This window comes from Haemorhous mexicanus, chromosome 29 (genome assembly GCF_027477595.1).
Source record: "Haemorhous mexicanus isolate bHaeMex1 chromosome 29, bHaeMex1.pri, whole genome shotgun sequence".
NCBI classification, from domain to species: domain Eukaryota; kingdom Metazoa; phylum Chordata; class Aves; order Passeriformes; family Fringillidae; genus Haemorhous; species Haemorhous mexicanus.
The window spans coordinates 1,060,614-1,182,509 of record NC_082369.1 but is presented as its reverse complement, the minus strand read 5'-3'; the positions used below and the strand labels follow the sequence as shown (position 1 = coordinate 1,182,509).

Below are 121,896 nucleotides of genomic sequence, written 5' to 3'. Positions count from 1 at the left end.
CAGATTTGGAGGCTCCGTGATCTAGTCCTCAATTTGTTGAGAGTAATTCAGAGTAATTCCACCTACAACAAAATGAAGTTTCATTGATGCAATACTGCAGCTGTCAGGGCAGGACTTAAGAGCAGGTGGACATAAGGAGATGCAGTGTGGAGGAGGAATAAGGTGAGAAGAGAGAGGTTATAAGCTGGGCATAATTTCTGATGTTAAACTCAGAATTATCCAAATCCTCTGGTTTAATGAGTTTGTCAACAATCGTAGAGCAGCAGAGCAGCTGGAGAGGGAAAAGTGGATTTAATCTTCAGTGTAATGCCTTGGATGTTGCAGGGCTGTGGAAGGTCTCCGTTTCAGATGGCTGTTTGCACCAATTCTTGGGAACTTAGTCTGGAATCCATCCTGATAAAACAGCACTCCTTCATTTTCAGGAGAACAAATACAGATCCAAGCTTAGCTGTAACTCCTCTCTCTACAACAATCCCTACATCTTTCTCTTTGGGAGCTGGTGTGAAGGAACAGAGCCAGGTGTGCTGCTGCCCAGAGCAGTGATGACACTGCTGATCCACACCTTGATCCCCACACAGCTCCCACACTGCCAAAGCCTGGGAGGTCACAGCCACAACACAGGAAATGTACAAGGGCCTTAAAGCCCATCTTGTTCTGTCCCCTGCTGTGGGCAGGGACACCTTCTACTGGCCCAAATTGCTCCAAGCCCCATCAAACCTGGTCTTAAATAATCCCAGGGATGGGGCAGCCACAGATTCTCGGGGCAGCCTGTGCCAGGGCCTCACAACCCTCAAAATCAAATTTTTTTCCTAATACCCAATCAAAAGCCTCTCTCTGTCAGTGTGATGCCATTCCCCCTTCTCCTGTCACTCCAGGCTCTTGTGAATAGTCTCTTTCCATCGTCCTTGTGGGCTCCTGTCGGATACTGGGAGGTCACAGTTAGGTCTCCCCAAAGATTTGGAATTGGCCTTTCCTCATCCCTCTGATCACCTTGTGGCCTCCTCTGGCCTTCCTCCAACAGGTCTGTGTCGTTCCTGTGCTGGAGCTCCCAAAGACCCAAAGTTTTCACTAATTCCCTAGTGTGCAGTAGCTACACAAGGGAATCTCCTGCATCTGCCTGCAGTAACAGATACAGTGAGCTGCAACTGTGCTTCAACAAATGCTGAGTCAAGACAACGTGCTGTAACTACAGGAGAAACAAGTTTTATCCATGTGTAAGGAGGGCATGACTTAGAAAACACATTGAACTGCACAAAATTACGTGGAAAAAAGTTTTACAGTTGTTTGTTTAGATTTTGATTTCTCCTGTAGAGTAAATAACATAGTTATATAGTTGATTACCGTGGCAATTAAGATAATTCATATTGTCCCTTAACTTTGCTTTCTCATGCTGTTTTCTGCAAGGCCATCAACCCTCACCGTGCCAGGGCTGCTGAAATTACAAACAGCAGTGGGTGTCAACCGCAGAGGGGAAAAAAAAGCACTGAACATATTGCAACACTGCCTTTGGCACAAGATAAAGACAGAGGTGCCAAGGTTTAGCCTTTTTATTTTCACAGAATAAAGTCAGAAATAAACAGGTGTAATCTCCTAACCAGAGGCAAATCCACTCCAGATCAAGTCTCATGATCTCTCTTTATGTGTAAGGATGTTCTATAGACAAAACCAGCTCAGACTAGGGAAGCAAATATAAGCAGTCCAAAGAGTATTCCAGCAGAAAAAGTTGCCAAGAGAGAAGGAAGAGCAGGAAAACCTTAAAAACATAACAAAAGACTCTTCAGCTGGAAGACCAAGGTGGAACAAAGCTTTTCTAAGGCACTCATTTTACCTGATTAGGAAGTAGGTTCTGGCTTAATTTATCAAGACAAAACCAGTTTTCACTAGAGCTAATCAAGTGTGTGGGGGTGAAAATGTCCTCTTTTTTTTTTTTAATATTATAATCACATGGGAGCTTTCAGACCACCAGCTGAGGTTTAATTTGTGACCTGGCAATGTCCAGCACCAGCGTACAACCCCGAGTAGCTGCTCCTGGGGTGCTGCACCAGGTGCTCCCTTCCCTTGGCATCTGCACTTCGCAGGAGTACCAGTATCAGCCACACGAGAGAAAAAGCAAGAAATAAGAATGTTAAAACTACCCAGCTAAAGTGCGAAGTTGCTCAACTCCAAAAAAATCACACTGCATAAGGCTAAAAAAATAATTTAATTACATGTTTTGGGTGGTTGCTAATGTACTCAGAGCCACTAAAATAGCCGTGCCTTCCAAATTCAAGGCACGTTGGGTACATAGCGTTCGCACGGCTCCCGCTGGTCCGCGCTGGGAGCAGCGGGCTCCGAATGCCATCTGCCGGCAGGGGCAGCGGCACAGGGGGATCGCAGCTCCTCGTACAGCTCCCACCCGCAGCTACAGGAAACTGCTCGGACAGGGAGCGCTGCTGACGCACCTGCAGAGAAAATTATCTAAAAGGAACAATTAAATGGTGCGTAACAAAGTGACAGGTCTGCGCCTGGGGAGGGACAGGGAATGTTTCTGCTGCGAGCATCTCCAGCCAGCTGCCAACACAACTATGAAACCACATCGAGCTGAAAACACAGATTAGGCACTTCAAACATGCAAATTGTCTTTTAGAAGTCTTTTGTATTAGGCACTTACCTATAACCTGATGGCAAACCAAGATATTTCCATTTCACCACATTAAGCAGAGAACAAAGTTCGGCGAGATAAAGATTTAGCAGTCAGTCTGAGAATGAAACTTGTGGGAAAAAAATTCCTCATAGGATCAGAGAGTAGTTTGTGTTGGAAGAGATATCACAGCCCATCTCATCCTAAATGAGACACCTTCCACTGTCTCAGGCTGCTCCAGCCGTCCAGCCTGGCCTTGGACTCTTCCAGGGAGCCAGGGGCCTCCCACCCTCCCAGGGAAGTTTCTCAGTGTCCCACCCAAACCTGCCCTCCTTGCAGGAGATCAAGTGCTGGAATAACATCCCCTGCTTTGTCTTTCTGCCTGGGCACCCAGTGTGACAACGAGTGGATGAAAAGCGGGGAGGGGGGGAAGTTTTGCTTTCTGAGTACCAATTTTATGGTGTGTGGGTGGATTTTGTTGAGAATAGAAAAGTGAAATTTTTTTCAGAATTTAGTAAATGAATCTGGAATATCAGTACTTTCTGCTTTTATAAAGTTCTGCTCCACTTATCCAGGCTGAGCATACTCTGAGATCAGAGGCCACCACCTGGTATAGATCACAGTGACAAAGAATCAGGCAAAGTACAACTGACTCAAAGAGGACTTTCTGCCTTTATTACCTTCTGGACAAGCATGGCTGATGCCCCGCCATCAAAACAGTTAAACTGCAACAAAACATGGTTCTGGTCCACAAGATCCAAACTCCAAGAGGAAAACAAAGATGGAGAGTCACATTTTACAGGCATAATTAGAGCAAACACTTGGAAAAATAAAAGTCAGCAGAAAGTGATTTGTCAACCAGTTACAGTTTTAATATAAAAAGTTTTAGTCCAGTCATAAGGTTAATTGTTCAAATGAAAATGAGTAGTGGAACTGAAATCTTGAACAAGATGATTCTGTTTCAACATCAAGCTTTTTGGGTGACAAACAGAGTCAGAATACACCTGTCCACACCCAGGGTTGCCAAAAACTGGGTGTGTGGTTGTTGCCAAACACCACCAGATATTAGATTTCCTGAGGCATATCTTCTGTGATGTCACAGCAGCAGCAGCCTGGGGGGAGTTGAGTTGATTTTTGGCTAATTTACAGGTGTATCTACGTACAGTCTACAAGGATTCAGTGAGGACAGTGACTGAAATACCTTCTCACTCTTTGTGGACACTCCTGGACTCTCCCACCAGTGGGGAATTTTGCACACAGTATATTATCACATCACATCTGCAGACACAGATATTTAGATTTTGATGGTGTAAGTTTAGCACCTCTCAGGAGTACTAAATTCAAGTGAAAACAGCCTAAAAGTTGTGTAAAGAAAATACTGATAACCGTCACAATTTTCCTGAAAAAAAAAAAAACCTCACCAAAACCCAAAATAACTATGTACACCCATGCCAATTGTAGCTTCTGAGAAAAAAAAAAATGAAACAGCATGTAAAAAAAATAATACCTTTAAGAATGACATTGCAAACTGTTATTCATTCTGCCAGGAAGATACAGTAATAGCTGTTTACAAACGGAAAAGACGGAGAAAGAAAACATCTCTCTTTAGGGCAAATGAAGTTAAACAATTCTAGCAAACTACAGCAGAAAAGGGGAAGTATTTGCCCCAAATTAACACAAAAGGCAAGCTGGAAGAAAGATGGCAACTGTATTTTTGTCGGCCTCTTCTTAGACAGTAACTTCCAGGAAGAGCTTGGAGTATATTACTATTATCTGGAAAGATAATCATAAACACCCAATCTTCCTACCAAATTACATTACCTCTACAAGTGTTTTGGTCTTTTAATACCTAATCTAAGGCTTTGTGCCTACATCTGACCATTGGGAACTTGTTTGATGAGCAGGAATTTGAAAAAGCAAATACTGGTCAGTCGGCAGAGGGTTTCCAGGCCCTGGGGTGTCACAAGTTGGAACTCTTTCATCTGCACTTCGACTGACTGGAGGCAGCAATCCTGCTTCCAGAGACTCTCCCACAGGCATTTACTCCTGCTCTCAGCTAACATAGTCTTTAACAAACCCCTATTTTTGTTTCCAAACCTTTCACTTGAAGCTGTTCTTTCAGATTAATTCCTTTGAAACCATGCAGAAGAAGCTAATGGTATTTTTTGACTTCAGATAATTTCAACTCACATTCTGCAATTTTTTTTTTTAAGTTAACAGAGTTATGAATGAGTTAAGGCACCCAAATGCCCAGAAAAAAAAAAAAAAACAAAAAACAAATCCTTGGGCTAAATATAACGAAGTGTTCAGCAGTCATTTAATTGCACAATCATCTCCCTAATTTGTAGCACAATGCTGTCAATGTCTTTAGGGATCCTAAAATACAAATACTAGAAACTCTGCGACTGTAACGGACAAGGCATTGACAAGACACTCCCAAGGTTCATTCTGGATTCCTGGCTCCTCAATGTAACTGCTACTCCTAATGTAATTAGCATTTAGCAGCAAGATCAGCATGTCTAAGAATGAAATAAATATTCACACAATCAATACTAATGGTTCAAAAGCTCAAACACATTATTGAAATCAATAAATTTCCAATCTTTCTTCTGTCAATCCAAGATTGCAGAAATGAGACCCTTGGCAACAACATTCACAGCTCTCAGGACCACAGAAGCTTCTGCAGGTGAATTCTAGGCCTGAAGGTTTGTTGTCTGTGGTGCCTGTGAGGTGTTTTACTGTGTTCGCAGCTGGTAGTCTGTAACGGGGAAAAAAACAACAAAAACCCAATTTTGTAATTTGTCTCATTCAAAGGAGTAAAGCAGAGCAGCAAGTTGGGATAAAGTGATAAAATACCTTCTTGTATTAATATATATTAATAAAAGAAGATGCAAATATCAATAAAACACTGAGAGGGGGAATAGCTTTCAACTGAAAGAGGGAAGGGTTAGATGGGATTGAGGAATAAATTCTTCCTGTGCAGGGTGGGCAGGCCCTGGCACAGGGTGCCCAGAGCAGCTGGGGCTGCCCCTGCATCCCTGGCAGTGCCCAAGGCCAGGCTGGACAGGGCTGGGAGCAGCCTGGGACAGTGGGAGGTGTCCCTGCCATGGCAGGGGTGGAACAAGACGAGCTTTAAGGTCCCTTCCTACCCAAACCAGTCTGGGATTCAACAATTCTATAAAATAAAAACCCCAACAAAACCAAACCCCACCATTTTTGCTTGCTAAAAATCTAGCATTTTGTACTAGACAGTGTCTTACACATTTCAAAGGTGGCAGAATTATATGTGTGAGCACACTGCTAAGGACGTGTTTGTTTTTAAATACACCAAATTCCAGCTCAATTAGAAAACACTTGAACAGCATTACCACTGGGTCTTGCATTTCTACACCAAAAAGGGGACTAGAAAAGAAACAGTAGTTTGATTTACTGTGTATCTAAACCAGATAGTTCCATACTCAAAAACAGGAGCTTCAATTTGTAGGTGTATTCTGGAGAAACAAAGTATTCCTTTCCTCTCACCTCCATTCTGGGTGATGTACCGCACCCAGGGCAAAGCCTGGTAGCCACTCTTCTCAATTATCTTTAAGTAACGAACCTGGAAAAAAAGATCTGTAAGATATAAAGTCTCCCATGCTGACAAAGCAGCATTTAGGAAAAAACCCGACCCTTTTATGGGTAAAAAATCTGTCTTGTGGATAAAACTGAACAGGAATTATCAAGATGAGAAACACCTTGTGTGTTAGAGCTCAGCATGTGAATTTATCAGTATTTCTGTTTTCAATCACTGACCTGGATTCCTGAAGTGGTGAAATAGGGAATCTCAAACTTTACACTAATGGGAGGTTTTCCTTCCTTGTCTTCAGCTTCAACACTTGGAAGTCCAAAGTGAGCTCTCATCAGGTATTCTTTTCCACCCTATCCAAAACGGACAATTATTTTTTTTTTGAAACAAAAAAAAAATAACAAACTTGCAATGATACAAGTAGTTTTCTTAACGACAAACTGCTGAACTGCACTATTCATTCCAGCTCTTCTCCAGGGCTTCAAAGTGACACGTATTTTTAATTTAAAAATCCCTTTTTTTTTTTAAATGCAGATCCAGCCTGAGGAATAATTCATTTTCTTCCAGCCTCATACTCAAAAATTCAGATTAAATAGTGACACACAGCTGCACTATCACACCATTAGCAGTGGACAGGGCTCATGCTCATGGAACCACCCAAGAAGTAGAGCCTGACAAAACTCAAACAGCTGCTGCTAAAGCCAGGCCAAGGATTACATCACCCAGAGACATCACTCAAAAATCTGCTCTTTGCCTGGGTCCTGAAAAAAATATCCAAGTGAAACAAATATAAACAACATCTATTAGGAAGTTCCAATCTTTCATCCATGTAAAAAGAAGAAGAGTCCACTGCTACTTGTCTGATACCAACAGGATTTGCTTTAGGCAGAGTCCAAATGTGAATGAAGTATCAGTGTTAAGTAATTATTACACTCTTGGGTGGTAAGAGTAAAAAAATAACACTTACTGGAAAAGATTTAATGGACCAGACAATTTCACTGTTCTCTGGGACCCATTTGACACTTCCAACAGTGGTTTTAAACTTTGGCGAGTCTGCATCATTTGGAACTGGGATGTGAATCTCCACATTGTTGGCAGTTGATCTACGCTTAAATTGACTCTTTGCCTAAAGAAGAAAAACAGTGAAGCAGAAAAGGAGGGTCTAAGTATTTGCATGATGCTGGTGAGCTCAGAGAGCTGCGAGACACACAGCTCCCCTCCACACCAACCTGCATCCTGAGAACCAGAACTGGAACTGAGATCAAAACTGACAAATGAAGTTTTCAAAGGTGTCTAAGCCCCACAGAAACGCTGAATACTTGTACAAAAATGCATACACTGCTCATCAAGCTTTGACTAAAATTAGCCATAATTTTTGAAGGATGTCTGACCTTGATCATGTACTCGATGCGGCTGTGGGAATGTTTCTCAATCACAGACTCAATCCAGATCAGGGGCTTTACCTGGTGGTGAAAAAACACAGCACAGCTCTGAGTTTTACTCTGACAGAGGCACTAAAATGTTGCTTTCCCTTAAAACTACACTCAATATGTGAATCACACAGAAAATGCAGCCTGGGGTATTAAAAAATGACAGAATTGTGGTTTTTTTAAGAAATAATTATACCAATGAGCAAGCACTGATATATCAAGGAGCAAATGTACAAGAATAATAGGCTTAAAAATGTATGTCTCAGATTAATCCCTAATAACAAACACTTGCATCAGAAAATATTTGATAGTTTTACATACTAGGGACTGAACTATTTCTTTGCTATAGACCTTCTCTAGATTGAATTTTTTGATTTTTCTTTATTATCACGGCTGGCATACTCCAATAAAACCAAGTGACATAAATACTGTTGTTAACAAGCACAATTAATTGTTACACTGACATTATGTAGTTAGATTAAAAACACAGTATTTCAAAAACAGTTTCAACAGGAGTTGAAAATACAGAGATTTATTGCTAAGTGAAGTCTAAACTTCCTTCTTCCTCCAGAAGGAGTGAGCACCAAGTTTTGCTATTAACAGTTGACTCAAAAACCCATGTGCTGCACAGGTTTCAAGAGAAAAAGAAAAAAATAAAAAAAGAAGGGAAAGCTATTGTGGCTACAACCCAAACCACTCTCATTTTAAAAAAGCAGAGATCCAGACTCACGTGGGTATTGAGACGGTAGGACATGAGCTCAAACTCCCCATCAGGTGGGATGAAGGAGATTGTCCGGTCGTTTTCAAAGCGAGAGAGACGAACACACTGGTGGAACTTCACATCTTCCAGTTCTACTGATTTACTTTTCCCACCTAGCAGAAAACACACAGGTCACACAAACCATGGCCCCAGTCTCACCACAGCACAGCTGCTGCCTGCTGACATTCTTCCTTTTAGCCAGCTTTCTAGGATCAGGGCAGTGACTGTCCCCTAGTGCTGGGCACTGCTGAGGCACCTCGAATCCTGTCATCAGTTTCTGATCCCCCACAACAAGGACAACAGTGAGGGGCTGGAGTGTGTCCAGAAAAGCAAACGGAGCTGGGGAAGGGACTGGAGCACAAGGAGCAGCTGAGGGAGCTGGGGGGACTCAGCCTAGAGAAAAGTAGGTTCAGGGGGAGCCTTCTCACTCTCCACGATTCCCTGACAGGAGGATGGAGCCAGGGGGAGGTCAGGCTCTGCTCCCAGGCAACACAGGACAGGACAAGAGGAAATGGCCTCAAATTGTGCCACTAGAGGTTTAGGATATATTTTAGGAAAATTTCTTCACCCAAAGGATGGCCATGCATTGGCACAGGCTGCCCAGGGCACTGGTGGGGTCACCACCCTGGAAGGGCTCAAAAGGCCTGTGGTTGTGACACCTGGGGACATGGCTTAGTGCTGGACACGGTGGTGCTGCTCAGCAGTTGGACCTCATGATTTCAGAGGGCTTTTCCAACCTTCATGACTCTGTGATCACCATGCTACCAACCCATCCCAAACCTCAAGAGTCCAGATAGCATCTGTGATGATTATGATGACAGTGCAACACTCACGGCCTGTGTTATCAAAGAGAACTTTGTCATTCAGCCCAAGGCGCAGCTCTGGCATTCCTGAGAGGAAAACTCTCATTTTAATGGATCCAACTATCTCACTCCGTAGCACGTTCCCGTTGGCACTGACCTGAACAGACGAACAGGAAGGTAAGACATCTCTGATGGGGTACACTGTGATATCAAGAAACACTCCCACCCTATCCCTGTGTCCTGAGTTTTCTTGGATGTGTTTCTTATGAGGAATTAATCCAGTAGAGTGAATTAAATCAGGGACGTGAAGCAGCACAGACAGAGTATCAAAGGACATATCCAAAAATCAGCAATACACACAATTAAAGCATTATTTGTACTGGATTTCCTTGGGGGAACTTAATGATTACATTGCTTTGAGTGTCACAGCACACCATCCCCAGTGAGACTTTCTATTGTAGGTTTTCATACAAAAAGCCCTATTTAACACCTCCTACTACAATTCTCAGACACAAGTTAAACTACAAGGTACCCACCAAAAGGTTAACTGACTCTATGACATCCAGGAACACCTCGTTTTTCCTGTATTTTATCCCTTCTGATCTCCATGAAACAGCATTTGTAACAGTGGCAGGCGGGCGTGGGGCTCCAGTTTCAAGTTTGTGGCCTTCCTGAGTGATGTACCTTCACAACCAGAGAATTGGCAAGGAAAAAAAAGAAAATTAATATTTTTGATAATTAGAACACACCGAAACATTTGTTTGCCTATGGAAAAAGGCTCAAAACATTACAAGGGCTTTGTCACCATTGAGGGATACTTACTCTTGTAAAATTTTACTATCAGTGGTTTGTGGATAACCAAAATCCATAAGCTCATCTAACAACTCATAAATAATAACAAAATTATCCCTAATGCTCTCTTCTTCCAACTCCTTGAAATATTCAGAAAAAACCTGAAATGCAATGAGAGGAGGGAGAGGGAGAAGAAGGACATTAACTGAGGCAGCACAGCACATGCAGAAGGAATTCCTGTATCTAAAATCTTGTAAAGTTCCAACCCCATACTTCCCAAAGAGCATTCTGCTCAGATCAGCCCCAGAAAACCACCACAATTAAAACACATACAGAGATTCCTAGAAGAAACTATTATGAAAAATATTTATTCTGGAGAAAGTATTTTTCTCAGCAGGTACAGATGAACCAAACACAGGATCAATAATCAAATATAAGGTAAAAATGCTATTATTGAAGTTCTTAAAAAAGGTGGAAGCTCTATGCACTTCTATTTAGACAAAACACAAAGGTTACTTTTGAAATATACTCACCTGAACTACTTTATATAAAAATGAAAACACCAGTGATACACAAGCATTTTTCTTAGAAGTTGCAACAACTGATAAAGGATGTTCAGGAATGTGCATTTTAAAAAAAGTTTACTAAGTGCATTTTAAAAAACCCAACTTTAGGCAAATAGAGTTGCTTAGAAGAATTATGCATTAACTACTTAACAGCATGTATGATCTAAGGAGATAGGAAGAAAAACATTCAGGAAGTCATTAATTAGAGTAAAATGAAAACACTTTTTCTGTAAGACACAAAACCCCCTTAATTAATATAACCAACCTTACTGAATATAGCCTCTTTATACCACTTCATCCATTCTCCAACTTGCACTTTGACATTAAAAAAACCAAACCAGCCCTTGGCATGTCAGCACATCTGCAGCACAAAGGATACGATACAGGTTGTTATGTTTAATCCACATGAAACGAACTCCCCCATGCGCTAGGATAGGAGAAAGTGTCCCCTCTTCTTCCTTTTCCATAAGGATTGGCATAAAATGTTCCACCTCTGACATGTCCACATCTCCACGATAATTCCGACAGATCAGAACCTATAAAGAAAGCAACCAAATCCTTTTTTCTCTTCCATAAGGACGTTATCATGCAAGACACACAAATGCTTGAAAGGCCCCTCTAAGATTATTCAGCTTCCCTCGAGCCTCTCTGCATTTACCCGTACAAATCACAATGCCGAAATACTTGGCCGATTAGAACGCGAATACCAACATTTACGTGCAAAGTCACGTACTAGTATTTTCCAGACCTACCCTTCCCCTATTCCTGCTCACACTCTCACAGCTATTTTAGGATAGGAAAACACGCAATTCCTCTGAGGCAAAGAAGCTACAACACCGGCAGAGATGAATTACCCCGGGATGCCGCCTCACCCAACACCCCTACCGGCGAGGGGCTACAGGCCACAACTCCCCTGTGCCCGCCCAGCTAACCCGGGGCTGGCAGCCCGGGAAGCGGAACCCCCGCGGCCCCCGCAGCCCTCCCAGCGGCAGCGGAACCGCAGCTCCGTGCCGGGCCTCACCTTCCCCTTCAGGTCCAGCACATAGACGGCGCTGGCCGACATCGCCCCGGCCGGGCCGCGTCCCGCCCGCCTTCCGCTTCCGCGGGAAGTGACGTCACGGGCCGCGCCCGCGCTGCGCGCAGCGAGATCCGCCGTGCGGCGGAAGGACACGGCGAGCGACCAGCGACGTTAAGTAGTCTCAGCGTGCCTTCCCCCGGGACTGTCCCGGTAGCCTGGCACAGCCCCGAGGCGCGCCGAGAGGCTGAGCTCGGGCCCCGGACAGACGATGAGCACCAGGGCTCAACTGCGGCCGCGGCGGAACCTCATTCGGGTTAAGAACGATATCCCGATTTTAGCGGCGCGTTAGGAGTTCGAACATCGTAAAATCCTCATGTCATCCCTCAGAGGTGTAAGAATCAAACTCCACACTCCCCATTTCATGAGTGTATCAGCACCAAAAAAAGGGATGAAAGCAGCGTTTTAATAAATTACATCGAATTTACAATTTGCAGCACACCCCTCTGAGAGAGCTCAAGATAGAAATGATACTGTTGATACTCAAGATAGAAATAATACTATTTTCCACAAAACCCGGATTCAGTACCCGGTGCACAGCAAGCCAGTAATTACATACTAGAGGGACACACTGATTATTTATTTCAGAGTTGCACAAGCCTGGATGCTCGGTGGGATCCAAGAAATCCAGCACATCAGCTATCAAAACTTGGACATCACTCAGAGCTTGTTGGCTGGTCTCTATTCCATGGATTAAACCTCCCTTCTTGCTGGTTAGGCTTGAAAGTATACAAAGATCAAATGTCAAAGAATATCTTTTTGTAAAACAATTTTACATATTTCACATTTTGCAACGTGGCCTATGACAGAACTTGACAGAAAGTAGTTATACAATTCACATAACTTACAAGAGAAACTTAAATGTGAGCCTGTCAGACTCTTCACCTCAAAAAGGGATTACTGTTAGAACCAAAGAAATAAAGGAATGTTTTCCATCTGGCTCCCAGCAATTAGTTTTGGCCTTAATCTTGCTATAAACACTAACAAAAACCAGCCATCTGCATCGATGTAAACCAGAGCTCCTCAGGCCAGAGGAGACATTGCTGCAGGTTTGGTTTTAAAAAACAAGTCTATAAAACAACACAGTATAAAGTCATAAAAGCTCAGAAGATGTATTCGACAATATGGAGAAAAGACAGATTTACATGGCAACCCTGCTTGATACAAACAAAACAAAACTCCAGCTCCACAGCCGTGAAAAGAAGCCCGGTCATTTAGTCCAGCTGACTTTGGGAATGTCGTAATGCTCAGTCAGAGTATCCAAGTGCCTGTTGAAGTCCTGGGGAGGGAAAGAGAAAGAAAAGGGGTGCTGACATCACCAAGCTGAACCACAACCTCCCCTGCGTCCCGGCTAGCGTTTGACATGGCAGAACGGCTCCTTCAGCCCAACAATAAACACGCTGGCCTGAGGAACTCGGGACGGTTTTGCTCACCTCCACTCGCTGTTTGTGGGTTTTCGATGCTTTCTTTAGGATCCGCTCCATTTGCTGTAGGAGACACAGAAGGGCCGGTTACTCCGGGCACTCGCAGCCCCCTCAGCGGCCGCACCCCGGGGCTCAGGGGGGGGTTTTAAAAGCCTTACCCGCTTCTCCTGCATCTTCTCGTAGGCCACCTGCGCCGGGGTCCGCTTGTCCAGCCCGCGCTTCTTCTCCTCCTCCTGCTTCTTGCTGCTTACGATCTGCTCCAGGATCTGGGCCTTGTCTTTCGCCTTCTTCTTCTTCCTGCGGGGAGCGCCCCTTGTCAGCGCTCAGCCCCGGGGCTGTGTGTCCCCTCCTCGCCCACCTCTTTCCCGGCCCCTCCCCACCGCCCCCCGTTCTCCCCCGGTTCCCCCGACGCCCCTCACCGCTTGCCGGCGCCCAGGGCCCCGCCGCTGCCCTTCAGCCGCAGCGGGCCACGCTGCACCGCCTCGTAATCCGCCATGGCGGAACGGCCGCGCCCGCGCCCCCTGCCGGCACCGCCGCAACGGCGCGGCCGGAGCCGGGAGCGCGCGCGAGCCCCGTCCGGCCGCTCCGTGAGGAGAACCGGGGCCGCCGTGAGCCGCCTTGCAGCTCCGTGAGGGGAACCGGGGCTGCCGTGAGCCGCCTTGCAGCTCCGCGAGGGGAACCGGGGCCGCCGTGAGCCGCCTTGCAGCTCCGTGAGGGGAACCGGGGCTGCCGTGAGCCGCCTTGCACCTCCGCGAGGGGAACCGGGGCCGCCGTGAGCCGCCTTGCAGCTCCGTGAGGGGAACCGGGGCTGCCGTGAGCCGCCTTGCACCTCCGCGAGGGGAACCGGGGCCGCCGTGAGCCGCCTTGCAGCTCCGTGAGGGGGAGCGGCCCCTCCGTGAGGGGAACCGGGAACGAGCCCCGCCCGGCCCCTTCGTGAGGGGATCCGGCAGTGAGCCCAGTCCGGAGTTATCTCTGTGAAGGGAACCGAAGCGAGGCTTGCAAAATGTGGATGTTTTTAACAGTGTGCATTCAAGGAAAATACTGGCACAGGCTGTCTAGGACAGTGGTGAAGTCACCATCCCTGGAAGTGTTCAAAAAACTTGTGGATGTGGCACTTGGGGACATGGTATAGTGGTGACCTTGGCAGTGCTGCATTAATGACCTAAAAGGGCTTTCCCAACCTTTATAATTCTGACCCTAAAAAACGTGAGAAGGAAAGGAGGAGAGGCAATCAAATTTCCATCATTTGGTGTTAAAGTTTAAAGAAGGAAAACACTACTAACACTTTTCAGTTAATTCCCCGTATCTGAAGGCATGAAAAAGCAGGGTCCACTGGGTCTACCTGCAGCTGAAGGGCACTAATGAGCAGCTATTACTTATTTGGCTAAATCCTGTAACCCGAGTCTTCGTGGTGCACACAGGAGAAGGGTGAATGCTGCTGGATAAGAGCCTCGAGCAGCCAGACTAAAGATTTGATGAAATGCTCCTATTATGATACTTTGCAGCCTGTAGAAGTTGGTTACCTGATCCTCTGCTGTACCTGAGCCTCATTGTTGCAGCTTTTAATAACTGAATACCCAGACGACCTGTGAAGGTGCCTTTGAGGAAAGAACTGACGAGAGTCAGTATTCCCAGCTCAAAATGGGCAACAAGCAAACCGTTTTCACTCAAGAGCAACTGGATGCATATCAGGTATAAAGCAAACTAAATGGCTGTTTGGGCAAGACATTGAATAATGGCAAAGGTATTGTTGGGTTTTTTAAAACAACGTCTTTTGAAAAATCAATAAGTAGACGTACTGAATTGCAGCAAGGATTTTAGGAACATAGTTTGATTTTTACATCAAAAGGAAGATGTGCCTAATTTTATGCCAAAAAGAAATCTCTAATGCTTACACATATACTACAGTATAACTTCATGGGAAAACTTTGGGCCAATGCATGCTAAAAACTGTCATTTTGTATAATACTTTTTCTTATTTCATAGGACTGCACATTTTTCACAAGGAAAGAAATTCTGAGGTGAGTCTTCTGTATGCAGGTTGTGAATAAAGCAAAGAGATCGCTGTAAAGGCAGGTTACATATGTGGTAACATATTTTAAAATAATATTTACATGGATTTACTCAAATATAAAGTGATACTTTGGGGCAATCTGTGCATTTTTGTTGGCTTTTTTTCATTTACAAACCCTATGCTAAACTGAGTCAGAATTCTAAATTTTGTATTAATGTACTAGTCCCTCTTTATTTATTAGAAATAAATGTAATAAATTACGTCTTAGTGGCAGCAACATCCACAGTTCTCTCACAGGGTTTTCAGATGGGTGCTTCAAAGTGTACTGTTATTCTCTGGAATACTTTGCTGGTTTAAGAAAACTTTAATGATTGTGTCAAGTTTTCTTCATGTTTTCTTGTAAACTATTACACTGCTGCTCCAAGACACATTTTTCCCGGGCCTCGTTGAACTCCCTGTTTAATCTCCGGCCGCAGGATCTGATAAAGGCGGGATCAGGTGGGACTGAGAGTCCTCACTGAAATCATGAACTTGTTTTCCTCTTGTAAGGGTTTGGCTGCATGTCCTGTGTAAGCCTTTTCACCCAACAGTTCTATAATGAAGCTTTGTATTTTTCACCGGTTACACTAGCTTGTTTTAATAACGGGTGTTCCAACAAAACCACACTGACTGTTACTTAGTGACCGATCTCCATCTGGTAATGGGTGCAAAGCGTGAAAAATGAGGTGGAAAAGCAAACCACCTTGTGCTCAGAAGTCTCAAGAGCCAACAAGTCTTTCTCTCTGTCTCAGGCTGTTCCACAGGTACCGAGACCTGGCCCCGCAGCTCGTTCCCCTTGACTACTCGGAGAAACCAGCCGTGACACTCCCCTACGAGCTCATCGGCAGCATGCCAGAGCTCAAGGTACCCACACACGACTCGAGTGACTCATTTCAGGTTCTCCTACCCTTTCTGAATAATTCATCCTGGACTAATTGCTGGGAGGCTGCCATAGAAATACATTTGGGCTATCAAAGTAAAAAGTCTTTCTGGAAGCTTCCAGTAATGCCCAGAAAACACGCTGAAACAGCACAAAGGTTGAACAGGGTGTGGCTGTGTCTGCTTCTGACACAGCATTAGCAAGAACTTAGAGGCAGAAAGGGGAGAAATTGCCAAAAAGGTGTTTCAACAAAAATAATCTCGCTCCACTTGCCTTACCTGCACTGAAATCAATGGATAGGAAGGATGACCTTCCCTTGCTCCTGTGCTGTTTCCCAGGACAATCCATTCCGCCAGCGGATAGCAGAGGTGTTCTCAGAGCATGGCGACGGCAACATGACTTTGGATGATTTTTTGGACATGTTTTCTGTGCTCAGTGAAATGGCTCCCCGAGACTTGAAAGCTTATTATGCTTTTAAAATTTATGGTGAGTGAGACATGCATAAAAAGAAAGTGGGGAAATCCTGCCGCTTCATGTAGGGCTGCAAAATCCTTGCTTTGTCAGCATAATGACTTCTAGGTACCATTTAGCTGCACTTAAATGTTTGTTCTCCCTCCTCTAAAAACTGCTGGTTTTTTAAATCCTTTGTCTCCTTTGTCAGACTTCAACAATGATGATTACATATGCAAATCAGACCTAGAGAAAACTGTTAACAAATTAACCCGAAATGAACTGACCCCAGAAGAAATCAGCCTTGTGTGTGAAAAGGTGATTTACGAGGCTGATGTGGACAATGATGGCAAGCTGTCCTTAGCAGACTTTCAGCATATGATTGTACGAGCTCCAGATTTCCTCAGGTAATATTTGCTTTTAATTTCTAGCACAAAATTCTCTTAGTTTCCTTGTCAGAAGCCTCTGAAGTGTGTGTTTATATGTCCTCAGCGTTTGCAGATCACCACTCTTCTGTGGCAGGTTCTAGTAGAGTTGCCCACTGCAAACACTGCAAAAATAGATGCTTGAAAAATCCTGGAGGCTTCTTGACTTGCTTTTGAACTTCCAAAGTACTTTTTACATGACAGAAGGTCCTTGTAACTTAAGAAGTTAGTATTAGCACTTAGGCTGCCTTGATAAATGTATGAGATTTGCTCACTCAATGCTTAACATCTTGCTAATGTGGTTTCTGATGCACATCTTACACAAACCAGCACTCAAATCTTGCATTTATTTAATGTACCCCGTCTTTGCAAATGCTTTGAAAAATAAAGTTTCCAGTTTATCACAGAGTCCTGCAATTAACTGTAGTAAATCCTTTAAAGAGTGATGCATAAGTGATCATGACTTCTTTTTTTTTAACAGCACCTTTCATATTCGAATCTGAATCTAGTCAACCACGGGGATGGGAGTGCTTCTGGGACTTTCAACAAGTATTACTTCACCTCAGATTACCAGCCATGAGAGCACAAGATGAGAGGGGAAAAGAGGACAACTTCTGGTAACTGAAGCACTCAGAAAACTGTCTTTCATTTATCTCTTTAAAAGGAACAATTCATTAAGCTCTTCATCAGGATTTCCCAGTAATTTAGCAAAATGTCTACTCCCCACCCTCAGCTAGAGCAAACCTGGCCTGGACAGTCAGAAGGGAAGTATTTTTTTAAGTTCAGATACCACCAGGAAGTAAAGAAACTCGTATCAAACTATAACCTCTAAAAATTCACCCAAAAATGCCTTAACCAGTAAAAAAATCCCTTTCGTTTCAAACACATAAGTAACTCCTCTGATTATTTATGGTCTTAATAAATGGTCCAATGAATCAATTCCTGAAGTATTCTCCCACAGTGCAGGATTTACAATGAAAAAGTCAGCATGGTTTAGAAACAAGTCTACCCCAGGTCCTGTCCCTCTTGTCCATTTTCAGAAATCCTCTATTTTCCACACCCACCACGGTCCCTACGCACAAATGATGAACAGGACTGGAAACTTAAGTTTGTAAAATTCTCTTTTCATAAGAAGTTTATTTATGCAGTGCTTAGGGTCCTGTACAAGAGAGTAAAAACAGACATACTGTAATAAACAACGGTTTTGTTTTAATACAAACATGAAAATCAATGATAAGTGTTTAAGAAAGCAGTTGTAATGTGGGAAGGGTGGCAGCCAAAAGTGATCATTCGAAAAATACAATTTACAGTTATTTTTATAAATGTTGGGATGTGTTAAATTCCCTTCAAACAAAGTCCTAAGTCCCAACTCGCACTCAATGTAGAGCAGATGGTTCCTGCAGAAAGGCTGGAGAGACCAGTTAACCAGCCAGTTACCTTTATTAACCACAGAAACTGCAGGGATCAGTGAAGGATGGGTCAGGGAATAAGGCAGCCTGGAACACTCAGACTGCAGTTACCATTCACATTCCTTTGAGCAGATCTTTAGTTAAGCTACAATTGAAGACACATGTTAGTCATCATTCTTGCCCAAGCCCTACAACTTCTACAAGTACAAAGGAGCCCATCCTCACACAGCTGTTTGTGCATTCCCCTGGCAAGTCCAAGAGAACAAGAAATCATGGCAGTTTTGAGCATGATCTTCAACCAAACACACCACCACAATAACTCCTTAGCAATCATCAGGGAGATGATCAGCATCTCACAGAAAAGGAGAGACCAAATAATTTTCAGCAGCAGTAAAGAGACTTACAATAATCCATAGGATTTATAAATCTGAGGCTGGAAGTCTGAAGCTGGCATAAGGTTCTGATGTCAGGAAACATGAGCTGTGCCTGTCAGCACAGGACAACAATAACACAGGTGTTAAATAAGTGTTAGAAAGCAGCTCCACCATTTATTGACAGACTGACAGGTCTCCACCCCAAGGAGTGACAACTATGCAATGTACTGCAACCAGCCTCAAAAATAAGGTCAACCACAGAATTCCATGATACTCACTGAAATAAGGGAATTTGAGGACATGCTCAAAAATGGATTTGTTTCTCTACAAAACAAATGTTAATCAATTACTTGACATTTTAGTGGTATTTAGACACTGAGAACGTGTAGTAAGCACGTGTAGTTTTGCAGACCTAGTTCAATTCCTCAGTTTTACAGGTTTTGTACCCAATTTCTGATTTTTTCCTCCTTAGTTAAAGAAAGCTTAGACACAAGTAGATAAAATATGTATTTACAGGGTACTTCTCTGACAATTGCATTTTCCATTACATTCATACTTAATAAGCACAGTAATTGAACGATGTGATGGAAGCACACTGTACTTCTACATTTGATGCCTGTGTTTAGTGACATAGCTAAGCCCATGTGCAGTGCAGTGTCTTCAATCTTTTCCTCTCTTACACTTGCATTTTAGGTTTCATGTTGCTTACACAGATTTAATGTCTGTGTAGAGCCTTCATACCCCGAAGTACAGTGATGACTGTAGTCACAGTAACTGCATAAGACTTCCTGAGATCAAGCAATAATGTTGTTGTTCGTAAACCAAACCATTTCAAAGGAAGTAATGTCATGATTAGGTACATAAACACATGCAACAACCAGTGTAAGCTTATACAGAAGGTATTCACATACCAAGAATTCTGAATGCAAGAGTAACTTCAGATTTAGAAAATGAGTGAAAAATCACAATTCCATCCTTCACATTTCACCCACTTGTAAATGAATATGGTTTGCTTTCCCATCTTGGGATGAGTTATTGATACAGTCCACAGGCAAGAACCAGCATCATGGCAGACCCGTGGTATCAAGTCAGATGAACACCAATTTCTCCAGTCACTCTGAAAAATAAATCTGGCTCAGCATCTGGCTGTTTAAAGCACAATACAGATGCAAGAAAATCCACAGTTATTACTAAGCCAGAAGCAAATTGTTACAGAGTTATGTAGAAATTCAGCCTGCCTTATCACCGCCCCAGTTGTACCTCAATCATTACTTGAAGCACACACAAACTGTTTAAAAACATTCTTAGCTTAAGACAGACATGGTACTTGTCCAGTCTACAGGTCTGTGTTAACTACACTCTGTCTAGAAGCTTCCTCAGTAACTTAACATGGTTTTATGCTACAATTACAGCTATGTATAAATCCACTACAGGGCATGTTCATCAAGTCCTCATGCTAAAAAGCCACAAGTAAACAAAGAACCAACCCATCATAAGGTTTTGGTTAGTGGAAAGCTTTAATCAGGACAGAGATCATCTAAATGCATCTAAAATGCATTTCTATAAACCAGCAACTTACAGAGTGAAATCTTTTTCCATTTTGGAACAGGCAGTATTCCTGTTGGGCCCAATTGCATGCTGCAGATTTATACAGTTTAATTGTGAATCCAACAGATATTTAACCACAGCAACACTTATTAGCGCTACTCTGGGGCCCAGAGTTCAATACCACAAACATGAAGGAAACCAAGCTGGTGAGTAAATTCCACAACTTCAAAATCAACTTTGATTTTACCCTTAAGTGCAGTTGTCAATGTAAACAAAGCCTGTTTCAGTTCCAGCGAGCTGCAGGACACAGCTGGTGTGTTCCCTGGGTCAGGTACACCATCACTGCAATCACTGGGCAGCAGCAAGTGCTCCTTCTGTCAGTCTAGTGCAGAGCCAGCCTGGCAGCTCCTACCCACTGAGGAGCTGTGTTTGGCTCTGGCCTTCCACACATGGGAATGTCCTGGGCTGGGTTTGTGGGAATGGTAACACAGCCTGCTCTGGGAGGGCTGGATGTGTCCTGGCACAAGCTGTGAGCAGGCTGATGCTGTGCTGACTGACACCCAGCAGCAAGGCCAGTCTCAGCCCAAGACAGCTTCTACTCACAAAGTGTTCTGATGTGCAACATTTATTTGCATATGTGAGCAAGTGTGCTTGGGAACACATGACTGGGAGCAGTGCAATACGTTTCCTTGTCATGATTTAAAACTACCTACTCTGTCATGATAGGTCTGGAGTCATTCCCAGCTGGAGAGTGGTAAAGCCACCCACTGTAAGGTGACAGGTTTTGTGTAAGTGTCCCTGCCTGACTCTGGTTCTCCAAGAACAGGTGACAGATCATCTGTACAGGACTAAGTGTAGCCATCAGCTCCTGTTATTAAACATGTCTGAATGTCTGGAGTACTTAATTAAGCACAGTCAAGTCTAACATCGATGAATTACCAAAGGTAAGGACCCATTCTATGTACAGCACACATTCTTTTTTTAAAAAAATAGAGATTCCTTTGAGAAGAATTTTTTTAAAACATCAATTGTACTTGTGGATTGTCTAGAGTAACACAGCTGAGTAAGAGACAGGCAGATAAAGGAGTTTCTCTGTAGCAGTAAAGAGGTGGAGCTGCAGAAAGCTCCCTCGTAACTCCTGGGAAGGCATCAGCCTGCACTGCTCACCTCGGTGCATTTCTGGGATGGTCTCATGCCACTATTCAGTGTGCAGCTACATGTAGCATCTATGCACACCTGTACTTCATTAACAGTGGCATTTAAGTTTCTTATTTTGATCACAACTTCATATTTCTAAACTGGATGCGTGACAGACACGAATGAAGACTGACGCAATGGTGCTGCATCCCAGGGCACGTGTGATCTGTTCTTCTTCTGCTAGACAATACACATGCCCAGTGGCAATCTGACAAAAATAAACTTGTTTCATCTCCAAAATCGAAGAGTCAGACAATTACCAAAATAAGCCATTTCTTATTCAGATGGTCACAGAGTGACAAGGTATGCAGGGAGCACTAAGTCCACAGAAAGAGGAAACCTCACGTAGCACAGGCACAGTCCAGCTCAGATTAAGGCCATGTCCCTCACAGAAGAACACATCGGAAAAAGCTGCTTTTCTTTTGCTGGTCTTGTGTGATTTTGACTCCCTGGTTGCTGCCTTGAGGGCTATTGCCTTCCTGAAGATGGAAAGAATATCCAGTTACTTATTTATACTGAACAGATTCTTCCATCCATACTTCATCTGGTCACTCTTAACCAAGCCTGACATACACAAGAACCTTTCCCACAATCAGTAAGAGGCTTCACTCATTTATCTGAGTCTTACACCAGCCACAACAAAAAACTGGAGAACTGCATCTGCAGCTTCTGGCTTCAACCAGCTCACACTGTGCCTATGCCTCAACTTCAATCAACTCAAAGACAGCTGAGACTAAAAGCCAATAAATTACTGAGCATGTCTGGCTCTTGTTGGAAGGCTTAAGAATCATCAGCAAGACCCAAAATATCCCACTGCATCAGTTCATGTCTGGTCACATGAAGGTGGAAATAGCAGGAAGAGTAGAAAGAGCCTTCATTAGCCTCATTTCATATTCCTTAAGGAACAATCCAACATCACTGTGCATTTATTTGTTGTAAAAAGACAACCCAATTGTTGCTCAGGATATTTGTGCAAAGATTATCCAAAACCATTAATTCTTTACCTATTCTTAAACAGTCTGAAATTTCTACCCTGAAGTATGATGTCAGCCTCCCCTATCCCTAATTTATATGATTTTCAGACTGCAAGAGTGAGAAGTATCATTAAACTGCTCTACCCCCCAACTGACTTTTGGTAAAACAAATAACAGATAATTTTATTTAGAAAACCTCAACCATTGCAGCTAATTCCTGAACTGCAGAGACAGCCAACATCAGAGCACAGCTTGACAAACTAAAAATACATTTCTAGAACTTTCAGGGATCCTTCATAAAAGAGACTATGACACATTTCTTATACAGTGTGAAACAGTTCTTGCAATGTGGCTTTTGGTTTGCTTTTTTTTTTCCTATTTAAATCCAGCATGGATGAAATCAAAGTTACTTACCAATTTCTTGTCCATTTTTGCTTTGATATCTCTTGCAAGAGTGAAAAATGCCTGTGACAAGTCAAACAGTTCAGTGTTACACGGTATAAAATATTTTCCAACAGTTTTGTATAGCAATAAGCTGCCTGCCCAAGTTTTGACATGCTAAACGAGAACGTTAGGTTTTCAGTATTTTTCCCTCTGCTCCAGGTTTTAGTGCTCCTTCTCTAGCTCCACAACCTTTTTTCTGAGCCCCAACGCCACGCTGCCACCCCCAGCTAGGATCTGTGCTGCAGGAAGTGCTAAACAACCAATCTGTGGTACCCAACAACAGAGTTCTGCATCCCACCAGCATGGGCAACTGCCCAGGCTGCTGGTCTGCACAAAGAGAACCATAAACGCAAGAGAAAGGCATCCGTACTTACATTCTCTATGTTTATATTTGCTTTTGCACTGGTCTCCATGAATTTAATCCCGAAACTTGCTGCAAGCTGAACAAAAGCAGATTGCACATTAGTTGAACAATTGCAGGAACAGCTCCAAACACAGCCCTGAGCACAGCATCTGTCCCTGCAGCCTCCAGCCAGTGGAGTTGGGGATTTACTCATGCAGAACAATTTGCAAAAATTAGGAACTAAATCCCAATGCAATTGGCAGCTGTTCTCACTGGCTTTGCTCTGCTCTTTTACACTCTGCACACATTTTAACTTGCTCTTTTTTCTTTGTTTCTTGCATAGATACCTTGTCAGTCTCATAACAACCACAGCGCAGAAAAAAACTCTGCTCAACTCAGTAACATCTGAGATCAGAAAAGACAATCCCATCTACCTTGTCTCAGTGGCTTTCAGCCAAAACAGACATTTTCTCCATGTCCAACTCTAGCATCCTTTTAGAGAAGTCCCACTCGTTGCCTTGCATCTGTTAGATAATTGACAAGAATCCTTAACACAGGTTCTGCTGTTGGTCCCAGTGGGGAAAGCATTGCCATGGCAGCTGGGGAGTGTTCAGCCATTCACTCAGGAACACCACGGGGGCACCATGTGCACACAGTCAGCAGGGCAGGTCTTAGACTCTGAAAAGCCTAAACCAAAACACATGGAAGCCACGGCACTCACCTTCTCCCCCTGCTCTCTAGAGACTTGTCTTTTGTCATTTGCATCACATTTGTTCCCCAGGATCATTTTTTCAACATCTGGAGAGGCGTGCTGAGACAAACACAGAGCAGAAACTTGGGCTTGGCTTTTGCAGATACACACTGTCAGACAGGTGAGGCACCCACTGAGTACCCAACACAGAGATGCCAGTCCTGAGAATCTTCCACAGATTTCCAGGCACCCCCAACCCTTCTTCCCAGCATGTAACCTGCACCATGGCAGTTCTTGGATCAATTGCTGTGGCAGGAAATTGTCACATTAGGTGCCCTCAGAAGTACAGGGGCTACATCCCTCACAACAGATCACCACCAGCCAAGGCATTCCAAAAGCTATTACTGACCTCCATCCCACTTATCTTCCAAGTACCCTGCAGCACTTATCTTCCAAGTACCCAGGAGTGTTACATTAAAAAAATGTGACGATCCTGAAGCAGCTTTAATTACTTTCAGAGGAAGAAACAACACCTTTAACAGTCAGTAACGAGGAAAGAGAGAAATTACCTCTTCAATATTCCTCACCCAGTTCCGAATATTTTCGAAAGACTTTTCATTGGTGATGTCATACACTAGCATGATGCCCTAAAGGTAAAGAAAGACTGTTTATTATTAAAGGTTTATCCATAGCATAGAGGAGCAGCTCAACAGTGGTGGCTATTTTTAACAACTGGTTCCCAGCTAATGGCAGTGAGATTAAGGTGTGCAGGACATGTATTTATAGAGTGAAACATGGGGAAGCTGCCTTTGCAAAGTCCCAGATTGTCCCAGTGTGGGAAATGGATTTGTAAAGAGTTCTCAGGGCCTGACAGAAGGCACACACAGTGTGCATCTGTATGTAAACTTTGAGACAAGAAATGCTGACTTAGAAATACTATAGGATAGAACAGATATTGTTGAGAGAGAAATGGCACTAGAAAAAAGTGCCATTGTAAATAAGACTAGATACTTTGGATAAACAGAATTATGAAAGATATATTGTAGTGGGACCTATGAGAGGTAGTTTTAGATGATTGGTTTTAAGGTATTTACAACATGGTGTGGTAAAAAATTGATAAGCAAAGAAACACTTATAGTGTATTGTAATTAGGAAATAGTTGGCTTTTGATTGTGATGGTGTGAATTATAACATCTGTATTGTCTCACCCTTCTCATGAGACTGAAAATGGAATAAAGTTTTCAAAACTCCCTCAGTTACCCCATCTCTATGGCAAGCAAAGGGTGTTATCCAACATCCCAGCACAGCTCCAGCAGCACCTGGAGCAGCAGCAGAGCTGTGAGTGTGCAGCCTGGCAGAGCCCCATGCTGTGAGGGTTCCAGCCAGAGCCAGCTGGGTTTATCCAGCCCCGTCACAGGATCCCGACTGTGCCCCTACCATGGCTCCCCTGTAGTAGGCGGTGGTGATGGTCCGGAACCGCTCCTGCCCGGCCGTGTCCCTGCAACACACACAACACGGGGCTCATGCCAGCCGCCTCCACCTCAGCTCCCGTTAACATCACCACAAGCCTTAAATAAATTTGAACCAGTCTTCAGAGCACTAGAAACTGCCTTTTGGGTTCTAAAATACCATAAACCACTGAGCAGCCCAACCGGATGAGAACCGAACACATCCCCAAGCGCAGCACACAACCCCAGCCATCAGACGCTCGCTACGGCAGAGGAGCCTTACCAGATCTGCAGCTTGATTCTCTTGCCATCGAGTTCTATCGTTCTGATTTTAAAGTCGATTCCTGAAAGGAGAACCAATAACTTAACTCACAGGTCCCGTCGAAAGGCCAAATCCAGCGGCTTTGCCCTCAACTCCGCTGCTCAGTGTCCCGTCCTCGGCGCTCCGTGCCCGCCGCTGCCCAGCACCGGCCCGAGCGGCCCCTGACGGAGGCCGTGCGGAGAGCCCGCCGCGGCAGCGAGCCCGCGCCGAGCCGGTGCCGAGGCCGATCCCCCGCGGGAGTGCGGTGCGCAGGGCGGCCCGGCGGCGCTCACCGATGGTGGAGATGAAGGTGGCGTTGAAGGCGTCCTCGGAGAAGCGGAACAGCGCGCAGGTCTTGCCCACGCCCGAGTCGCCGATCAGCAGCAGCTTGAACAGGTAGTCGTAGGTCTTCGCCATGTTGGTGGGCACCGGCCCCGCCCACCACACGCTCATTGGCCGAGCCCGGCAGAGAGCGGACGGAGCCGGCACTCCATTGGCGGGCGGCTCTGACACGCGCTCAAGCGGCGCTGCGATTGGCTATCGGCCCCACCGCCGGTGCGCCGTCCTTTCCGGCTACGGGCAGGCGAGGCCGGGCGGTGACATAGTGACGTCACTCCCGTACCTGTCCGCGCCGTGACGTCACACCCCCCGAGCGGCACAAAAACCCGCAAGAGGCCTCGGTACTGTCAGAAATCGTTTAATAAGAAACGGCAGCGGAGGCGGCGCCGTCGCCGTCGCCGCTCGGGTGCAGCTTCTACCGGGGTGTACAGGGAAAGACCAAGGAACCGCGAGAACGGCCACGGCACGGACACACCGCGGCCCGGCCCGGCGGGGCTCCCCGCGGCTCCCCAGCCCCAGGGATGCCCGGAGCCACGGTGTGGCTGTGCCGGTCATAACTTAATTGGCTTTTCCAGGATACAGAGAGAAAGGAGAGGAGCGGGGCAGGGCCAGGGCTGGCTCCCGCTGGCTGCTGTCAGCTCTGCGCCCCTCATATACAGTTCAGTTCATTTAGCGTCTGGTCCAGTGTCTGGTGCAAGCCCAGGTTCTCCTCTTTGGCTTGAGCGAGTTTTTCTGGTGAGAAAGAAGAAAACCACAAGATTTAAATCACATTATTTTACAGCCTTTTCTCTTTAAATAAAACCTGGGGTAGCTTACCTTCACATTTAAGACACCTTTACATCTATATCATCAAAATGGGGCCAACTTTTTGTAATTGCTGTCCTTAAGGGAGGTTTTTGGACACGTCTCATGGACTGTGAAAGGGCTGTGTTTTAATGTGTCATTGTGTCATTTACAGGCCACATCCTGCTGGGTTCTCCTTGGACTGGGAGGTTTTAAACCAGGCTGGTGGAACATGAATAGACACTGAGTGCACACACAGCTTTTTGCTGACTAAAAGGAACACCAAAATTCAATTGTTTGCCAGAGCCAGGTCCTGCCCCATCCTGACCATGTCCTGCCCAACCCCACCTGAGGAGCTGAATGTGTTTTTGTGTCATCACCAGTGTATTCAGCTGATCTATACAGAAGTAAACCCTGCAAGGTGAAAGGTAGAGGTATCATGTTTTATTCAGCTCAGTTCCCACAGAGGTGGAAGTGGCACAGAGTGACAAGGATTACAGGCAAGAAAAGCTTGAGAAAACACAGTGAGTGGGAGCCTTGTGTCCCCACACAGGGGCAGGTCACAAAGAGGTCATGTCGTTGAGGGCATGGTCGAGCTCCTCACTGATGGCTTTGTACTTCAGCTTCTGAGCGTAGAGCTCGTCTGTCAGGCACGAGGGCAGCAGGAACAGGCCAGCAAGAAATGCAGGGAGAAGAGGCCACAGGAGGAGAGCAGAGAGGCAAAAGGCAACAGCAGCCCAAGCAGTTGGGGAGGAAAACAAAAGAAGAAAACAGAGGCGTAGTTGAGTATCAGAAGGAAAGCAAAACACCCACAAAGCTGTCTGGTCAGAAGTTCCACCTATGTGAACTTTTTGTCTTTTTGTAATCTCATAACTGTTTCCCAGTAAGCAGATTTAAGTAGGGTAGGGATCTTGAGCCCTTTAGTCCCTCCATCTGTTGGCCAAAATCAGGTAATTGTTACCAACTTAACGGAAGAAAACCTTTTCAGGAGAACTTCCACCACACAGGGCAGGTGCCCAGTGGACTCATCACACCCATCTACCAATATGCTGCTGCTCTTTCCCATTAAATCCAACACCTACTGCTAGAATTTGTTATCTGATTTGTAACTGACCACTTTTAAAGAAACTGGACTCATTCCATACCTTCCAGGTCATCAATAGACTTTTCCAGTTTGGCAACAGTTCTCTCTGCAAATTCTGCACGAGTTTCAGCCTAAAAAAGTTGAAATACCATCACTGGATGCTCCTAGAAAGATTATGCCCAAAGACGCATCCAGCTTGGGGATGGCCAAACTTACTTCTTTCAGCTTGTCAGAGAGAATCTTTATTTCTTCTTCATATTTATCTTCTTTTTCCGAGTACTGTGAAAACCATAAACACTCTTTAAGGGAAGTTGCAGCAACAATAATAAATGTTTATGAAACTGTGACCTACATATAAGCACTCCTCCTTTTACAACAGTTGCAAACACCATTTCCGTGCTCTTCTGCTCTCCTGCAGCCCTTCAGGATTGTTTGGGCAGAACTGATGGAGTGGTATCTACAGGCAGGCTGGTAAAACCTCTCATTTGCTTTGTATTTCTGGTTTATTTTTATGAATTCTATTTACAAGTTTTGGCTTTTCCCATATCCTTTAGTTTACTGAAAGAACCAACCTTTTCAGATTGAGCTTCCAAAGATTTCAGGTTGTTTGTGACGTTCTTTAACTCCTCTTCAAGGTCACTACACTTACTAGAAGGATAAAATAGAGGTATGAATTACTGGTGTTCCTGTTATGATTTGGAGGAGTCTAAAACACACAAGGGAGGAAGTAATTAAGTCTGAAAGAAGAAAACCAGGTATATAGAGTACAAACCAACTTTTCTACAAGTACTAACTACATGCCTGCCTATCAGGAGATTAATGCAATGTAGTGTTGGTATTTCCTATATTCTGAAAAGTTACTCACACTTCAGACACCTCTGCACGCTCCTCAGCTCTTTCCAGTTCACCCTCCAAAATAACCAGTTTACGGGCAACCTGTAAAAAGACAACAGCCAGCTGTCAGTCAGTGTGCAGCCCACAGCATCACAGCACAGCTTGGGCTGGGAGGGACCTCAAAAATCATCTCATTCCATCCCCTGCCACAGGCTGGGACACTCTTTACAGATTTCAAAAGGCACTCAGAAGTACTCTGTTCCTGCTTCCTCTGGAGTAAGGAAAATAGGCTGAAGCATAGATGTAACAGCCCTCCCCAATTAATTAGATTTTGCAATATTTTTAGCATTGGGTACAGATGCTGCTGCAAATCACTATTAAAATTCCTCCCTGTTGGCAATGTTCCAAGACTGAAGCATCACCCAGCGCTTCAATTGAACAGAGGGACTAACTGAAGAGCAGTGTTATTGTTCATGGCTCTCCTGTACGTTTCACCATTTCCTTCTCCCTTTTACCTCCTCATACTTGCGGTCGGCTTCTTCAGCAATGTGCTTGGCCTCCTTCAACTGCATTTCCTGAATTTCCATTTTCTCTTCATCTTTCATTGCTCTGTTCTCAATAACTTTCATTCCTCTGCAGAAGTCAAAGCATGTTTAACATAGAAGCATTTTGGCACTTGTATCTCAGCTTCACAAAGTGGAATTTAGTATTTGTAACCTGAATGTGGCCCATTATGACCACTGTGTTCATCAAGGCTAACATAATTACCCAATCAAGCTTGTAAGTAAGAAAGTTTCAAGTCTCTGACCTGCAGTAGCACATGCAGATACTGAATTGCACAGGAATATTTTATTCACATACATTCATTTTTTTAACACCAGAAAATAAAAAAGGAGCGTACCTCTCGCTCTCATCTGCTGCTTTCTCAGCCTCCTCCAGTTTCTGCAGGGCTGTGGCCAGTCGTTCCTGGGCACGATCCAACTCCTCTTCCACGAGCTGGATGCGTCTGTTCAGAGCTGCCACCTCACCCTCAGCCTGCGTGAACAATGGCCCAGACCGGGGTTACACAGCACTCGCTGCTGGCCAAGCCTCCCAGCTCATCAGTTTCCTTACAACTGCAGCAGCATCTCCCCGGGACGTGCAGGGCAGCTCAGGGGCCCTTCTGCCTCTGCTTTTTTGTTTGCTTAAACTCTGGCATCTCAAGAATGTCAAGGTATGGAGTGTGTGCTTGTCCTTTTTTTTTTTAATGGCACTTATCATTCCTGCCACACAAAAAGGAACTCTACAGGACTGCGAATGGATCGGGGTATTTTTGGAGCACTTCACAGGGCTGCATCTATCCAAACTTAAAAAATGAACCATTTCCATGATGGCTCAGCTCCAAAACCTTCCCCGTTGGTTTCTCTGTCCTTGGTTTCAGTGACACCCTGTCACAGCTCACTGTGGAGCTGGAGCCAGGTCCTGATCCATCCTGGCTCCCCAGCCTGCAGATGCTGGAGAATCTACAAGGTCAGCTGGGCACAGACAGTGGCCTCAGCATGGCAGAGTCAGGCATTTTTGGGACAAAATTAGCTATATTCTTAAAATAAGCTAACTTTGCTTCCTGCGGTACTTAAGGAATTAGGCAGGGTGCATTTCTCAGTAATGAGATCTGTTTGTGCATTACTGAACAAACTGCACAGTAATTGGAACACCATTAATGTATAAAAAATAACTAGTTAATAAATGGAAGAGATTGCTGGGAGAAATGCATGATACAAACAACATGGACAAACTGGTGTCCATAAATATGTGTTTATTAAGATTCGGCTCCTTTAATTGCTTGTTTTTGAAGGAAAATAGAACCCTGCCTTAGTAACTGCCAGGCTTGTGCACTGTACTATCCCCCAGTCTGAGGAGGATTGCCATATACAAGATTAGCTTTGTTTTCCCCCCAAACACTTTTACAGAATATTGACCCTGGAGGGGTAACTGTTTTATGCTTTATGTTAAAACACTCTGGGAGAAAAAAAAAAGTGTTTATCTGCAGCTTAGCAAATTTGGTCATTGACCACTCCTAAACTGGAGGAAGTGGTTTCCATTCACTTCTGAGCCATCTTGGAAAGGAGTTCAGTAGCTGATCCAAATGGAAGCTGACCCAGGATTCCTCTAGTCATAAATTATCCAACATTTCATCCGTTTTACCCAGTGCAGTGTTTAACTTCCCGATTTATACACAAGGCATCGATCATGTACAAAACTGGCATCTGTTCTGCGGCAGCAACTCCTTCCACTAGACAGGGTGCTTTTAAGTAACTTTTTAATTCAGCAAGATTCCAAAGTTATGGAGCTGGGGCCACTGGGAATCTGGGGTGAGCCTGGCTCCACCTCTCCCAGCAGCAGCCCGCAGTCCTTATACGGTAAAACTAACTCGCTGACATGTGATAAAATAGCAGGAAGATGCCGGGAAGGCTGATCGCACACAAATCTAAGTGAAACCAGCTGTCCAACCCCGGGAGAGCCGCACGCAAGCAGAGATTTCGCATTTCTCTGTGAAAACCAGGACGGAAAGTTATTTTTCAGCAGTTCGGACATTTCCCAGCTGTGCTGGAGCCAGCGGTGCGGCGCCGAGAGGCGGGAACTCCGCGCTCCGTGTCATGCAGCGCTTTTGCTTAATTAAACAGCCATTTCCTACTAAACTCTCAACCGCTCCCCAGTGCCGATCGGTGCTCGAACGCCTTTTCCGCAGGAACGGGCCCTAAAGCGCGATAAGCGGCGGGCGAGGAGCCGCCGCCGCGCCCGGTTCCCCACGGACCGGGCCGGGCCGGTGCGGGCGCGGCGCAGCGGCAGCGCCGGCGGCTCCCGCGGGCGGTGAGTGCGGAGCGGAGCAGCGCGGGGACAGCCGAGGGATGGAGGCAGCCGGCGGCCAAGCCGTCCTCCCGCAGCGGGGAAGAGCCGGGCGCGCCCCAGCGAGAGAGAGCCAGAGACAGGAAGGAAGGAGCAGCCCGGGAGAGAGCGACCGAGAGAGGCGAGCAGGCAGCCCGGGCGGTCTCACTTTCTCCCGCAGGTCCCGTTCCAGGTCCAGCTCCCGCTGGAGAACCTGCGCACGGTCCTCCGCCTCATCCGCCTGTTGCTGCAGGCACTGGATCTTCCTCTTGACGGCTTCCAGGGAGCTCGGCGCGGCCATGGGCGCGGGCGGCGGGCTGGGCGCGGAGGTGCTGCACGTGGCGGGCCCGCGCCTTTCAATGGCCCGCTGACGTCACGCTCCTGGAGGTGGAGGTGGTGACGTAGCCTGAGGAGCGGCGCGGGCTCGGCCAGGACGGGCGCGCCCGGGGCCGCCCCGCCCCGCCCGGCTCGGCTCGGCTCGGCTCGGCTCGGCTCGGCCCGGCTCGGCTCGGCTCGGCTCGGCTCGGCTCGGCCCGGGGGATGATGCCCCGCAGCCGCGCTCCCCGCGCCCCCGGCCTCCCAAAGGGGAGGTTTTCACGTTGCTGCCGGGCCCTGCCCGCGCTTCGCCGCTGCCACGACGGGGCGGGTGTGGCGAGGAGCCTGGACTGGCCTTTAGCCCTGGCGCGGGGATGAAGGCAAAGGGCATCCTTATGCCACGGCATAGTCCTGCTGCCGTCCCATTTTGCTTCAAAAGGCACCATTTTGTTTAGTTCGATTAAAGGAGATTTCTCCTTTCCCAAAGAATTCCCAGCAGGTTCCCCCGGGGGCAACTGCGGAGCAGCCCTACTCCTTTTCGCAGAGGGGAGATAAGATAAAAACCCTGCACCTCTAAAAACCCTGTAACCCCGCCTTTCTATCCCCCGGCAGAAATGCATACAACCAGTGAAAGTGCATACAAAATACATCGAGCAGAGTTACAGGCAAGTGTTAGCCGTGGATACGTACATCAGTGGCTTTCTTCTCAGCCTGCTCCAGTTTTTCCTGGGCATCTTTAAGAGCCTCTGAGTATTTATCCAGCTCATCTTCAGTTCCTTTCAGCTTCTTCTGCAGAGCTACCAGCTCATCCTCTACCTTTCAAGAGAAAATATTCCCAAAGTGAGCATACTGATGTAGTATCAGTTACAGTTTAATATGATAAAACTACTCTTTACTATTAGTTTTAACCCATTATACATACAAAAAGCCACAACAGACCAGATCAAAGTTCTGCTAGTGATGTCAGTCTGAGAATGACTGGTAGCAATTGCCAGGGAAGGATTATTAAAAACATGTCATCCTTGAACAACACTGCCTGCCACCACACACACAGGATCTGCTTTAATACAGAACTTCGTATAAGCCCTTTCTCACCTCACTTTTTTCTTTTTTTTTTTTTTTTTTTTTGACACCCTGCAGCACTTTTGCAGCATAATTACAGATGTTTTTAAATTATGTCCTTTTAGTGTTTGTTGTAACACTATTACCTGGTGATTTTTCAAGAAATTATTCAATTCCTGTACAGCTGAAAAAAATTAGTGATCCTTTCTTAATGATCTTTGTGTGTGCTTCTGACACTTTAACCCAGATGAGGTACTCTGGATGTGGGAGGGAACAGGGCTGGCCTTGCTCTAGGTGGGACTCGCTGATCTCACGAGGTCCCTTCCAGCCTGGATTATTCTCTGACTGTGGCCCAACACGATATGAGTCTCAGACTCCTCCATACCATATAAATCTATATTGTTCACCAGAGTGGTGCTATTTATAACCTGCTGGGAGGCTGATTAGTGATAAACTGTCTCATGCTCCCTGAAGAATTCATGTTATCAAAGGCCTGCTGCTGATAAGGGTGGGCCTGCAAACCCATCTGCTTCATCCTTTCATTTGCAACACAAAACAGCTCAGTCTGTTGAGACAGTGATTTATCCATTTAGCTCCACCTTCACAGAAATTTACTCTATGAAAACAGTTTGTATTTTGGTGTACTTCCTTCATTTTAGTTTCACTGATAGTTTTAAAGACATTTTTGGTAGTGTGCTATTCTGGAATGTTGGTGTGTTGCAGAGAAGAACCAGACAGTGTGAGAGAACTGCAAACCTTGCTTGGGTGTTCTAACAGAGGGACACTGAGCAGCATGAAGCAGATGCTGGCTTTGTGTATGAATATTAAGGTAACTGTTTGAGTACTGTGCCCACATTAAAAAAGAAGCTGAAAATTTTGAGACAATTCAGAAAAGAGTAAGACCAAAGATTTATTTTTCTAAAGAAGAAGAAATATTAGGCCAGATGAATGCTTATAACATATTAGAGCAGTGTGGAAGATGTAGAAGCAGCCAAACTTAGGGAATGTAAAAGGGAAATACGTGGTACTTTTACAAGAAGTGCTATAAAAACTTGAATGCACTCAGCTAACATTTCAGGATCATTCTGGAAATACTAAAGCTCAAATAGAAGACAGACACCCAGAATAAAGACATTGAAAAGCAAAAGAATATGAAAATATTATTGTTAGAATTCAGTTAAAAGAACAGCATTCAAATTAAGATAATTTCCATTATTTTTGACACAAAAAAATAAGAGAACATATCTCCTGTTGAGCCTCAGCTGGTACCTCTAAGGGGCACTCTGCACCAAGAACTTGAAGTGAACTTTATGAATTCATTATAAGGAGAGGCTTAATTAATGTTTAGACACAGCCAACTCTATTAGCACTTAGTCCTACAGGTGTCAGGGTTTACAGCTTTGATTTTAAATATGTAAAGGCCTTTTGCATGGAATCAAAGCATGAGAAATTTAGGACAATTATGTAAGATTCAAGAAAACTAAGACAAAGTACTGTTAATAATCTGAGGATGATGTTAATTTTTTGAAAGACTGAGATGGCTGAGAAGTTACAGCCTAGTCCTGGCTGTAGAAGCATAACAAAAAGGCAAAAAACTTCAAAAGAAGATTAACAGAAAACAGACTTCAAATTATTTTGCTTTCTGAATCAGAACATTTCCATACAGTATTTTGTTACACTTATTTCCACAGCACACACAAAGCCAGTGATTTTATTTCCTCTTACCTGCTTGCATTTGTCCTCAGCTGCCTTCTTATCCGTCTCAGCCTGCTCTGCTCTGTCAATGGCATTCTCTTTGTCTAACTTCAACATCTGCATCTTTTTCTTGATAGCTTCCATTTTTGCTCAAGGACAGGCTGGATCTGTCACACAACTAAAAGAATCTTATTATTAAATTTTAGATTTTTAACAGCTTGGACAGAGAAAGAAGTTGTACCCAGGCAAGTCACAGGGAAAATGAGCTACAAGTGGTTTTAGAGAGCTTTAAACCCAGAGCCCCCTGGACAAACCCCAGATCTATTGGCCCCTTCTCTGGTGCTCCATCCACAGCCTTTCTAAGGAATGAGCTGGAACAGACTCACTAGAGGAATCTTCACCACTCCATCTCCTTATTTGGGTCCTGTTTTCTTAAAGAGAAAACTGTTTCCATTTTTAAGCTTCTGACAGAAGCAAAAGTGTTGACATATGAACACATGCTTGAAGTAAAGCTGATTAGCTCCCCTTTGTGTGTGCAGAGCAATTAACCAACCCAGCAGATCTTGGGGATGGCCTGCCTTCCTGGAATAAAGGCATGAAGCTGATCAAGGGAAGGATTTCTTTACGTTCCTCCAAAATAAATCCATACACAAAATAAATAAATAATTAAAAAAAAAAATCTTTGCCTAAGAGTTGGCTAAATTTAAGTTATAAAAAGATGCAGGATATGAGACAGCAGAGGTTTTTGCTGTAAAAATAAGCACTGGTGTTAAGGAACTAGCTATAATGTGTGATAGTATAACGCATAACAGAACTCAAATTTAGATGTCAAGTTCAGGCTCAAGGCAAACTCAGTGAGTTTGAGTGCCTGTCCTTGAAATTTTCCTCACTAAATACTTGGGGAACTGAACAACACCTGGTTGCAGTCTGATGAGCACTGTAAATTATTCCTTTTGCTGTATGAAGCAGTCACCTTCACTCTGTCAGGGAAGAGCAGGCTCTGGGGCGAGCAGGAGTATCTCCACTGACAGAGGACACCAAGCAGAGCATCCAACAGCCCCAGAATGAGCTCTGCTTCCTTTTGCAGCTCTATTAAACACGTCCCCAAAACCATTCCATCCCTTCACCAGCTCTTGTTGAGCCTCACAGCCCCACACAGCCTTGTCCTGACTGCTCTGATGTTCTGATATTCTGATGTACAACACTTTCCAGGGCAGCCTGGCAGCACTTTCTGACTTTGCTGCCCTGGCACCTGCACAGAGCCATCGAATATGCTGAGATGGGTCCCACAGAGGTCATCTAGTCCAGCCCCTGGCTCTGCACAGAGAGCCCAACAATCCAACCCTGTGCCTGAGAGCGTTGCCCACACGCTCCTGGAGCTCTGGCAGCCTTGGGGCTGTCCCCTGGGCAATATGTCCAGTGCCCAACCACCGTCTGGGGGAAGAACCTTTTCCTGATATCCACCCTTTCCATTCCCCGGTTCTTTCCCCATCCAGGTCCCGCTGAGCACACAATGCCCCTTCCCTGCCAGCTCTGCCGTGCTCTGCTCTCTGCAGCCCCTCACAGCCCCTCCGCCCAAGCATCCCGGCCATGAGGGCACCAGGACACTCAGCACAAGACCCAGAGCTTCCCCATCCTCTGGGGCTCAGCTGGCACAGCACTGAAAGGCCTTTGGGGGAGACTTTTAAGGAAAAATCTGCCCTTTATTGGGCTAAATATGATGGTAGAACGGACATGAAGCCAACACCAGCACAATGCTTGTGGCTGTGATAGAGTTAATTTGCTTCCCAGTGGCTGGTACAGGGCTGTGTTTTGGATTTGTTCTGAACACAGGGTTGAGAATATAGTGATGCTTTTGTTATTGCTGAGCTTGCACAGAGCCAAGGCCTTTCCTGCCTCTTACAGGACCAAGCTGGGGAGGGGCCTGGGGATGCCTGAGAGATTGGAGGAGACACAGCCAGGATATTCCAGACCATCTGACATCACTCAGGACATAAACGGGGAGAAGGAGGAACAAATGGGGGATTTTGGAGTGATGGAATTTGTCTTCCCATGCCACCATTCCATGGATGGGGCCCTGTTCTCCTTTGTTTTCCCTATCAAACTTTCTTTCAACACAGGAGTTCTTCAGCTTTTACCCTTCTGATTCTCTCTGATTCCACTCGTGGGCGAGCAAGTGAGTGGCTACGTGGTGCTTGGCAGCCAGTTGGGGTTAAAACACGACAACGATTTGTTGTTGTTGTTTAAATCAAAATGAATTGATTTTACGAAAACCCAGCCCGCCCCTCAGCCCAAGATGGCTGCCAGGAGCCCTCAGGGGCGGTGCTGAGGCGGCGCCAAGATGGCGGCGCCAAGATGGCGGCGCTCCGGACTGCGGCTCCCGGCAGGCCGTGGGGATGGGCCTGCCCCGCCCGGCCGGGCGCCGCCAGCGGCGGCGGGGGATCTGCTTCTTTTGTGTGTGTGTTTTACCCTTTCTTTGTCTTCTTCTTCTTTGTTTGTTTGTTTTTGTTTTAATATTAAAAAAAAATCGGAATTTTTAACAGCTCTAGGTTCAGTGTTTGCTTGGAAACCAGTGCTGGCACTTGGTATCCGCCTGTATCCCTCTGAACACCTCACAAAATTAAATGTGCATTTTCCGGGTACCTCTGCAGCAAATGGCCCCCGGGCATTTCTTTTTTTTTTTAGTCCAATTCCAATGACTTTTAAGCTATTCTGTGATTTGAGCAGTGGAAGGTAAAATCACATAGGACCACAGCCTGGGGTGGGTTTAAGGTGTAGGGGTGAAGCACTGTGTTATGTTTCCAAACCTTGAGAAATGCCACGGCAGCCCCATAAACCACGTTAATCACAGTCATGTGCCCTTCTCCTGGCCCTCCTGCGTGGGAGTTTGCTGGTGGAGGGTAGCAGAGGCTCCTCAGGGGTTTGGGGCGAAAGCCCCGGGAGCCGAGCGCGACTCGGTGCTGCTGGGCACAGGGGGAGCGCAGGACCCCCACCAGATTTCTTGGGGACAAGATGCATCTTTGGGACCCCGGCCGGATTTCCTGGGGACAGGATACTCCTTTAATCACTTTCCTCAGCTGGCTGCAGCCTCGTGGTGCAGCTCCCACTGCTGCTGTCTGTTCCAACCAGCTGGCTGTGTTTTATGGCTGCTTCAGGGCTTCCTTCCCTCGGTCACGCTGCTGCTGCCATCCTGCCTGCAGAGCTGTTTCACCTCGTGGTGCTGCATGCCACCAGGCTGGATGTGCCACAGGCTCTCTGACTCACAGGAGCAAGTTTTGGGGTGTAGTTTGAAGACACAAGGGAGGGCAATGGAGTGGGAAGGACTGTGTTAGCCCTGTTTGACCCAGCACATGTAGGAACTTGTGGAATGGAGGCTGATATAAGGCTGTGTGTGCTGCTCCTTAGGACAACAGCTGCTTGTACGCTTAGGTGTGCATTTTGAACTGTTCCTGTGGCTGCTCTCACAGCCTCTTCATAATTTCTATGACTGAGAGAAGCACAAGTGGTTTTCCAGTCAGCTTACCAGCTCCCTTCCTGCCACAGGCTCAGGCAGGCTTGGATCAGGGCTGGGGAAGCAAACACCAAACGAGATTCTTTTTCCTTTCTACTTCATCTGCAGGAAGATAATTTTTCTAATCAACACTGTTGGATGACTCAGAGCCACATTTAGAAAGGAACATCAAGAAACATGTCACCCTCTGTAGCCCTTCAACCATGTACATGCCCTTCTTCCCTTCTCTGCTTCACGAACTGGAAACACCTGGAGAATTCAGTGATGATAATCTTGTCAGTCCCACAGCCTCTGGTTTTCATTAGCTTGGGAAACAGTGAGCAACTAAGAGAGAAAGAAGAGGACGAGGACTCTGAACCATTCCTCTTTTTTTTGGGTTTGTTTCAGGCAGGCAGGAAGGTGCTTTACAGGCTGTAAGAGTTCCTTTGTTTTTCCTTTTCTTTCTGAGGGATTGTTTGGGCTGAGCAAAGCTTGGCAAGGTTGATGTGTAAATATGAGAGGATACCAGAAGGAAATGAAGTTGGATTGTTAGAGAGTGTGCTCATTCCTTTGGCAGCAGGCTGCATGGGAAGCTTGTCACAGCAGGCATCTGAACAGACTGGGGGTGGTCAGACCTGTGGCCTGAAGTCTGGCAGGTCTCAACAGTTTCTCTGCTGTCAATCCCTACTCCTTTTTTGTGGCCCAGCAGCTAGCTGAGACCCACAACACGGCCCGTTTCACTAGCTGGGAAAAACAGACACTTTATATCCCCCAGTTTCTCCTGCAGCTCCTTCTCTGCTCCAAACTTTGTTCATAGAAAATCTCCTTCCTCTCTTTCACGCTGATTGAGCTCCAACTCCACATATACAGGGGTACATGTATCAAGGCTAGAAGCAATTCAAAGCAGAAGAAAGAAGCTGTTGTCAACCCTTTACCAAATTCCTTCATTTTACTAATATTAGTACCTCCTAACAATCCACTCTCCTGTAAACTTTCTGTTGTAGAAATTATATAATATCAGTAGAAATTATATAATATCAGTAGAAAAGGTGGCACTAGACTGAACATCAAACTTGTCTCTTCCTGACATTTCCTTTTAAATGAGAAGATGTGGAAACCCTCACATCTCAGTGAATTTTTTGCTCTGTGGGTTCTCTCTCCACCCTTCTCTGTGTGTGCCAGTACCAGCCTGAAATACATTCTCATTAAGTATCCATTACTGACCACAGATGAACTCTGGGCTGAGAGTGATGAAAATAGTAGATCTGCTTTACCTGTGCCTTGATCCAAGGCAAATCTACCTCTTTTCTTTAATAATCCCAGTTACCTGCATTTCCCAGCAGGATCTTGGAACAGCTGAGATAATGATTTACACTGTTGTGAACAGGATGGCAGAATTCACTCAATACCTGAGATACACACCTGCTTGGGAAGCCTGTCTCACTGCCAGCATTAGAAGAACAGGGTACAGCAGAAGAAAGCAAATGCCACCCTGAATCCATGCTAATATTTCTGGCTAATACAGAGTGGAGAGAATCCGAGAAAAAAATGAATCAGCAGCCTCTACCGGAAGATTTTGGCTGCCCTGCTTTTTTCAGGACTGGTCTTCATGGGTGAGACCTTTCAGCTGCAGAGGCAGGATTTGCATTTAGAGCACGGGACTATCCCTGCGGGCCATCTCCTCCTTGTTTTTGCTGTTCCAGCCCATTGCTGGGCCCCAGCCAGAGGTTCAGGCTCTGCCTTGCCGTTAGATGGCAATGCAGATCCACAGATCCTTCCCCTTCCTTGAGTCTCCGGAAAGTGATGGTGCTGCAGCTGGAATGGCTCACAGAGCCTCAAATCTTCCATTTCCGCCCATCTCACTTTTGAAGTCTAAGGCACCTGAATTTGTTTTGCCTGAAAGAAAAGGAGCTGGCTGCCTGGGATGGAGCTCCCCTGAGTCCTCAGTGGCACAAGCCTTCTCTCTCTCTCCATCCAGGCCCTCCTTTGTGTGCAGAGGTTGGGGGGGTTTTTGCTCTTCCATCAGTTAACTCATTTGTCTTTTGTTTTGCTGTTTCCACCATTTTGTTGTCTTGCTTATTTGTCAGCTTATAGCCAACCCTCTCGGGCAAGTGAGTCATGGGCTGCCTCAGGTCAAAGCCCAAGGATGCAGACTTCTGAGGGTCATGAATCTCCCATCTGGGAAGTTATAAAGAAGTGAGAAATAGCTACCACCACAAAATGCTTTCCTCCATATCAATTTTTCAGCTTTTCCATTGTCTGCACTTGACTGGTTCATTTAACATGTGCATTACCAGGGTTTTTTTCCTTCACATTGCCTTTTCCACCAGAAAATGTCACCAACTCACATCCAGCTTTTGCTCAGAAAACTTGCAGGTTCATTTGTGTTCCAAACCCAGGCAGGTTTTCTCCTCAAAACTAAATATAAATACTTTTTTTTTTTTTTTTTTCTCCTGGAGCCTGTTTGAAGTTCAATTCTATGCCAAACAGTCCACCAACTCCAAGTACTGCAATTTTTTTGCTGGGCAGCTGACCAGAGCGGTTGTGGGACTTTTTGAAATCTGATTTGGATACTTGCAGCAAGGTCTGCTTTACTAGATTACTTCAGCTGTGTTACTGGCAGAAATCCTCATTTGTAGCAGAAAAAATGACAGTACCATCTTTTTTTAAAAAAAAATCTATTATACTGGTGGAGCAGATGGAGAGCTCCTGACTGTGGCTTAGAACAGGGCAGGAAGATGTTGACACTCTCCCCCATGCAGGCAAGAATGGGAGGCTGGGGCTCTGCTTGACAGTCATACCTCACACATTAAAGTAAGCACCTTCCAGCTTGTCTGGATTTAAAATGTCTAAACAAAGAGGATTTTGTCTTAATCCCCAGGAGAAGTGCTCCTCTATCACAGAAAGGCTCTTTTTTCCTGGTGCACAAGAAGTTACTAGTGTTCCTAAACCCTCTTGCAGATGTGAGCAGTGTGCTGCAGATAAGTTGGATCAGGAGAAAGCCTTATCACTTGGGCTCACATATTTTGTGTTTATCCGTTGAACTCTTAAAAAAGCTGTTGCATTTAATTACTCATTTCTCAAAGCATTTATTAATCATTTATTATCTCTTTGTTCATTTGGTGGAGATGTAACTTGACATATAAAGTGAGCCCAGTCATTTCATAACCAAGCACATCTCAGGTGGAGAGAAGCACTGAGTGGTAGGAAAGGCCTTACTCATCTTGGCACGTGGTGGTACGGCTCTGGTTGAGGCTTCTGGTACTTCAGAAATATAAATACCAGTGCCTACCATCACCTGATGTATCTGAGGCACTGAATAATTAGGTGACAGCTGCATATTGGACTGAAGACTATAACCTTGTTTTAGCCCTGTTAAGCCTGCACAGCCATTCACTCTAGGAATGAACCTTTCCCAGCCTCCTGCTCCCCAGCACCTGGTTTGGGTGTCAGAACCCACAGTGCTGCAGCCTTCCCTCTGCATCTTTGGTTAATGGAGCAGGAGAACAGTGTTTGGGTTGAGAATGTGCCCACCAGCTGAACTGAGTCTTTTGGGAATCTGACCAAAAGCCCTCTTTAGCACCCATGTTGTAGAACTGCAGGTGGAGTCTGGTCAGCCTGAGCAGAGCAGTCACTTTCATGCTTCATCTCTTGCTCTCTCTCTGCTTCCAAACACAAAGTGTTCCCAGAGAGACATCAGAGGAGAATCCTTAGTGTTCAGCACTACTGACCACAAGTCCTGGGATCAGAGGGCTTCAGGGAGCAGCAAAGGGTCTGCCTTGGCAGAACGACAGCACTGGCTGAGGGATTTCCTCCAAGACGCGCAGGTTCTGCCAGGGCAGTCAGCATCAGAATTCTCCCAAATGTTTCAGTTTCTCTGTGATTGCTACCAGAAAATAAAGAAACCTTTATTTCCATGTTGAAACCTTTATTTCCTCATCAAAACCTTTATTTTCTTATTGAGCAGCATCCAACTTCTCTATTGCCCTTTTCAAGGAGAGCAGCACAGCAAACAGCAAAACAGCCACTGTCAAACAACCAACCACACCAGAACCCCACCTGCCTAGCAAATGAATGTCTCTATTCTGTCATTATGAGAAGGAGTTATAAGACCCAAGATCATCTCAACCATCTTGAGACATCTTAGCAAAGCACCTAATTCAGGCAGGTGTTTCTTTTTTGCTCTAGTCAATGGAGTAAGGAAGCTCTGAGAACAGAAGAGGAGACATTTTATAAATGCCGTTGCTTTATTTCTTCTGTCCATAAAAAAATCACAGCCCACCTGGGTTTTAAATTGCTTTTCAGGCTTTCCTAATGAATGTCTCTGAATATTTGCATGTCTTTTGTTTGCCCTCAATATGGGGAAAAGCTTAAGTCAACAAGTTTTTATTTGATTTGTAAATAATGCCAGAGTGACACTTTATTACGGATTCCCAGAACTCCAACTCCATGTCTTATCCTCCAGATATGACATACCAGAGACATCACCAGAGACAGGCTGCCAGATGCAGGGTAGGGGACAGAAATTAAAATAATTTTGAGGAAAGACCATCTAGAACTTTACCCTATACCTCTGTTTAGCCTACAAACTGTCAGAAGCTGGTGAAATAAATGCTCTGGACAGATAATAAAACATCCTCAAGCAAAACTAAGGTATTTAATATACTGCTCAAGTCAATTTCCCTTATTTCTGCTGTCCTTTTGCTTTTAATAGTGGTTTAATGAAAAATCCAGAATTAATTGAAACTGGCATTAGGCATTCATGTGTTCCGTGAGGATTTCATTGCTTCAATATTTCATAAGCTGACTTCACTGCTATGCTTGTCCTTATGCTGCTTTCATAGGCCAGGATATCATCCCTTTTCATAAAATGAAGGGTCCCAATGTGGGCAGATGGGGGTACATGAGGAAAGTTTGCAACCACATCATAGGCAAAGAAATAAAAATAATAGCTGCTTTCTTCCTGCCACCATCCCCCCTTTTTCTATACCGATTTGCATCTGAGCCTTGATGGGAAAGAGCTGTCCTAAAAATAAACAGGATCTGTCTGAAAGGTGTCTGAGGGAGGTGTTTGGCAACTGTCAGGCTGTCACGTATGCTAGAAGGATGGAGCTGATGGACTCGCTGACACCAGACAGGCTCTGCTGAAGTGAGAATGCCTTATGCTCCCCTTGGCACTCACTGGGCACATTCTGTTGGCCAGAGCCATCAGAGCACGGTGTGTCTGGGGCCTGTGCCAGGTCTGGCTGCCGTCAATGAGAGGCTGCCCTTGGATGGCTCTGGGAACTGGATCAGACCCTTGCTTTACCCCTGAGACTCTGGCTTTACACCTGGGATGAAGTTTGGCTCCCTGAGTGAATGTCACCCCAGTGGGGAAGGAATCACCAGCCCTGGGCTTGAGGGTTTCTGCAGGTCTCTGAAAATGAGACCCCTCACTAAGGTACCTGCCTGTGGGGACCATAGCCTGACCTGTCGCCTTTTCTTGGCTTCAACAGCTTTATCCCTCAGTTTCTCCATCTCTAACAGGGGTAGAGTTGTTCTGTCTTCAAGGTTATTGGCATATTTGTAAATCCAGGCATCCTTAAATGCTCTCAAACCATGACAGTGCTAAACTCAGTTCCTGTTTCCCGCAAGGTGCTTCATGAACATGTGTTACACCATACTGCAGTCATGAGGTGAGTAAACACAAACACCAAGGCATGACATGACTCCTCTCACACCTTTGCAGCAACTCAGTGGCAGAGCGAGGACCCAAGAATCCCAGACCCACCAAAACAATCATACCTTTGGAGTGACCCAAGCTGAAAAGAAATGCTGCAAATGAAAGCTTCAGTTCTTCTCAACTGTGTAGGGAAATCTCCACTGCCCGTGGTTGTGGTGCAGGCGAAGGTATTTGCTGCTGTTCTTGGCAGAGACACAATGTGCTAGGGAGGGAAAAGGGAGGTGTGGAGGAAAGGTGGAAACCTTCTTGTTCCCCCATGGGAGAGTGGACACTTCTCTTATTCTCAATGGCAGCTGACTGCTGCCTTATCTGAAAATCAGACTGTTTTGTTATCTGCTGGGCAAGAGCAGCTCTTTTTTGGTGAAGAGCAGACCCTGAACTCAACAGTCTTGCAGTACTTTGGTCTGAAAATACTGGTCTATGTTGAGAAGAATGGACGAGGGAATTAAAGCCTGTAATATGGGCTACAGAAAAGTTACCTTCAAGATAAGAGGGTGACTTGATCTTTTTGAGAAAAAGAGCAAAAAAGGCTTCCTTATCTTCATGGTGTTTTGCTCTGAAGTATCATCTTGTGACTGCCAGAGTCTGCCTTGCAGGATCAGTCAATTACAGCCTGTGGCTGACATCAGCTCCTTCCTTTCAGAGGTGGCACTGTATTTCCCAAAGTGTGGCTGGTTCCTCTGGGCACTTCAAGGCCTCTGTGCCACCTGTTTGTGCCTGCAGCCCTGTGGTGCTGATCCCACTGATGCTGCACAGGATACCCAGCCCTGCAATTAGACAGCGGTCTGAAAGGAAGAGGAAATCAAGACAATGAACCATCGAGGAGCTCATGTGAGTCAATATCAGATGTATGGGGGTATGATGATGAGGAGTGAATGAGTCCTACCCCTTCTGGAGGGTCCCAGATTGTTTGTGAGCAGTAACAGTGCAGATCTCCTGGGGGAATCTGCACTGCAATGATGAGAGTGGTTCACACAGCCAGGCTCTGGCTCATCAGGGTGCTGTGGCTCTCCTCTGTGAGGAATTTGTCACTATGCAGCTGTACTTCTCTTCATTAAAGTGGCCATGTTAAATAGCTGTGAGGTTGCTAAATGCCTACTTTGCTAACTGATCTTCTCCCCAGCTGGCAGCTTTTTAGAGCAGGAGACATGAGGTTGCTAAACCCATTCATTTCTCACATGCACCCACGTTTCTAATGTCTGTGGGGTTCTGGCTTTAAAAGTCCTCTGCCAGCCATTGGAATGAAGAGTGCTTCGTGAAGATACTGTAATTATTATGGGATTTAGGGGTGTGTGGAAATGATTCATGGAGACGTTTCCCAGCCAGCAGGCTCATGGAGCCAGGTGAGCTCTTCCCTGGAATGTGAAGCATGCAGCGTGGCAACTGGGAGAAACAGGTTTGGCAGGACGTTTTAAGCTGTTTGCAGCAGCCAGCCTCTTCAGAGCCCCGTCCCTGCCTCGCCGATCTCCCGGCTGGATGCTCTGCTCTGCCACAGCAGCCCTGCTGAGCGGGAGAGGATGGACATGCTGCGCAGGAGCCTGTCCCGGTGGAAGAGGTACCACATCAAGGTGCACCTGGCTGACGAGGACCTGATGATGCCCCTGACGGTGCGGCCCAGGGACACGGTGATGGACCTGCGGGCTCTCCTGGTACGGGAGGGCATCACTTCCTGGAAGAAGACATTTTATTACAACTCCAGGCAGCTCGAGGAGCATGAGACCCTCAAAGAAGCCAATATCCAGAATGGTTCTGTCCTCCTCCTTGTCAGCAATAAAAGGTAGGCAAGGAGCTCGTCTGCCCTGGGCGTGGTGCAGAGGAAGGGGAACGCTCGGTGTGTCTCAGCCCCTTGGGACACTTTCTTGTCAGGGTTTGTGGAAGGCAGATCAGGAACTCAAATCCTGCCATTTCCAGCAGGATTGAGGCTCCAGGCTCTTCAAATCCAGACATGTGCTGTGAAATAAGCAGTTCAGAGGAGGTTGCTGCTGCTTGTCCTGTCTCTGGTCAGGTCTCGTTTCCCTGGATATGTGGCCAAACAGAGAGAGAGAAACATGACAAGAAAAAGGGCAGGGGAGATTGTGCAACATGGGAGAATGTTCGGGAACCTCTCTCTTGTCCTGTTGTGCCCGTGTCTCCCTGCTTCTTCTAGCAAATACTTTCTGCAGGTTTTTGGGGATGGCAGTCCTTGTGACAGGAGAGGTGCTGCCAGCCACCAGCTTACAGCAGAGCATGAGCAGTGTGGACAGGGATGGCAGAGGCTGCAGCTGCCCAAAATGTGTCTGAATCACAGCAGAAAGTACAGTGAGACTGGAGCCTCCCAGGAGAGCCAGGGCATGGGAGATCAATCACGGCAAGCACTATGTTCTAGTGGGGATGAAAGCTGAGATAATGGACCTTGGACTAACTGGCTCACAGGACAGTTTTGATTCAGTGTGGTGAATTTATGCCCACCTGCACTGTCTTTCCTAATGCCGGGTTGTTGCTGCCAGCATGATTAATTCTATGGAGCATTTTGGGGATACTGGGTAGAAGAGGTATGTTGTGGGTATGTGGTGTCTAATTCATCTTTCTAAATCCTGAGCCCTCTGAGTTATGTGTCTATGCTGATCAGAGTTTCCTCTGCAGAAAACCCTGCACTAAAGACTTCAGTTCCTGATTATATCCCACATACTGGAATGGTCCTATTTTCCAGTCCAGAGGCAGCTTGAAATCTCACACAAAGAAGATTTAATAAAGCGTTTCCTTCCAGAGCCCAGCCAGACACAGGAGATTTCACATCACTCAGCTAACTGCAAACCCCAAGTCACCCACGGCCCTTTTCTCCAACATCTCATTTCAGTTCTCTGATTAACTTGGCTCAGCTCCTCCTTTTCACCTGGTTTTTAATGGCAGAAGCACTTCTATTTGTTGTGGTTTCCAGTATTTATTTTCCTACATTTTACAGTCTGAATCTTTGAAAGTAAAAAAGGATTTGGAGGGTTTGAGTTGATGGAGTGCACATACTGATGCCTGGTTTCCATAAAAAGGAAACCTTTCCTTAAGGTGCTGTGCACCTTCCCACATGCTGCAGAAGCAGGTGTAACTGCAGCAATGCAAAACTCACCAGGAGATCCTGCCCTGGTGTGCTGAGTTCAGAGGGCCCAGCTGAAGTCACTGGCTGTTTTTGAAAATCTACAGCCTGTTGCTCGAAGGGCCAGCTCAAGTTTTGTGAGTACACTAAAAATGAAGTGGTATTTCTAATATTTTTCTCCATGGATTTCCTGCTAACCTTCCTGATTTCTAAACTAGCACCTTTGGCCAATCTCCTATTGATTTTTCCAGGGCTGGGTGCAATGTGGGGAGTGCCCAGTCTCTACCTGAAGTCATGTCTCCTTGATTTTTTTTTTTTTGACATAAAGGATTATTGGGTTGTGCCAACCTCACCTACTCCCAAAGGCATTTTTGTAAATGCCAAGATAGTAGGGACATGTTTCTCTAAAGGTTCATGGGGTGACTGAGCTATGGTAGGATAGTTCCCTGGGATTTTTTTGTGATGTGTGCCTAGGCAGTCCTGGGCTGAGGGCAAGTTGTGACTCAGCACCTTGCCAGGTCTTCAGCACAGAGAGGTTTGGAGGATTTTAGATGCCTGTCTCTTGCTGCCACTGGGACTCCGGAAATATAGAGTGGGAGAAGGCTGCCTTGTAACTGAGATTACAGTACCAGTTTGAGTCTTGATATCACTCAGGCAGATCTTTAGGTATTCTAAATCCATGTTGCACCAATAATGTCTTTGGAAATACACTGGTGTGTATCAGCTGGGCAGTAACCAGTGAATAACCATGGGGACTATAACAAGAGTAGGCCATGCACGGTTGGGACTGTCTGGGAGCCACAGGAGCAGAGAACAGTGAAAACATGGTGCTGCATTTGGCCAGCAGTCCTGAGGATTTAATAGTTGGTTTTAGTGTTTCACCAACTCAGTGAAGTACGGACCCCTGCCCATCTACTTCTTCAGTTCTCCCTGAAAATCTTGATGTATCTTCCTTACTCTTGTGTACCAGGGTACCAGCCAGCCAGAGCACTGTTAATTCCAAAAGTGGAGTTGCTGTGATTGCCAAGGTCTGCAGCCCAGTGTTGTGCCTATAAATATTAATGGTCACTCTGCATGCTGTGTGTTCCTGCAATGGGCTCACGGGACAGTTTGCTTTGAACCAGAGAAAACATGAAAATGACCCTATTTTTCATCCTCCCCTCCCCGCCTAATGTCTTTGTAGATAATTGGCATTTAGCAAAGGCCAAGTCAGCGTTTCCACTTCTTGCTCGTACTTTCTGGGGTTTGTAACTTAGTCATAAAAATTCACTTAAGGCGGCAGCTTGGCAGGAAAGGGATCAGCATACCAGCTAATGCTGAAAATTTATTTAGACCTTAATGTTTAAAAGTTCGAGCAAGTCAACATGACCTCTCGCCCTGGGAAAACACATGGGCTGGGCAGAACTGCAAATATCACATCCACCTAGGATGCAATTCCCCTTTGTGCAGAGCCTGTTAATCACATTACTGCTGTGCTGACTGAAATTGCAATCCTGTTGCAGTAAAGGCTGAGAAAAGAACTCACTCATAAACAGTTTCTGCCCTATAGAGTGACATATTACAATAACATGGTTTGCCAGTGGGTAAAACAAGCAAAGCAACAGTTGAAATGGGAATGAACAAGCAGAGAAATGCCCCAGCTCAGTGGCCACGGGCCAGCATGTGGTGTAGAAGCCATCAGTGCCTAACAGGAGACCAGCAGTGGGTCTTGGCATGAGCAGAACAGCCACCCAGCGTGGCTGCAAAAGCATCCACGGGCATGCAATAGGCTGCCCCAAATGCCCAAGGCATGCTCAGTGCTGGCACTGTGGGCCACACCATGGCAGAACCCGTTTGGCTGGCTCTGGAGGCAGGGCCAGGGAGCTGCTCAGCTGGTCTGGTGGTGACGTGGGAGTTCTGAAACTGGCATGAGTCTTCCTGAATTTTGTCTGCTGCAGCAAGCTGCCCAGGAGCTCCTTGCTGGCTGCACTGGAGCACCGATGAACAGGGTGCATCACCCCTGGGAGGTGGATGCAGTAGTCTGGTCAGAGAGATAGAAAGCCAGGTAAGTTTTCCCATGAATCAGCCTGGGAGACTTTTGGGAGCTAGAGACAAAGAATTCTAAAGAGTCTGGTATTTTGTAATAAGCTGTTTTGCCCATAAGGCTGTTTAAATATGGTGTCTTGTTAATTAGCCAGTCATGTGAAATGTCTTGATTAAATGACCAGTCAGGTCCACCTGTATGGGACCAGGGTATAAAAGAAGCAGTTTCAGTAAAGTTGGGGCTTTTAGCCTCTCAGCTTTCTGGCCCAGAGTCTGTGATAAGTGACACAGCCTGACCTGGGCTGGGTAGTGGGCACATGGAATTAGCTGCTCCTTGCTGATCATTTATTGGCCATGTTTGGATGTTCAGTGGGAGGTGGAGGAACACTGCCTTGAACTGGTGAATCCTCCACTTAACCCATGAGAGGATGTCAGTGGCTGATCCAGAGGAATCCCCAGCGTGCCTGTCACTGCCTGTTCCTAGGGACATACAGTTCCAGTTGGATCTGTATGTGGTGGAAGCACAAGCACATTGACAGAGCCTTTGCTCTTGGTTCCAGGCTCCTCTCCTGCAGTCTCCTCTAGCAGTCACCCAGGCAAGGTCTGTGCTGATAAATTAGGCAGTGCCTGGACTTCTGTCTGTCACAGTGATGGAGTATTGCACTGCAATTTTTGGCTCAGTCCAGGTGCATTTCAGGAGCCAGCATGGGCCAGGGATTGCTCCTTGTGGGATGCCTGGATGTGTCCACGCAGGTTTGGAGAGTGAGAATTTAATAGGAAAACCTTGGCCATTCTGTGCCAGCTGTCCTCTGAATGCAGGAGAATGTCCCAGGCACATTTGATTTACTGGCACAGACTCAGCCACAGGACGTGGGTCCCCTCAGCCTTTTGGAAGCTGGGGTTCATTGAGGCCAGGCAGCTTTTCTCATCATACATGGCTTGCCTGGAGAATGGAGTTCAGGAAGTCATTGGTGAATAGGTTAAATAAAGTAGACACCAGCACTGAGTTCAGCAGAAGTCTATTATCTGGAATCTATTGGTGTTGATTTTCTGGCCTGGAGCCACCTAAAAGCATCTATCTCAGGGCATTAGCTCAGTTACCATAACAACTCATCTAGGAAAAACTCCTGACAGCTCCAAGAGCAGACCAAGATCCCACGTTGTATGTCGTAGCCACTCTCAGGTCAAAATAAGCATGTCCAGGTTCCTCCCTCTCCAGCCTCAGTGTCCCCTGTAGTGCCAGTCCTTATAGAAGCTTTGACATGCTTGGGAATCTGTTTTATTCTTCAGAGGCTGCTCAGTCTGGTTTTCCAAAGGTGCATCCACGCAAGGATGGATATTTTACCTCCTGCCAGAATCACAAACCCATCCATCCTCGGGGAGCCCATTGCATTCCCTTCTTGGCATTCACTTTACAGTGTCTGATTTTTGGAGCTGTAAATGAAAACCATGACTGAGGCATTTGCACAAGGTCCAGTTTAGCTGATGCTAAACTCCTGCCTGTGTTTGACTCTGTGGTGACATAAGGAGCAGTGAGAGGCACTCAGCAGTGGCTCACTCCACACCTACATCCCTGCCCTATCAGCCCTGCTCACTGTCACTGGAATTGCCTGGCACGCAGTCACCAAGCACAGCAGGTGATTTTGGACCTCTAGAAACAAAAAAAAAAAGTAATGGGATCTGCACAGTTTGACCCTGAAGTAGGTTTTTTACTCTGAGTTTCAGAGTGGTTTTGTGATGCCTGCTCTTTGCACTGACCCTCCTGCTCCTGTGGCTGCTCAGCAATTACTCCTCAGCACGGAGGGGAGACTTTCAGCCCCATCCAACTCTTACAGCCTTGCCCTGTTAAGCTGGGGCCTAGCAGCAGGCTCTGAGGCACCTCGCAGAGGGATAACGATCCTTTAAATAGCACTGGGAGTCTCTCTGCTCAGGGAGAACTAATTAAGTTCTTCAGTACATGCTTAGACATATGCTGACCTGGTATGGCCTTAACAGGTCTGCTTCCACCTACCAGATAAATAATACTGGCTTAAAAATATCCCCCCAGAGATGTGTTACTGAGGCAACAGCCAGGTGGGGGGCTGACTGCATCTCAGTGGCTGAGGGTAGTATTTATGTGTATTATTCACGGGCCAAGCTCTCTTCTGGTGTCCTCAGTTAAGTGATTTTTAAGTTCTGAAAGCATTAGTGCAGTTACCTCTGCTGACACCTCACAGCACACAGGTCAGACAGTCACGCCTGTATTTAGCTCATTTACTTATTGTTCAGCCCAAGAAGCTCATTTAACAAAAATGCAGGGTTGCAGTGATAGAGAATGTGGTCCACAGGATTTGAATTCCTCCCTGTGCAGTTGCATGGGACTGCAGTAGATGAAACTGAGCTACTATGTCCCCAGGGGTCTGTCTTGGTTCTAGGCAAAGAATTAATGAATGGGAAGTGCATCCCAACGTGGGTTTCTTTCTGGTGTGATATGGCCCAGCTCACTGGACTTGTCTGTAATTGTGCTGATTTATATCAGGTGAGGATTTTGCCCAGTTGGGGTAAATCCCCCTCCTGTGTCAGGGTGTTTTATGGGACAGATGTGCTACAGGTTGGGCTCACAGCAAACCCTTGGCTATCGAAATCCCCTCAAATTTCAAGTGAAGAGGAAAGTGCTGAAATATGAATCCTGCTCTGGGTTTTACAGAAAACCCAACCAGAGACTGATATAAGCCTCACTAGACTGATCCTTTGCTAGAGCACAGCAAAAACTCCCACCCCACAGACTCTGAAATTCTCTAAGATCTGATGAAGTATTTGCAGCACAGGCTCAGTTTCTTGTCATTAAATGAACACATAATTGCAAACAGCAACTCGCAGGAGTCAAAAGACTCAGCCCTGCTTAGTTGCAGTCCAAGGTGGGATAATGAGCTCTCCAAGCAAACCCCGGCCCCAAAGAGGTACTCCAACCAACTTGGAAGAGCTTTAGGTTCTGTTCTGGGGAGCCCAGGGGATAGCACTGGGTGATTTCTAAGGGTTTTTGGAATAGCAACTTCGAAAAGAATTCTACTTTGCTAAGTTTAGGCCTTCTGTGGAGGGTCTGGACCCCTGTCAGAAGATGTTGCTAGACCCACAACCCCAGAAAGCTGCCTTTAGTGCTAATGCCTGAGGGTCAATGTGTTGAGAGCAGTTCAAGCTCTGTCTTACTGTGAACATTCTCAAAGTGCTCCTAAAGCTACAGACCACCCTTGTTCTAAGATGAAAAATGGATTTCCAGGAGCAGGCACTAAAGAGGAAGAGCCTTGCTTATGAGGAAAAGGCTTCCAGACAATTGTGGGTTATCTGAAGGAGGGTGAAGGCATCTTCTGTGGAAGGATAAACAGGTTTGAAACCCTGCAAGTGGCTTTTTCTGAGTTACATAGTGTGATTGAAGAACAAAACCAGTCAGAGGATGAGCTTTACATCCTCCACATTCAGGGTCAGTGCCTGCTTGGTCAAATGCCATTTTTGATTGCATCTCTGCAGTGCTCCAAGTATTTGCCTCTTTCTTACTCAGATAATGCCAACGAGCACAGCCCAAGCCATGAGGGACGGGGAGTGTGACAAGGGCTGAAGGAAGCAGATGGAAGAGAGCTGGCCATGGAAAGGCAGCCTGGCCACCAGTGCTGGTAAGTCCCTCCTGCACGCCAGCTCAAGGACTGTTCAGAAAGCAGCTCCAAGTGTTTCCAGCATGGTGCCCATGAATAATTAACCCAAACAAAACAACAAATAGTGTTTCCTCATCAGCATGCCATGTGGACCCAGCTGCCAAGGAGGAGTGTGGTGAGACTGACTCAGCTCCTCAGAGCAATGAATCAGTGAAATGCCCAGGACAGGGCATTTCTGCCTGGGACATGGAGCACCAAGGAGCTGAGGGGGACTTTGCTTAGGGCCCCAGAGGGGGACACGGGACACCCAAGCCTCCTCCTGACTCCTTCTCAGGATTCTGCAGTAAGTTGCTGGTCTTGGCTTTTGTTTTCCTACATATGTAATGTAGAGATAATTATTTTTCCCTTTCAGCCTGTCCCTCCAGGTGTAAATGACTCAGGTTATGGACTGTCTGGGCTCCAGAACACTTTCTAAACAGTGGACCCCCATTTCCAGGTTACAGGCTTTGTACAGCACAAGGTGGTGAGTGCACTAGAGACAGTCCTGGAGCTGGGCAGCCTCTCTGTGTCCAAAGGACAGGAACTGGTTGGTCTCTGGTACAGCCACCACTCACCTGATCTCAGGAACCCACAGGAGACCAAAACTGCCTCATTTTGGAGCCAGGGTTTATACACCAATGAGCCTCCTTGTGTTCTATCTGCAGCTGGTCCCCTACTTTCCCCTGCTCCAATAACTTCTGAACCAGCTGACCTGATTCAACCCAATCTGATGGAAAATGAGAGGTCTCCCAGACCCAGGATTCCTGCAATTTTCATGAGCAAACAGCAGTTGGATAGAAGAGAGACATTTAAGTTAATATTCTATTGAAGGGAAGGTAATTACACCTCTGGCTCCCTGCCTATTTTGAGATGCAGCAGCCAGGTGACCAGCTGGCATTTAGATATGACTGGTCAATCAGTTCCTGCCCAGCTTCAAACCACCCCTGCGCTTGCCACCCCTTCCCTGCAAAGCAAGAAGATGCTGGAGCAGCCAAGGATTTTGCTGGGAAGGTCTGCAGGGCATCAGGTGCCCTGAGGATTTTGCAGTAAGCCGGGAGCACCAAGAAAGGAAGGAATAAGAAGCAGTTGTCATACAAATCAGAGGAAGAACGGGTTTCACCAGTTCCTTACTCACAGAACAACTTGATTTTTAGGGTCAAACTTATTTTCAGGAAAACAAAATGGATGTTTCACTAATTTCTACAGTACTTTCCCCAGAAAATTCCAGTAACTGGCAAGCCTTAGCAAACACCCTAAATCTGCATTTTCTGGGTTTTTTGGCCATGAGAAAACATTTGATTCTTTTTTCCCAACACCATCATTTGACAAAATGCTATGGAAAATAGAATTTTTAATTTTCTTTTTCCCAAAGAACAAAAACATTCTCCCCAAGAACTTAGACTTTGCACAGAAAGAGATTCTGAGACAAAAACATGAGCACAGTCACAGCTGAACATTTTTTAAGCAAATGGGATGGACCAAGAGTGGGTTGGGACTAAGTGTGGGAAGAAGGAATGTGAGTTTTCCAAGGTCAACCAGCAAGGCAGGTACTGACTGTTGGGTCAGCAGTTCTGCCACTTCACCATGCAGTGCCTCTGCATGTCTGTCTATCCTGAAATAATGAATTTCTTGGAGCAGAGCCAGTACTTTCCTGAGTGCTTGGGAAGTGCCTCACACAGCCCTGGGTGTAGTCATAAATAATAATTAAAATTAGAATAATAATATTAAAGTGGATGTGTGCCACTGGAGATGGGACACACTGAGCACCAGCGTTCTAAATCTATGCCCCTCATCTAGTAAAAGGTACAGTTTGCTCCACAAAGCCTGGGAGACAGGATTTGCTTCCCTGGGCTTGATAATCACAGTCTTTTGCTCTGCAAAAGGCAAACTGACCTGAGCTGAATTGGGTCCAATATCTACTCTAACACCTCCTGCCTGTAGCTGGCAGCTCTGGTCAGCTCTGGAAGGCTTTCTGCAGCTCAGGGGGATATCTGGAAAGACTAAATTAACCGTGGTGGTGTGGGGAGCTGCTGGACTAATGTTTTTTTCAGAGATAGGCTTTGATTGACACTTCAAATCTGCCTGACAATCTTTTATTCTAAGTGCAGTTGCTGCCTTTCTCCAGAGCAGGAAGAACTGGTTTGGTTGCTGTCCTTCAAATGATGCATCTCAACACATGGGAAAGAGTAGGAAAAAACCACCCAGAAAGAGCCACAGGACCAGCATAAAAAGAGGTAAAACTAACTGGATCTATTTGAGGTATTTCTGCTTTTTTCCTCTGTGCCACAATCCATTGCAAGACACTTGGGAACAGGGGCTGTGCTCTGAGGAACAAAAACTGATTGTTTTTTTTTCTTTGTTTGCTTGTTTATTGTGTTGTTTTTCACTGCAAGAGATTTGTTTAATGCTTTGCTAGTAGAACTGTGCAACTCTTTAGTGGTGAGTCGTGGGATGCCCTGGGCTGGAAGGGACCCTCAGGGCTCAGCAGCCCAGCCCCTGCCCCTGCACAGACCCCCAGCAGCCCCACCCTGGGCATCCCCGAGAGCTCCTGGAGCTCTGGCAGCCTTAGCACCATTCCCTGGGAAGCCTGGGCAGTTCCTCTCTGGGGGAAGAACTTTCCAACTTTCCCCAAAATCTAATCTAAATCCCCTGGCACAGCTCCAGCTGTTCCCCAGCATTTCCAGCTGCAGGGCTGGGAAGACAGAGGGATTCTCTCTTTTACTCAGTGGTTTTACACTGCCTCTTCCACTTGTGTTCCCCATGCTGCCTCTCACTCCTGGTTGCAGGTATCCTTAGTGCTTGCTGAGTGGTGGGGTCACACCTCTCAGCTGCTGTCAGAATAGGGGGAAGCCACTTTTTATAGTGGAATTTGGACTTTGGGGGTTTACCTGAGTCTGGCCAAGAAGGCTGGATCACCAAATGGGCAGAGGGATGCTTCCAATCCTCTTCTGGACACACCTGGGGAAAAATAAGTCTTTTATTTGAGATGTCCTGTCTCTCCTTGCTTTCCTAGGTCCTTCAAAACCAGCCAGGCTCTTTGGAGTTTTGCCTTTCTGCAAAAGGCAAACTGACCTGAGCTGGATTAGGTCCAGGATCCACTCTGACACCTCTGCTGTAGCTGGCAGCTCTGGTCAGCTCTGGAAGGCTTTCTGCAGCTCAGGGGGATATCTGTAATGACTAAATTACCTGTGGTGGTGTGGGGAGCTGCCTGGACCAGAAAAGATGCTGACAGTAAGAACTGCTGTGAAATGGATGTTTCCCTTGTCTGTGAACACAGGTGTGGACGAGCCCAAGGACCAGCACTGGGAGGTGTGTTAGGTCCTGAGTGTGCTGCAAGATGGAGAAGTTTGCACCCTCACAGTGCTGCTCTGTGCTTGGGACTGCTGCTTGTGGGGACTGTTCACCTTTGGGATCCTGCTACTGTTGGAGCATCACAGACATGCAAGATCCAAGGCACTGCTGTCTACCTCCTCCTTGGAGCTGCAGCCAGGCCTTTCCAGCAGCTCCTCCTCCTGAGCCTCATGAGCAGAAGACAAGCCCAGGCAGGTCATCTCTGGCAGCAGCTGTGCTCCAGGCAGGCAGCTCAGGCTGGGGCACGTTCCTGTGGCTCCTCTGTGCTCCTCCTGTACCTGAGACATGCATGCATCACATGGTTCAGTTTACAGGGCCATCAGCCTGGCAGCTTTCCTCGCTAAATTTACTTTTTTAAGTTCCATCAGTGTTGTATCCAGAGGGAATGGAGGAACAGATGCAGCTTGTGAAGTTTGGCTTTAATTCATCTGCCTCATTTAATTTCCTGCCCTGCCTACTAATCAGTGAGTCTGCACTAGCAGCTCTGGGAATACCACGGCTTTTCCTCATCCAGGAGAATTCAGCACTGTGGCACAGGGTCTCAAGCAGGCTGTCACTGTCCTTTGAGGGCCCTTCATTTTGGATTTCCCTCCCCCAGAACCCTTGCAGACACTCTCCAGCCCAGGGCAGCTGCTCCTCATTTCCTTGCAGGGCCCAGGGCACAGGGGCAGCTCTGTCCCATTGTCCCCCCCGGCCTGTGAGGCATTCCCTCCTGGAATGTAAGTGCAATGCAACACTGGGAGTGTTCTCCTTCAAGGGTTCCAGCCCCAGGCTTTGCTTTTCAGGGCCACACTCCGGGGGCTGTGCTGTGTCAGACACTGCTGGGGCCATTTGGGCCTTGCCACCATCCAGGGGGACCAGCAGAGCCTGGCAGGGGCTCCTGTGTCCCCTTTGTCCCCCACAGCCCCTGAGTGTGTCCCTTTTTGTGGCAGCAGCTCTCTGGCTGCAGACAGAAACACAACTTTCCCAGGCACCCTTCTGGGAGAAGTCTGTCAGAAGATCAGAGAAAAGAATGAGAAACAATTCCTATCTTCACTTGCTGCACCTAGCATTGTAAACACGTAAAATGTGTTGTAAAGATTTGTTTACCAAAAAGTAGTTTCTTTATTAACCAATAGTAATAGTGTTTTAAGTAAAAAACCAATTAAGTCAACCTGTAGTGAACTAGTCTATAAAAGAGCAATGAGGAGTTTCTTAGTAAAAACATATTAATCAACTTTGTGTGATACATGGAGTCTGTACCAGTGATGACCTGGCCAGGGGCCCGTGTGCTGGGATAACCTCCAGGTGTCCCTGCTCCCAGGAGAGTGGCAGCCCCCAGCCCAGCACTGCCTCAGACCTTCGGGGAGCACCAGGGGAAGGGTTCTGGCACCTTGCCTGGTTTAAGCAGGCTTCTTCTGCACTGGGTTTTTGGGGGCTCTGTTAATGCCAGGCAGTGCTGCTCTGTTGTTCCATCAGCCCTGTCAAAGGCTGCCTTTGCCTGGTGGTGCCTATTCTGTGACACCACTGCTTTGCCTCCCTGTTCTGGCCTGTACCAGATTGCTCTTTGCCTGCTGAAATGGACAATTAGGGTCCAGCTGTAATGCAAATCACACAGTGGAATAAAAGCTGTGGGGAACAAAATCCCCCATGAGTAGTTATGTCAGCCTTTGCTATGGTGTGATGGCTCCAACTCTGCTCCTGCCCTGTGAAGGATCAGGAGGAGAGAGTCTGTGTGCCTTTGTGTTTTATAGGCACAAACTCGATGTACAGCTGCCTTTAGGCACTGGCAGCCCTGATGGGGTGTGTGTGTGTGTGCAAACCTAACAGACAGATTCCACCCACTCTGGAAATTTGATGATTGCCTTGTTTTCTCAAGGCTCCATTTCTTGCACTGCAGGCCAAACCCACGGGGTGATTGCCAGCCTCTGCACAGGGGCTGAGATGATGTGATGAGGGAGAAGCACAGAGATGCTGAAATTTCAATCTGCCACAAAATGTGCTCCTAATCCTGATGGCCTTGTAATTGTGATGCTGTCACTGGTGTCATTGCAGTTGTTTTTGTCACTGTTTTCCCATGTTTGGTGCTAAATATTGTAAATGAAGAGAAATATTTAGATTTGTAATGGAATCTAAATTTATTGTGGAATTAAACAGACAGGAGCCTGAAAAGCCAAATGGAAGAGGTATGTTTTCATTTCAAATGGCAAGTCCTAGCCATGTAAAGTGATATTTTGTTGATACAGCTGCTTTTGCTGCAGATCTGCTTTGCATTTCCTCAGGCCACGGGTAACAAAGGATGAAGCTGAACGTTCTCTCACCCTTGAGAACTGAGGTGGAATATCTGTGTTAGAACTGGAGGCCAGTGTTCTGGGGTTACCTGAGCTTGTGCCCCACCTGTGAGATCCAGAGTGAGACCCATGCCTGTCCATATCTCGTGGGAACTCTGGCTTCCAGGGGACAGCAAGGAACGAGAGTGAGGCGTGCTGAAGGCAGATGGATGAGCTGGGTTCAAAGTCCTCCTGGAAGCTATGGCAACCTAACTTTTATATCTACTCAGAAAAGCCTTTGCAACCACCATAAATGACTTTAAATGGCCTTATTTTCCTGCTAGCAGTGGAATAAGCAGCTTCAACGGGGAGGAGTAAATCCACTTGATTACACATGTTGCTGGGAATAGCACTGTTATTGGCTATCACTAATGACCCAATCTATTCCTGGTAGTGTGGCTGCTGACACAGGCAGTCTGATCTGCCAGGGAATAACTGCACTGCTCCTAAAATTCCAATTACAATGGAGCAAGGGGACTCAGAGGGGCCTCAAGGGAGGAAACTTCAGTAGGAAGCCAAGTCAACATGGAGCACTTGGGTTATAAATAATGTGTGTGACAAATGAAATCTGTCTTTGGAGGAGGATTTCTTCCAGGCAAGGCTGAGCCCTTTCCATCCTGATGCTTTCCTCAGGCCATCCATGGTGTTTGTGTGTCTGGTCATGAGCTGAGGAGGTGTTGGCTTCTTGGCTGATCTTCTGGAGGAAAGAGGGAGTTCTAGACCTTGGGTGTGCCAAGCAGCTCAAGCTCAGGGCTTCAGTCCAGGATTTAGATGGAATTTCTCCATTGAAATCACTGGCAAAGCACCTGATCACCACAGCAGGAGTGTTCTCACACAGAAACGCCCAGGGAAATTCTCTCTCGGAATAGATCAGATTCTGCTCTTATTTATGCAATTATAAATTCAGTGTAGCTCCATTTGAAACAACTGTTTTCATCTGATGCAAATAAAATCAAGATCTGGCCCAGGCTGCTTTTGTACACAATGGAAAGTGACTGAATTATGGAAAACAGGAAACAAATCTAATGTAAATCTGGATGGAAATATCATGGTCTCTGTTACATCAGAATAAATTGGAAGGAAGTCTGTTGGTTCTAGTGGAATTCATCTGGATTTACACCAGACTGTGGCTCAGCATTTGTCAGTTGGCTGCACACTGACATCAAAACTCAAACCATGGCACCTCATCTGAATAGCTTTGAATGTTTTCTCCCTTTTCCTTTATATTTAAGCAGTTGGCTGATTAGCCTTTTCAAACAAATAAACCCCTGCAAACAGCACCAACAAATAAGCCTTGCTCTCACCAGCACTTGCAGAATATAAATGATGAATATGAAGTACTGAGCTTGGGTTTAGAGTCACTTAAACTTGCTCCAGCTCCTCTGTGTTCACACTTCAGAGCAGCAGGATTGAGCTCAGCAGGGTCAGATCCTGACAAAACCATTTTGGTTTCCCCCCAGCAGGGAAATCCCAAAGGCAAATTCAAAGGGCTGGGACCATTCCCTGGGAGCTGGGCAGTGCCCAGCACCTTTCCCTGAGCTCCATGCCAAGCCCTGGCACAGCCCCAGCCCTTCCTGGGCTCCTGTCCCTGCCCCAGAGCTCAGCCCCTGCCCCTGTGCCTCCCCTCAGTCTCTGCTCCAGAGGGCTTGCACTGCACTGCACACATCCAGAACGCTGGGGAACCAGCCAAAGTCAATTTTCCAGCCTCCTAGGAGAGTCTCAGCTGCATCACTGGTCTTTACTGACTGCCTGCAAATGACCCAAGTGCTCACGAGAATAAAGCTGATATTGAGGTGGATGTAATGGGGCCACCAAACAGAGTCAAGAGAGAGTCACAACTGCAGAGACATTTTCTGCTCCAGCAATACAAGAAGATGGGGAGCAGGTTTTTGCATTTATAGGAGTAAAACTCTTTGGGCAAGGACCTTAAAAGTGGGAATAATTATAATTTACTGTTCACACCATGCAGTGGGGAATCAGGCCCAAGCTTGTAGCGACAAGATTTAGCTATAAATGCTGTGGACTGACTGTGCTGTGCAGAGATTTACTGTCACATTGATTTCAGAACTGCTTTCCTCAGGGAAAGGCACTGTTTTATTCCAGTAGGGTTGTGAGGCCCTACACTTGATTCTGATCTTATGTTCTGAAAAATAGAGTGACTTTTGCTGGGTATATGCCTGACTTATTGCATATGCATGTAACGTGCCTTCAAGAGCTGATACAACCTTGATAAGACTCTTATTTAAGTCATTATCCTAATTAAACCCTACTCTGTAGGGAAGAATTCTGTCCATTTCCTCACAGACTCTGAGCACTGAGCTGGGTCTTACAGCAGGAATCAGGTTTGCCCATGGTGGCAATGGAACAGGTTAGCCTGTAAACCCAGAGCAAATTTGCAAGCTCCATTTGTTAAAAAGAAATGCATTAGTGGATTCTGTCACTGATCTCCTGAAATGTCATTTGAATAGTTTTGACTGCTTTTGTTTTATTCCTGGGAAATTTCACAGTACAAAAAGACTTTTATTTTCCCTTCTTCATTTGCCAAGAATCTCTTTGAATCTTATTTGTGATATAGACTGAGGTTTGGGCCAGATTTTAGCTCACATTAGCAGATGCATCTCTATTGACTTCTGTACAAAGATTCTGATATACCTGAGCAAGAAAATGAAAGAAAGAAGCTGCTGGGAATGAAGCTTTTTGACCAGGGGAGTAGTTACTGCAGGAAAGATATTATTTCCTAAAAAAAAACCCAAAAAACAAACAACAAACAAAAAAAAAAACACAACCAAAATACCCCCCCCCAAAAAAAACCCCAAAAAAACCAAAAAAACCAAACAAACAAAAAAGACAAACCACAAAACCAACCAACAAAAAAACAACAAAAAAATTTTTTAAAATATTTTTTTCTAAAATTACAAGCTTATTCTTTGGGATATGGATGCCTAGAGCAAGTCTTCCTGACCCAGTGCTGTTCTTCTATCAATCCCTTTTAATGCTGTTAATTTGAGGCCTTTCCCACTGATTTCCTGCTCTGCCTCCCAGGGCGTGTGCAGGAAATGCTGGGAGTTTGAATTAAAATATTCCACTGTGGAAAAAGTTTAAAAAAATTTAAATAGAAAGTCTTTGCTGATAGCAAATTGGGGAATGTGGTGCTATGGAAGAGTCTGGATTATTTTAAATTATTTTAGTGCTTCTTAAAGCACGTGCCAAATGCTGAGATGATGTTTTTGGGTTGATGTGTACAGATGTGCTCAGGTCGAGAAGAGACAGGGACACAAGGCAGATGTGGGAGTAGGGAGAGCAACCCATGCACTAATGAGCACAAACGTGGGGAACAAAAGGAGAAAAAAGGGAAAATGGGTTAACTGAAGCCTTGGTCTAGCCCTGAGCTCATCAGCAGGGGCTCAGGGAGGTGCTCAGGAGGACTCTGGCTCTAGAGTCACGAGGCAAGGCTGTGTGAGGAGCTCAGAAAAATCACAACTCAGGTTCAAACCAGGCTCTGAGCTCTGGAGAGTTTTGGCTGGATCTGCTCAGTGCTGGCTGCTTACAGCTTCCTCTGAAGCTTTCAGTGCAGGGCAAGGATGCTGGAAAAGAGGAGTCTGCTGCTGCCCAGGCACCCCATCACTGGGGAGGGGACTGGGGTGCAGTTTAACAGCAGACTGTCACTCTTCTGCCTGTGCAGTGCCTTCCTCCCACAGCCAGGAGCTCATTTCGTGGGGATGGAGGAGGACAGAGCTGCTTTTTCTCCTAAAAGGAGAGAAGAAATACAGCTCCTGACAGAATCCCAGTGAAGGTGCTGGGCTGTCAAATGTTAGGAGAAATCCCTAAAAGCATTAATTTGATTAATTGTGATAATGCCAAAAGCCACAGAAGCTACACTGAAGAGGACACAGGAGGGTTTTCCTTGGTGAGGTGCAGGGCCAGGCCAGGGAACAGCTGCAGGTGCTTGAGGAAGGAACACCAGAGACCAGGAGATGCAAGTGGCCTTTCCTATTCCAGCTTCTGGAAGCTCATGCTCTGCCCAGCACTTCTTCTTCCTGCTGCTGGTGACTGAATTGTTGTTTCTATTTTCTGTCACTTTGAATGAGGGGAAAGGAGAGGAAGCTGGTCTACAAAGTAATTTCCAATGTGCTTTCCTGTCTGTCTGCTCCCTACAAATAATTGTTTTTTCTGAGGGATAAAGGCAGAAGATAATTCCTTTAAGTGGCAATTAAGCTCCAGGTGGCTGTAGAAAGCTGCAGCTTTCTCCAGCCCCTGCAAAGACACAGCTTGAGTCCCAGGTTTCCCTACTTCCCTAAACCAGGAGATTTTTTCCCCTGGCCTTCTTTTGTGTTTGGTGGTGATTATACTTCTTCAGGGTAGCCCAAAGTGATTGGAACAGCAGGGAAAATGACAAGCTGAGGATGCTCCATAAACTGGCTGTGCCCTTTTTCCAAAATGCACCAATTTCACAGAGTAGGAAACAGTTTCATCTCAATCCTGATTTGAACTCCTCATGTTTCACTTGCAAAACCTCTTTTTCCAAGCAGTGAGCCCAGTCCAATTTCCTTTTACCCCTGCTGTGCTGGCAAGCCTTAGGAAGAGGTTTTGCTGGTGCTGGATGGAGCACTGAGGGCTGCTGGAGCAATCCTGGTGTTCCAAGACTCCAGGGAGCCTGGTCTGCAGCCTTGAGTGATGGCTCTGGCTCATTAGCTAATGAGGGTAATGAGAACACCTGTTGGAGCTGTCTGATGGGCAGGGCTGTGTCTAGCCCTGCTGACTGCTCAGGGTGAGCCAGCTCTAAAGCACCTCGTCCCCTCTGGAGCCAGGGGGTGGGCCTGGCACAGGGTGGGCTCGAGCAATGGGGCATGTTCAGCCTGCTGCTGGGCTTTGCAGGGGCTGGAAATGTTCCCCACTCTCAGGGAGGCTTGTGAACCTTGAGAGCTTCAAGAGCCAGCCCACAGCTCCAGCTGCAAAGGGATGGGAGCCACTCACCCTGAGAATCTCTTTCTCAGACAGGCTTACTATCAATGGCATCTAACAGCAGAATGTTACCATTTCCACGTGGTTTTAATGATTTGTCACCCCTGAATTATGCACCATGGGTGACAGTAATGTTCTCTAGTGTGGACAGGTGGATGGAATTATATCTCTCTCTGTTTGGTGTGCTAACAGAATCAGAATTCATATTTTGTCTTGCCTGGCTTATCTTAGCTAGCAGTAGCTATTATTTCACCTACTCTGTTTCTCTTCCCCCTCAACTGAAATAATTTGGATTTGAGCTGTACTTGAAGCAGGACTCACCTAAAATCAGATTTCCAATTCCTTGATCACAGTCTGATCCCAACCCCTTCAATCCCCACTGAGCCCAGGCAAAGGCAGTCATGGAACTGGATGGCTCAGGCAGGGAGAACACATTTTGTGGGTGACTGCAGACCCAGTGTGGGGCTCTGTGTTGTGTTAGATTCCATACATATTGCATTGTTTCCCTTCTTTATTTCCCTTTCTCCTCCCTGCTCGTGGTTGTTTGTTTTCTCTTCATGTGTGGCATAAAAAGGCTGTTTGAAGAGAAACTACCCAATCCAAATGAAAAGAAATGTTGCTTTTGGAGCATCCAGCTGAAGCCTGAGCAGAACTGATAGTAAATTATGAATTAGCTGGAGATTTTTATCACTTTTTTCTTTGTCCTTACTTTTTCTTGTCTTTTTTTTTTTTTTTTTTTTTCCCTCCCTGTGTATTTTCTTAACCCTAATTAAAATGTGCTGGGCAAAAAAAGTGTAATGAAGAGCTGGACTCATTACTTTTGTTTATGGCAAAATCCAAGTGGAACAGAACTCTAAATGGGCTCTGGTTGAGTCCCATCTCCCTCCATGAAGAGTGTAATAAATATCAGCCACATTGATTTTCCTTCTCCTGAACCCTTCCTATTTGTTCTAAGTGCACTATGCTTTCCTCTGAAGTCCTTTTCTCTAACTGTTCTGTTATCTGCTGCTGTTGTTAATCTGTGTTGAGTGTGTAATTGAGATCCTAAGAGGGAGGTTAAGAGAAACCCCCTCAGGAAGACATCTGACCTACAAGGAGAAAGAGAAAAAATAAAATAAATAACCCAAGCCATTGAGGCCAACTGCTCCATTTACCTGCGTGAGCCTTTTCCTTCAGCAAGGACTTTCACCCACTCTGGGCTCAGCTCTCCTTCTGTAATTAGTTCTGTGTGTGTGTTCTCAACTTCAGCTGGAGTTTGGCATTGATTCCTTTGCCCTGGGGGGACATTTACCTGTTCCTTCCCTCTGATTCTCAGTTATCTGCCGAACTGGTGCTACAGTGGGCAGGGGTAGGATGTGGCCCCTCTTCCCCTCCCTTTTTCCTGCTGTGATTTCACCTGGCCCCAGCGGCACAGGTGTGTGCTGTGGGTGTGTGCAGGATGGCTCAAAGCACCAAGCACAGCTCCTCAGTTCCCCCTGGGTTTCCCAGGGGATGAGGAACGGAAAGCTTCCCGAGGGACAGGGAAACCACGTTCCCCCAGCCAGCACTGCCTTCCGTGCTCCTGCAGCTCCTCATCTGGGCAGGCTCTGTCCTCAGAGGTTGAGCTTCCCGTCCCCCTGCTCAGCCACAGCCTCTGGGGCGTGTTGCAGACACACGGAATCCATTCTTGCCTGCTTGCTGTACCAGTTCCCAAATCTCCGCAGATAAAGAGTTCTCAGTGCTTTCTTAATGTCTCTTTGTAGTTTATTAAAGGCCTAGGAGGCATGAGGGGGAAATGAGAATGTGACTCAGAAATCCCTGCTCTCAGCCACGTGCTTCCTTCACAATCTCATTTGTAAGCAGACTATTAAAAGTGAATTATCTGAGCCAAGTGGCAGCGCTGAAATGGAAGGGCTGGGGGAGGGAGGCAGCACTTCCCTCTGGTGCCTCTGGACGTGAGCAGCTTCCTTCAGCCCCTTTCATCTGTCCGTGTTGGAGTTTTGCTGTTGTTCCAGGAGGGCTTTGGCATTGGCAGCTGCAGACACGGCTGGTTTTTGCCTCCAGCCTTGATGAGATGTGTCCTGGCTGCAGGGTGGGTGCTGGGCAGAGCAGGCAGAGTGCCTGTGTTATACATAATATCATATCATACTATATCATATCATATCATATCATATCATATCATATCATATCATATCATATCATATCATACCATATCATATCAATCATATCATCATATCACATCATATCATATCATATCATATCATATCATATCATATCATCATATCATATCATATATCATATCATATCATATCATATCATATCATATCATACCATATCATATCATATCATATCATATCATACCATACCATATCATATCATATCAATCATATCATATCATATCATATCATATATCATATCATACCATATCATATCATATCATATCATATCATATCATCATATCATATCATATATCATATCATATCATATCATACCATACCATACCATACCATATCATATCATATCATATCATATCAATCATATCATACCATCATAATATAAATAGGTAATGTAATAATATATACTAATATAATATATAGTATTGGCTTTTCACAAATATTAAAATGGATTTTATATGTGTGATGTCAAAGTAACTTTGCTATAAAGAGATAGTTTGTGTTCCTGTTGCTAATGAAGTTTAGACATAGTGGTGTAATAGCTGATATTTGATATCAGTTGCTTGTGTTAAAATGCCTGCTAGGATGGGATGAGACCCAAGGATGAGCACACCTGTGCAGATGTGCAGCCATCAGCACTCCCTGGCTGAAGGCAGAGTGGGCCAGGGCTCAGACTGGAGGTGAAGAGAAGGAGCCAGAACCACAGCCCAGACCCACCCATGCTCTAAAAACGTGACCCGAGGAGGGGCCATGTAAAATACTTCCTGGAAAATGCAAACTAATTCATGGATATGCACAAGGGTCTATAAATATGCATGATGTGAGGGAGAAGGTATTTAAGGGGTATCCCCAAAGGTGACAGCGTGCTCTTGGCCATAACAACCTTTGCTCTGTGGTCCTTGCCTCCTCTTGCTCTTTATTAAACCTCTTAAACTTCCACAGGAGAGTGAAGGTGCTCTCCACACCCGTGTGGTGCCAGCTCTGCTCTCCCTGCAGAACCTCCACTGAGAGCCCCTGAGCTGGGAGCTCCCCTTGCCACCACGTGTCCCTGGCACTGCCCCCATGGCACTGCCACCATGGCATTGCCACCATGGCACTGCCCCCATGGCACTGCCACCATGGCACTGCCACCATGGCACTGCCCCCATGGCACTGCCACCATGGCACTGCCACCATGGCAATGCCCCCATGGCATTGCCCCCATGGCATTGCCCCCATGGCACTGCCCCCATGGCATTGCCACCATGGCATTGCCACCATGGCATTGCCCCCATGGCACTGCCCCCATGGCACTGCCCCCATGGCACTGCCCCCATGGCACTGCCACCATGGCACTGCCCCCATGGCACTGCCACCATGGCACTGCCCCCATGCCTGCCCCGGGGGTGTCTGACAAACCAGAGGATTGGGGTGAGGCATCATCAGCGTTTGGTGCTGCTGAGCCAAACCCCCTCCACTCATGGAGGAATCCCTGCTTCCTCCAGGGACTGCTGTGATCCCAGTGGAGCAGGTGAGCAGGTGGCAGAGCAGGTGAGCAGGTGGCACAGCAGGTGAGCAGGTGGCAGAGCAGGTGAGGAGGTGGCAGAGCAGGTGGCAGAGCAGGTGAGGAGGTGGCAGAGCAGGTGAGCAGGTGGCAGAGCAGGTGGCAGAGCAGGTGAGCAGGTGGCAGAGCAGGTGAGGAGGTGGCAGAGCAGGTGAGCAGGTGGCAGAGCAGGTGGCAGAGCAGGTGAGCAGGTGGCAGCTGCTCTGTCTGGGCCTGGTGGGGCTCCTCCAGGTCCTGCCTTGTCTCTCAGGGGAGGCCAGCTCCTGCTTCTGGTGAAATTTCCTGTTCCTCTAAGCTATTTCCTATTTCTCAGCAGGGGCTGGATCAAGCCTTTCAGGAATTAGATTCTGTTCCAGTTCACAGCTCAACCTCTCAAAAACTCCTTTTTGATCTCTCCTTTTCTGTTCAGGAATTGCTCTGAGTGTCTCTATTGACTTTCCATGGAAAGAGGACATGGCCAAGTAAAAAACCTTGCTGCTGCTGATTTTACAGGAGTAATATTGACCTTCCCATAGACACTGAAGAGAATAGAAAGTCCTGATTCTCAGTAAAACGAAACTAAAATTGGATTTGATGAGTTCTATAAAATGCTTATAGATTTTTATTTTTTTTCTACTTGGGCTGAAACATCTTTTCTTTTTCTCACAAAGGCCAGATACAGAATATTTACAGTGAAGGGGGGAAACCTTTCTCTTTGGAAAATATTTGTACTGGTAAATCACTGCAAATTGGTAAACTCCCAGAGGAATCTAAAGAAATAATAGCAGAATTTTGGCTGCATTTGCAAATAGCCAATTCAAACAAACAAACAAACAAACAACCCCCCCAAAACAACCCACACTGATTTATAGGCTTCAGGGATAATTGAGATCCAAGTTAGGCTTACTGAATATTTACAGGTTTTCCATAGTTTCCAATAGAAGCAGTAGCTGTGCAATCTTTTGGGGAGTAAATCCAGGTCACAGCCACTCCAAAACCAGCTCAGCTCCTGCTTTTATTGGCACAAATTGCTGCAGAGTGCCCTGCTGTGGCCACGGGCTGCAGATCCTCCCAGAGATGCCACAGATTTTCCAGTGGTGACATCAGTTCCTTCCTTGGGTGAAAAGCTGAGTTTCTGCACACTGGGAGAAAACAAAGAGTTTGGGGTTAGATTGGAGTGAGAGGGTTTGAGCTGCCAGGGCCAAACTTCACCTGTGGAAGAGGAAGAGCCCTCCTGTTTCTGGTGCCCAGAGGGATCCCACAGCCCTCATGCACTTACAAAAAAGGGCAGGAAATTGGTAATTCTTCCTAAGAGCAGCTCGGATCTCTGTCCTTGCTGCTGCTGAGCTCACCAGCAGGGCTTGAGCCCCATGGCCATCGGTCAGGGCTCTTCCCTCTCTGGCACAGGAGCATCCCCAGCGAGCACAGAACACCCTAAAACAACAGCCAGGCCTTTGTTTGCTTTTTGGCTCTCATTTTCGTATTTTCCAGGTTTTGTGCCATGGACAGAGTACAGAAGTATTCCTCTAATTTTAAAAGAAAACTGGGATAATCTGTGCACAGGAGATTGGCACTGCTAAAAGTTTCCAAAGAATTTAAAGCGCTCCCACCCAGAACACTGTGGCCACAGCAACCTGTTGTCTGACCCAAGTGATTATTACATTGCTCTTAAATAACCATTAATTAAAAATGTATAAACTCCTTCTGTGTGTAAGCTTCACAAAGCACATGATCCCTGCTTTCCTCTGAAACCTCCTCCTTTCCACTGAGTCTTTTATTTCCCTATCAGCTCTCCAAGTCTTCTTTCTCTGTCTTTGCTCAGCCTCTGATGGCTTTGCTCAGTTCATCCTCTGTCATTTGTGTCTGGATCTGGAAACATTTCTCAGGATGTTTGACTCATCCATCATTTAGATAATCACAAGGAAAAAACCCCAATTTCCAGCTATGAACATCCTTAAAGGCACAAAGGAAAAAAAACCCCTCACCTTGAACTTCCCTTCCTGCTTTGCTTTTCATTTAATTTGAGAATCTGACTTGACAGTCTTTGCTCTGGCAAAAGTCCTGCTGAAGTTATTAAGGGCAAGAGCTTGTCAGGATTAAGAGGAAGGATTTGAAATATCTGTGAGTGATAGCAATATCCCCAGTTCTATTAGGCCAGATAAGTGTTGGCACAGGACATTGCCCCTGGAGCCTTGAGCCAGCTGCTGACTGCCCTGTGGGGGAAAGGACAGGAGGATTCCAAAGGGGAGAAGTGCTGCACAGCTGCTGCAGTGGGGTTCTACACCCTCCCTTCAGAGCTGAGCCCAGCCCAGTCCCTCGGGAAGGGCCCCTGGACCTTCAGGCACGGGCTGTTGGAGAAGGGGGGAGCCCAGATGGGAACTAAATTTGTCACTGGCACAGAGCCTGGGTGTGCTGGGGTCCACCAGAGGGGATGGCACAGGGTGCAGCCCCGGACAGCTCTGGGGCTGGGTTTGGAAAGGGAGCTGCACTGCAGCCCTGGGTGCAGGTCTGGGAATGGAGCAGAGGCAGCAGCCCCTGCCCCAGGCTGCTCCAGCCCTGCCCAGCCTGGCCCTGGGCACTGCCAGGGATCAGGGGCAGCCCCAGCTGCTCTGGGCACCTGTGCCAGGGCCTGCCCACCCTCCCTGCCAAGAACTTCCTCCTGATATCCAATCTAACCCTGCCCTGGCAGTTTAAAGCCATGAGGGCAGAGGGACAAAGGTGAGTGGATGGGGAAAGGAGACATCAGGGTGGGCTCAGTTCAGAAAGCTTTTCTTACACATTTTTATGGTTTCTTGAGCCTGCAGTGCTGGGGGGATTCAGGGATTCCGTGCATTCCAGTGGGCACAGTGCAGCACAGTTTACACAAGCAGCAGCCCCTGCCCTGTGCACTGAAGGGAAGGGCTGATCCCACTTTTCCACCTCTCTGCTGAGATTCTGCCCTGACACACGTGGCATCTGTGTGTGCACGTGGTTCTGCATCCCTCCAGTCAGGGGAGATCACATCAATGCCAATGTTAAAACCAAATAAACACTGAAATAGATTTAAAACAAAAATAACATTTACAAGGCTGTTCCATCCCCACCACCCACCACCATTTCTAACTAATTGGGGCTTTGTTATATTCCCTCACCCAGTGACAGATAAATACTAAACTCCACTGGTTAACAATAATCACCCTAATTATGCCAAGATGACATTTACAATACAGGCAATTGCTAATCCATTACCTCACTCTGCTGAATACTAGAACACTCAAATTAAAAGTTATTCACCCACAAAGAACAATGTTTTAGTAGCTGACACAGCTTAGTAAAGGAATTTATTAAGGTAATTTGCAGTTTTCCCATAAATAAAACATTCTAGTGTTCCCCCGTCCTTCTCCCTCCCTTCCCCAAAGTAATCTTTTATGATAAATCTTTTTTTTTCGTCGCTTGTAGCACCCTTAAAAAATAATAATTTAAACTGTCAGGCAGACTTACATATTTAAATTTGCTCACCTGAAAGACAACAGAGAGCTGCTCACCCATTCCTTCAGGCTCTTTTTGGAGAGCAGGGGTGGCAGTTTGGGGTTTGTGATGTTGTAGGAGGTCCCTGTGATAGAACCCTCACCAGTGTGAAAGGCCTCACTGTGAAGGAAATTGAGTGAGGAAAAGGGGTACCACGAAAGGCAAGGCTTTAAAACACCCTGAACTTGATGTGGGGGTGCTCCTGTTTGGAGACAAAGTGGTGTTAATTTGAATTCCTTCCCGAGGAAGGTGAGTGCAGCCTGATTAAAGCCACTTGGACGCTGAATCAGAGTCTGCCTGGGGAGTTAATGGCCAATAACAGGCAGAAAACAAAGCCAGGCAATGCCTGCCACAGCAGGGCTCAACCCTCAGCCCACAACTTCCTGCGACCTGAGAGCTGCATTTCATCTCAGGCTGACAGCCCCAGCTGGCACAGGCATGCCAGGACAGGGGTGTGTGCCACCCTCCTGCTCCACGCAGAGCCCGGGGAGCACGAGCGAGGGGCAGCCCCAGACCAGAGGAGATGAGTTCTACCCTTGCAGGGATGCAGTGACCTCAGCCCTGCTGCTCCCCAGCTCTGGACCACCCCACACTGCAATTATCAAAGTGAGTGCACAAGTTTGCTGAGCTCCCTCATGCCAGTTAATGACTGCTGCCCCAATTAGCACTCGAATTCCATTTTCTTCCTCCTTACCAACTTGTTGCCATTAGTCTGGTGTTTCATGTTCCCCTTTGCCAAATTCCTGCCTAACCCAGGGACTCTGACCCCTCTGTTCCTCTTCTGATGGGAGCTCAGCCACTCCTTCAGGGGCTGCTCAGCTCTGCTTTGCCACCCTGGCCAGGATCCCCACCCAGGCCCGTGGACCTGGACGTGCTCTGGGGGCTTCAGACTGGAACTGGAGGAACAATTTCTGACAAACTGGAGCAGAGGGAGGCACTGCACTGCCTGGACAGAGCTGAGGAGTTTGTCCCAGAATCCAGCATCTATTTATAAGGAAAGGAGAAGGCTCAACGGGCTTGGAATTCTTACTTATTTTCTGTGACTGCAAATCTGAATTTTGGTGGTGAGATGCATCCATGACTGTGTGTTTGATCCCCACTCACCCTCTGCCATTAGCAATGCAGAAAATTCACTATCCCACCAAACTTGGGAAAACTGCAATTGTACCTCCTGGCTGGGGGGCTGTGAGGAGCAACAGGGGATTTGCTGTTCTCAAAGTCATGGGAGGATGGCGCTCCCTTGTTCCTCATCAATCACAATTATTTAGTTTTTCCATTTCTGAGCTACATATTTCTTCCATGCCAAGCTCCCACATCCATTGGACAATCCTGGTCCCTACACTGAGAGTGCACACAAGTGGTGAAAAAGAAGGAAGGAAGGAAAGAGGGAGGGAAGGAGACTAACACGAAAACCAACAGTTTCTCCTCCTCTCATTTTAGGTCAGAAAAAGTCTTCCCAACTTTATGAAAGGCATATTGAAAAAAAATCAGTAAATTCATGAACATGCAGTTATTACTTAGGAGACAAATTGCATTTCTCCCAAAATGTTCCAAAATGCATTCATTTTCAGAGTACATTACTTTCATAATACTGTGTGGAACATTAAATGAGAATTTCCCTGACTTGGCTACAGAACAGATTTTTATATTTCAGTGTCTGACACAGAGCCCAGGGTAACTAATGAAAATCTTTTCGAAAAGTGACAATCTTGTCTAGCAGCCTTGCCTGTTGAAGAGATTGCAACATAAAACAGATGAGTGCCCTGCTTGACAGCTAATTGTGTCGGGCTTAATTACAACAAGCAGAATTTAATCGGCTGTGCAGTGCAGCTTTTTAGGATGGGGGAACCATCTGGAATATACCTTGCTCCTGGGCTGATGGAGGGGTGGGCATCGCTGCCTTTCAAAGGCAGGGAGCAACTGTGTGCAGATTGAAATGCAGAAGTGGTTCCTTCCTTAGTGTATTTCATTTGAGCTGTTTGATGAATTTTAGAGATATTTATGCAAACCTGCACGCTGTTGCTTCACCAAGACGAGGTTTTGGAAACCTTCCCAGCTCCAGTGGGATGAGCTCTGCTCCCCTCTGTGGCCAGAGCTGGCACAGAGCTGCACCCTGCTCCCTCCCCTCCACCCCCTGGATGGCTCTGCCAGGTGTGGCCAGCCCAGGTGTGGGGCAGAGCTCTGGCACAGCCAGGGGAGTGCTGCAGAGCCAGCTTTCCCAGGGACAGCCCTGTCACTGCCCTGCCCTGCTCTGCAGCCTGGCACGGGCTCCTGCCCACAGCAGCACCAGGAGAGAGAGCTCTGTTTGTACCAGATCAGCCTGAGAAGCCACACAGGGGCTCCAAGCTCCTGTCGTTTTCAAGCACCCATTTCCCAGAGGCTGCTTTGGGTTTAAATGGAAGGAAACTGAGAGCAGAATTTAGCCCAGGCTCTACATTCCTTGGGCCCACATGGGATGTGCAGAAACAGAGCAACTGCACCCTCATTTCTCCCCTTCCAGTGCTGCCCTGGATCTGCTGCCCTGGGTCTGCTGCCCTGGATCTGCTGCCCTGGATCTGCTCTGGATCTGCTGCCCTGGATCTGCTGCTCTGGATCTGCCACCCTGCATCTGCCCTGGATCTGCTGCCCTGGATCTGCTGCCCTGGATCTGCTGCCCTGGCCCTGGATCTGCTGCCCTGGATCTGCTGCCCTGGTCCCAGCTCTGCCCAGTGCTGAGGAGGGTTTGTGTGTGCTGGCAGCCTTTGCAGCCTGTCTGTGAACTGGCAGCACAACTCAGCACCTGCAGCACTTGGGTTCATTCCAGATTTCCCACATGACCTTGAGCCAATCGCTTGACCTTACATTTTTGTCCCTTAGTTCAAACGAGAGGAATGAGAACATATGCAGGAGACAGCTCTGGAATCTCTAGAGAAGCAGCTCCTCCATCCCACACTCACTGCAAAACCTTGCTCCTGTTTCTTTTCCACTCTTCTCTGTGATTTTCAAGCCAATAATCATTAGCCATCCCCTAACGAGTTCCCCACCTTGGCAATTAGTCTCTTTTATGCCCATTTTACAACTGCAAAAACCAAGAGGCAAGGTCAGCCGCGGCAGGCTGGAGGCTGGAGGCAGGAGGAGTGTGAGAACAGCCCATTTCCCACAGCAGCATCCCTGCTTTGACCACTCAGAAGCCATATCAGGGAGAGCCAGACACGAGCATTGTCCACAGTGCTAATCTTCAGGGGAGCACATTAGTGCAATTTGGTGTCAAGACGCCTTATCTATCACCAAGCAAAGAGTGAGATTAAAGGACTGGAGTTACAAGTGCCTTTTTGTTTGCACTAACTGGCTGAGTGTCTGTCTGGAAAACAGAGGCTTTCCATCGGAATTGCTGTCACGTTTTTCCACACAGGAGTAGATTGGTCTCAGCACCCTTATTAAAAATACTCCTGGCATTCTACAGCAGCTGCTCGGAAGGCTGCAGCTTTCAGGAGCGAGCTGGGCAGTGGATGTTGAACACCACGTACTGATCACTGCTTTCCTGGTTTAAATCTGAGGCAGCTCTCCCAAAGCCAATGGAAAAATTCCTGGATTTACACCAGAACCCTGTGCCTGGGACCTGCCTGTGTTCCCCACGCTCTCTGCACCAACTCAGCTGCAGTGGACCTGGATGCAGCTGCACAGATTTGCACTGGGTGATGCTGCCTCCAGTTTGTCACACTGAAACCAATATCCCCACTGGTGCAAGAACAGGCAGAATCAGTTCTTTCCCCTGTGTTTGGTGAGGTGTCACTCGAGATCATCCATTAAATGACTGGGAAGAAAAATGAAGGAAAGTAGAAAAAGATGAGATTAATTAAAAAAAAAAAAAAAAGAAGAGAGGAAAGGGGCGAAAAAAAGAAAGAGGATGGGGCAAGAGAAATGTGAAAAGAGAGGAGGAGCACAGGGCAGAGCGTTATCAAAGGCTTTCCCTGTGTGCTAATGATGCTTTAATCCCGTGATGACATGGAGGTGCACGAACACGAGTGTGGAAGGCAGGTACATCCAGGATCAAACGGGCTCGGGGTTTCTGTGCTTGCACCTGAAATGCATCCAGAGCACGCTGTCAAACAGCATTTGCTGCACTTGTCTCTTGCTGCTGCTGCTCTGCCTGGCAGCTGCGCTGACAGTGCTCCAGCAACAGGGCAAGGGAGGGAAAAGGGACTGCAAACTTCCCCAGGAGGAGGATAAAAACCCCAGCACAGCTCAGCATGCTCCCGGGACTGCCGGCCCTGCTGCTGGCAGCGACAGCCCCGCAGATGGCAGTGGCAGGTTGAAATCCAGCTCAGCTCAGAGCTGCAGAGCTCAGCACACGCAGCTCCTCCGGCCCCAGCAGACCAACCGCGCCGCCTGGCCCACGCTGCTGCCTCCCTTCCTCGAGGGAAGGGTTTCTTGCTGCTTTCTCTTGCTCCCTGGGCTGCAGAGGAGCCGAGGCCAAGCTCACTGCAGTGCTGGGAGAAGCAGGGAGCTGATGGAAGGCAGTGCCAGGACTGGGACAAGGGACAATTGGAGAGGTAAGGGCAAAGCTGCAGGAGCAGGGAGGAGCAGTGTAAGGTAGAGAGGGGGCAGATGGAGAACAAAGCTGCCCAGCAGGGAAAGGGGAACACACTGGCACAGGTGCCCAGAGCAGCTGGGGCTGCCCCTGGATCCCTGGCAGTGCCCAAGGCCAGGCTGGGCACTGGGGCTTGAGGACCTGGGACAGTGGGAGGTGTCCCTACCTGGGGGACAGGTCTTCCCCCTCACACTTTTTTGTCATGTACTTCTCTCTCATCCTCTCCCTCTTGCCAACGAAAGATGGATCTGTCATCTTCATGTTTCCTGGGTAATGAAAAGAAGTTTCCCTGCAGGCCAGAGGCAGAACAAACCCATTCTGCTGGAAAATTCAAAGTGAGGATTAAACTTTTTAAAGCAGCACACAACCTAGTGCAGCATCTGCCATTCCTGCCCAAGCTACTGTGGACAAGTGGCAGTGCCACATCCTCTGGATTGTCCAGAGGATCCCTTGTGGTGTGGAGGGACAGTGCTCACCTGCATGGACAGAGAGTCTTGTTTATAGAGTCTTACAGCACCAATGGGTCCCATGGCTCCCTCAAAACCAGCCCTGGCTTCTTAGACTGGATGCAGGCACGGCCTGGAGAGTGGCTTTACTTTTCACAATGATTCTGCATCTCCCAGCTGGCCTGCTTGATCCTCTCCTGTCTCATCCGGCAGCATCAAGGACAGAACTAGCAGAAAAACTTATGCCCAAGCAGGAGTTCAAGTGGTCTTTAAGCAGGAGTTGGTCTGGGTGGATTGGTGCCCCAAAACCCCTGAGCAACAAAGGCAATGCTGTCCCAAGGCACCAGCTGAAGAGATGATGGCCTGGAGCAAACGACTTCACAAGACTTAAAGGGTAACAATTTATGCATTTAATATTTCAGGCCATCAAACCTATTTCCTCCCAAATGAAACCTCTGGGCATTAAGTACCTGGGTTCCTCTCTGGAACTGATTCTAAGGCACCTCAGGCTTTAAACACCCAAATTTTTCTGGTGCCTCTGATCTGCCTCTCCCCAAACCACGCTCCCTGGGAAGGGTTTACATCCAGTGATAAGGCAAGAGCCAAGAGCTGGATGCCAACAGATGGAAGCAATAAGAGAACAGAGAGTGTAACAGAAATGATAAACAAGCACACGTAGAACATTTTCTCCTACGCTAGCCAAGGAGAGTCCATTAATTCTCATCTGGAAATCCCTGTAACGCTGGCAGCGAGGATCTGCCATGGCTGCTCAAGCTGCTGCCCTGCTGCACACATTTGCCTTGGTAATGTGAGCCATCACCCAGGAAATCCTGCACTTTTCTCCTTCCAGCTCCTTTCCCCATACCCAGGGAAGCAGAACATGGTGCCTGGTAAGAGCTGGGCGAGTGAAAGCAAGAAGGGTTTGCAGCTGGGTAACCAGTGTAAAGCCCAGAGCCAAACCTGCTGTGCCCCAGGAAGAGGGAGAGGGGCAGCAGGTGAAGTTTTGCTGAGGAGCAGCTCCAGACAGGGAGGACTGAAGGATCCAACACTTCTCACCACGCCAGCCCTGCATGAGTCCAGCCCCAGTGGGCACTGCAGCCACAGACTGTGGCCTTTCTGCCCAGAGGGATGGGCAGACACATCAGCCTGACTGTGAGCCAGTGCCAGCACCAGGGACCACCAAGCCCAAACAACAGACTCACCTTGACAGCTCTGAACACCTTCTGGGAGCTCCTAAACTTGTCTTCCTTCCCTGAGGCCTGACCTTCTCCTCAGGTGCCTTTCCCAGTCCCAGACATCACCTCCAGGGGTTGCTGCACTGGGGGGACCCTGGTGCTTTCCCAGCTGTCCCCTCCCCTCATGAGCCCAGCAGCTCTCTGCCTCTCACCTTGGTCACCTTGTAAAGGAGAAGGAAGTTGATGCACCAGGCATCAGTGAAACAGCAACTTCTTTCTCCTTGACATTCAGGAGGCTGAAAAGCTCCTTGTAGGGTCAAGCACAGCAGCTTTTAAATAATGCATCATGTTTGTTAGTGTGTTGGCATTTAAATGCTGGCTGAGAGGAAAAAGGCAACTGGGTTCCAGTGCTCTGTGCTCTTTATAAAGGGGCCATTGGAAGCCCCTGTGCAGCCACAGCACTCACCCCTCACCTGGCCCCCACTCACCTGCCTCCTCCTGCATGCTCAGGAACATGCTTCCACCCTCACTGGCACATCCCAGCCTTCTCCACATCCCCAAAACCTCACTCAGAGCTCACGGGGCTGGGAGGATGCACAGACAAGCACAGCTGGCCCTGGAGTGTACCTGTGCCCCTGGCAGAGCAGCCTGGACCCAGAGGCTGTGAGCACCTGGTGTCTCATTGCTCTGGAGATGGGCAGAGGAGGGTTTGTGCACCAAACCCAGGCTGGGACAGGGGTTCCCTCAGAGGAACAGACCTTCCCCAGCCCCACAGCCCTGTCCCCTGCTAGAGCAAGAGCACTCAGAGGGAGTTGTGCTCCGTCCTCCTCCACCATCATGCTGTGCATGAGGAGAGAGGGGCAGCAGCAAGAATTTACCTTTCTAACAACCAGCTGAACATTTTGGAGCACCTGGGTTGAATTTTCAGGCTTGTGATGTGTTGCCAAGAGCTGTCACTTCTACTTGGATCAGTCCTTTGAGCAGTGTGCTAGCAGGTGGTGTCACACCTCTGCCTGGGATCAGTGAGCAGAGATGGGGAGAGGAGCTGGAGACACGAGTGACCTTCTGGCAGGGCCTCTCCTGCTGCAGTGTGTCACTGCAGAGCAGTGCTGAAGGCACCCTCCACTGCCTTCCTTTAAAGCTGCTGGCAGGCAAAGGCCAGGGGGGCTGGGGTCACAGCCAGCACCCTGCCCTGGGCCAGCGGGTCTGCTCCCCTCCTGGGGGCCAGCTGGTGCCTCAGGTGCAGTGGGCTGAAGAGAGAAAAACAAGCAGGATGGGACTTGATGGGCTAAAGCTGGAACTGGACAATTAACTACAAAATGCAAATGGACCAGAACTTATAACAGTGAGAGACCCCGTGAATGGTCATGCCAGACAGCAAGAGGAAAAAACATGGAGAGGATTTTTCACCTCCTGACACACCTGGGACACCTGCAGAGAGCCTCTTGGGCTGCACCAGTGCAGAGAAACACCACTGGCCCTGAGATGTGCCTCTGGAATTAGGCTGTGCAGCAATAAACTGAGGCTGTGATTTGAGCAAACTGCTGGTCTGTGACACCCACCTGTGCACCCACCACCATCCTCAGCGTGCTTCAAGGGCTTTGTCACAGACAGCAGATAACCAGCAGGGGATCTGCTCCACATTCACATCGTGGCAGGAAGAGAATTGTTGCCCAAATCATTTGTGGGGGGTTCTTCTTTTATTTCCCTCCTCTCCCTCCCACCCTCCCCACCCCGGCAATTAATTAACCTTGGGGGTTTACAGCAAATTGCCTTCCAGCAAAATCAGGCCTCCTGTGATAGCAGTCCTAATTGCCATGTCAGATATTTCCTAGCCCCATTCATCCCCCAGCACCATCAGCTATTGTTATAAATTAATAAAGCCTGGACACATCCCGTATTTGAGAAGGAAAGCACAGACAGAGTGATGGAGCATTAAAGAGACAGAACATCTGAAGGCTCCTGACAGGACCCCAAGATTCTGATCTCCTGCCCTGCTTTCCAAAAACAACAGCAAAACATGAGACTGGAGGTATTTCTAAATGCAGATCCCTAAAAACTCACCCATCTGCCTAAAACACACACCCATTCAGAATTACAGGGTATTTTTAGGCTGTAAAAGAGAGCAGATATAAATAAGTCTTCATTCCTGCTGCAATCCCATTGGCTTAATCAATTACATCACTGATAGGTTTGATCCATGGCATCCAAACAGAGATTCTGCAATAGAGTGAGCATGGGGAGCACGTACATGAGCGTGTGCCTGGGGGATAGATCTGTTTTTGCATATTTGTACATAATATATTTATATGTACAAATTTGTATACAGGCGTGGACACACGTACGCTTCCCTTTTCTATTAAAAAAACCAAAATAACACTGCTTGAATCATTTTCACAAATAAGACAAACCCCATATTTTGCTGGCAAAACGATTATGGCTGTCAGGTCTGATGGATGCAGTGTCTGCCATGAATTATTCATAGAGGCTAATTATAAGCTGGCAGATTTCTGGCACAAATGTGCCGGAGATCCCAGTTATCTGTGACTGATCTGCTCCTCCCAAGCTCCTGAGGCACCAGAGGAGAGCAACAAAGGGCTCCAAGTGACTCAGTCTGTATGGGCTGAGCTCGGGGGGACTCAGCCCTGCTCCTGGGGAGCTCTGCAAGGTCCAGCGTGACCCCAGAAGGGACCCCCAGGGCACAGAGGCTGTGTGCCTCAAACTGCCCGAGATCTCTGAGGATCTGATGGGCAACTGCTTGTGAAACAGCCAGGCTGCTGCTCCAGGAATCTGCTGCCCCAGATCCAGCAAGGATGGCCAAGGAAAGGCATGAAATGGGTGATCAAGATTCGACGGCAGAGCCTCTGCTAATCAGCTCTACTTCCTTCACCTCCTGTGCCTTTCCCTCTTGTGATTGCCAGCAGAAGAAACCACAGGGCTCCTCAGCAGGCTCCAGCACAGCCCCAGCAGCTGCTGGTGAGGAGTCTCTAATGGGAAGCAGGAAAAGTGGATTTTCCAGGCTGGCAGTGGATGAGCTCGGAGGGTTTGAGAGGCCCTGGCCAGCCCTGGGGAGGTGCCTGAGGGGCATTCCCAACCTCTGCAGAGCCACAGCCAGGGCAGCCCCCACACCCTGCACTGCAGCAGGCCTGAGCTGTGAGGAGGAAGAGGAAGAGGGCTGCAGGGCTGGGGGCTGCAGTGCCCAGTGCCCCTGGCCAGGCTGGACAGTGTCACACAGTGTCACCTGCTCCCAGCCGTCCCTCCCTCCCTCCCAAAGCCCCTCAGCATCTCCTGGTCTGAGTCTGTAGCTCTGGTTTAAAGCCCCCTGCTTTCTTTGAGGCTTTGGCCACTTTGCAGGAGTTTTATTCACCCATCAGTCACTGTCTGGAGAACAAAGCTTTGGAGGCAAAACCAAAGGTCAAAAGAAGTTCCCTGTTCAAAGTCTTCTCCTCAGCAGGAGTTAAACACAGCATCAGACTCCACTGGAGCACACTGCCTCTCCAAAGCTCTGCCTCCATGGCTGGAGCTCACCTCTGAGCAAACCAGAGGACAAAACTCCCAGGCTTTCCCTGGAGATTTAAGAGAAAGTCGCAGGTTCTGCCCCACACCAGGAAAGCTGGCATAAGGACAGCAGATAGCAAAGACCAGAAAATCCAGGGCCACAAATTCCATGCCTGAGAGAAAGGGACAAGGCAGATTTCTTGAGGCTTCTCCAACCCATTAATCTTCTGCCCAGTAATGTAAGGCTTAATTCTGTCTGCAGTGGACACCTTGAGGGGCAAATTCAGGGCTTGTTGGTTCAAATAGTCCAGCTAGCTTCCAGCCTCAGTGGATATTTCATTTCTGCCCAATGGGGCCAGTTACCAGTTGTGTCTGAACAGGAACCCCATGGATGAGCCCTTCCTTGCCCTGGCTCCCTGCAGCTCCCACTGAAACCAACACTCCTCTGGGGGACTGTCTGGGGCACAGCTTTGGTTTGCAGCTATTCTGTCTGTGTGTGCAGACCCAGCAGGAGCAGGGCCCCAGATCTGAGTGCCTGGGAACACCTGAGGCACAGCAAATAACCTCACCAACATCTGTCCACGCCCTCGCTCCCTTCAGGATAAAAGGGCAGGTTGTGAGCCAGAGAATGAATGTCCCTAATAAGGCCAGGGCTGGTAAATAACATTATGCCTTCATTTGCTCTGAACCATTCCTATTCCTCCAGCCAGAAAGGCAACAGGAATTGTGCAGCAATAACAGATCATCAGCTGTTGGGAGCCAGCAAACTTTGTCTCTTCTCTCAGTGCATGCTATAAAAATTATCCCTCAGAGAGCTTTCTCTCTCTTTCCTTTTCCTCTTGACACACTGTAGATATAAACTCTCTCCCTGGAAGGAAATTTCTTCTCCCATGCATTCCAAGCTCAGTGACATTCCTCACAGGGCCCTGGAGCACAGGGCCTCTGTGTGCATCTGTCTCCTTGGTGTGAACCTAAAGATCAGGAGGCACTCATTTACAAAAATAGTCAGGACACTGTTTTCCTTCTTGCCTGAGCCTCCTCCCAAGTCTGGAGCAAGAGGGAGCTGAGGAAGCAGCAGCCTGCCCAGGGACAGCCAGGATAACTGGGATAACTGGGATGCAGAGGAGGCAGACCTGGCTGATGATGTGCATGAATCTCCCTTGTCTGCACACTGCCCTCCCCACCCTAGGCTTCCTCTGCAGTTTTAATGTTTTCTTTCAACCTCTGGATTGTATTAAAATATTAATGCTAAGGTTTTATTATAATTTTATATTCTGCAGTTAATATTTTAATACAATAAAAGCCCAAATGAAATCTTTCAACGTTATTGGGCGAAATGATTATGCACAATTGAAACAAAACAATCCATTAGGGCCAGGAAGATGTTTTCTTGTAATTTTCTTTTCCTGAGTGTTAACCAAATGTCATTCTTTTGTGCTGAGGGAAGGACAGCCCTCCCTGCTTTCAAAATATTAAGGATTCAATTGAATAGTGTATTCAGGTGCCTCAGATTGAAACAAACACCCCTAATGTGGCTCAAGATTTACCTTGCTGTGTGATGTAGCCCTGGGAAGGGAGGGCATGGCCCAGAAAGGGACCAGGGGAGACACGAGGATGCCCAGCCCTGTCTTGTGCCATCCCAGCACTGTCCCTGCTCTGGGTTTGCTGTTCTGCCCCAGAAGGGCTGCAGTCACCCACTGAAGACCACCTTGCTGTGCCACAGCAGGGCAGGTGAGCACACCTGGGGCCTGTGAACTCAGCTGTTCTGGGCTGAGACCCCTCAGGTCCCAAAACTTTGGGTGCCACCTGTGATCCCCCCCCCATTTTATGGCACGAGACAACTGTTACCACTGCCAAACAACTTTTTTCAATTTAAGGCAGATTAAGAGCAAAATTCTAGTGGGACTAAGAGTGTGTAATCTCCTTTCCATTCCTCCTCCTGCATTATGAAGGAGAGTTCTCTGCAATGGGGCATTTCACAGTCCGATGCTGATATTTCAATTTCCTGCTTAAGTCACAAACAGAACTGCCCACCCTGCTGATGCTCCCCTGAAGAACAACTCATGTTGACTGACATTCCTTAATTCCCCTTGGATGCAGCCAACGATTCAGGGATGCCAGGAAATTTAAAAGCATGTCCTACCTGCGACTCCTCTGAGCTCCTTTGAGAGGTTCCAGTTTCAAGCACAAATCACAGCTGCTGGTCTTTAGGCACCTTCCTTGTCTTCCCTTTCTTCCTCCCCTATTTTTTTTGCCCACCCCACAGGAAAACAGAATTAAATTCCTGATCTCAATGAAAGCAAAGGGAATTGGATTCATGGCAGCGCTGGGAGGAGGCAGCACTCACCTTCCCAAAGCTGAGGGCAGGGCAGCTGGCTGCAGGACAGCCTTCCTGCATTCCCAAACAGGTCTTTAGGACAGCCAAGGGTCTGATGAAGCTGAAGAACCCACGGCTAGGATTTGTATTGATTGTGGGGTCCACTGGGACCAGTTTAAAGACCCTGATGGGCACCTTTGTGTCCTGGACCAGTCAGGTGTTGGCAGAGGGGAGCAGAAGCAGCAAGCCTCAGGTGTCAGCAGTTCAAAGATGTGCCCTGGAGTCATCCCCACTGCCCCAGCTCTGCCAGACAGCCTCAGCCACGGGGGAAAACTGCTGCAGAGGAAATGCCACAGAATCAGGCACCTGGCTATGAAAGCAGCTGCAGCCAGGCTGAAATTGCCCCAAAACCAGTCCCTGCACAGAAACTCTCAAGCCAGCTTTGCTGGGAGCCTCTTGTTGGTCAGACCTGAGAAAACACGACCTTCTTCCCCTCCTCACAGCCACCTTTGCCCCTGCCATGAAGGAATCATTTATTTTGTGGCCTTTTGCCAAGACAGTGAAGGTTTTCCTTGTATTTGGCAAAGCAGCTTTCTTCCTATCTTCAGTGGTCAGGAAGTGTTTCTCCACGAGGATTTGCCTGTATGGCAAGGATTTACTATTCCAATCAAAATTCAGCTCTACAGGCCACTAATCCCACATATCTGCAGCAGAATAATCCATCCAGCACAGGCACGTGAGGGAATTTCCCTGGGTGGACAAATTCTTGCAGGCCCTTTGCAGACTGCTAAGTGCAGAGGAAAGGGGAATTGGGCACTGGAGCTCCCCAGATTTCAGCAGGTTCCCTCAGGAGCTGCTGCAGGGCTGCTGAAGCTCAGACAGTTTAAAAGCAACCCCAAGCAAGGGAAGACTGAACATCATTTCAAAATGCTGAAGAATCTTCTCATCACAATAATGTCAGAGCCTGTCAGGGAGGAGGGAAAACAAACACTCTGAACACGGTGGTTCTGTGAGAGATGGAAAATGCTAATTAGTTGAAACAAAGCTCTTTCAAAGCACTCAGTGGGGAAGCAGAGGGAGGGAAGAGTAAAGGCAAAAAGCACCTTGTTTTGTAACTTTAAAAGAGATTTAAACAGAGGAACCTGTTGAGTGGTGCAGAGCCCTGCCTGCTCGGCACAGCCAGAGGAATTGCTGTCACTCAGGGAGGTGGGATCCCCTTCCCCTGGAGCTGCTCAGGCTCCTGCCCACCCCAGAGCACCCCTTGCCCTGCTCCAGCCACCCCGGGGTGATGGGCGTGCAGGGAAAAGCCTCTTTTCAATAATCAGAAGAAAGTGAGAGGAGGAAGTGTCCCTTGGAACCTTGAAAGTGCCAAGAGGTGTTGTGTCCCTGCAAATTTAGTTCCTACACAAAGATATTCTACTCCTTCCCTGGGCCTTGTTTCCCATGACAGAAAACGAAATGCCATTTACAGGGGCACACTGACACTGTGCAGAAATCCAGGGTTTGGAGCATGAATTCCAGAGTTCCAAGGATTTCAGATGGATTCCAGCGTGCCAATGCCCTGTGCTGCCCTCTGCTCTCCAGAAACCTTCTGGCAGCACTGGCTCTGAAGCCCAAGAGGATTCCACAGAGGAGATGCAGGCAATGGGATTGCAGCCAGTAGAAAGGGTCTTGCAAAGCTTCCATCAACTCCTCCATTTTCCTGCTGTGAAAGAGAGCAGGGCTCTTGCATGTGCCTGTTACCCTACCTATGAAGTCAAATCAATTTAATCTCCCTCTTCCCTGCCCATCTGTGAGGCAGATCCTTTTAACTTGTCCTAGTTAATAATAACAGCCCCAAAGGATAACCCTCAGACAATGAGAGAAATTACAGCAAGGGAAAGAAAAAAGATCCATTCAGAGTTGTGGAAGATCAGCATACCTGAGGAAAGAGACTTTCATGGACATGTCTTTAATCTTTCCTGCTTCCAGCCCTTAATAGCAGAACCTGATTCCAAGACTTGGTGATTGATTTCCAGCCCAGACACAAAGTGACAGGCTCATTTTCAAGCATTGCACAGCTATAATTCCATGTTTTATTTGTTATTATTGTAACCTGCTGATGGAGTGGGGCTGTATTCAAGGTAGTGGGTAACAACTCTGGCTCGAGGCATTATTTAGAGTTGGGTTTTTAATGCCAGAGCCTCGTGCCTCTTGATATTTATGAAGAAGATGTGCCCGTAGCTCCAGTGCTCATATCTTATTTGTTTGTTGTTCAAACAGAGGCTCAGGAAATTGGAAGCTGTTTCTGGAGAGTGATATCATCTCCACAGTTAAGGGAAGGCCACAGGTCCTTACACATTTCTCCAGCACAGCAGTGAGGAGAGCTGCCTCCAACTCAAGGTGAGTGAGCCACCTTGGAAAATGCCTCCTGTCTGTAGAGAGGGCAAAGCTCTGCTCCACAGATCCAGGGGGCAGAGCAGCCTCAGCTGGGGCTGAGCAGCCCCCCCAAGGTCCTGGGGCAGCCCCGCTGCCTATCACTGAAAGGTCTCTTCTAATTTGCCAGAGTTTTCACCATTTCTTGCCTTAATTTCTCCCTCTTCTAATAAAGATCAAATTAAGAGATCTTGCCTTGGCATTTTTCTGACTCAGAACAAGGTTCTTGGAGGGAAAACCTTCCAGCCAGATTCAGAGAGAGCATTCATCCCACTGGAGACCAGCATGGAAAATCCTGCTGGGCTTGTCAGGGCTTTTGTGGGATTAGGGCATGCTTATGGAGCCAGAGCAAAGGGTCGTGCTGGGTGCCCCTTCTCCGGGCCAGGAATGTGTTTTAGCCCTGGTCTGGCAGCCTGGGAGCTGGCCCCGGTTTAAAGCTCAGCTCGCTGCCTTGCCTTGCAGCTCAAAGGAAGGTGCGCGCCTCGCTGCACTCCGTGCCCTTCCCGGGAGCTCCCAAAGAGCTCTGCCAGCCTGGAAAAGCTCGTTCAGCCTGAGAGCCCGAGCAGCTCCAGCAGCAGAAGCCAAGGAAGGGACTTTATGCCCAGGCTCTGGAGTTTAACCCCTGCTGTGCCTCTGTGCAGCAGCAACGAGCGGCATTTGTGCTCGCAAGAGAAAACCTCCCGAGGCCGCTGGCTCTTCTCTCCTCCGAACGTGGCCCTCTGGTGTTCACCAGCGAAATACAGAGAAACCTCTGGAAAAGTGGCTTTTCCACACCTTAAGCCCCGTTTAGGTGGCTCAGGGAGCCACAAGCAGCATCCTACCCCACAAGAGAGAGATGAACATCAGCTCGAGCATCACAAAGATTTTACCTTCCCTCTCATTCCCACCTCCCTCTGGTTTGGAAACAAAGATTCCTTGGGGGTTTGCCGATCTAAATAGGCAGTGTTTGGAAGAAATAAACCCTGAGCACTGTTACCTGAAGGGTGGAGAGGAGGAGCAGTGGGGAAGGATGCAGATCAGCGAGGGATGGGCACACAGGGATGTGTGGCCACCACACAGGGGAGGCTGCAGCACAGCTCGGGCTCTGAAAGGAAACAGAGCTGTCGTTTATATCAGGGTTTCCATGGAGACCCAGTTTGGAAAGACTTAAGGTGGAATGATGATGTGTGTTCTGAAGGGCTGGAGATAAAAATAGCCTTGCTAAGCGTTGCATGGACTAATTAGATGATGAGCCTTGGCTTGGAGCTCTCCTTGGTGGCGCAGCCCCTGGGCTGGCCCACATGTTCCTGCTGGTGCAGTGGGGAATGCAGCACCTCCAAGCAGCAGGGATCCCTGCCGAGGGCTCCCCTGGAAGCACTGGTGCTTTTCAAAGCCCTGTCTCTGCCTGCACTCAAGCAGAAGCAAGGTGTGCTCCAGCCCTCTGCTCCACCAGCCCCAGGCAGAGCCCTGGGGTCACACCTGGGCCTTGGCTGGGCCTTGGCAAAGGGAAGGGAAGCAGGAAGGCAAGGAGGAGCCCAGCAAGGAGCACTGATGGATTCCCACCTGCCCTGGCAAGGAAAGTAACAAATTCACTGGAACCAGCCCAAAAGCATCAGACAGGGCCATGTGACCTCCCGGGATTGCAGGAGCTCCAGGGAGGGTCACACCCAGGGCAGGGAGGGATGGTGGGGACACGGTGACCTTGCTCCCTGGCTGTAAGGAGTGCCTGGCCCTGCCGTGCCTGCACTGCTCCCACAGCCAGGCACAAACAAGAAAACAAAATGCAGAAGGGAAGGCCCTCAGCCAGAGAAAGGGGAGGGTCTCTGACAGCATCTCCCACCCCACCTTTGGATGGAATAATTGCTCAGTCTTGGCCAAACCTTTAATCCCTCAGAGACTGCCTGGGGTTTCTTCCCCACTTACTGAAAATAAAATGCACTTTGTTGTGCAGGTCAGCAGGAACTGTTCCTGCACTTAGGTCAAAATGGCAGTGTGGGAAAATTCCTGGTTTGAAGGAACCAGAACAAAACCTTCTCAATACTTTGCTTTGAAAAAAGGGCATTTTGTTTGGTACTGCAATAACATGGTAAATGCGTCCAAGAAAGCAACAGAATCTTTTGTTTTGATGGGGAACAAACACAATTCTTCGAGTCCAATTACTTCTACTTGGGCAAGGGATGATGGAAAAAACTGTTTCAGGTGCCCCCCCCATACCCATCACTCTTCAGTCCCCCCCCTTAAAGCCACAAAACAAATTAGAGATTTCTCACTCAGCTGCAGTCCTTAGCCAGAAGAGCAATTTCCATGCTGCCCTCAGCCCAGCTGTCTCACAGTCTGGCTATCTAACGAGCCACACTGACTCTCAGGATATTTTTCCTAAAGCAAATTCCTAATGATGGTTATGAAAACCTCCTTATGGTTTCCCAGCTGATGCAAAAGTAACAGTGAGAGGCCCTGATTCACATGTGAGCATTTGTCAAAGCAGCCTCTGGTTTGTGGGGCTGTGTGGGGGCCATAAAAGCATGGAATTAACCCTAATGGAATACCCTGAGTTGGGGGGGACCCTCAGGGATGATCAGCCCAGCCCCTGTCCCTGCACAGCCACCCCAACACCCCCACCCTGAGCAGCCCTGGGAGCTCCTGGAGCTCTGGCAGCCTTGGGACCATTCCCTGGGGAGCCTGGGCAGTGCCCAGCACCCTCGGGGGGAAGAACCTTGCCCTGAGCTCCATGCCAAGCCCTGGCCCAGCTCCAGCCCTTCCTGGCCTCCTGTCCCTGTCCCAGAGCTCAGCCCCTGGCCCTGTGCCTCCCCTGGGGAGGAGCTGCAGCCCCCCAGGAGCCTCCCCTCAGTCTGCTGTGCTCCAGCTGAAGGAGCCAAGTGCCCTCAGCTGCTCCTCAGCCCCTTCCCCAGCTCTGTGTCCCTCCTTTGGGCACTCTCCAACAGCTTTGGATCCTTCTGATCTTGTGGTGCCCAAAGTGCCCCCAGCCCTGGAGGTGAGGCTGCCCCAGGGCAGAGCAGAGTGGGACAATCCCTCCCCCCCTACCTGTGAGCTCAGGTGCTCTCCAGGGACTGAGAACAAAACCTTCACCCCCAAATCCTGCTTCACACCTGACCCAGCTCCAGCCTGCTCTCCAAGCAGTGCTGACAACTTTTGTGTCACTGCCTCGTTTGCTTTCTGATGGCTCTCACCCAAAGGCTGAGGGAAGGAAAATAAAATCTCTTTGTCTCCAGCGTCTGCAGCCTGGCAGAAAGTGGCAGCTGATGGCAGAGCTGAAGGGATGCAGCTCTGCTATAGCTTAGGAAAAGGGTGGCAAAGACCATTTTTGATTCACAGGATTGCTCCTCCAGGAACTCCTCAAGCAGGATGGAGATTTCTGTCCCTGCATCCATCAGGGAGTACTGATGGATGTTAAATCCAAAACGTGTTATCAGGGGGACCTTTCCCCCGTGGTCCCTGCAGCATCTCCTTCAGAAGTGCCTTTGGCAGAGGCAGTTCCTGCCCACGGCAGTGGCAGCTGGAGGTGGCACTGCTGGTTTCTGAGCGTGCCTTGTGCTTTCCTCAGGTGCAAATGGCAAGAGGCTCCAGCGCCCATTCCTGCCTCCCGTGGTACCCCCACAAAGATCAGTCCTGCCAGGGCACAGGGGAGGATGAGTCCAGGCAGACAGCACGTTCCTCTCTGCACACAGTGCTGCAGCTCTGGCACCTGCAAAGGTTCCCCGTGACACAGGAGCCCTGGGCAGGCCAAGAGCCACGGGCAGGGGGGGCAGGGAGCAGAGCAGGACAGGCTGCAGACAGCCCCAGTGGCCCCTGCTGTCCTCCTGCCAGCCCAAGGGGGGATGGGATGGCTTTGACACGAGCAGCAGCAATACAGCTCTCCCCCTCCCAAAAACAGTTTCCAACTCCTCACCTGCTCTCGACAGAGCCAGCAAATTGCCAAATAGATTTAATGTCAGCCTGGTCTCCTATCAAGTTTAAGTGATCAGTGTGTGTGCACACTCGTGTGTGCATTTATATCTTTTCCCTTTATTCTTATCCTCCATAATTTTAACCCACTGGCCAATTCAACTCTAATCTGACAGAGGCAGAGGTCTCAAAAAGGCTGTGTCCCCAGGGAAATGGCAAAATTCCCTATTTGATCAGGACTGGCAGACACGGTAATGAAGGAATATCTGAAATGTCATCTCAAACCCTGCTCACACCCCCCAGACGGGCTGAGCCAGAGATCCTTGCAGCAGCACTCCCTGAGCCTCAGCATGCTCCAAGTCCTGCTCTGGGTTTCCCTCCCCAGTTCCTCTCCCCTGGATGTCTCCAGTGCTGCCAGGGAAACCTGCTCACCAGCTGGGGGGTTGTGGCTCCCCGGGCCCAAAAAGGCCCCTTTAACCTTGAGAGAAACAGATTTTGCCACTGTCTCCTTCAAAGGCCCAGGGCCTCCTAACAGGGATGTCCCCATTTATTGACACATATAAATTTGGATTGACTTTTATTACACCTGAGCCTCAGATCACAAATCTGCAGTAGGGCCATTGCTGAGTTTCTGGCAGCTCTCAGCCTCACCTTATCATCACCTTTGGCTGCCTTGGTGCCCCTGGCCCATGGGCAGAGGCAGCTCCTGTGCCAGGCACTGCAGACACAGCCCCCCTGCCTTGGCTCTGTCTGGCAGCTCTGCCCTGACAGGACCTGCAGCAGGAGCTTTCCTGGCCCTCCCCTCTGTGCCAGGACTTGATTATCTCCTGCTCAGGGAGAAGCAGCTCAGTGTTCAGCTGTCAGGGTGCCTCGAAGCCCCCGTTTTCTTTCCCACTCCAGGAAGATCAGCAGCAGCTGCTGCAGGTGCTGCCAGGGCTCCTGGGGAAGGAGGAGAGCAGAAATCCTCTGCTGAAGGTCAGCAGCACACCAAAGATTAATGGCACTCCAAGGTTAGGTCTGCCTGTGCTGGGAGGGTCTCTGGAGACAGCCAATAAAGGCTCATGAAATTTTACATACAAAAGAATCCTTTTAAGGAGCTGAATGCCCTGAACGAGCCTGGACTGGCCACGCTCCTGTCCTGAGGAGCAGGGCAGCTGTTCCCCCTGAGCTGCAGAGAGCAGCATCAGAGAGGAGAAATGCAGGGTTTGCAGGTTTGCCAGGTCAGCAGGCAGCTGGGCAGCCTGGGGCAGGGCAGGGCTGGGCTGGGCTGGGCTCCCACCCTGCTCTGAGCCTGCAGGATTGAGGCCCCTCTTAGAACAAGGACCCTGACACTCTCCTGACACTCTCCTGACTCTCTCCTCCTTTGTGAAGCAGCCTGGGAGCTCTCAGGGAGGAGCACTGCATCACAGAGAGTTAGGTAGTGCTCCCCCTGATCCTTTCCCTGCCCTCCTCGAGTGAATTCCTGGGCTTCTCCCAGAGCTGGCCCAGCACTGTGACTGACATCTGTCAGAGGCAGCCCCTCGTCACCCCCAAGGGACAGTGAGGGGTGTGCTGGTGTCTTTGGTCTTGGCAGGGCTGTTTCAGGCCCTGGGGAAGGGCTCTCTGTGGGGACCCTTTCTAGTTTTGTTCTTTTTCCTTTCAGTCTCAGACCAAGCCCACCTTTCCCAAACTCAGCATTCCCTCCCCTGTGCTGAGACCCCCTCACCTTGAGAGCACCTTCTCTGCAGCTCCAGGCAGGGATGGAGCCTGCAGGGCAGCAGTCAACGTGGTAATTCTCCAAGGATTTTGTTTTGAGTTTTATAGCATTACACACCAGCCTTATTGGATTTGAGTGGCTTAAATTAACTGGGTTATTTAATGGATTGTCCAGATTAGGGAGGAATCTGCAAAGGCTGTTACCTCAAGAAGAGCAGCTGCATGGGAAGAAAAGATCTCCAAGTAACATTAATATCCTGGAGGCTCACAAGTCCTGACAGGCCACTCCTGTCCTTTATTGACATTCTCTCAGACGCATTTAGCCAGGTTTGTGTTTAGTTTAATAATCTCCTGAAAGTTTAATTGTTGCTTTATTCATCCATGACCTTTCCTTCTCATCTGGAGACATATTATTGCTAATCTACAAATTTCAAGAACCAGATTTATTTGCAAAACCAATTATTCTACTATGCAAATCTCTTCTCTTCCTGCAGCCTGCCTGAACAGGGCTTTTTACCTCTGCCATAATATATAGACACTATTCAAATATTTGAATGCAAAATTTATCTATATTTCTTTTCAAGCATGCCCAGGTTCTATGTGGTGCAAAGTCAATTAAAATCTTTAGAATCAAAAGCAGGTCCCCTGACCTTGATCCCAGCCTGGCAGACTTCAACCTCTGGAGTCCTCACTCATGCACAGGGACCTGGAGCTGCAGGAACCTTTCTCCTGGGTACCTGCAGAGCTCAGAGGTGTCTTTGTCAAGGTCCCTGGCTGGGTAGTAAGTTACAAAGACTCCCTGTATTACAGAAGGTTGATTAACAATAATTATTAAGAAACTTAATAATTATTAAGAAACCCGTTTTATATCTTAGTTTGCTACAGGTGGACTTAATTGGTCCTCCAATCTAAACACTCTCACTATTGGTTAATTAGGAAACCACCCTTTGGTAAACAGATCTCTGTAACACATTCTACGTGCTCATAATGCCAGGTGCACTGAGTTAAGGCAATAATTGGTTTTTTTTCTTTTTTCTGATGCGAAGGATGTCTGGGACAGTTGTGTTTCCCTCTGTGGCCAGAGCTGCTGCCACAGCTGGTCACCTCCTGGCAGCCAAACCCCCTGCTTCAGCAAGAGCTGGCTCGAGCTTCCTGCATTTCAGATCTCAGTGGCTTTAAGCTGTTTTTCACAGTCTGTGGATTGTTTCTCTTGCTCAAATAATTTAGCTTTAACCTGAGGCTGTGGGCTCAATCCTTGCTGTCAAAACCCAGCGTGCAGCTCCTGAGGGCGTGGGGGGATACAACATGAATCTCCCTGGCTCCTTCAAAGTCTTGCAGAGCTGCTTTATGTGTGTAGAAATCAACATAAATAAAAATAAATCTGACAGGCTTTAGCCTGCGTTTCTCTGGTGTATCCTTGTCTGCGCTGGATTTACCCAGGCTGGTTTTTATCTGACAGCATCAGCAGGGGATGTTTACAGTGGGACAGGCTCAGTAAATCCTCGCAGGGATGAGGGCTCCCTCATTCCAGGCCAGGTAACAAACGTGCAGCCCTTGGACATGGGGTCAGCAGCAGCCCCTGCTGCTCCACCAGCCCAGCTCCTTCCCGGGCTGGGCACACAGCCTGCCCCAGCCCAGGGGCACGGCAGCTTCAGCTGCCCCTGGAGAGGGAAGTTTCAATGCAAATTGCTCTGGTTTCACTGCTGGTTTCACTTGAGCTAAGAATTACTTCTTGTTCTTCTGTGTGGAGGCAAACAGGACTCACAGAACCCTGCAACAGTGTCCAATTACACTTGGAGCTGGAAAGATCAGAGTTTCTTGTGGGAAAAGAGGCCACATTCGCCTGCTGCTGCCCGTGCTGTGGGCACAAATGAAATGTGAATGAATTACACCCACCAGTGCCAATGGTTACAGGGCAGCTGCAATCCAAGGTGAAGCTGAGCCTTTGGTAGGTTTATTTTAAGCTCAGACACCATTAAATACACCAGAAACATGAAACAAACTTTCCCTCTGTGACATTTGGATGAAAATGTGACTGATTCTAAATGATTCCAGGATTTCTGGTGCCCTGCAGCTGCACTCTGGCACCTGTTCTGGGCTGGCCACGGGCACCCTGTGCTGGGACAAATGTCTCCATGAGGCTTTGCTGTAACTGGCCATCCTCATTTTGCCAGAGTTGTTTGATAGTTTAGCTTTTCATCACAAACTGATTCTCATCTTGTCTCACAAAGCTGCTGTTGAGGCAGAGCTGCCCTGAAATCCCACGTCTAATCTGAGTCTCACCCACTGGCACCGAGCCCTGTGCAAAGCATCACTCTGCTCTAAGGCACACTCGGGAAGGACAGAGCTGAGCTGAGCCCCTGTGTGGCCCTTCTGTGGCAGATCCAGCCAGCTCCAGGCCGTGCTCTGTCCTGCACTGTGCTGGCCCATCCAGCTGTGTGCACAGCCGGGGAGAAGGGCTGGGAAGTGGGTCAGCTGAGGGGGTTTGCTGGGTGGATTTCAGCCAGAGCAGCTCCAGGGCTCAGCCTGGCAGGGCAGGGAGGGGCTGGATCAGCAGGGAGCTGCAGGGGACACCCCCAGTCTGTTCCAGGGAGCTGCAGGGGACACCCCCAGTCTGTTCTGTCATCGTGGCCTTGCTGCAGGAGCCCAGTGTCACTGGGTGACACCAGCACTCAGCTCCTCTGCCAGAAACCTGGGACACAAGCTCCCCTGTCTCCAGAACACACTCCACTTCTTTTTCCACTTCTTCAAATCAAATGATTATTATAATTTGTCACATAGCTGGTGGTTTCCAGACATCACTCAGCCACTGGAGGCTGAGGGGAAGCCATCCTTCAGGTCAGCTGGTGAGGCATTTGGCTTGCCAGTCAACCCAGTCTCGCTCACTTGGAGACAATATATCTGAGCTATAAAACCTCAGCTGGAAACATAACTCACCAAATCCAGTGAGTAGCCTGTCATCACTGAGAGCAATGATCCTTAACCCCTTATCTAGCTCCAGGGAATCATTATCTGCACTTGTTAATTTAAGCTTGTTTTAAGTAATAAAAAAGCATTTCTCTCTGCTAAAGATGTCTGATTCTACTACAGCTTCATTATTCAGTTTCATACTAAGAATTTTTTTTTATTGATTCAACTTGACATTCAAGTAAACACCCAGCATACTAGCCAATTAACACAGTTACTGGCCAAATTCCCAAGCATTTTTGCTAGCCAGGCAAGGGCTGCAGCAGCCTCTGAAAATAAAGCTGAGTTTAATCCACCCTAGTTGAGGTGTGCACATTTGAAATGAGCCCAGCCCTTGCAGGGGGTGCCAGGCAGGGATTTCCAGGCTGCACAGGGCACAGGGGGGGCTCACCTCAGCTGCACCCCCAGCCCCGTCCAGCACAGCCTCTCGAGCACAATCCTTCACATCCCCTTTGGGGTGCACTGCTCCCTGCACATTTATCTACAAAAACAAAAACAATCAGTGGTGCAGTGCCTTGCAGGCTTCAGCTCCTGTTCAGGGATCCATCCCTGACTGAGCTGCAGGCAAGGCTGGGGCAGCTCCTCACACTAATATCGGGCAGGAGAGGGCTCAGAAGTGCAGCTCAGCTCACAGGTGACAGTACTGTCCCCTCAGAGCAGGATGAGGAGGCTTGGGGTGAAGGCTGGACATCAGTCACTAATACATGGAGGGGAGAAGGGAGCCCAAAGCTGAGAGGCTGGCACAATGACCACAAAGCCTCGAGCAGCCCAGCTGTCAGCTGGGAAGCAGTGATTCAGACAGTGAAGGGAGCCACACTGGTGGACAGCTCCATGGGAACCAATTCACTTGAAGAAGGAAGGAACTTTAATCAGTCAGGGTTCAAAAGGCCTGCAACTCATGTCAGAGCAGAGCAAATCTGATTGTACACTCATCACAGGTGAACAAAAGATCAGAGAAGACAAAACAATTACAAGCAGATAATGAACTGGAGAGTCAGCAGCACAGACAGAGTGAATGCAGAGAGTGGATCCAAGGTAACCATGCCCAGGGCAGCAGGAGGAGCAGGAGGAAGGAGAACCAGCAGGACTGGCCTCATCTCAGTCTGCTGGAGTCCTGGAAGAGGGGAACAGCCCAAATCTAACCCCAAAGATGCTGTGGTTTGGGAGTCAGTGCTTTTCCAGCCCCTCTCCTTGGTGGCTTGTGTTGCCACCACCAAAATGTGAAGGAAACCTTGGAGCCATTTCCAATTCCTCAGTTCCAAGGCACCAGCTGCTTTAGGATGGCTGCTCCTGCCCCTCCTGCTCTGCTGGAAACCTGACACTTGCTTGGTGGGGTATGAAGGATTCTTCTCCACAGCATCAGCTCTGAAGAAAGAGCTGCCCCAGGGAGCCTGAGCTGCAGTCGTGGGGAGAGGCAGATTAGAGGAATCAGACTCATTTTCCACTGGAACAGCTGGGAATGTGCAGGCACTGTGGGTGACTGTCTCAGATGAGACAGGTTATGAGCAGCTGACAGAGAGGAATGTCTCAAGCTGCTCGAGAGCCGAGGCACAGGCACCCAGCAGGATGTTTGCTCCGCTCCTCCAGCCCTCTGTGGAGCACGGAAAAGCAAAAATCCACCTCTGCCAGAGGGCTGATGGTGCCCTGGACAAGGAGGATGATCTCCAGGCACACAGGGACCCTGGGAGCCTGGAGCCAGAGGCTGAGCAGGGTGTGTGGGCTGCTCACCCCCAGCACAGGTGGGAGCACTCGGGGAGCCCTCTGGGCCGGGGGCTCTGTGAGAGAGCCTTGCAAAGAGCAGGAGACAGTCACTGCACAGGAAACCCTGCTGGCTTCTTAGAGAACAGTGCTCATCTTTCCATCTCTCCCGATGGCCCCTTGCCATTGCCCAGTCCTCCTGGGCTTCACAGACATTAGCTCATCCTGAGATAAGAGATTCAGAGAAAAGCCAGGACCCGTCCCAGCGTTCCTGGCTGAGTGTGGGGTGCAGAGACCCCGAGCTGCCTCACAGGCACTGCTCTGTGTGAGAGACAAAGGCAGAAACCTGCTTTCTCCCAGCTGACCTGCTGGGCGCTTAGTCATGCTTTTCGAGTTGTTTTAAGGTGAGAAAAATATTATCATTAGGAGGAGCTGTGCTAGATGGTAGAGCAGCAATAGCTGGAGCTTTGATTATGCCCACGGAGAGATAAATGTGCCAGAGGGTAACTGGCAGCATTCTGGGAATATTTCCTGCATCCGCAGGAGAGCCATCTCCCACGGGAAGGTCGGGCTGTTACTTGGATTGGGACACACCACACTGAAACTGGAAGGCTTCAACTGCTGCTCCTCACCAAGGGCTGCAGTTAAGTGCATGCACTCACTGAAAAGGAAGGAAATGCAGAACTGCTCTGAGTGGAATACTTTGAGGAGAATTTCTCGTTTAATTTGGAGAGGGAGTGATAAAAGGAGTAGCAGAGGAAAGCCAAACACAACCATGTGTGTTGTGTGGGGAGGCAGACACACAGAACATGTCTCTGAGCTGTGTTTATGTGTGAAAAGTTTGGAGCTGTTGCTTTAGGCTGTGGGGTTTCTCCCCGATCTGAAATCCAGACTTTTGTACATCCAAGTGAGGAAATTTGCCTCAAGGATTCTTGATTTCAGCATTAGCTTCCTCCTAACCAGAGCAGTGTGCAATATCTCCTGAAGGCACTGAGAGCACAATGTGGAACCCCCCCTGGGACATCACCTGAGTCACTCTGGGGAGGATGGGGACCAGGTTTCACAGCTTGGCTCTTTGTCTTGGAACCACCTTTGGGAAATTGCTCTAGATCCAGAACTTGTTGCTGCACAGCAGCATAAATCCAGGATAAATCCCACAGCAGCTGCATTTCCCAGTGCTTCCAGTGCTGTGCACTCCTTCCTGCCCACAAACAGCAAGTTCCATTAGCCCAAATTGCTTCTGCTCTCACTCATTCCAAAGACTCATACCAAAGAAGGAATAAAGAACAAAAATAACTTCTCTTGCCCAGGATAACACAATGTGTGTATTTTCTGGCTCACTTTCTGCAATGGCAACAGTTTTTGAAGACAGAAATATCCAGAGGTGGTCTATGGAGCAGGGAGCAGCACTTGACAGGAGGACCACAAAGGAGCTGAGGTCTGTGCTGCAGGAGCAGAGGGCACTGGGGAGAGAAACGTTCCTGGACACATCCCTCTCCACCAAGAGCAAAAATAGCCCAGAGAACCTCTCTCCTGGAATGCACTTCATTCTGCATTAAACGTGATGGTTTCTGAGAGCTGCTCCTGTGCAAAACCAGCCCTGGTACTTGTGGAACAATGCATCAAAGCCCCAGGTGGGAGCTGGCTCTCCTGGCAGCACAGCCACAAAGCTCCTGAGCTCTCCCCTTTCCCTCCTGTAGCAAACAGCCCCTTTCCCCAGTCACTGCTTAACATTTCATGATTAATGTCTTGTGTGGCACCACACAGAGCCTTTTGCTTCCTTTTAAGAGAGCTTAAAGCTCTTTGGAGTCTGGGTTCTACTTTCAGAGTAATCAGAGAAAACACATCTCAGAAGCTCAGCCAGTTTCTTTAAAGAACAGGCTAAATGGAGAGTTACCAAGGATGGGCTTAATGGACTCTGCTTGCTTTCTGATTGGCTTTCATCTAGTTTATTGTCCCTTCTTTAAATCTGCAAATGGCTCGGGCTGCAAGCAGAGCCGAGGGCTGGATTTGGGCAGCCTGCCTGCAGCAAGGAGGGCTGGCAACAAGGAGCACCTGGGATTCAGGAATGCAGTGAGATGTTGCACTCCCAAATCCACTGCCTGCCACTGCTCTAGTTGCCCTACAGCCATGAAATGAGGGTAAAGATGCAGTTCCCAGGAACCCAAACCCCAAATCCCCTGGGATAAGTAGCACCAACCCTTTGCCCTAATCAAGTCCAGGAATCCACTTGCTCTCAGGTCCCCAAACTACTTTTCACCCCCACAGAACAGGACATCTGCGCTCTGGGAGTTTGTGTTTCTCACCTTTGCTGACAAGGAAAACCTAAACAAGTATTTTAGGTTCAAATTCCTAATTTCCAGCTCACTTCTGGCTGCCTTCAGCCCCTGCCAGTCCTTGGGCTCCTTGTCTTTCCCGCTTGGTGCAGCCACCAAGAGCTGAGGTGGAACACCTACAGGAGCCCCAGGCACAGGTTACTTCTGGGAAATATTGAGGATTATTCTGATTATTCCATCAGGACAACAGGATGGGCAGAGTGACAAAGGCAGGCCACACATTGCCTGCTAGAGTCCCTCCGTGGGGACCTGTGAACACAGCAAATTGTACCAGCAAATTCCCTGGAGAGTTCTGAATGTAAAACAAGAAAGAAAAATAACAGAGGAGGCTGCCAGACTCGGGCTGGTTTTGAATGAAACAGTCTGATTGCTTCTGAGCATTTTTCTGGTTGGGGCTGGTGTTTCCCCTTCCATGGGATGTTTTGAAATTTACACCTCTGTTTTGAAAAAGACCACAGCTCTCCCCGTTGGGATTTCTCAGAGAGCAGAGGTTCCTGGGGCAGCCCAAGGCTTCGTGCCAGCCCTGTGTGCCAGGAGCTCCCCTGGGCAGGGGAAGCTGGCAGGGGACATTTCCCAATCCTTTCAGGACCTTTGTAGGCTGCCAGAGTGAGGCAGAGGGATGTAATGGAAACCCTGTCCCCAGAGAGGAAATGTGAACAGAATCCTGCCCTGTCTTGAGGCCCTGGGCTGTTTTGGGGGAAAAGTCACTTATTCTGTTTGTTCAGTTGCAGTTACAGAAAGCACTCAGCAAAAGAATAAAATAAAAGCAAAGAGCCTCCCCCTCAGAGCTCGTCTTTGTCTTGCAAGCCCTATTTGCTGACCCAGAGGACTTGAACTGCAGCTGCTGCAAGGGTGGACGGGCTCTGCTCTGGGTGCAAGGGGGACAAAGAGTCCCTGGTGTGCACAGAACCCGCCTGGCTGACCCTCATGCCCCAGGGCCGGGTCTCAGTCTGATTTCAGAGGGGTTTCTCCTGATCAGCACCACCAGAGTGCGTGAGCTGAGCCCTTCTCCCAGAGCTTGGCACCTCCTGGAGCAGAGGCAGCTCGGGCTCTGGACAGGAGCAGGAGCAGGATCAGGATCAGAGTCAGGATCAGGATCAGGGTCAGGATCAGAGTCAGGATCAGAGTCAGGATCAGGATCAGGATCAGAGTCAGGATCAGGATCAGGATCAGGATCAGAGTCAGGATCAGAGTCAGGATCAGAGTCAGGATCAGAGTCAGGGTCAGGATCAGAGTCAGGGTCAGGGTCAGGATCAGAGTCAGGATCAGGATCAGAGTCAGGATCAGGATCAGAGTCAGGATCAGGATCAGGATCAGGATCAGGATCAGGAGCAGGAGCAGGAGCAGGATCAGGATCAGGATCAGGATCAGAGTCAGGGTCAGAGTCAGGGTCAGGGTCAGGATCAGAGTCAGGATCAGGATCAGAGTCAGGATCAGGATCAGAGTCAGGATCAGGATCAGGATCAGGATCAGGATCAGAGTCAGGATCAGAGTCAGGGTCAGGGTCAGGATCAGGATCAGGATCAGGATCAGGAGCAGGAGCAGGAGCAGGATCAGGATCAGGATCAGAACCAGACCCTCCAACACTCCAAGTGAGGCTGCAGGGTTTGCCCTCTTTGCCACCAGGGATGGAGCTGCTTTGTGGTTTTTTCCCCCACTGCCTCTTGCCATCTGGGCAAACAACACTGTGGTGAGTCAGTGATAGAAGGGTTTAATGCAATAAACATGAATCTGTCAGGCTCAAGTGCCCTAAAATATTCCAGGCTGCAAAGGCAGGACCAACAGTGAGCTTGTTGATACAGCCTCAAGCCAGAGCTAATCAGACATAGACACCATTTGCTTTCAATAGAAATTACATTCAAGAGGGCTGCTTCCTGCTTGCAGGGAAAGATGGGAAACAAACCAGAGGGACGTGGCACGCTGAAAGGAAACAGTTCTCTCCCATCAGGGAAAACATCACAGGGCTCCATGTCTTGCAGGGACAGAAGCTCCCTGTTGGATTAGAGGTTCTGCCGACTCAGCTCGTGGCTGAAGATCTCCCCAGGAAGCAAAAACACACAAATGAATCCAACAGAGCTAGTTGGTGTGCAGGGCTGTAAATAGCAGGTAGTGAAAGCAGAATCAGCAGCCACCAGGCTGGGGCTGTAAAACTGCCCGTGTTGGTGCTGCATCAGGACAAGGCAACAGCCCTTTTCCTCCTGGATGTGCACAGAGATAACATTAATTTGCCTTTCGTCAGCCCCTCTGGTGCCCAGAAAGGCCAGCATCACTTGTTCTGGGGTCTCTGCTGGCAGGAATTCAGTGCAGAGCTTCCCAGGCTCTGCTGCACTGGGTGTAAATCCAAACCAGCTCGCTGACAGGAGAGAGGTGACTTACACTGGTGAAAACGAGAGCCAAATTCAGGGGAATGAGCGCTCTGAGCCGCTGTGAGCCGATCACCAGGGATGGATCCCCAGAGGCACACGGGCCTGGAGCCTCCCCAGCCCCACTCCAGGAACTGCCCTGAGTTAAGCAGAGCTCTAACTTTAGCTCACCACTTCCACAGCAGGGTTATTGCCCAGTTCTGTTTTGCTGTGCTCCTCCCAGGACCCCTCTCCTCCCACTCCAAGCAGCGCACGCACTGTGGCGCTTTTCCTTTGGGAGCATTCAGCTCCAGGCCCTGCTCTCACAAGACCAGCAGCTTTGCTTTGCAAGCTCAGGGACTTGAGAACACTTGGAGGGGATCCAGGATCAAGGGAACTTAACATGGATGTGACAAGGGCCCCCTGGTGCTAGAGCAATAAATAATAATTAATAATAATTAATCAGGTGAGGGCGAGGTTCGCTGGTCAGTCATGGTCACAGCCTCGTGGCTGGTATCACCATGCTTTGAGGCAGATATGACAGGCTTGACCTTTCCTCCTCACTGGCCTTCTGCTGTTATAATTTTGGTAAGGCAAACCCTCAGCTGGTGTAAATCAGCACAGCCAGAGTGACTTCTGATTTATGGCAGTGCAGGAAGGGAATCACATCCCCTACATATTTTACCACCTAACAACCTAACACACAGCAAGGCAGAGGCAGAGTAGGACTCCTTTAAACTGCTGTCTCTCACCTGCAGAGAGGAAAATAAAATCAGCTTTCAGGCTTCTAGGTATGATTGCTTCAGGGTCAGGAAGGGGAAACTCATTCTGTCTCTCCTCCCATGCAGTGGGTATTCTCCTCCTTCAACATATCACATGGCAGCTGAATTAGTACTACACTGCCTAATTACATTTTATCACCTCTGGAACATCAGATTTCAGGCAGTGAAAGAGGGGCTGAGTATTTGTAGCTGCATCCAGAATCCTCCCTGACTTTACAAGGGAGAAAGAATAGGAGAGAAACACTCCTTCCACCCCCTGAAAAGCTTTTCATATTCCTTTCTTCCTCCTGCTGTGGCTCTTTTCACTTTTCCAGAGGCTGCAGTGAGCTGCCTCCCCGACTGAAGTGAGCTCCCTCTCTGGTTTGTCTCTGGAGCAGACCCGAGGTGTTCTGGCCCAGTGCTGCTGTGTGGGCTCCCTCCCCTCTCCTGATGCTCTCATTTTCCTCTTTGTCATTGGCCTGAGCCATTGAGGGCTCTTCTGTTACAGTCCCTGCAATGGCCTGTGATAAAGACACTTCCAGGTTATTACTGCTTTTGCAAAGTTCTTTTTATTTCTTCTACAGCCAAACAATAATCTAAGGAGCCACACTGGAGGTAAGGCATTAGGGAGTGCCCGCTTTATTATCAGCACAATATGGGCCTGTAATCTGATAATGATAAAAATCTGCCCCTTTGCTTTGCCTCTTATCATTTAATTGGAGCGAAGGAGCACATTGGTTTGGTAATAATTTTATAATTGGTGCTATCTGCAGAGACCCATCAAAGGAACCGTGCCCAGCAACCTCCTCCAGCAGAAACATCTCCCTGATAAAACGAGCTTTATGGCATTTAAATGTTGCTGTCATTGTTTGCAGGGCCCTCGGGGCACACACATCCTACCCAGGACCCTCGTGCTCTCACCTGGGCAGCTGCTGGCTGTGGCAGTCCCTTCTGTCCTGCTTTGGACAGACATCCCTGTGCTCTGGCAGTGCAGGGGTGTTTCTGTCCTGCTTTGGGCACACACCCCATGCTCTGGCAGTGCAGGGGTGTTTCTGTCCTGCTTTGGTCACACATCCCTGTGCTCTGACAGGGCAGGGGTGTTTCTGTCCTGCTTTGGTCACACATCCCTGTGCTCTGACAGGGCAGGGGTGTTTCTGTCCTGCTTTGGACACACATCCCCGTGCTCTGGCAGGGCAGGGGTGTTTCTGTCCTGCTTTGGTCACACATCCCTGTGCTCTGACAGGGCAGGGGTGTTTCTGTCCTGCTTTGGTCACACATCCCCGTGCTCTGGCAGGGCAGGGGTGTTTCTGTCCTGCCTTGGTCACACATCCCTGTGCTCTGGCAGGGCAGGGGTGTTTCTGTCCTGCCTTGGTCACACATCCCTGTGCTCTGGCAGTGCAGGGGTGTTTCTGTCCTGCCTTGGTCACACACACCCTGTGCTCTGGCAGTGCAGGGGTGTTTCTGTCCTGCTTTGGACACACACCCTGTGCTCTGGCAGTGCAGGGGTGTTTCTGTCCTGCTTTGGACACACACCCTGTGCTCTGGCAGTGCAGGGGTGTTTCTGTCCTGCTTTGGACACACACCCCATGCTCTGGCAGGGCAGGGGTGTTTCTGTCCTGCCTTGGACACACACCCTGTGCTCTGGCAGGGCAGGGGTGTTTCTGTCCTGCTTTGGGCACACACCCTGTGCTCTGACAGGGCAGGGGTGTTTCTGTCCTGCTTTGGACACACACCCTGTGCTCTGACAGGGCAGGGGTGTTTCTGTCCTGCTTTGGACACACACCCTGTGCTCTGGCAGTGCAGGGGTGTTTCTGTCCTGCTTTGGGCACACACCCTGTGCTCTGACAGGGCAGGGGTGTTTCTGTCCTGCTTTGGACACACACCCTGTGCTCTGACAGGGCAGGGGTGTTTCTGTTCTGCCTTGGACACACATCCCTGTGCTCTGACAGGGCAGGGGTGTTTCTGCTCACGCTGGTGTCTCCCTGTGCCCACCTGAGGCTCCCTGCTCCGAGCAGAGGCAGCTGCCCTGCACAGGGTGGAGGGAAGCACAGCTCTCCCCCAGCCAGGAGAGCACCCAGGCTGTGTCTGCACTGACAGCCACGAGAGCCAAGCCCGTTCCCAAGCCCAGGCTTTGCCCGTGGCTGGGCTGGGTGGAGCTGAGCCCAGCTGGGCAGCAGCTCTGTGCCAGGCACACCCAGGGCAGCAGCTCCTGCAGCTCCATCCACCAGGGGCTGGCAGCCCTCCCCTGCAGCCTGGGCACTCGGGCTGCAGCTCTAACACAGCAGAGCAAACAAACAGGCCACAGAGTGCTCTTGTGCCTGAGGGTAAATAGCAGTGCTTGGCCCCTGGCCATAGAGCTGAACCCTTCCTCTCTGCCCCCCAAAGTGCTGTCACTGCTGCAGTCAGAGCCTTTTGGGGTGCTGTGTCTGTCAGGGAGGATCCCAGCCCTGTTCCCAGCCCTGCTGGGGCACAGCTGGGGCACAGCTGGGGCACAGCTGGGGTGCTGTGTCCAGTTCTGAGCTCCTCAGCAGAGGACAGCTCCTGGAGCTGGTCCATGGGGCTGTGAAGATGATGAAGAGACTGGGGCTGATGCACCACTTGGCTCTATCTCCAACCAGCCAAACTCACCAAATAAACCTGAGCTGCAGATCCTGCACCAGCCACCCAGCTGTGGGGCCTGCCAGGGCTGGGCAGCAGCAGAGCCTGCTCTGCTTCAGGGCAGGAGATGGCAGAGGTGGGTTTGGAGCACCTCACCGACTGTCAGAGACATCAGCACTCACCTCACTGGGGCTGCCAGTGCTGCCCCCCCTGCTGCCCTGAGCCCCAGAGCTGTCCCTGCTGCCACCAAGTGACAGCAGCAAGCCCAGCCCCACCAGGCTCCCTTGCTGGGCACACAGGAGCCAGGGCTGATCCTTCTGAGCAGGGCTGGCAGCAGCAGCAGCACCTGCACTTCCCAGGGCCCCTCTTTGAATCTCCCACCTTCACCAGAACAGAACAGAACCAGCACCAGAGCTGAGGCAGGATGTGCAAATCTTTGGCCATGTGTCCTTTTCAGACCTGTTTTAGGGCTGGGTCTGATGCTGAGCTGTGGAAAATTGGTAGGAATTTTCTGGTGCTTTCCAGGAATTCCTGGGTCTAAAAGCTCTTGTGCCCAGGATTTCCTGCAAAGCTCTGGAACCCCACAGTTGAGCAGTCTGTCATTGAAATTATTTGGACAGAAGCTGAGAGAAAGTTAGCACAGGCTCCCCCACTGCCAGCTTCATCCCAACACTCTGATCTGTTTATGCATCACACAGGAATTAAAAAAAAAAATTAACAAAACTGATTAAATTTACATTTGACCTTATCACATCTGTATAGGTCTGTTCATGCATCAATCAATGGGAGAGCAAAAAACCCCCTCAATCTTTATAACCCTTACAGCAGCTCTGTATCAGCCATCTGTGCCTACATGGAGTGGTGGGGGAGGACAAAACCCCACAAGCTTTGAGTGCCAGATGCCCAGAGGCTGCCAGGCTCTGGGGACATCAGGAGCTGTGCTGGGGCTGGTTTGGGACCTGCCCCACGGTCCTGGTCCCCAGGCCAGCTCTGCCCCAGGCACTGGGATGTCCCTGACCCTGCTCAGCTCCCTGTGCTGGGACAGCTGTGGGTGCAGGTCCTTCCCTGGAGCTCCAGCCCCATCCCCAGGGAAATAAGGAGGGGAACTCTGGGCCATCTGTGCTAGAAAGCACCAAGGGCCAGGGAAACCACAGCCCAGGAACCCAATCAAATATTCCCCTTTCCTTCCTTTAAAAATAGATAACAATTTCCTTTCCTCCCCACTTCCCCAGGCAGCTGAGAGGGTTAATTAATTCTGGACACACGTTTGGGCCTGACACACTTTATAAGCAGTTAGCATTAATCAGATTGAGTTTGATCAGCTCTGGCTCAGCGTGGCCCCTGTCACAGCTGAGTGCCCACTGCCAGCACTGGGGAGCTGACCCAGCACTGAGCCCTGCAGGAGTGACCCACTGCCCCTCAGACCTCACGGTCCCTTCCAGCCCAAACCCTTCTGGAATTCTGGGACAGCCTGGATGTCTGGAAAGGGCACTTTTCTGGCCGTGAGGTCTCTGCTGAGTGAGGCTTTTGGGGGTGGAGGAGCTGCTCCCCAGAGCCTGGGGGTCCTGTTTGCCCCTCGGGGGATGTGGCTCAGCAGGCTCCTCTCAGAGGCAGCTCCACAGCTGCTCTGCCTCTGAGGGGTCACTGAAGCTCATTGTCCACCCCATCACAGCTCCCAGCTGTGCTCTGAGTCAGTCAAGGGGGGCAGGAGCAGCCCCTCTGAGGGGAGTGGACCCCAAGGTCAGTGGGGGTGGAAGGACCTTCAGTGAGAGCTTTCACCCCTGCTGGAGGGACCTCAGTGGGATGCTTTCCTTGCAGAGGAAGGCATGATGTCATTTTGTCCTGTTTTCTGTCTGAGTATCAAAAATCTTTGCTTGGCAGCTCTGTTGTACAGTTTTTATTGCTTCAAACTAGAAACAGGAAAAAGTAAAATGGTGTGAGGTGCCAGACTGGTGAGGGAGGAGCTGGGACCTATTTACCCCACTTTCCCCTGCAATAAGGCAGAACAAGCTGACTTTCCCTGGCTATAGATAGACCAAGGCATGTCCTGTATCCTGCCTGCAGAGCCAAGTGATGCTGGCTCAGCATTAGCCTGGCTCTCCTCCAGAATTGGATTTCCAATTAATAGCGTCGACTCATCACAGAAAAGAGGGAGCTCAGGTCTCAGCTGAAGGTCAAGGAACTTCAGGGTGGATTTACACAGCACCCAACTGCCCAGCCACCCTCAGCACACAGGGGAGGCCAGGCCCAGGGCTGGATGGAGCTTTCTGGATGAGCTCAAGGCTGATCCTAAACCTGCAGCACTCCCAGCAGGGAGTGGGAGAGGGAGGAGGACACAGAGAGCTCCCCTCCAGCCTGGCAGCCCCTGGGGTGGAGGAGCATTCCTACCCCCAGCCAAAAAGGCACAAACCCACCTGCACTGGGGCTGGAAACAGCTGCAGTAGCACCCAGATAATCTCAAGGACACTCAGCTCACTCCACACCTTCCCTCCCTCCGTGCTGAAGGACAAAGACCAGCCCGGTGCCCTCAGGCTGCTCCTGCGTCAGATGAGTCCCTTGGAAAAGCACAAAGGTCACCTGACAGCCACCACTGCATGTGGAAATGTTCCATCCCCATCCCATCCCATCCCATTCCCATCCCCATTCCCATTCCCATCCCCATCCCCATTCCCATCCCATCCCATCCCATCCCATTCCATCCCATCCCATCCCATCCCATCCCATTCCATCCCATCCCATTCCCATCCCATCCCCATCCCCATCCCCATCCCCATTCCCATTCCCATTCCCATTCCCATTCCCATCCCATTCCCATCCCCATCCCCATTCCCATCCCCAACCCATCCCATCCCATCCCATCCCATCCCATCCCATCCCATCCCATCCCATCCCATCCCATCCCATCCCATCCCATCCCCATTCCCATTCCCATTCCATCCCCATTCCATCCCCATTCCCATCCCATTCCCATCCCCATCCCATCCCATTCCCATTCCCATTCCCATCCCATCCCATCCCATCCCCATCCCATCCCCATCCCCATTCTATCCCCATTCCCATCCCATTCCCATCCCCATCCCATCCCATTCCCATCCCATTCCCATCCCCATCCCATCCCATTCCCATCCCATCCCCATCCCCATCCCCATCCCCATCCCCATCCCATCCCATTCCCATCCCATTCCCATCCCCATCCCCATCCCCATCCCCATCCCCATCCCATCCCATCCCATCCCATCCCATTCCCAGTCTCCTGCTTAGCCAAAGGCTCTCAATCTGAGTTGGAGGGGAGGACAGGGAGAAGATATTTTATTTATAGCTGCACCTGCATTTGATTAAGAGCTGTTTCTGAAAGATGAGCCTGGAACCGTGTGGAGGGAAGGGAGCAGGGAAAAGAAATCATGGAGCACGGTTCGACCCCGAGCAGGGGGCTGGGAAGGGGCAGCACTCCCCAGAGCCCCCCAGGAGCAGCTGAGCAGAGCTCCTTCCCAGCCCCTGGAGACAGCAGCTCCTGGAAGATGCTCTCTCCCCACACACCCTTGGAGCAAGGAGCCTGTTCTGGACACACAGGGCCCCAGCCAGTTGGAGAAGACTTAAATTCCCAAGGAAAGGACAAAAATCCCTCTGCTGAGGCTCGCCAGACCACCTCCTGCCTCCCTGGCCTGGCAGGACACAATAATCACCTTATCAGTATTTCTCTGTCATATAAATTCACACGCACAAAAATCAATTAACCACCAGTGTTGCTGATTATAAATCAACTATTTACATAATTAATTACTATATTTTAATAAATGGTATGCAGGAAAGGGAGCCAGCAAAATATAGCCATTCTTTTGGTCCCTATCAATTATTTGGAAGAGAAGGCAATTATACTAAATCTTTCTTCCACCTTGCTCTCTTGTCAAGGGAAATTCCTCCCCCTCCTTCAGCTGATTCAAAGCCTGGAACTGAGCCTCCAACATCACATTACTAAATTGCTTAAGCAGCATTTTAAATAACAAAAAGGGATATCATTTAATTTTTCTGAAACATGAAAATCAATAAGCTGTCCTTCAGCTTCCCTGAGTGATTGGCCAGGGCTGTCTCTCTCTGAGCTAATTCAATTTTCAGTCTTATTTGGAGGAACCAAGGTTTCAAAAAATAATCAGGCTGATCTTATGGGCCTATCTGGGATTTCAGCAAGGAATTCCTTTCCCTGGATGAGGTCTCCTGTCTGTTTGGAAAGGAGGCATTTCTGCATTATTTGGAGACAGACCCTGATCAATAATTCCTGCTGGTATTTATGGCTGCTCTGGGGTGGCAGTTCTGGACACCAGCTGGGAGCAGTGACTGGATGAGGAGCGCCCTGGCTGCCTGGCAATGTGGCTTTGGCATCACCTCCAGGAGTGGCCAGCAGAGGATGCTTGGGGAAAGAATAAGAAACAAGTACAGCATGAATTTTTATCTCACCAGCAAGTCAGTGAAAGGAGGGCTGAGCCAGCTCCTGCATCTGGAACATCCTTTCTGGCAGTAATGCTCCAGGAATTTCTCTGATGTGGAACTAGCATCTGATGCCTTTCCTGCTGTTGGAGGAGGGCATCTCCCTCCCTCTGGGGCTGGTGTGAGGGTCCAGATGTGACAGGAACAGGGCCTGCACCAGTGTCAGAGCAGGGAAGACACAAAGCAGGTCATTTCTTTCCAGCAGCTTATGAGATTCAGTGGGAAATGATCACTCATTAGAGATTTCACAGGAAAATCAAGCAGGAGTATAAATCTGCCCTGCAAACCTTGACGTCAGCTCCAGCATGAGGTCATGCAGCACGGAGGGAGATCCCTGCTCAGTTCTGAGATTAGAGGCTCATCCATCAGAGCCTGGCTGGTTTCATCTCCCTGCCCCACCAGCCCCGAGCACGGAGCTGCTGCAGCCTTTGCCTGGGCGCTGGCCCGGCCCCACTCCGCATAAACCGGCAGGGACCGAGGGCAGGTGACTCCCGAGGGCAGGGACCGAGGGCAGGTGACCTCCCGAGGGCAGGACCGAGGGCAGGTGACCTCCCGAGGGCAGGGACCACGGGCAGGTGACCTCCCGAGGGCAGGACCGAGGGCAGGTGACCTCCCGAGGGCAGGGACCGAGGGCAGGGACCGAGGGCAGGTGACCTCCCGAGGGCAGGGACCGAGGGCAGGGACCGAGGGCAGGTGACCTCCCGAGGGCAGAAGCTGAGAGCAGAAGAGTGGTTTGCCCCCTTCCTGCTGCCTTGGCCACAGGAGAGCTTCTCCCCTGGTGCTCACTCACATCTGTGTTTTCAGAGCGTGTGTTTACATGGAGCTCAGTCATAACACAGCAGATCTGAGCATCCCCTGAACACCATAAACAACACTCGCTCTGGAACATTTTCTCCATCTTTCAAGATTACTGCAGCATCTGTTGATCACATTAAGTTGTAAGTGTGCTGTCTCCATGGAGACTGCAGAGGCTCCCTGGGTTTCCAGCTCCTGGATGTGGCTTCGGCTGCAGGCAGAGCCACCCCGAGTCAATCCCTGCTCTGTGTCAGGAAAGGCAGGGGTGTCACAGGACGTGCTGGTGGTGCAGCTGGATCATCACTGCTCCTTCCCAAAGCCACGCTGGCATGGAGGCCACACCCCAAAGGGGGATTTGTGTGAGGTTTGGTTACGTGGCACTCCTTGAAAGCAGCAGACATCTTTCCTCCTTGAGAAGATCTCCATTGATCCATGGGGAAGCTCTCCCCATGAATTTGCACAGTAACCATGAAATAACCAGAAACTCTCTTGTGAAACGAGCAGGAACAGATAAAAGCCACTCTTCAAGGGGAAAAGGACTACAGTTGAAATCCCTTTTGCTTTTAATCAGCTTGAGGGCCCCCACAAGAAAGGTGAGGAGAGTATTTCTTGTAATGGATCAGGGCTGAACTCAGGAGCATTCAGCCAGCACAAAAAGTGACACCAGTAATGAGGAAGCTCAGTTAATTTGGCTCATAGACTTCATTCTGTCAAACGATTGGAAGCCCTGGAATTCTGTCTTTTAAGTGTGCATTTGCTTTTAGTTCTTGTAAAGAGGAAAACATTCCCATCACAATATTTCAGTTCAAATCCTTCAGGAGGCAAATTAGACACCAAAGCAAGCAATGACAAGAAATGAACCACGTCTTATTGTAGATGCATTATAAATAAAAACACCCAAAGAATCTCTTTATTTTTTCCTGTTCTCCCAGGCTAAGAATTGCAGAGAAGCTGACCAGACTGCACAGCCATTGGGTAATTAAGGAGACACCTTTTGGTGAGCATCTTATGAGAAAACAACTGTTCAAAACACCAGCTGCAGGACTGTCTCAATTCTCTCTCTCAGCCTTCTCAAAACTCCCCAGAACACCTCCTGTGAGATCTGTCTGGTTTTTCTCTGTCTGACTAAGCTGTTGCACCCACACTCACTCACCCTTCCTGCTCTCAGGACAGGGACAGAGGCCCAGGGGAGCTGCCCAGCCCTTTTGGGGCAGCCAGACGTGCCAGGACTGGGCACCTTTTATTCTCATTTACAGCAGAGGCCTCAGCTGGCACGGCCTGCCCTTGGCCCCGTGTGTGGCTGCTCTGGAACCTCACTCTCAGCCACGCCAGGGCTCTGGGCTCTCCCCTTCCCCAAACACCCCCACAGCCCGGGGGTGAGGGCACTGAGCCTCTCTGGGCTCACAGGCTCTGCACAAGCAGAGCAAACCCAGGGGGGTTGAGTGTGGCATCCCAAAAGGAGAGGAGGGAACACAAATAAACAAACTGCCCTGCTGCAAATGAAAGAGCTGCTGGATTTAATGTGACAGGGCTGGGATGCTTCATTTGACACAGACTGGCAGCAGCCTGGTGACTGGCAAGAGCTCCCAATAAAGGCTCTCTGGACTGTCACAACAGCCCAGATCATCTGCAGAGCAGCCCAGGCAGCCTCCAGCCAAGCCTGGGATCTGCTGGGCTGGGGTTGAAAAGGGAACAGGCTCCGTGGCTCAGGACTCTGCTCTGCCAGGACCTGGCAGGAGGCTGCAGGATCAGGATCACACACACCTGGCTGAGCTTCTGGGCAGCGCCTGGCTGTTCACACCTGGGCAAAGAGCAGCCTCAGGCCACTCAGAGCTGCAGAGCTCTTGCCTCACGTGTTTCTCCATGAACAGAAAACCTTGAAGGAGGCAAGAAGGAGAAGAGTTTAGCTGGACAGCCCTCAGGAGTTCCCTGCAGAGCACTGACTTCTGCTGCACGTGTATGGCAGCACCAGTCTCCCTGCAGGACCTGTCACCAGCAGCTGAGTGAATCCCAGGAAGGTCCTGGGGAAAGCTGGAGGCCACAGCCCTGACACAGAGCCAGTCCAAGCTTCTTCAGTGCTGCAGGAAGGATTAAACATTGTTTTTGGAACAGCAGTGAGAGGGAAGAGCTGAGGGAATTGCAAACATGGGCTCTCTTGGACACTACTACCAGCATGGCAAAAGCCTTCCACTCAGCATGGGCTGTGCCCTCCTTCAGAAGAGGAGAGCAGGAGCATGGCAAAGACAAACCTTCCCCCAAAGGCCACTGTTCAAACCCAGCAATACCCAAAAGAGTTTACAGGACTTGGAGGGAGGCCAGAATTCCTCTGGGAATGACAGACTTGCTGCCTCCTAAAGCACTCCACGATCAGAGGCTGCAAATAGCTGAAATTGCTCTAAAAATGTGCACCCTTGCAGAGCTCTGGAGGGCAGTGCTGGAGCTGTTACACCAGGGCTGAAAAGCTTCCAAAGGGGAGTGCAAACACACTCAGAGACTTGTGTTGGTTTTATCAGCAATGACACGGCCAGCAGGGCCTGGGAAAGGTCACCTCCCTGTGCTGGGCACTGGAGGCTGAGCCCCAAAACCTGGGGCACTTTTGGGCACCTCATGCCAAGCAAGACCTGGAGGGGCTGGAGCATGTCCAGGAAAAGAAACAGAGCTGGGAAGGGTCCCCAGGAGGGGCTGAGGGAGCTGGGGAGGGGCTCAGCCTGGAGCAGAGGAGGCTCAGGGGGCCCTTGTGGCTCTGCACAGCTCCTGCCAGGAGGGGACAGCCGGGGGGAACAGGGACAGGAGGAGAGGGAACAGCTCAGGCCAGGACAGGTGTACGCTGAGTATCAGGGAAAATTTCTTCACCAAAATGTTCTCCAGCCCTGCCATAGGCTGCCCAGGCACTGCTAAAGTCACCATCCTTGGAAGGATTTAGAAGATGTGCAGGTCTGACACCTGGGGAGGTGGGTGAGGGCTGCCCTGAGCCCTGTCAGGGGGAACAGCTGGGAAAGGAAACAGCTGGGTGTGATGATGGTCTTGGAGGTGTTTTCCAACCTGGATGAGTCTGTGGTGCCACTGCTGAATCTCACTGCAGATTCCACCCTCCTGTGCCTGTGTGCACAGCCCAGAGCCCTTCCCTTCTCCCCCGAGCCCAGGGTGGCAGTGGTGCTGGCTCTGCCCTGGGCACAGGCTCCTGCTGGGCACTGCTGCTCCCTGTGCCCCTGGCTGTGCCAGCAGAGCAGCTGTTTGGGTGGGAAACCCGTGTGAGAGCAGAGGTGGGGCCCAGCTGGTGGCCAGGCTGTATTTATGGTTTCCAAGGCTCCAAGCTGGCACTGTCTGCCTGAACAGGCTGGTTTAGAAGCTGTGCCTGGTCCCACACTCAGTTTGCAGTGGTGGAACAGGGTATTTCAAAACAAGCCAGGCACTGCCTTCCTCCTGGCTAATCCCTGAATTCCTGCCTCGTGTGTTTGGGAATACCCACAGCCCCCACAGCTGCAATGCAGTGCTGCAGCTGCCAGTCCTACCTGCTCACCACTCTCATGCAAGAAAGAAAATTATCAGATCCTCTTGCATTTTGATAACCTGTGGCTACACCAGCACCAAATATTGCTCAAATTAAAAGGGGAAAAAAAAAAAAATGCACTGAGGTCCAGCACTCAGAGCAGATGACCCAATGGGCTGTTTTCCTTCTCTGCAAGATGCCATCATTTCCTCTGACCAAAGTCTTCCAAATCAATGGGTGTTAAGAGCACTTGGAAAAACATTACTTAAAGATAAATAAGTTTTTTTAAAGGGCAGCTGGTGAAACCTACAACCCCAGTTGCTAAAATCAGCATCGTCTGTTATTTCCCATACTGTCGCAAAATGTTCCATTTTATCTGAACTAAAAACAGCTTTTCTCTGCTGGAAACATGCAAATATCATTCCTTCATAAAGAAGCCACCAGATGGGAACTTAATAACTGTAGACTCTAATTTGCGTTGCCCAGAGCTGCAAAAGCCCCCAAACTCTGGAAATTCTTGTTTATACCCTGCTCATTCAAGGCTTTAAATATGTTTCCATGCTCGGGCATCTGGCCCACACCCAGCTGTGTTGGCACCAGGGCCATTTCCCCACGCAGGACACAGGCTGCAGTGACTGGAGATGGTTTTGGCTCTCTTTGGCTCTTTTTTAAAAAAAGCAGATTTACACGGGGTAATTGCTCTGAGGGTGAGCTGGTGGGAGTATGTCAGCTCTGCCAAAGCTGCCCTTTTTCTCTGGGCTTGTTATTTTACTCACTGCTCATTTTTTAAACATAAAGTCTGTTCCCCCCACATCAAAATGTCTGTGAAGTGAAGCAGACATTTTTCTGCTCCTGCAAAAGTTGTGGGAGAGAAAATTTTATGGGAGTTTTATGGATGCCTAAATGGCTCTGCTGTAGGAGAGAAGGAAAAAGTGCACAGGAAGGAGATGGACAGCAAAGCACAAAGCAAGAGTGATATCCCTCTGTGCTCCAAAACAGGAGAGAGGAATACAGAACCCAGAAACAGCAAAAGAAATAAATTCTTCATGGATCCATTTATAACCAGAACAAGTGTTTGCAGAGCAGGGAATAAAAGCAGGCACTGACAGGGCAGCTTTCACATTAACTCTGCCCATCCTCCAGGACTCCTTCAGAGCACTCTGGTGCAGGCTGGGCCTGGCTGTGGGTGCCACCAGCTTTCAGAGCTCCTGCCAAGGCTGGGGTCACCTTCCTCCACGGCCACTCATGTCTGCCCAGGGCACCCTCTGGGCAGGACGAGCTCCTCCTGCACAGCCACACAGGGCTCACAGCTGGCTTTGACTGCCAGGACCGTGGCTCAGCACGCTCAGCCAGGTGAGGTGACTTCTCCTGCCCCCAGGACTCACCTGCCCTCCCAGCTCCCAGCCAAAGCCACCCTGGTGACAGCTGGCCCCTGCCCCACACGGGCACGCTGTGCCCTCAGCCTGTCCCTGATGAGGTGTCTGAGGTCTCCTGGCTCTCAGGAGTGCAAACCTAATCATTTTAATTTGTGACATTACCTTTTGCTGGTTGGGAGTGAGCAACGCTGTGGGATCCACCTTGCAGGAGCAAAGTCTGTGCTCAGCTGGAGCACCCTCCTGCTCTGGGGCAGCAAACCTGCCAGCCCTGGCCTTGGAGCTGGCTCCTGCTGGGCCATGAACCAGGGCTGCTCAGGGCTGAAATGGGCCTGCAGGGCTGCACCTGCCCAGGAGGAGAAATTCTCTGTAATTGCAAACTCTGGGCTGAGTGCTGAGCTCCTCTTTCCTCCCACCTGCAGCATCACTGCCCTGCTCTGTTCCTGCATGGGAATTCACTGCCCTGCTGTGTCCCTGCATGGGAATTCACTGCCCTGCTGTGTTCCTGCACAGGAATTCACTGCCCTGCTGTGTTCCTGCACAGGAATTCACTGCCCTGCTCTGTTCCTGCACGGGAATTCACTGCCCTGCTCTGTTCCTGCACAGGAATTCACTGCCCTGCTCTGTTCCTGCACAGGAATTCACTGCCCTGCTGTGTTCCTGCATGGGAATTCACTGCCCTGCTCTGTTCCTGCACAGGAATTCACTGCCCTGCTCTGTTCCTGCATGGGAATTCACTGCCCTGCTGTGTTCCTGCATGGGAATTCACTGCCCTGCTCTGTTCCTGCACAGGAATTCACTGCCCTGCTGTGTTCCTGCACAGGAATTCACTGCCCTGCTCTGTTCCTGCATGGGAATTCACTGCCCTGCTCTGTTCCTGCACAGGAATTCACTGCCCTGCTCTGTTCCTGCATGGGAATTCACTGCCCTGCTCTGTTCCTGCACAGGAATTCATTGCCCTGCTCTGTTCCTGCATGGGAATTCACTCCACTGCTGTGTTCCTGCATGGGAATCTTCCAGGCTCTGTGGATATTTCACTCTCTTGAAAGATAAGCACAGAGGAAGAAAGGCATAAATTCAGGTTCTCCATCCACAACCAAAGGAAAATCTGGCTATTAAAAGGAGGCCCATCAATCCTCCAACACTGAAGGAGAAGCTCAGGAGGAATGAGAGGAACTCACAGCCTCTGTGGGAAAATCTGAGCCTCAATCACCCACTCACCTCAAGCAGGTAATGAGAAGTTAAGACCCATTCTTCAGAGATGAACCCAGGAATGGAGGCTTGAGATTTCACCCAGGCAGTAAATGATAATTAAAACCTGCTAAATCTACCATCGTTTTTATTCTCTGGGTGTACAAAGAAGAGAGAAGCAGGAAAGGAGGGAGGCATTTTATTCTTGCATCTAACCTGTTTTCCAGATGAGTTTTTCAATGATCAGATTCAATCTACTGTAAAAACTTCCCAGGGAGAGAAACCCTCAGCGCATGAACCAAAAATGTAATGACCTGGGAAATGTATTCCTCTTTAGGGGGGAGAAAACTGGCTTCAGCCTTGTGCTCCCACTTTTATTGCTCAGCAGCTATGGAGGTTTCTTTGCCACAGTGTGGGGAGGCAGTGGCTGAGCTGTGGCAGGGAGCCAGGCACGGGAGATCAGGTCTGTGTGAAGTGCCAAACTGCTCATTCTCCCCCTCACACTGAGTGCCATCCTGGACTCTGCCAGGAAGAGACTGGCCTAAATTTGTGGCTGCAGCAAAATGTATCATCATATTTTATATATTAAAAATATTATCAATATTTTAAAAATATTTTTATACTTTTGCCATTTTGTAGCAGTGCCCCTGTCCTTGGTGACTCTTGTTAAGCCTGGCCTCGGTGGCTTCCTGTGGCAATGAGCTTCAGGGTAATTATGTCCTGTGTTAAAGAGCACTTTTGAAATCAGCAATGCAGTTCTGGCTGCATCTGTGCTTCCAGCTCCTGCTGGCAGGGCTGGTCCCCAGCCAGAGCTGCTGTCTGATGCCCTGGTGCCCTCCCGGGTCAGCAGGGCTCAGAGGAGGGGCTGCCCTGGGCTTGTGCAGAGCCCAGGGAAGGGATTTTCCTGGAGGAATGCTGCAGCTGCAGTGGGTGGGCTGGACTTCAGGGGCTCTGCAGGCAGTGCCTGCTCAGCCCCGTGCCCTGGGACTCTGCTGGAACAGAAGGAGCTGCTGCCAGCCCGGGCCAGGAGGGCTGTACAGGCGTGTGAGCAGCCGTGCAAGCTGGTGAATAACAGAGCAGGAGGGCTCAGAGCCCAGCCAGTGCCTGGGGAACTGCTGCTGCTCCAAAGGAAACCACAGGCTCGTGTTTGCCACTTTTAAACAAGGCTCAAAAATCCTTCAGAACTTTACGACTTGGTGGTAGCAAGAACCTTTATAATCATGGGTGCAACATGATTTAAAATGTGTGAAAAATCTGTCAGAGCAGCTGAGGTCACCAGAGGCAGGCAGAACAGGCAGCTGCAGAGAACTGTCACACTCATTGCAGCCAATGGGTTCTGCAGGACAGTGTCAGGCAGCAGGGAGGAACCTTCTGTGGATGTGACAGCCTGGGCAGAGAGAGAGAAAGCTGGATAAGTTCTCCCAGAGTCGCCCTGGGAAGCTTTGGGGGAGCTGGAGATAAGCAATGATAGCCAAATTTTAAAACAACCTGCAGGTGGTGCTTTTCTAATAATCTGTTTTTCTCATAAGATTGTTTACAAATGGGGTGTCTTGTTAATTAGCCAGTCATGTGAAATGTATTGATTAAGTGACCAGTCAGGTCTACCTGTAGCAAGCTAAGCTGTAGAAGAAGGGAGGATGAACTAACAGAGCCCCTTTGCCCTGTGGTCTGGGTACGTGTCATCCCTGACTCAAAGGTGACAGCCTTCAGCCTCTGCCCTGAGCACTGGAGAGTGCCCAGGGGAGCTGGGCAGGTGTTGGAGTGCCTGATGCCCCTCAGACCTCTGTGTGACTCTGCTGCTGCAGGTCCCCTCTGCTCCTGGGCTGCCTGCTGCCAGAGGAAATGTTGGTGCTCAGCCCTGGCCAGCAGAGCAGGCTGCAGCCAGCCCAGGAGCCCCCAAGCACAGCAGGGCTTTGGGAGAGGCTGTGCCTCTCCAGGAGGCTGCCAAGGCTGGAAATGGGGCTCCAGAGCTGATCCCACTCCAGGCCAGGACTGGCCCCTTCACAAACAACACTTTTCCTGCAGCATCCAAATGCTGCTGCATCCTTCAGCACTGGCCATGGACTAATTTTCTCCCTCAGGGACAGTAGATTAGATCCCACCATTTCTCTCTCCCCCTGAGTTTTCAAAAGGTCTTTCAAGCGTAATAAACTCAGGTATTTATATATCAATCTGTGTTACCTGAGGCACATATTACAGAGGCCTGGGTCACAGCAACATCATTACAGTGAGTTTTAAAGAGAGCAATGGGAATAGGAGAGATAAATAATTCTCTCCGTGGTGCCCTTTCTATTTGTATGCTGAAGCTTAGAGCAGTTCCCTGCCTTGGACACACCTTCTGAAATACAGCATTTCACACCAGAGCTGAAAAAATTCAAGGTAAGCAGCAACCAATCCTCCAGAGCTAAGGAAACAGCCTTTCCCCCTTTAAATTACAGGCACTTATACTTCACCTTGGCTCCTGTCTTCTGCTGCTTCCTCCCACTTCCTAATCCCTTGAAGCTGCTGCACACCTGCAGTCACTGCTTTTCACAGCATTTATGCTGCATCTTTCCATTGCCAGGGATGTTAAACGTGAGAAAAAGAGGCCATGGCTGGGCTGCCCTGGGGAGCAGCACCAGCCCCTCTGTGCCTTGGGGGCAGCCCAGCTCCAGGAATCCATCCAGACACTGAGGGAGAACTCTTCAAGCACTGGCTTCTTGTTTTGTTGGGCTGGAGCCTGAAACTGGGCCAAAAAAGGGCTCTGAACACCTGCAGAGCTCCCTGGTGCAACACCTCTGTGATATCACCTCGCCCAGTTCCTCAAGAACACAGCACAGCTTCTGACTGGAGAAAAAAGCAAATCACATCAAAGGCTGCAGAAGGGTTGTGAGCTCTCTTGCTTACTCACCAGCTGACTCAAGCAGGTCAGATCACTCCAACAGCAGCAGTTTATTGTTGGATTTGAGGCCAAAAGAAAACCAGGCTCCTCTGGCACTAGGTGAGGTACAAAACCTCTGCAAAAGCTTGATGGCAGCCCGGGGCTGCGCAGAGGAGGACAAACATCTGGAGCCAGCCAGCCAGCACCAGGGATTTAGAGGGTCTGACCCCAGTCTGGGGCTCTGGCCACGCTTCCACACGGGGACTGCCCAGCCCTCACCTCTGAACTCCTGCTCACCACGTGCCTCACCCAGCTTTTAAAGGCATTTTAATGCATTGACTCGCCTCCGAGGAAGAAAGTGCCTGGTGCTTGTTTAAGTGTCTTTATTAGACCTGAAACAAATACCACATCATTTAACTTGGAGGCTTTTGTTGCTGGGATCAGTGGTGTACTGCAAATCACAGACTCAGGGCTGCCTCCAACCCCTAATAAGCACAAACTGCCACTCGCCCACCGCCCTGCTTTCCCCAGCTGCTGTTATCTCTGTGTGAGACAGGGAATTGGAGGAAAGAATGACCCAGTGATTGTCTAAATCAGCCCAGCTCTAATTTACTGGAATATGGTTTGAGCAGCTAATATAACACCTACTGTGAGCAAGATGGAGCTATCTCCAGGACTTCTGTAGGCTAGGAATATTCACTTAAATGGCATTGTCTGGCTGCACTCACTGGAGGGCTGCTGTACCACAGAGAGCAGTTAACCCTTGGAGTGTGAAATTAGGTCAAAAGAACCAAGCTTTCAATGGCAATCGGAAAAGTTAACTTTCCACTGGAAGCTGGGTGTCCTGTTTGCCTCTGACACTTTCTCAGCTCCTTGAGTAGCAAACAGCTCGAGCAATCAGAGCTCAGGGGAACAGACCCTGGCAAGGTGTCCTCAGGCTGCCCTCAGTCTGGCAGGATCCCCTCCCAGCCCTCCCTGAGCAGTTCCATGGCATGTTTCCCATGGCTGGATTAAGCAGCTGGTCTCTCCTTAATGGAAAGGATGGAATTTTGTCTTCTTTGAAACACTGCCTGAGACACACAGCACCTTCCCTGGCACCTGAGCTGAGCTCCCCAGAAAATTACCTCTGCTCTGTGCTTCTGCTGCTCACAGTGGGGTGAAAGGAGTAATTCCTCCTTTGCTTTACTGTCTGTGGGCATTTCAAGGCACACACTGAATTTGACTGGAGCACCCAGGACCCCACAGCAGCAGCACCTGAGGGGGCAGGAAGATGCTCATCCTACAATCAGCTTCAGTTCCAGCAGCAAGGTCATCTCAGGCTGTTGGAAAGTCAACACTCACAAACCTGCAAGTATGAGACAGAAATCCTGCTTTAACTGAGTTTGGTAGAAAATATGTATAATTTACCCTTCTTTTTAAGTGGCAGGGTAGATTTTCAAGAAGCAGTGCTTTCCAGTCAGGTGCTATGACATTTTACACAAGAATACACCTGGATCAAACTACTCACCTCCATCTTACAGATGGGGAAACTGAGGCACGGGAGAGTGAGTGGTTCCAGAGGAGCTGAGTTCCCTGGGCTGTGTGCAGGTGGCACAGAGCCACCTGGCTGGAGCCTGCCCGTGCAAAGCACAGCTCCTGTCCCCTGAGCAGCTCAGGAGCAGAGGGGCCCCCCCAGAGGAGCTCGAGAAGGAGGGGCCAGAACATCTCCCTGCCACACACCTTGTCCTGCTCTGGCTGCACCTGAAGCCCAATTTTCAGTTATTGTAAAAAAACCCAAAGCCACACAAAACCCACACACCCCCACCCAAACCATCTTTATCCTAATTCTCCTGGGAAATAATGACTTTCTGTTATTAAATAATGTGAAATGATTGAGGGGAGTCATAAAGCATTTGTATCAACACTAATGGATCTGTGATTAATTTTTTTCTTTATTTTATTGTTATAAACTTGTCTGTGTCTTCCCTTCCCCCTTTCTCTGTCCTCCCCATCACACTTGGTTCTCAAGGGAGGTAATCAAGACTTCACTTGAATTTCTCATTACTTGAAAGGCTCCACATCACAATATGATAATGGGACAGTTTCATAATTACAATTTTAAAAAATACTGGAGCCAGAGAAATCTGGAGAGGTTTTCAGATGCTTTTGTCTTTGTCACCCAGAAATTAAAGGATTGCTTTAAAACATATTTTAAAAACAAGAGGAGAGGGCGGTTTCATCTTACTGTTATGCAAAAACCATCGTGCCCAAGCTTCATTTTGAAAGTCCATCCTCCCTTTTTTTTTCCTTAGACCACCTCCTCCCTCTATTTTTTTTTTCCTTTTGATAAATTACCAGACAACATTAACTTCAGGAAGGTGCAAAACTAGACTGGTAATTAATCCTACCACTATTTCCCCTAGAGGCAAGTTCCTGTGCCTCAGTTTCCCACTTGCAATGGAAGACACTCAGGAGCTGAGGCTATTTTTGTATTTTTATCCAGACTGCTACAGGCTTACACCAAGTATTTTCAGCCGTGCCTGGAGGAGCAGGGCGCAGGTGGCAGAGATGAGCAGAATTAGCCCTGTGCTCTGCTAACAAGCTCTGAGATCCCACAGGATACAAGGTTGGATTAGATGTGACAAATAATAATGATTACTCTTATTATTCCTCCTAGAACTGGTCTAAGGCATCATCAGCTAGAGATGTGTCAAAGTGGCAAGACATTATGGCTTGTGTGGGACTCTGGAAAAGCTGGAATTCTGCCCAAAAATCAGAGTCCTTTGCTGGATAGAAAACCACACATTTCCTGCTGAGGGTGCTGCTCCCTTTAGCCTCATTCCCTGAACAGCAGGAGCAGTGATCCCTGTCCCTGATCTGCCCATCCCAACATGCCCATCCCAACACCCCCATCCCAACACCTCCCCATCCCCAATATCCCCATCCCAACATCCCCATCCCAACACCCCCATCCCAACACCCCCATCCCAACCCCTCCCCATCCCAACACCCCCATCCCAACATCCCCATCCCAACACCCCCATCCCAACACCCCCATCCCAACATCCCCATCCCAACACCCCCATCCCAAACATCCCCATCCCAACCCCTCCACATCCCAACACCCCCATCCCAACCCCTCCCCATCCCAACACCCCCATCCCCAACATCCCCCCCTCCCAACACCCCCCATCCCAACACCCCCATCCCAACACCCCCATCCCAACACCTCCATCCCAACACCCCCATCCCCAACACCCCCATCCCCAACACCCCCATCCCAACACCCCCCATCCCCAATATCCCCATCCCAACACCCCCATCCCAACCCCTCCCCATCCCAACACCCCCATCCCAACCCCTCCCCATCCCAGCACAACCTACAGCAGGGACGGGGCCACTGAAGTTCCCTGCCCTGCCCTGCCTGAGCAGGGGAGCTGAGGAGCAGGAACCATCTCAGCTCAGCTTCTGAACCATCTCAGCTCAGCTTCTGAACCATCTCAGCTCAGCTTCTGAACCGTCTCAGCTCAGCTTTTGAACCATCTCAGCTCAGCTTCTGAACCACCTCAGCTCAGCTTCTGAACCACCTCAGCTCAGCTTCTGAACCACCTCAGCTCAGCTTTTGAACCGTCTCAGCTCAGCGTTTCAGTGCTGCCGCAACAGCCCTGACCCCCAGCTGACAGCACAGAGCTGGGAGGAGCAGGGTGGGCCCAGCTGGAAGCAGCAAACTGGGAACCCCTCCGAGCCACGGAGGGAAGGGCAGCAGGGACAGGGAGGGCAGAGAAGGAGGGAGAGCCCTGAGCAGATGGCTGGGGGAGAGATGGGGGAAGAGGAGAGAAGCAGACAGATGGAGGACTGAGAGCAGTGGGGTGAACCACAGAAGCAATTCTCTGTGCTTGTTCATGTTTAATCAAGAATTTGCTGCGGCCTCTATTGGCATTTTGGCATTATTTACTTTAGAGGGGCACCTAATCTCTGCCAGGGGCCAGGCCCTGGAGCTGTGCCCGTGCTCAGGGAGCTGCTCCTGCCTCCATCAGCTGTGCCCCAGGGCCAGGGGCCCCTCGCTGCTGGAACAGGGCAAGGAGTGGAGATGTCTGGGCAAGCATCAGGCATGGAAGGCAAGGAGAGGAACTTCAGAGGCCCCATCCCTGCTGCAGGCTGTGCTGGGATGGGGAGGGGTTGGGGGTGCCAACATCTCTGTCTGCTGACACAGACAGAGATTGGGTTTGATCCAGACTGGCAAATCCAGGGTTCCTATAAAAGAGCTGAATAAGGGCCCTGTGTCTGACAAGAAGGAAATAAAACTATTGGACTGTTGGCTTTGATAACTCCTTTCCCTGACACATTCCTCTGTCTTTGTTTCAGCAAGGGATAATGGGAGAGGAAGAGAGAGAGAGAGAGACTGTGTCCTTTTTTTTCTGATTATTTAAATAATGAAACAATGACCTGATATCAACATAAAGCTGTTGGGGGAATAACCTGACTGTGCACCTTTTTTCTAGAGTCCCCAGGGTGAAATCAGTTTCGATTGATGCCTGATAAAGGAACGAACCTGTTGCCTGAACGGGGCTCTCTCAGTGCAGTAGGCAGTGCTGTTATCAGAGCTGTTAAACAAATAAAGCTGTGAAGTGCAGACATTGTCTGAAGCACACGCTGGGCTTCCCAGCAGCCAGATCTTCTGAAGGAATCCTTGATAAAGGAACGAGG

The 121,896-nt window shown here is 48.7% G+C and overlaps 6 protein-coding genes across 27 annotated transcripts; 2 read left to right on the top strand and 4 right to left on the bottom strand.

Annotated features, from left to right (window-relative positions):
• Positions 1–3,273: 3,273 nt before the first annotated feature.
• Positions 3,274–11,700, bottom strand: AP1M1 (adaptor related protein complex 1 subunit mu 1). 2 transcript variants are annotated; one of them, XM_059869855.1, is made up of 12 exons: positions 11,558–11,700; positions 10,916–11,072; positions 10,504–10,571; positions 10,001–10,131; positions 9,715–9,862; positions 9,209–9,335; positions 8,346–8,488; positions 7,577–7,648; positions 7,153–7,311; positions 6,413–6,538; positions 6,143–6,218; positions 3,274–5,378 (listed from the first exon to the last, which is right to left on the bottom strand). In XM_059869855.1, the coding sequence occupies exons 1-12, from the start codon at positions 11,597–11,599 to the stop codon at positions 5,356–5,358; spliced, it is 1,272 nt and encodes a 423-aa protein (XP_059725838.1). In that variant the 5' UTR covers positions 11,600–11,700; the 3' UTR covers positions 3,274–5,355. The 2 variants fall into 2 exon arrangements, with proteins under 2 accessions (XP_059725838.1, XP_059725839.1); XM_059869856.1 differs by lacking the exons at positions 10,504–10,571; positions 10,916–11,072; positions 11,558–11,700 and adding an exon at positions 10,802–10,849.
• A 296-nt stretch (positions 11,701–11,996) lies between these two features.
• On the bottom strand, positions 11,997–13,610 carry FAM32A (family with sequence similarity 32 member A). Its single transcript, XM_059869862.1, has 4 exons — positions 13,455–13,610; positions 13,194–13,332; positions 13,045–13,098; positions 11,997–12,890 (listed from the first exon to the last, which is right to left on the bottom strand). The coding sequence occupies exons 1-4, from the start codon at positions 13,529–13,531 to the stop codon at positions 12,822–12,824; spliced, it is 339 nt and encodes a 112-aa protein (XP_059725845.1). The 5' UTR covers positions 13,532–13,610; the 3' UTR covers positions 11,997–12,821.
• An 8-nt stretch (positions 13,611–13,618) lies between these two features.
• CIB3 (calcium and integrin binding family member 3) lies at positions 13,619–17,782 on the top strand. Its single transcript, XM_059869861.1, has 6 exons — positions 13,619–14,727; positions 15,022–15,056; positions 15,841–15,952; positions 16,307–16,454; positions 16,630–16,825; positions 17,325–17,782. Exons 1-6 carry the CDS (start codon positions 14,677–14,679, stop codon positions 17,344–17,346), a joined length of 564 nt encoding a protein of 187 aa, XP_059725844.1. The 5' UTR covers positions 13,619–14,676; the 3' UTR covers positions 17,347–17,782.
• Positions 17,783–17,946: 164 nt separating this feature from the next.
• RAB8A (RAB8A, member RAS oncogene family) lies at positions 17,947–26,026 on the bottom strand. Of its 2 annotated transcripts, none has more exons than XM_059869860.1 (8): positions 25,866–26,026; positions 25,555–25,615; positions 25,261–25,321; positions 24,393–24,470; positions 23,854–23,943; positions 23,164–23,229; positions 22,760–22,810; positions 17,947–21,850 (listed from the first exon to the last, which is right to left on the bottom strand). In XM_059869860.1, exons 1-8 carry the CDS (start codon positions 26,023–26,025, stop codon positions 21,758–21,760), a joined length of 660 nt encoding a protein of 219 aa, XP_059725843.1. In that variant the 5' UTR covers position 26,026; the 3' UTR covers positions 17,947–21,757. The 2 variants fall into 2 exon arrangements, 1 of the variants encoding a protein (XP_059725843.1); XR_009489681.1 differs by lacking the exon at positions 17,947–21,850 and adding an exon at positions 23,567–23,656 and having other exon boundaries at positions 22,774–22,810.
• Positions 26,027–26,253: 227 nt separating this feature from the next.
• Positions 26,254–34,708, bottom strand: TPM4 (tropomyosin 4). Of its 3 annotated transcripts, none has more exons than XM_059869857.1 (9): positions 34,580–34,708; positions 32,483–32,608; positions 29,514–29,647; positions 29,128–29,245; positions 28,644–28,714; positions 28,351–28,426; positions 27,995–28,057; positions 27,840–27,909; positions 26,254–26,643 (listed from the first exon to the last, which is right to left on the bottom strand). In XM_059869857.1, exons 1-9 carry the CDS (start codon positions 34,691–34,693, stop codon positions 26,561–26,563), a joined length of 855 nt encoding a protein of 284 aa, XP_059725840.1. In that variant the 5' UTR covers positions 34,694–34,708; the 3' UTR covers positions 26,254–26,560. The 3 variants fall into 3 exon arrangements, with proteins under 3 accessions (XP_059725840.1, XP_059725841.1, XP_059725842.1); XM_059869859.1 differs by lacking the exon at positions 26,254–26,643 and adding an exon at positions 27,124–27,337; XM_059869858.1 differs by lacking the exons at positions 32,483–32,608; positions 34,580–34,708 and adding an exon at positions 31,647–31,838.
• Positions 34,709–45,164: 10,456 nt separating this feature from the next.
• Positions 45,165–59,263, top strand: TINCR (TINCR ubiquitin domain containing). 18 transcript variants are annotated; one of them, XM_059869810.1, is made up of 5 exons: positions 45,165–45,538; positions 52,386–52,497; positions 52,602–52,819; positions 54,641–54,749; positions 55,529–59,263. In XM_059869810.1, exons 1-2 carry the CDS (start codon positions 45,279–45,281, stop codon positions 52,387–52,389), a joined length of 264 nt encoding a protein of 87 aa, XP_059725793.1. In that variant the 5' UTR covers positions 45,165–45,278; the 3' UTR covers positions 52,390–52,497; positions 52,602–52,819; positions 54,641–54,749; positions 55,529–59,263. The 18 variants fall into 18 exon arrangements, 5 of the variants coding, with proteins under 5 accessions (XP_059725793.1, XP_059725795.1, XP_059725794.1 ...); XR_009489672.1 differs by lacking the exons at positions 45,165–45,538; positions 52,602–52,819 and adding exons at positions 48,197–48,872; positions 53,181–53,351; XR_009489673.1 differs by lacking the exons at positions 45,165–45,538; positions 52,602–52,819 and adding exons at positions 48,201–48,872; positions 53,181–53,351 and having other exon boundaries at positions 55,793–59,263.
• The last annotated feature ends 62,633 nt before the right edge of the window (positions 59,264–121,896 follow it).

Excerpts from the sequence above, each read along its gene's own strand:
- AP1M1 (XM_059869855.1), bottom strand. The coding sequence starts at position 11,599 with ATGTCGGCCAGCGCCGTCTATGTGCTGGACCTGAAGGGGAAG. Across the intron at positions 11,073-11,557 it reads TGCTGGACCTGAAGGGGAAG|GTTCTGATCTGTCGGAATTA; the intron begins GTGAGGCCCGGC and ends CTTTCTTTATAG. Across the intron at positions 9,863-10,000 it reads GATAGTAAAATTTTACAAGA|GTACATCACTCAGGAAGGCC; the intron begins GTAAGTATCCCT and ends CTGGTTGTGAAG.
- FAM32A (XM_059869862.1), bottom strand. The coding sequence starts at position 13,531 with ATGGCGGATTACGAGGCGGTGCAGCGTGGCCCGCTGCGGCTGAAGGGC. Across the intron at positions 13,099-13,193 it reads AGAAGATGCAGGAGAAGCGG|CAAATGGAGCGGATCCTAAA; the intron begins GTAAGGCTTTTA and ends TGTCTCCTACAG. Across the intron at positions 12,891-13,044 it reads CCCACAAACAGCGAGTGGAG|GACTTCAACAGGCACTTGGA; the intron begins GTGAGCAAAACC and ends TTCCCTCCCCAG.
- CIB3 (XM_059869861.1), top strand. The coding sequence starts at position 14,677 with ATGGGCAACAAGCAAACCGTTTTCACTCAAGAGCAACTGGATGCATAT. Across the intron at positions 14,728-15,021 it reads AGCAACTGGATGCATATCAG|GACTGCACATTTTTCACAAG; the intron begins GTATAAAGCAAA and ends CTTATTTCATAG. Across the intron at positions 15,953-16,306 it reads GCAGCATGCCAGAGCTCAAG|GACAATCCATTCCGCCAGCG; the intron begins GTACCCACACAC and ends GCTGTTTCCCAG.
- RAB8A (XM_059869860.1), bottom strand. The coding sequence starts at position 26,025 with ATGAGCGTGTGGTGGGCGGGGCCGGTGCCCACCAACATGGCGAAGACC. Across the intron at positions 23,944-24,392 it reads GGGTGAGGAATATTGAAGAG|CACGCCTCTCCAGATGTTGA; the intron begins GTAATTTCTCTC and ends TGTTTGTCTCAG. Across the intron at positions 23,230-23,853 it reads CTAGAGAGCAGGGGGAGAAG|CTTGCAGCAAGTTTCGGGAT; the intron begins GTGAGTGCCGTG and ends GCTTTTGTTCAG.
- TPM4 (XM_059869857.1), bottom strand. The coding sequence starts at position 34,693 with ATGGAAGCTATCAAGAAAAAGATGCAGATGTTGAAGTTAGACAAAGAG. Across the intron at positions 28,427-28,643 it reads CGTGCAGAGGTGTCTGAAGT|TAAGTGTAGTGACCTTGAAG; the intron begins GTGAGTAACTTT and ends TTATCCTTCTAG. Across the intron at positions 27,910-27,994 it reads TCTCTGACAAGCTGAAAGAA|GCTGAAACTCGTGCAGAATT; the intron begins GTAAGTTTGGCC and ends CAACTTTTTTAG.
- TINCR (XM_059869812.1), top strand. The coding sequence starts at position 45,279 with ATGGACATGCTGCGCAGGAGCCTGTCCCGGTGGAAGAGGTACCACATC.